The following is a 121,896-nucleotide window of genomic DNA, read 5'->3' on the forward strand; positions in this document are numbered from 1 at the left end:
GAGAGTGTGTGAGGAGCAAAGGACCAATGACAGGCGACAAGGCAGTGAGCTTGAACCCTCCAGACCTCTGTCTCTTCTATAGGAAAGGGTGAACTCCGTCTGTTCTGCAGCTTCTGGCCACGGCCTCCATGAACGTTCGGGCAGTGCAGACAGCATCATTATCATCATCATCCTCGACGCTAGCGTCCTCCAAACCCACCGGCCAAGCCCCAGTTTGGCCCCTCGTGGTAGCAGGAGCTGCATCCCTGGCACTGCTGTGTGCGCGGGGACGGCCCCGGGATGCAGGACCCAGTGCCCGGCATGTACTTGGGAGCCCAGACCCACAGCCTTCCAGAGAGCCTGGACAGGTCCTGGCTATCAGTTGCGGTTCTAGCAGTGTTCTGGGGAGGAACGGAAACGCTCTCCGCCTCCAGAGCCAGGAAGGGAAAGGATGCAACTCCGTAGAAGGCGCTCTCTGCCCACCATCCTGGTTGCCCGGAAGATGCCTTCTCGGGGCAAACGGACGGGCTTGCTCACCCCTCCTCCCTGCTTACCAGCTGTGTGCTGGGAGGACCACGGCCTCAGAGTCCTTCTCTTCATCTGTAGAATGTTGCCTGAGGATCCGACAGGTGTGGTTAAAGGGCGCGCTGGGTGAGCGGCACCCTCAGCTCACGTGTCTCCTGGGCCGCTCACTCTGCGCCTCGTGCTTCCTGTCCCCGAGGGGCTGCTGCGGACTCCAGCGAGCGCGCTCTCCCGAGGGAGCGGGAGGCTCACCTGGCCGGACACCCGCCCGCATCTCTCCAGCAGCGTCCCCGACAAGTCCTGGCTTTACCTGTTGGCCCGCTCGGGGTTGCAGGTGGGAGCCGGGGAGAGCGGGTCGGGCCGGGGCTGCCCCGCGGCGCCCACCCCGCGTGGGCCCTTCTCGGAGCCCCACGTTCTCACCTGGGCTAGAGCCTCGGGAACGGACACCGCGGCCGCCGCGAGTCCACTGCGAAGGGAGGGGGCCGGAGGGGGCGGGGCCGGGGCGCGTGACGCGCGGCGCTGGCCAATGGGGCGCGCGCCCGGGGCCGAGCCTCCTGCGAGCCTTCGCGGCGCCCGCCGCGTCACGTGAGCCCGGGAGTGAGCGCCGAGCGGGCGGCGGCGGCGGGGGCTCCGCCGCAGCGACGCGGGCCGGGGCGACCAAGAGCGAGTGCAGGACGCGCGGCCGCCGCCCCCAGCGCAGCCCGCAGGGCCCCGGGACCGCCGGGCCTGGCCGCCGGCCGGCCGTGCGCCGAGTTCAGGTGGGAGCGGCGCGGCGAGGACGGACGCGAGTGGACCGGGCCTGGCGCGCAGGGGGCTGGCGGGGCGCAGGGGAGCTCGGGGGGCGCGGGCGGGCCTCTGCACGCCAGGCCGGGCGCCCGCACGGCTGTCCCAGGCTCCTCGTGAGCGTCGGAGGAAATGTCGGAGGAGCGGGGTAGCCCCGCGCGGGGCCGGGGGCGGACAGGCTGGTGGGTCAGCGACCCCACGTGCCCACCGGCACTTTCCCCGCGCGGCTGGCCCGCTGCCTAGGCGCCTGGCCCCGCGTGTCCGTGCGCGTCTCGCGGGCCGGCCTCCCATATGGCGGGCGCGACGGGGCCTGCGGGCGGGCGGGCGGGCGGGCGTGCGCGCGGCGGGGAGGGGCGGAGGGGTTACTGTCGGTCACCGCAGCCGGCCCGCGGGAGGGGGCGCGGGCCGAGGGCTCGGTGCCCCGCGGGCGGCGCCCCAGGCTCCCCCTGCCCCCCTTTCCCACACACGTTCCCACTCACGCGGGGACACCACGCGGCTCCACGCGCGAGCGTGTCGCGGACGCCCCTCCCGGCTCTCACCACGGCCCGCACACGCAGTCACACGGCAGGAACTCGCACCCCCGCGCGGTTAGCGGAGCGGGGAAGCCACCCCGCTCGCCGCAACGGTCCGCTCGCTCTCTCTCCCCTCGGTCGGCCCCCTGTGGACCTCCCCCCACCCCCGCTGTTTTCTGGCCCGGGTGACAAAATCCCCAAGTGCCTGAGCCCCTGAAATCACTTCCCCTCAAGGGCCGGGTGGCTCGTGGGGAGCCCCGCCGCCCCACAGGTGCGAGGACGCTGGGCTCGCGACTTTGGGGCCTGCGGGGCGGCGCGGGAGTGGAGACTCTTATTTTGAAGGGCGGCCCCCGCCCGCCGCCCCCGTGATTTTCACGCTGACCCAATGGAAGGCCCTTGGCCGGCGCTGGGCTTGTTATCAATTACATGTTGTTCCTGCAGCCGCTGTGTCCCCGGGAGGATAAACAGCAGGCCTGGCCGGGCCGGGGAGGGGCGGAGTCCGGAACAGGGCGTCCCTCCCCCTGCACGCAGCCTGCGTCTCTCGCCGTGCCACGTGCTGCTGTGTTTCAGGGCCGGCGCCCGGCACCCCGCAGCCCCTACTGGGCTCTCAGTGCCTGCGTCCACCCAGGCCGATGAGCCCTGCGTTAGGACCCAGGCGGTCGGCTGCTGCTTCCCCACCCCGGCCCCAGCCCTTTCACTCAGTCAGCAAAGTTCTGCCAGGTCCTGTTTCAGACTCTGGGGTAACAGTCAGAACGGCTTATATTCTGGTGGGGAGGTAGACAGAAAATGAGGTACACAAATACATAACTAAGATAGTTTCAGGCAGTGGCGACTGTTAGGAAGACTGCGATGTGGGGTGGTGTAACCGAGGGTGATCAGGGAGGTCCCACGGGGAGTGACTTATGAGCTGAGATCTAAATAAGGTACTCCCTCCTAGAGTGCTGGGGAAGAGGGGTCCACGGAGGGGAAACAGCCAGGGCCCTGGCCTGAGGCCATGAAGCTGGTGAGCTTGGGGCACAGCCAGTGCGAGCGGGGCAGGTGGAGCTGAGGTCTGGGGCGGATGGGCAGGGTCCAGGTGCTGGGCTGCTGGGACGAGATTGGGTCCCATCTCCTTGGGAATCTGTAAGTTTCCTCCTACCCCGCCCTACTCTACTTATTTATTTCCCCCTCTATTTCTTTGGTATCATTTAATCTGTGAATACCTCAGTTTATATCTCTAAAATGTAAGGCGTCCTTTGAAAAGTGTGTAGCAACCACAATACATCATCACAGTTAAAAATATTAACTGTAATTCCTTAATATCATGGAATATTCAGTTAGTGATCACATTTCAGGGGAGAGTTTCAAGGGCAGGAACACGGCCCAATCTGCCCCTTACCGCCTCAGTCCTGGTTCCAGGAAGGCTGGAGTCCCCGGATTCCTAAGCATCACAGCAGAGGGGCAGAAAGACCACATACTCACCCACTGAGGCTAACCCTGAAGACTAGTCCTGACGGGCATCTGCATGGACGCCTGCCCCTGTAGTGAGTGCTCAGCGTGTGTTAGCTCATTGGTGGTACAAAAACCCAGGAACTAGGCACAGTTGGCAGGATCCCCATCCAAAACATGGCACAGAGAGGTTGTGCCACCTGCCCAAGGTCACACAGCTGGTAAGTTGCAGAGGCAGGAGCTCAGCGTGGGCGACGGGGGGGGGGGTCTCAGGCTGAGTGTGGACTCTGTTCTTCACATTATCTGGCATTTGCATTCCTTCTCAGCACCCGATTTGGTGAATAGTGTATGTTTTTAAACTCCCAGTTTTAAATGCTTAGCTGAATATTTAAAACCAAAAGGCCAAACGTTCTCCTGCAAAACTGCCCTGGGTGCAAACTTGTCACCTTGCCTTAGCGTCCTGGACACGGTCATCAGAGCATGGAACAGATGGGAAAATGAGGTTTGGGAGAGCGAGGCCTTGCCCAAGGTCACTAATGATGACCTGGCTCTGGGAGGTCCCTGCCCCTGGTTGGGCCTGTTGACCGTTGGGCAGTGCTGGGTGCCAGGTGCAGGACTGGTGCTCGCGACAGAGCAAGGGGGTGGGTGCAGACGTGATGCCAGGGAGCAGAGGCTCTCTGGCTTTGGGTGCAGAACACCCTTTCCCCAACCTCAGCAAACACCCCGCTATGGTCACTGGGTGGGGACAAAGGTCCGCAGAGGTGGCCCTGTCACAGCCAGACACTGTTGACTCTCCTTGGACACCGGACCCAGCATGGCCTTCAGCTTCCCCCTCTCCTCTCTGCTGACGTTCTCTGAGCCCCTCCTGGGCACCAGCTGCCTCACCAGGAGCTGGGGACACAGCTGCGACCCGACGGCCCAGCCTGCCCTCATGGAGCCCCTGGTCCAGTAGGGAGACGGGCATGAGCTGGGCCTTCCTGAGGTGGTGAGTGATCCACGGGGTGCAGCCCAAGGGGTCTTATTTTCCATGCAGCAGGCAGTTGTGAAGTCAAAGGAGATAATAGCTGGGCTCTGGGACCTGGGTGCCTTTTGCTCCCTCGGGCTACCGCCACAGGGCCTGGCCCTTGCACCGCTAGGAAAGCCCCGGGGAAGGTGCCGGCCCCGTTGAGAGCGTTTTGTGAAGGCCTGTCCCTGCCTTCCCTGATTCACAGAGCAGGCAGCTGAGACAGGAGGGGTCCAAGAACTGGAGGGTGGGGGGCTGTCCCCCTTCAGATGGGGAAACAGCCCGTGAGGACGTCTAATTTTTTGCCTCCGACTAGACTTGCCTGATTAAAATACAAACTGCCCAGTTATATTTGCATCTCAGATGAAATAATTCTTTAAGCCTGCCCCATCTAACGTTTGGACACACATATTAAAAGTTGTTCAGGGCTTCCCTGGTGGCGCAGCGGTTGAGAGTCCGCCTGCCGATGCAGGGGACACGGGTTCGTGCCCCGGTCCGGGAGGATCCCACGTGCCGCGGAGCGGCTGGGCCCGTGAGCCATGGCCGCTGAGCCTGCGCGTCCGGAGCCTGTGCTCCGCAACGGGAGAGGCCACAACGGTGAGAGGCCCGCGTACCGCAAAAAAAAAAAAAAAAAAGTTGCTCATTCTTTAGAATCTGAGTTTCAGGTTTAACTGGGTGGCCTTTATTTTTATTTGCTTAATCTGGAAACCCTACCCAAGCTGCAGCAGCACGGGGTCAGAGGGCAGGTGGCCATTCTCCTACCCCCTCCAGTGATTCTGCAAGAATGAGGCTGAGGTCGGTTGTCCTTGGGATGGCAGTGACTCTGCTCAGCTGGACGGGGGTGCCGCCTGGCTGTTCGGGGTGCCGAGGGCCTCCTCACACGCTCACCCTCTCCCTCCCGTGCACTCACACCCAGTCACTTGCAGACACACGCATGTTCCTTCCCAGAATTGTTCTGGAAAATCTCTGTGCAACCGCAAGAGCCGGGTTGTGCAATGGGCTTGGAGAGCACTTTTGCAAACAGGTGGTGCAATTTCAGAAAACACTCTTGCAGACAGAGTTCTCCCGTGAGCCAGGATGGACGCAGGACCCAGACGTTCGGCAGTGGGCGGCTGTGGCCGGCCACAGAGGGGTCAGGCGCCCCCAAGGTGGCGGGTGAGCGCGCTGCCCTCCTGACTGGGCCTCCTCCTTCCTCTCCGCAGCCGCCCCCAGCACGGCTAGGCCAGCATGGTGGACCACTTGCTTCCAGTGGACGAGACCTTCTCGTCGCTGAAGTACCCCGTTGGTTACTTGGGTGACAGGCTGGCCGGCGGACGGGCATACCACGCGCTGCCCTCGCCCCTCTCGGAGGACGACAGTGACGCCTCCAGCCTCTGTTCCTGTGCCAGCCCTGACTCGCAAGCCCTTTGCTCCTGCTACGGTGGCGGCCCCGGGGCCGAGGGCCAGGACAGCATCTTGGACTTCCTGCTGTCCCAGGCCACGCTGGGCGGCGGCGGCAGTGGTGGCAGCGCTGGGGCCAACGGCGGCCCCATGGCCTGGGGGACCTGGCGGAAAGCACCGGCACCTGTGAAGGGGGAGCATTTCTCCTTCCCCGAGTTTCCTGTGGGAGACCCCGATGACGTCCCGAGGCCCTTCCAGCCCACCCTGGAGGAGATCGAAGAGTTTCTGGAGGAGAACATGGAACCAGGGGTGAAGGAGGCCCCAGAAAGCAACAGCAAGGACTTGGAGGCCCGCGGCCAGCTCTCTGCCGGGCCACACAGGAGCTACCTCCATCCTGGGGCCAGTGGGAGAGAGCGCTGTGCCCCCCCGCCGGGAGCTGGTGTGGGCGGCAGCCAGAGCGCGGGTGGGGGTCCCGCCCCCGACGGCCCCATCCCCGTGCTGCTGCAGATCCAGCCGGTGCAGGTGAAGCAGGAATCTGGCGCCGAGCCCGTCTCCCCCGGGCAGGCCGCTGAGAGCGTCAAGGTGGCCCAGCTCCTGGTCAACATCCAGGGGCAAACCTTCACGCTGGTGCCCCAGGCGGTGCCCTCCTCCAGCTTGAACCTGCCCTCCAAGTTCGTGCGCATCGCCCCTGTGCCCATCGCCGCCAAGCCCATTGGGTCGGGACCCCTGGGGCCCGGCTCCGCCGGCCTCCTCATGGGCCAGAAGTTCCCCAAGAATCCGGCGGCAGAACTCATCAAAATGCACAAGTGTACTTTCCCCGGCTGCAGTAAGACGTACACCAAAAGCAGCCACCTCAAGGCCCACCTGCGCCGGCACACGGGCGAGAAGCCCTTCGCCTGCACCTGGCCGGGCTGCGGCTGGAGGTCAGTATGGCGGCGGCAGGCCGGGCGTCTCCACGCTCCCGGCTGTGCTGTCGAGGCCACGCTCCCCACCCTTAGATAAGGCTGCTTAGGAAGGGGAGAGAGGGGTGGGCAGGGGCAGGGCCAGAGCTGGCGCACCGCCCAGAGGTTTTCTGGTGCCTCCAGATCCCTGGTCTGCAGTCTCACGGTGACCAGGTAAGGCTGCGCCCGTGCTGGAGGAGAGGGCCTGGGCCACGCAGAAGGGCTCTCGTGGTAGTGACAGGGCGGCTCAGAATAGTGCAGGGCGGCTGCAGCCGTGTGCACCGCTCCTCGTGCCTCGGGGTGCCCCCAAGGGTAAGTACCACCCTTACTCTCCTTTACGGCTGAGTAAGCAGAGGCTCAGAGCAGCTAAGTAACTTGCCCAAGGGCGCGCCACTTTGCAGAAGGGACTTGAAGCCAGGCGTCAGATCAGAGAAGTCACAGCCCAACCAGAGGCGCCAGCTGTCTTTACAGGGTCCTGGGGCACCTAGGCTGTGCTCCGCACGGGGTACCTGGCGGTGGGTTTGGGAAGCCAGAAAGACCAAGGAAGAGCGAGGACCAGGCTAGGGGTGCTGCACCGTGGGCAGGGACTCCTTCCAGGCTCTCGACTCTGTGGCACCGCGGGGGGAACCGGCTCTCCAAGGGGTGGGGGTGGGGGCGGCACCGCGGGGGGAACCGGCTCTCCAAGGGGTGGGGGTGGGGGCGGCACCGTGGGGGGAACCGGCTCTCCAAGGGGTGGGGGTGGGGGCGGCACCGTGGGGGAACCGGCTCTCCAAGGGGTGGGGGTGGGGGCAGCACCGTGGGGGAACCGGCTCTCCAAGGGGTAGGGTGGGGGCTTGCCCAGGGTTCCCCAGCCCATGAGAGGCCGAGCTGGGCGGCACCCTTGTGGCTCTCCCCCAGGCCCCCGGGGGGCCCACCTTCTCGGAGGGCACATCCACCTTTTCCTGAAGCTCAGGCAGCAGGTCGGGAGCCGACACGCTCAGGGGTGCCCCCGGCGGCTCTCCCCTGTTTAGGACACCCTCCCTGCAGGAAGCTGGCTTGCCCAGGAGGTGCGTGTGCTGCCAACACAGTCTGGGTCTTGACTGGTGCAGCTTCCGTGTGTGTGTGTGTGTGTGTGCGCGCGTGTGTGTGCGTGTAACAACAGGCACGCTCTTCCGTGTGCAGAACCGGACCTCACGAGGGGCGTGTGGCTGTGTGTGCGGGCTCGTGTGTGCACCTTGCCGTCTCCACGTGGGTCTCTGCTGCGTGACCAAATGTGATGGTGCGTGTGCGCGTGGCACGTTTGTACCCTGGGCGTGTGTGTGCGTGGGTGCACGCAGCACACGGGGGACAGTTTGCAGCTTTTGTTTCCTGCTGGGATCTCATCTGAGAGTTGGCCCCCTGGGCAGAGGTGCTGGCCGCAGAGTCCCGGCTGGCCAAGGCTGTGGCGTGGCTGGGAGCTGTGACCTGAGTGTTGGATGTGATGCTGGCGGCCCCTCGCCATGGAGTGCTGAGCTGGCCAGAGAAGGGGCTTTTCCAAAGGCGCCCACAGACCTGAGGGCTTCTTCCAGAGCCCCAGCCCCAGCCCCAGCCCCGCGGGCCTCCCGCCTCCCGGCCGGGTGTACTTACGGGGCAGCTTGTGGGGCCTGTGGGCTGGCGGGGTGCCGTGTTCAGTGGTCAGACTCGGGGCCATGCAGGGGCTCAGCTGCAGGAGAGGGCGTCCTGACGCCTGGGGTGGGGCAGCTGGTGGCGAAGGTCAGAGCCCCAGCCCCGATCTGCCGCTCCCACCGTTGCCCTCCAGTGGTCCCCTGGGCGAGCCTCCGTCTCCCATCTGGAAAGTGAGGACTTGCTCCCTGCCACTGCCTGCCAGGGCTGTGCGTGCAGGGGTGCACAGCAGCGCCCCTTCCCAGGCGTTGTGCGGTCGCTCTCATACGAGGTCAGAGTGTGAGAAGGACCCGGAAGGGGCTCGGCCCGGCTTCCACGTGGGTGGCACTCTGGGTCAGAGGCACCCAAGACTCACAGGGCTCGGCCTGCGTTCTCCTCGTGGCGGGGCTAGGCTGTGGAGACGTGGGGCAGCCTCACGTTCCCGGCCACCGTCCCCGGCCACTGCTGACTGTTAGGAAGGGGCCTCTCCGCTCAGAGTGAGGCTGGGTGGAGCCGCAGGGCGGGAAGGTGTGGTCTTGGTCAAGGCCACCCGCCAGCCCGCTTCCCCAGGAGGAGAGGACCTGTGCCCTTCTGGGCTGCCCCAGAGAGCAGACGGGACACTCAGCCCACAGTGCTTTACAGCGGGGCAGACTCAGCCCCGGCACGGTGGCCTCAGAGGGACTGAGTTCCCCATGGGAGGAGCTGTATGGTGGGGACTCAGCTCTGCCACTGTCTGAGCCCTTGCACGGGTCTTGCCCAGGACCCCCTCGGCAGGGGCAGGCATGGTGGGTACCTGGCACAGTGAGCTCTCCCCGGACCCCCCTGGGAGCCGTCCCTGCTGTCAGCCACTCCTGGAGCTTCTCCCAGGTCTGGGTCTGGCCTTCATGGTGTCACATGTGGCAGACGCACTGCCTGGCCGGAAGCTGAGGGCGCCCGCCCCTTGGAAGGGCTGTTTCTCCCCCGTTGGTCTTCAGGGATCCTGAACCCCTGGGAATGTGCACGTGACGTGAGTGTCCCTTAAATATGCTCATAGCCTCCAGCCGAGGGACAGAGGTGGAGGGAGTCCTTCCAGCAGTTGGGTGGGAGGATAGATGGGCTTTGGGGCAGCTCCGTCGGGACAGGACAGGGGATAACATGACAGTCACCAGCTCACAAGCACTCACGGAATGCCAGGCACTGTTCTAAGACTCGCAGAGCTGGAATTCCCTCCACAGATCCCCATACTTGCTTGCATACTTCCTTCCACGGGGGGCTCATTACCTGTTCTGGCCTTTAGGCCTACTTTGGTGCACTCAGGTTCCTGTCCAAACTCCTCATTCTGGCCCACGGGCACACGGTCTGCTCGCCAGCCTCCCCTCCGCGGCGCAGGCGTGCTCGGCCCTCTCTGTGCCCTGTGTCTCCGGGGTCTCCTTCAGTGGTAGCTGTCGTCAGTCTTGCGATGGTTCTGCCTTTGTCCTTCCCACGTCACGGGCTCTTTGAGGCCTCCCAACAGCCCCGTGATGTGTCGGCACCATCACATTTTACACAGGGGGACGCTGAAGCCCAGAATGATCAAGTCACGTGCCCGCCGGGACAGAGCACGACCCACCCACGCTGTGGCCAGCACAGTTCTCCCACATGCAGCCCCAGGCCCTCTCCCTCCCCCTGGGCACCTAATGTCAGTCATCTCTTCCCCAAGGCTGTCAGGTGCCGGGCCCCAGCGTATGGGCCGGGAGAACAGAGCGGAGGGGTGGCAACAGCGAAACAAAAGCTCCTGATGTGCTGCAAGGCCACGAGCAGGCATCAGCCTGTCGTCCCATTTTAGAGAGGGGGAAATTGCGGCCAGAGCGGTTCAGGAAGTTGTCCACTGTCACACAGCTGGTACGTGGCAGAGCCAGGCCCTCAGCCCGCCTGTAGCCTCAGGATGTCTCTGCAGCCCCCTCCACACCTCCAGTGGGGGGTGGACCTTGCCCTGAGCCAGGCCTGCCCTCCGTGGGGGGAGCTCACCGCCCCCAGACCCCTCCCTTCTTCCTGGTGGTCTTGGCGAGCAGTTGACCCTTCCTCCTCTGGGGCTGGTTCTGGCCGTGGCGTCGTGTCCTGTGCCCTGCCCTGCACACCTTTGGGCCGTGAATGGCGTCCCCCAAGGTCATCACTGGCCCAGGTCACCAACCGCCCCTTCCTGCGGTGTCTGGTCCTGAGCCCAGTACGCCCTCTTCTTCCCCGTAGTGGCCTGGTTCCGGCGCCCTGGAAGGGGCTGGGGCCAGACTGTCCCTATTTGGATCTCACCATCCAGGAAGAGCTGTTTGCCACCTTCCCAGAGATTTCCTTGCTTCACTCCTGGACGCAGTTCCGTGCAGCGGGAAGTCCTGTTCATCCACAGAGAGTGCTCTCCTGCCGCAGCTAATAGGGATACTAACGACGTCCAGCAGCCCCACGTAGCGGGAGGGCCCAGAAGGAGGCTGGCAGGCTGAGGCTGCAGAGCCAGGGACAGCATCCGAAGCTGCGGCCCCGCTGCCACGACCCTTCCCTGCAGTCGCAGAGCCCGAGTGCTGTCGGGCAGGTCGCGCACTGCATGACCCTGGGGCACCGTTAGCCTGACCGTGCACAGCGGTGGCTTCCTGGCTGACGGAGGGGCGGCTCCGGAGCGTCCTCTGGACCCCTGCGCTTCCTTGGCCTGCACCCCAGCAGCACCGATCATGGTCGTGACTCAAGAGGGCCCAGCTCACAGCCGTCAAGCGATCGCCCTCCGCGCTCCTGGCCTCTGCACCCTCGCGGTCCTTGCGGCCAGTCTGCCCCTCCCTGTGTCCAGGAGGAGCAGCCTCAGAGAGCTTGGTGACGTGCCCGGGTGGTCCAGGCAGTAGGTAGCAGAGCTTCCTGCCCACCTGGCCCCTTCCCGTGACGGCTGCCATATGGGAGAAAGTGGTGGGGGGGTGCGGCGGGGGGCTTCTCAGGGCCCCTGTGCTACAGGGAGAGGAGGGGGTGTGTGTCTGGGAACAGCTCTTCTCAGGCCTGGATGTCCCTCGGCTACCTGCCCCTCCCAAGCACCCCCCTGATGAGAGGCCGCTGTGGCCGTTGTGTCACCACTTTGGCCTCTGAGACAAGTCCTGGGAGGTGGGCAGGAATCCCAAGGACCTCACTGGACGGGAGAGGACGGACTCTGAGGCCCAGGACAGGTGGCGAGTTTGCTCAGGGCCACGCAGGCTCACCGTTGGGGTGGGGGGGCCTGAGCCATCTGGCCACCCCACCGGCTCTGGGACCCCAGCAAGCCCCTCGTCCCCTTCGAGCCCTCGCTGTGCTGGCGTCGGTCCAGGGAGGCCGGTCCCGGCTCCCTGGCCGGGAGGGTGCGTTGTTGGAGCCTTCGCCTGGGGCAGGCCTGGCTCCGCTGGGGGCAGGTGGCCCGGGCCCTGACGGCCAGGAGCCTTGATGCCGCTCCCCGCCTGCACGGGGCTGCAGTGGCGCACGCCGCCTGGCGTGGCTCTGTGGAGGAGGCCAGGCCTTCTGCGGGGAGCAGGGCAGGCAGGGCGCTGTGCAGGACCTTCGCTCTGGCCTCGGCTGCTCTGTCACTGGTGACCCTGGATCAGGGACTCATTGCTCTGAGCCTCAGTTTCCTCACCTGGCAGACGGGCCAGTTCCTTATTGGCAAAGGTAGCCAAGAGCACTGCTCTCTGCCTGCCCCGGTTGGCTCCCTGGGATGGGAGGTGGAGCGCCAGCCTCCAAGCACAGAAGCCTGGCCGCATCGCGCCGTGGGGCAGGACCCTGGCACCGGAGGGGCTGAGGGACGCCGGGCCGGGCTCCCCATCTGGTGCTGAGGCCCTCCTGCCCTCCACCTGAGCCTTCCCTGGGCTTGTGCTGCTGGACCGTCCTGGCCCTCAGCAGGCTGTGGGACCAAGGCTTCCACACACAGGGTCAGGCCCGAGGTGGGCTGCCAGTCCCGGCCTGGGCTGGGTGGGGGACAGCAGCTCCGGGCCGCCACGTCGCCTACCTCGCGCGTGGCCCACGGACAGGGCTGTTGGGCCGGGTGCTCCTGTTCACATATCCATCTTTGTGGTGTGCACACGTGTGAGTGCGTGCACCTGTGTTCATGCTGTGCACACGTGTGGCATGTATGTGTACGCAGTGTGCATCGTGTGCATGTGTGTTCTGGGGCAGGAGAGGACCGACTGACAGCTTCTATCCTCCCAAGGGCGCCGCCGTGTCCGCTCTTTCGCATAAATGCATGTACTGGACACCTACCATGCGCTGGCACTGGGCCGGCCATGGCGTGTATGTCTTTCGTCATGGAGCTGACGGTCTAGTGGCACAGACTGACATTCATCAAAAAGTTGAAAACTGAAGTTGCAACAGTGGCCAGGGCCAGAAAAGAGAAGTGCCCAGTGCCATGGGAGCTGAGGATGGGATGCAGTCCTGGAGGGCTTTCCTGAGGAAGTGACATTTGAGCTGCGCTCTAAGGGATGGGTCGGCGGGAAGAGCATTCCAGACAGGGAACAGTACAACAGTACGTGCATATGTCCTGGAGTGAGAGAGGCCAAGGGCAGGTCGTGTAGGCAGAGCACAGAGGTGGAGAGCGTGTGTAGGGAGGGTGGGGTCTCACTGCCTGGCCCAGGGTCGGGAGTGGGGAGAGCCTGGAGTGCCTGAAGTCAGTGACGACAGCTAAGCCCTGTGGTCAGCTCGGGTCCCCTAGCAGCTGCTTCTCCCCAGTGGCCTCTGGGCTCCCACGCTGGTGGGGGCCACAATAGGAAGGCTGCAGGGAAACCATTTAAACCCTCAGGAACACCTCGCAGGGGTGCAGTTTTGCTTGGGGACATCTCAGGGGGCCCAGCTTTTAGGAAAGTAGGGTCCAGGGGTCGTGGGGGCCAAGTCTGAGGGCCCTTCCTCTTCCGTGGCGGAAGCGACAGAGGAGCTGGGAGCTCCCTGCAGGGCTGGGCAGGGGCCTCGTCCCCGGGCCTGTCTCCTCTCGCGGGGGAGGGCTGCCCGTGCGGACACTCACAGGAGCCCCAAGTTCTGGTGTAAGGGGGGCTTGAGGTGCACCTGCAGTCGGGGGCCTGTGGGGTCACCAGCGGCCCTCAGGCCCCAGCACGGGCACAGGCCTGCTGTCGGCTGCTCTCGCCTCCCTGGAGGGGCCGGAGGGGCAGCGGGGGAGGGGGGGACAGCAACCCTCCCAGCGGACCCCGAGCGCTCCGGCCCGGGGGCTGCAGTGGTGCGGCCGCTCACCGCCCTGTCCCACAGGTTCTCGCGCTCGGACGAGCTGTCCCGGCACCGGCGCTCGCACTCGGGCGTGAAGCCCTACCAGTGCCCCGTGTGCGAGAAGAAGTTCGCGCGCAGCGACCACCTGTCCAAGCACGTCAAGGTGCACCGCTTCCCCCGCAGCAGCCGTGCGCCTCGGCCCTGACCCCGACCGGGCCGGAGCCGCCCGACCACCTGCCCCGCCCGGTACTTTGTAGCAACAAGTTATTGGCCTCCTTCAGAGGGACTTGTCGTCTTCCAGGCCACCTTCTGGAGCCCGGGGATGCGGACCCAGGCCTCCACCCGCCCCCGCCTGGGGGGGCCCGGAGGCGGCCTGGGGGCCCTAGTGCCTTCCTGCGGCCCGGCCGCTCTCCCGCTGGGCTCCCCGCCTGGGCCAGGGCTAGCGCTCGATTGCTGGGGCCGAAGACGTGTGCAGTTTCGAAATGTCAGTTCCCGGAGGGAGCCGTGCTGGGAAGAAGGAAGTAGGCCAGACGTCCGGGGCTGCAATGGAGTGTGAGCGTGGCTTTGTCCAAGATGCCTCCCTTGGCCTGACCCCTGGAGGCTACGGTGGGGAGCTCTGGGGTGCAGGACCTGGCCTCCGGGTGGATGTGGGATTGGGGGACAAGCCCCCTCTCAGCGAGGTGGCAGTGCATGTGCTTGAGTTAAGTGTGCAGGGCAGACGGACAGATGCAGGTCTGCCCCAGGGCGACGGTACCGGTGTGGCTCAGCCCCTCATCCTGTTTCCAGACAAATCCAGACGGCAGCCTCCAGGGTCACCTTCAAGAGGAGAGGGGAGCCGCTGCGATGCGTGTGGAAGAGCTAGATAGAGCCTCCCAAAACCCTGATTTAGAAACGCATTCCTTATTTTGTCTAGAAATTAATATCAAATGAACTAGCTTGTTCTGAGAGGTTTATTTCACATCCTATGAATGTGTGTAAATAAAGTGTACATAGGTGCCTCTACAGCAAATCTTTTAATAACATGTCAGCATTGTGTAAATTGGAAATAAAATCTATAAGCTGGTGTACATATGTTACAGTTATATATATTTTCTTTGGTCCTTCATAAAAATATATTTACTTTGCCAATAAAAAGAAAAAAAGACCTTGATAACTGTGGCATTCGTGTGCTGCTTCCCTCTGCTCTGCCAGGAACGGGCGTGATTTGGGGCTGAGTCTCCGTGTCTGCATCACTCAGGGGACCGTGGTGTGTACCCGGAGGGATACAAAGGCTGCTTGGGTGTCCAGCCCCTGGTCCAGGAGTGCAGGGTCCCCACAGCCCCACTTCCACACCATGGGCTGGGTCTCTGCTCGTTCTGGTTTCCTGGAGGGCTGCCTCCCTTCCACAGACCCACGGCCGCCCCATCCCAGCATCACTGTGGGAAGAGACCGCAGGCCAGGTCCAGCGCACAGGGCCACCGCTCCCGAGTTCCTGTCTGAGACCCTGGCTTGGTACTTCCCACCTTGTGTGCATGGAGCATGTATCATGCACTTACCGTGTGCACCGTGGCGGGGGTGTGGAGCAGACCGTTTCCCCCCTCGAACCCCTCCAGGAGATGGCACATCATGTCCACTTGCGATTTCTGAACCGATTAGGAGTCTTGACCAGGCGGAGGCAGACGCTGGAGGTGGGGGGGCGCGTGGAGGGGGGGATGGCCAGTGCATGGGGTTAGGCTGCCGCCTCGACGCAGCCCAGCTGCTCCGAGCTCTTGGGAGATGAGGTTGAGGCCTGGACCCATCTGCACGCCCTGGCGGGCTGGGAGCAGGGCCGGCGGGGACCAGAGAGCAAGGAGGGGCCGAGAGCTAGCAAGGAGGGGCAGGGCAGCCGCATTGGGCACCACAGCGAGAGGGCTGCCCAGTTCTCTGTCCACACGACGTGGAGGCCGTCCTTTCCCGGGGCCTGAGGCACGTCGGGCAGGGGGCTCTCAGTGACACCCTCGGACCTGGAGCAGGTGGCGAAGCTCCGTGGGTTTGCAGCGGAGAGGGGGAGCAAGGCGTGTGCGTGTGTACGTGTGCATGTCTGCACGGGTACTCTGTGCCTCTACTGAGGTGGAGGCCATCGTCCCCGCTGACCTGGGAACCTCTCGCTACAGCTGTCTTTCCTGTCGGTGCAGCGGGCAGGTGTGCCCAGCACAGCACAGACCATCTGAGAATGGGCACCCCATCCCGACTGGCCCTGGTCCTGGGGAAAGGACTCGGCCTTGTGACCTCTGCCCTCTGACCCTGACCGGACGTACTCTCTGTGGCCAAACATGCTGTGGGGAAGCGAGGCATTGATTTCCAGGTGCATTAACGTAGAGCTTTCTTCATCCATAAAGAAGCAGTGGAGCCTAGATAAGAGGGCCACGGGCCACCGGGATGGTCACACTGGAGGAGCCCGTGAGCACACAGACGTGTGGGGCTGGGCACTGACCCGGGACACCGCTCACCTGCTCTCGGTGTCTGTCCCCAACAGCCACCCACTCAGAGCCGCGGCCCCCCGGCTGGCCCTCTGTCCGGGCCGAAGCCAGGCTGGCCGTGTGTGCCGGGTGGTGAAGCCATCGCCCTCTGCCTGGGCTCCAGACCCCCTTGGGCGTCTGCGCTGGCCGGGGGCGCGGAGGGGAGGGACGGTGGTGACGAGGACCCCCTCTTGATCCTCGCCCACCCTCTGGGGGAGTTTCTTGAGCCTCTTGACCCCGCAGAACGGGCGTGACAGCCCCAGGTGGCAGCCTGCTGCTGACAGAACAGCCGCGAAGACCCTTTCCAGGGTGTGAGCCTGAGTCGGCCGGACGGAGGGCCGGGAGCCGGGCCTCGGTTGTCCTGTGCCGTGGCCCCTGGCAGCGCCACAGAGTCCAGAGCGCTGTGGAGGCTCCTGGCTTGGCCACCTCTGGGAGACCCCCGCCACCACCTTTGTCACCCTTTGTGACTTGTGTGGCCGGAAGAGGAGTGTTTTTCTTGGCCTGCAGGCCCAGTGTACCCACAACAGTTCGTAAGAGGACTCTGGAAGGTTGCGGAGCAGAGAGCCAGCCTGAGCAGCCCGGCACCGCCCGGCCCTGCATGGGGCCATCCCGCACGGCGGGCAGAGGCCGGGGAGGCGCATCTCTGGAGACCGTGCCAGGCAGCGTGGGCTGGGCTGCCGCAACAAAGAGACCCCAGCACCGCGGAAGCGAATTTTTCTCCGTTGAAACAGCCCTGAGGCTCCCGGGCACCTTCTTCGTTGCCCTCGAGCCTGGCGCCCCGGGGGCCCCGCACCCGCCCGCAAAGAGCAGTCCAGGGCTTGTGCTCCCCACACACGGCACAGGCCTGTCCACTGATGTCCCTTCGGCCAGGATTAATCACACAGCCTCATTCGCTGCAAGGAAAGCTGGACAACATAGCCTTAATCTGGCAGGTTCTGAGCACAGCTAAATTTGGGGCTTCCATGACAGGGAAAGGAGCGCAGGGGAGGGGTGCGGCTTCGGCCGTGCGCCCGCCCAGCGGGTAAGTCGTGGTGGCCCCGTGGCTTTGTCCACGTTCTCAGAACGGGTGTCACAGCAGGTATGGGACCACCAGTCAGGCCTCCAGAGACAGCAGGGTGTCACTAGGGGAAACCCTGCAGGCGCTTTGTGTGACCAGCACGACCGCAAACGGCAGGTCCCTGCCTCATACGGACGAATGTAAACAAGAAACAAACCCTGTGATGTCACCATCGTCTATGCCCGGAGGGGCCCAGAGTCCATACAAGTGCCACGGGGTTGGGGGGCAGAAGCAGAAAGGCCCGGGGTCGGGGCTTGCAGGGGTTGTAGCTCTCCTTATGCTCCATCGTTCAGGGTCCTGCAGGCCTGGGCAGTGGGCACAGCAGAGGAGCTGCCGGGAAGGGGCCTGCTGTCTGCACGGCAGCCGATGGGACGGGGGCTCTGAACGGCGTGTGAGGGCCCGAGCGTGGGGCAAGGTCGGGCTCTGACAAACACCAAGGCTGAAAAGGTCTTGCTGTATTTGAGGTCAGGCAAGAGGGATACTGGACGTCAGGGGGCTGTTAGGAACACACGGATGGTGGCCTAGAGAGCAGCGTTCAGAAGACAGAGACGCACACCTCGGAGGCCCACGGCGGGACCAGAAAGGCATCTGCGGAGGTTTCCTGTAGTCGCCAACATGTGAAAAGTCCCGTGGCTCCTGGGAGGGCACGAAGAGATCCCAGGCAGAAACAGGAGAGCGCCAGGACGGGGTAGACAGAGCGATGGGAGGGATGAAGGGGCATCTCAAGGGAAGAAAAAGGGCAGCAGCAGAACCAAAACCTGCGGTAGGCGTGCTGCCCTGGAGACGAACTCACACAGACCTTCCAGAACCTGGTGGTGAACGAAGGAGGGACATGAGGGAGACAGCTGTGGAGGGCAGAGAGCAGGGGACTGAGAGCTGGCGGCTCCGGATCAGAGTCTGGGTCAACCGACATAGATACTGACGCATAACATGTATAACATACGAATATGTAACATGTAGGATACACTAATACACAACATATATAATACACGAATGCATACCATATGGCATACCCGTACATAACGTAACATACTGATACCTAACACCTGTAATACACTAATAATAACATGTATGATACACTAATACACAATATGTATAATACACAAATATATAACACATGACATACAAATACATAACATATAATGTACTGGTACATAACATTGGTAATGTAGTAATACATGTATAATAAATACACTAATACGTAACATTTAATATACTGATACATAACGTATGTACTATACTAACATATAACACGCTAACATGTAACATATATACTAATATGATTACAATACACTGATATATAACTAAATGATATAACGATAATTTTAGCTCTGCCCACACATAAGGCAAGTGGAGAACCAAGACAATATCCCACCGGGGAGAGGGGGCCAGGGGAGAACGGCGGTGGGTCACAGAGGGGACAGTGGCGTCCAGGCTGGGTGAGCCCGCAGCCTCGGGGAACCTCAGGTACATCCCCCTGTGTGAAGGGCTGTGAGAAGATGCAGCAAGTCAGCACATTTGAAACAGCAGACTCGCTGCACGACCGACAAGAGAGCGACTCAGACGCCAAGGAGGGCGTCCAGCAGAGGAGCGTCCAGATAAGCACGCTGGGCTGGTACTCAGCTCAGAGGGAGGGGCCCTGGGGGCCTTGCAAGGGGAGCCCCTGTAGAAGGAGGTCTGGATGCTGAGACCCAGGAGGCTTCCGGCCGCCCTGGGTCCTTCCCCGGCCTGCTCATGCGCTCTGACCCCAGGAGCCGCGGGCGGAGACCCAAGCCTGGCCCCGGGGCTGCTCTTCCTGCTGGTTCCTGTGTCGGTTTTGTGAACAGGCCTCGACTCGGAGCTGAGCTAATCCTGTAAAACCCAGGGCAGCCTCAGAATGGGGTGGCTCTGGGAACAGTGAGGAGCGGGGTCTCCCAGCTTTGTCACAAGGTCGCGTCAGAGGCCGGCGGACCAAGACGCCTCACTGGAAACATCCGACTCCAGAGAGAAAAGGCAGCACGTGCTTGTGAGTCAATAACGGCAAGCGGCTTTTAAAATCTGAATGCAGACGCCAAATACTGTTACAGGAAGAGAAACAAGTGTCCTCAGTGGACAGGTAGTCACGTTAAGCCAGTCTGGCTCCGGCCCAGTTAGACAAGCACCGGAAGGTGTGCAGTGCTTGAGGTCTCCTGTCCCCCAGAGAAGTCTCTGCCTTGAAAAAAGCAATTTAGACCACATGGTTTACTTGTTCGTAGACTGTGCTCCACGGCACAGGATTTGCTATAAGCCCAAATCCTAGAATAAATATCACCACATTGAGCTATAAATTCTGGTTTCTGGGCACCATTTACTTACCAATTATATTTAATGGTAAATTATTTACCATTAATAAGCTTTTAGATTGTTCCCACGTGTTTGCTGCGATAAATAATGATATGAAACAGAACAGACTTTGCACACAGCTTCACACACAACTTTTAGTGGTGGGCTTGCTGGGTCAAAGGGCAGGCACATAACTTTTGCCAAATCATCATCCAAAAATCAACTGTGCTGGGAACATAATTTACTCACTCATTCATTTTATTATCTGTCTTCCGCACTAAAACATAAACTCCTCCGGAATAGGGGTTTTGCCTGTTTTGTTCAGTGCTGTGAGCCCAGCTCCCAGAACAAATATTTGTTGAGCAAATGACGTGGGTGGTAGCAAGAGCTTTTGCTAAAATTGACGGGATAAGATACAGAGGTTAAACATACTGTTTAAAGTTACACAGTTAGTGTGGTCGGCAGAATAATGGCCCCAAGGCTGTCCACGTGCTAATCTGCAGAACCTGGGAGTACGTTCCCTCACGGGGCACAGGAGCCTCCGCAGGTGTGACCAAGTTAAGGATCTTGAAGCAGGGAGATACCCGGGATTATCCAGTGAGCCCGGGGTAATCACGTGGGTCCTTTCAAGCGGGTCAGAAGGAGGCGTGGCAATGGGGGCAGAGGTCAGAGGGAGAGGTTGGACGCTGCTATTCCGCCGGCTTTGCAGGTGGAGGAGGGGCCACAAGCCAAGGGACGCAGGCGCCTCCAGGAGCTGGAAAAGGCAGGAGACTTTCTGCCCTGGAGCCTCCAGGAGGGACCAGCCCTGCCGACGCCTTGATTCTAGGACTTCTGACTTCAGAAGTGTGAGCGGTCGTGGGAATGTGTTGCAGCGGCGGCAGTAGGAAGTCAATCCACGTAACCATGGAAGAATGAAAATAAACATGTGAGTCCCAAGCGCGAGCTGTGCAGAGGCGGGAAGGAGAGGGGAGGGAGCGGAGGCGGCTGAAGGTGCCTCTTTCACCTCTCAGGGCGCCGGTGGGGTCGAGTCAGCAGCTGCACGCGGGTTGTTTCGTTTCAGCTGCGCGTAGGGACCGAGCCCCTAGAAAAGGATGGAAAGCAGACACAGAATCCGCCCCCGACGCTGAGGCGGCGGGCGGGGCTGCGTGACCTCCGCGAACGCACCTGTGCAACCCGCTCTTGCACGGCACTCCGTAAAGGTGCGCGGACGCTCCTCGCGGCGGCGTCCACCCGCCCCCGCCCCCGCTCCCGCCCCCACCCCCACCCCCACCCCCGGGAGGTGCAACCGGGCGGTCGGAGTCGGAGCAGCGGCGCAGCGCCCGGCGCAGGTGCGCGCGGAGGGGGGCGTGGGCCACACCCCCTTCTCTCCTGGGGACCCACTTACGTCCTCACTCGGCCCCATGCGTGCGGCGCCGCCTGGCCGCGGGCTAGCCGGGTGCTTCTCTGCTAAACGTTCTGGGATGTTCACGCATGTGTTTTGAGCCTTCTGTATGCCTTGCAGATCTCTGTGTGTGCGGGGCGCAGCTCTGGCCGGGAGCCAAGGCCTGAGCGCTTTGAGGGGCTCCGCACCCCCAGGACGTGGCTTCTCCGCTGTGTCCCTGCTCCTGGAGCCTCAGCTGCCTCGTCGGGTCCATGGGGGTTGACAAGGACCCTTGCCAATACAAGCTTCAGGTTTCAGGGCGCCCATGGAGGTTACTCCTCTCGGACCTGCCACCAATGGGAATTGAGGCTCGGCTCCCCTGGGTCCAGTGTTGGGAGCGCTCAGAAGGCAGGGGGAGGTGAGGACCACCGACTGAGGCCTTGCCACCAGCTCCCGCCCTCTCTGGCTGTCACCTGCAGGGATAAGTTCCCCTCTCCCCCCACCCCGGGTCCCAGTCTGCTCACCTGCCCAGCAGGTATACTGGCTGCTGGGCCTTCCTGCCTTCCTATGGGGCTGAGGGTCAAATGAAGGAATTGCAGTCCCGACATCGCCAGCGGGGTCTGCGGTGGACTGAGGAACTGGGCTGAACGTGTGCTATGATCTCTCCGTCCCGTCCACACACTGGGCCGCTTAAACCACAGAAGGCTTCTGTCTTCAGCCACCCTAACTGGAGACATTCTCGAAAGGGAATCCTGCAGAGCGCTGTTTAGGGCAGCCAAGTCGACAAAGCCTGTCTCAGGAATGCAAGTGCATTTAACATTTGAAAAAAACAGTCACTATATTAATAGATTAAGTAAGGAAAGCCACATGACCATCTAGTAGAAACAGAAAAACTGTTTGAAAAAATCAATATCCTATCAGATTTTTTAAAAAATCTTAGAAAACTAGGAAAAAAGGGAACTTCTTCTGTCTGATAAAGGCCACCGCTAACGCTGTATTTAATGGTGGAAGACCATTAAATTCCTCAGACCAGAAAGAGACAGAAGGTCCACTTCCACCACTTTAGCCCACTTTGTGCTGGAGGTTCTATCCAGTGCAGTGAAGCAAGAATAAGAAACAAAATGCGTTGAGGTTGGAAAAGAAGTAAAACCGTCTTTATTTGCAGACGACGTGACTGCCTATGTGGAAAACCCAATGCAATATACATAATAGCTACTAGAACTATTAAGTGAGTTTAGCAGGATTGCAGGATACAAATCAATAAACAAAAATCAATTCCTCTATACTAGCAACAACCAGAAATTGAAAGAAAAAATCAGCACCATTTATAGTAGAACAAAAAATATTAAACTTAGGGATAAATCTAAGAGGCTAAAAACTGCAAAACATTTTTAAAGAAATCAAAGGAGACCTAAATAAACAGAGAGTCTCGGAGGTTCCTTGCTTGGAAGACATCATTATTATGATGTCATTTGTCCCCAGATTGATCCATAGATTCAAGGCAATCTCATTCAAATTCCCAGCAACCTTTTTCCTAGACACTGGCTGGTTTTAATGCTCGCATGGAAACGCAACAGGACTGGAACAGTCAAAACAGCTCTGAAGAATGAAATCGCGGGCCTAAAGCTGCCTCATTCTAAGCATTCTTTCATGCGCTCATTTGCCATCCTCATATCTTCCTTGGTGCAGTATCTGTTCAACTCTTTGTCCTTCTTTTAAACATTGAGGTGTTCGTTTTCTTCACTACTTTCAGTTTCGAGCAGAGGGGCAACTCTGGGTGACGTGTCCAAACCTGCGATGGAAGCTCTAGGCCTGCCTTGTGGGCTCCCTGGTGGTCAGCCGCCAGGGGACAGGTCTCGATCGTTAAAGCCCCATCGGGGGACAGACAGGAGAGGTGTGAGCCCCCCGTGGTGCAGGCGAGGCTGTGAAGCTGATCACCTTTCTGGGCGGAAGGAGTGGCGACAGGGAGGGACGCGGTTGGTCTGGCCACGGGCGCTAGAGGCACAAACGTGGACAACTTTTCACCCCACAACTCCCGGATGAGTCTTTTTTTTTTTTTTTTTTTGATTACAGCACACAGGCAGCGGGCTGGGGGCACAGGCCTGAGTACAAAGGGCTGGATTTGGTTCCCAGCTGCCACTCCTGAGCTATGTTACCCGGGGCTGTGGAAGCCACGGTCTGTAAGGGGAGTGATGGCGGTGTCTGCCCAACGTTGTTCTAAGGGTTGACTGAGCTACGTGACAGCCTGAGCTACTGTTACCTTCTTTTACTGTTTGATTTTTTAAAACAATGACCTGACATCTAAAGTGTATGTCTGGGGCTTCCCTGGTGGCGCAGTGGTTGGGAGTCCGCCTGCCGATGCAGGGGACACGGGTTCGTGCCCCGGTCCAGGAAGATCCCACATGCCGCGGAGCGGCTGGGCCCGTGAGCCATGGCCGCTGAGCCTGCGCGTCCGGAGCCTGTGCTCCACAATGGAAGAGGCCACAGCGGTGAGAGGCCCGCGTACCGCAAAAAAAAAAAAGAAAAAAAGAAAACGGCCCTAAACTGAGAAGCCGTTTGAGTCTTCTGCTTCCTTCACTCTTCCCTGGCGGCTCAGCCTCCGAAATCTATCCTCTGTCCCTCACTTTCTGCTTCTCTCCCCACATCCGCCTCTGCCACCCAGCAGATATTGAACCTTTTAAACCATCTCTGAGTAGGCCACGCCCCTCTTGGAATCCCCTGCCTCGCCGGGGTCCACAGGTTCCTGATGAGTCTACCCACCCCCCCCGTGCTGTTTGTGTGACGCCCTGGGGTCCCACTTCAGCGGGACCTCCCCGTTGCCGCGGCCGGAAGAGCCCACTCTGTCTCTCACCCTCCCGGCCGGCTTTCTTGAGATGTTTATCCCCGCGTGAGAGTCCTGTTTACTGCATCCTGTATCGATTGATCTGGGTCTTCTGGAACGTCTGCTCCGCCGGGGGACGGGGACCCACCACAGTGCCTCAACCGCACCTCCATGTCCACAAGGCTCTGAAAGTGGACATTCTGCCCATAACCATTCGCCAGAAAACCCTGAACTGACCTGGACTCATGTGGTGGCCAGACCTGATGGGAATGGCTGGAGCCACTGTGGTCTGAATGTTCTCGAGGGCCGTAAGGGATGTTGATGTGTTTGATTGTGGGGGGCTAGCCTCCATCCCTGGAGAGCGTCACAGGCACAGAGTGTACGCACCATCCCAGCTTCCGAAACTAGGCATCATCCGAGTTCAAAATCATCTGGCCCCTGGGATCCCTGGTCTCTCCGCTTTCATCCTCTGCGCCCTGGTCCTCGTGCTCTGGGCAGGAGGCTTTATTGTACCGGGAGAAGCACGGGATTAAATCTGTCACTTTTCGCGGACTGTCCTACTCTTGTAGTTCAGAGGGAGACAGGAGATGATGATGAAAGTGTAGCCCGATGTTAACAACAGGTCGCTCTTGGTGAAGAGAGTGTCTCTGTACTGTCCTCACTCCCACACGTTCTTCTGCAGGCTTGGAACTGTCTCCACATGAAGAGTTAGAAGCCCACCCATGTCCTGTGTCACTCCTGCCTGCCCCTCAGCATCTCCCATTTAATCTCAGCTTGTTGTCTTATTACCACTAATATCTTGTTCCACAGATTCCCAGGTTTTCTAGAATCTTATTGAGATAGCTGTGCAAATGCTGTCTGAAATTTATTTTGTTTTTGTAGTCGTCATTTCAACAGACAGCTCTTCCTCTGTGAGTAGAGTTCTTTGCCAACTTTCTTAATTTCTTTGGTCCTCTGTCTTCCCTGATCTTTGCAGAGGCCCCACTTAGCTCATTTACTGAAGCACAAAGCCCCCAGGCTGACGCTCGGGGGTGAACGGTGAATGGGCTGCCCCACCCCGCAACCATTTCTTGGCACCTCCGTGCTTCCAGGAGCCCCTGCTGTCCCGGGGGTGGGTCTCCGGATCCTGTGGTTTGACTGTCCTTCCATGAAGCAGCCTGTTGGGCTTCCCTCGCCAGCCAGACACCCATCGCCCAGAGCGCAGGCTGGAGGTGGGCGCGAAGCAGCTGTGGCACACGCAGCCAGCACACATGGCGCGGGAGCTTCTGATGGACCTTGAGCAATAGTTCCAATTCCAGCACTGTCGAAACTTCTGTGTTTCACAAGCATTGCCTCTGTGATGTCTGCACAGGGGAGATTGTGCCATGAGTTACTGAAGTGTTGCTGTCAACTCTAGTGCTGAACTGAATTTCTTTAAAAACAGAAAAGGAGGGAGGGAGAGAGAAACGAAAGACTGGGTGACAGGGCTGTGGCTCTGTCTGAAAACACCGGATCTGTGAGCGGCTTCCTTTCCTTAGACTCGCCCTGACCCTTTCCTGCTCACCACTCGCCACACACCCGTCACTTGCAGCGTTAATGTTGGCCGAGGCACCCCGTCTGGTTTCACACCCGGGGAAGCAGGGTCCAGCCGGACAACATCTCAGCGGGCCTTTGGGGGTGGCTCGCGCTCCCCCCGGGCAGGTGGGAAAAGGAGCGGGTATTGCTCCCGTCTTCCCAGGGCCGGAGAGCCTCAGACCCTGGGGCAGGGACCTGGGCGTCCTGGAGGTGAGCTCCGGGACCCTGAGTGGGAGGAGACCGATGGGAAGAGCTGACAGGGGACCAGGGAGCCACGTGCCTGCGCCCTCAGGGCGGGAGCTGACTCCACACAGCGCCAGCTCCGGGGAGGGGGGAACCTCCATCTGGGGCCTCGGGCTGCGGGTTCCCCACCCCCCACCTCCATGTGGACGTGACCCCGCGTGGACGGGCGGCCGGGCCTGTGCCCTGGGCCAACAGAGGCACAGAGCCATTTGGCACCTTAAGCCCAGGAGCCCGGCATCAGAGCCTGCCTTCAAAGCCCCAGGGGCCAAGGGTCCTTCTAAGGGACCTCCTCCAAGGGTCTCCCCGCAGCCGAGACGCCCTCATTCTAACCCACCCCCGGGTGCTTTCAGTCCCTCCACAAGGACGCTTCTCTCCCGCCCCAGCGCCCCAGCTCAAGCCCCACCGTCCTGCTCACCTCCTCACTGGGTCCCCTCACCCCTCAGTGCTTGTCGCTGGAGGTCCTGAAACGGCGGAGCAAGCCCTCTGGCGGCCCCTTGCCCACAGCAGCGTGTCCCGGAGAGCAGTCGCTTCCCTCGCCAAGGTCGTGACTTTGGCCATGTGCTTGAACCAAGTGTGTTATCGTGCACTTAACCTTGGTTTTCAAATCAACTCCCTACTTAAACATACTTATTTGAAAGGAAATGCCATAGGTCTCCCACACACGGAATACGAGTGCTTTCCTCATAGACCTTAAAATCAATAGAAAACGATTAAAATTGAAAACACTCCTCCAGGGACCACCTACAATCAGGAACACTTCCTCCTAATCTGAAATCACACGTTCATCTGCAATTGTGTGTGTGACCCGCTGGGAACATGCAGCTTTTCAAGGAAGTAGCAAAGTAAGCAAAAGTAAGCAGAGTAAGTAGCATAAGGAGACAAAAACACACTGAAGAGGGTTAAAAGGGTTTGGAAGGGTCGTGCCTCTGAAATGACCACCTGCAGGAGCGCAGGAAGATGGCAGCCGTCGCCCTGCCTTTTCACTGGCGGCTTCTCCAGAGTCGCCCTTTTGGGTTTCCGTCTGAGTTTTCAGTGGGCAGTCTTTTCATTCGTTTACCTCACTTGTTTGGCTCTCATCGTAGATGTCAGCTCCCTTCCGGCAGGGGCTTTTCTGTTTTTATTTCTCTTTTTTCACAGCGATAGATGAAAATTTGCTGCCTGGATGAATGTGGCGAGTTTTGTTGCTTTCCTGTGTCGATGAGAGCTTGGAAAGGGTTGCAGCCAAAGCCGCTCTAGTCCATTTCTAAAGAGACGATCTGTTTGTAGTTATTGACACAATGAAGTTTTGAAATGTTTTCTGGTCAAACCCGTTACCTTTTCCTTATTGTTTTAATCTTTGGTTTCATGTTAAGTTCTCCCTCACCCCCAAGATTACATAAATATTCACTGGAACATGCTTCTAGTGTTTTCATGGTTTCATTTTACGTTTGAATCTTTAATCCATCTAGAACACGGAACAGGAATCTAATTTTATTTAATTTCAGCGGGTTGGCGATTTGCCCAAACTGTTAATTGAAAAAGGCCCTTGCTTTTTCCACTGATTTGAAAGGTCATCTTTTCATGTATCAAGTGTTTATATAACTTCAGGCTGACATGTAGACTTTCCATTGTTTTCCATTCCATTCTTGCATCAGGAGTTCAGTGTTTAAAGGATTTTAGCCTTCATCTCTGATAATCCCATCCCCCACCCTCTTGCTTTCCTTTTCAAATATTTCTGCTAGAAAATGGACATTTTAAAAATATTATGGCTTTCTATGCAGAGACACGTCTTTCTCTCCATCGACTCAAATGATTTTTTTTTTTCCGACTCGATTTTTATTTCTCAGGTGAGAGCTGGAGCCTCCCGTCCTGTGTGTGTTTCCTTGTTTAGTTTATTGCCGGGATTCCTAATTTCTCATTGAATTGTGAATGGGATCTTTTTTCCAATATATTCTGTTACAGTTATTTTAGGGCGTTTGGCAAGCCACGGGTTTTGTATGTTTATTTTGTAACTGGCCACCACACTGAATTCTCTTTTCAGCTGGAACGGCCTTTCCCCCCCGTGGCTTCCCTCGGAGGTGGCAGCCCAGGCAGCAAAGGCTGAATCCCGGCACTCGCCCCGGATGGCTCCGGCTTGGCGTGGGGAAGGACGCACTTTACCCTCCATCGGCATCCAGGGGTCCATCTCCAAGCAAAATATTTTTTCCGTGAAGGAGCTCCTTTTACGTCAGTTGGTATTTTGGTCAGGACTTACAGAATGTACTCTGCAACAAGTTCAAAACCCACCGCTTTCTAAAACCAGGCCCTTCCCAGCAAGGTCAACAACAAACACGTTACTTTTCTCACACCTCGGACATGCAGGAAACTGTGTGCTCAGGGAGCTGGCCGGGCGCCCGCCTGGGGAAGGCGCCAGGCGGGATGAATGCGCTGGGGCAGGGGCTCGGGTGGCTCTTGTTTGCCAGACTCTGAAGAGCTGCTAAGAGTCCCTCCAAACCCCACGGGCGCCCAGGGCCTTGGAGGGAGCTGGCCGCCTTTCCCCAGAGGACGGAGGGGTGTCTGCAAGGCAGAGCCCCACGGGTGTACCCGCTGGGTGCACCACCCACCGTGTTCCGTTCCAGCCTCACGCACGCCCGTGTGGGCACCAGGAGGGAGGTGCCGTTCTGCCCTCTTTAAGCAGAGGGGCTGCAGGTTCCTATGTTAAGTATTTGCTCCAGACCTTGTAGACAGTCAGGGACAGAACCTGGGTTTGAACCCAGTTTAAACTGGCGATTCTCAAACATTTTTGGTCTGGGATCCCTTTTTAAATTAATTAACTTTAATTAGGATGCAGAGACATTGAAGCGCAAGGACGCACAGCACACGTCTCATCGGCAGTTGGAGCTGCGACTGCACGACAGCGCGTCACCCTGAAGATGCTGCTGTACCCTCAGGAGAGGTGAGAGAGGAAAACACCCCCCGGCACTATCACGAGCACCCCCCTGAAAGGGTCTTGTGGGCCCAGAGCTCTCTGGACCAACGTCGAGAACCGCCGCTGTAGACTGCAGAGTAGCAAGCCTCTGTGGGCACAAATGGAGGCGACTCAGCTTCTCCCTGGGAGCACGGGTCCAGACAAGTCCATCGTGATGAGGAGACGGGGAGGAGGAAGGAGAGGGTGAGGTGGGGACCAGGGGGCCAGCGCATTTGCCGAGTGACTCCTGCCACTGCCCCCGGGGACACCAGGACCACCCCTGCCCACCGACGCTGAGCGGACAAAGCCTGCCCGGTCACAGTGACCTGCTGGAATGGCGCAGTGATCTGCCCAGGTTTTCCAGCCCAGGAGAGGCCCCTGCCCGCTGCGTGGCCGATGCCTGGCTGGCTGAGCGGGACCCGTAGGCCCCCCTGTTCCAGCATCTCCCCCGTCAATCACAGAACCTCTAGGCATCGTTCTGGCTAATCCGGGGGTCACGGGGCCTCAGGTGGATGGCGGCCTGCAGCGGACGGGTGGACACATGACTCTTTTCTCTGCCTTTTGAAGATGGTCCTCTGCTGCCCACCACCTGCCTGCAGTGTGACGCTAGGGCCCATCCAGCGCCCCCCACAGAAGCCTTTCTTCACGTAGCCCCAGTGCCAGCCGCTCCCCCAGCCCCCAGCTCCCCCCGGCTGTCCTCAGACACACAGCAGAGCCTGCACCCTCGGCGGCCTGGCCCCAGCCAGGGCCAGCAGAACTGGGCACTGAGTTGTCTACTCCACGTCACCCCTGCTCAGCACTGGGACGAGGCCACAGCTGTCCCAGCCATGCTGGCCGTGCCCTCAGCCAGAGCCCCCTCTCCTCCACACCACCTCCCTGTCCACCTGGAGCCAAGTCAGATTCAGCTGCTTCTCGCCTGTTCTCTCTGCCACCGTGTCCAGTGGGGCCATGACACCCCTCACGCCAGAGTGTCCCGCCAGCTGAGCTCCCACTGCCTGTTGGCCGGGCACAGGTGGGATTCGGGCCCCGTTCTTGGGGAAGGCACAGCTCAGCTGGGGAGGTGAGATCCTCCCCAAAACAAACGGGACAGCACACCCAGGGCCAAGAGGAGTGGCAGGGGCATAGGGGGCTTTGGAGGAGGGCGGCACTCAGCTGAGGGAGATGTGGGCATCAGGCAGGCAAAAGCTCCCCTCAGTGGGCCAGGGCTTTGCAAAGGCTGTCGCTGCTGTGATGAGGCTACCAGGCACAAGCACCTTCATCTCTGAGGCTCAGTCTTCCCATCTGTACAATGGGAGCGACAACAAAACCTATAGCGGGCCTGCGGGAGAAGACTACCTGTACTTAGGCTGCCCAAAGGCCCCTTGGCCGCCTCTGACCGTCACTGGCCCCTGGGCCCGGTGCACCGTGGTGCCGTGTCCGAACACAACCACGAGGCCACCTGTGAGCAGCCGGCGGGTTCCCGGGAAGCAGCTCACGTGCTCCTCGCCTCCAGCGCTGATCCTGCGCGCAGCCAAGCGGAGCCTCGTTCTTCCTCCGTTTAATCACTAACTCTCCGCTCCGTCCTCCCTCCCCCGCTCGAGGGAGTGTTATGAATGGAATGTACCGATTCCGGCCTGAGCGCGCGCAGGAATGCGCCCGACCTCCCCCGGGCGCGGCGCTCCGCCCAGAGCCCTGCCGGATGCTCCGCCGCCCGCAGGGGGAGGGCACGAGGGTGCCGGGGGGGTGGGGCGGGGGGTGGTGGTGGTGGTGCTGAGCGCGTCTGGGGGGCGACGTCCAGGAGGGCGCTGGCCTCCGGGGCGGCGAGGGCACGCGCACCTCAGCCCAGCAAGTGCGCAGGGGCGAGCGCGCGCGCGCACACACCAGAATGCACCGACACAGTAAGAGGAACACACGGCCTTTGTGCACAAGCAGGCACTGCAGGTGGGACACAGACAGTGGTCTATACCCTCCACACCATGCTCTCCACAAACAAATACACATAGTAGGGGTCTTTGCACACACAGAGCCATGCATTCACAGGCAAGATGCTTGCATACATGTGCACTTATGCATTGCAGTGGAGCGCACACACAGAGAACCTTCAAACACACTTGGAGGGAGGCCCTGGGTGAGCAGCCTGTCTCCTTAGTGGACGAGCCAAAGGCAAAGGGCCTGAAGTCCTGGGCACAGAAAACCACGTCCAGCTCCCCCGGGGTGGGGGTGGGGGGCGGCGGAGCACACTTGTTTCCTCTCTGGCCCAGCCCAGCCCCTGCCCTGCTGGCCTGGCCTTTGGGGCCTGAGGCCTCCTGGGAAGAGCTGCACAAGGGGCTGTTGGGGGCCAGGCTTCTTCCTCAGGGGCTCCCGCTAACTGAGGTTTTTGTGTTTGTGCCTTTGTGCTTGTGTCCAACCGTGACAGGAGGGCTTAAGGAGTGGCAGCCGCTGCCCAGGGAAACGGAGCTCCAGTAGGGCCCCTGGGCCTGACCGCACAGCTTGGGTCCTCCCCCCAGCCTCTCGCTGCCACAGTTGTCAGCCAACCCTCCGGTCCCTGTGGGCTCCGGCACTTCCGTGGGGAAGCTCCCTCTGGACGCCATGTTCTCCCACGGGACATGGGGTAAACAACCTCGCGGGCCCGTGGGAGCCGGGCATCCTGCCAACACGTTCATTCATTCGTCCATCCATTCATCCACCCATCCAGGAATTACTTGCTGAGTGCCTGTCACGCCAGGCGCCGCAGGGACCCCTGTCACTCAGGACACCCCAGTCCCCATCCCACCCCCCTGCAAGCATCCAGCTCACAGATACATTCTGTTTGGCCTTACTATGATTTTAAAAGTTTCGATTTCCTCTAAAACCCAGGTTTCTGTCTTTGTGCAAAAAAATGGGACATTCTGACGTCAGGCCTGCCCAGCTGCCCCCCTTCTGACAGTCACCCTCCCCCCCGCCTCCCGCGGGCTACGCTGATTGACCCCCCCCCCCAGTCGGCCTTTGTGTTTGGCTCACAGGGTGTTTGTGGCGGGGCCCCCAGCCCGGGCAGGGGCAGCCCCCAGTGGCTGGAGGGACTGGATTAACTCCCCTAACTTGGAACTCTGGGCGTATGTGTGTTTTAAATGTGAGGCAGGCAGGGAATCCAAGTGTTTTGGGAGAAAGGCCAGTCGGGATCACGAGGTGGCAAGCCTTGGATTCTTCGTAAATGGCTGCAGCTTGAAACACGTCAGGCGCTGCGCCTACGTGAAGCCAAGCGGAGCGCTGCCCGCCTCTGTCCGAGATGCCCCTGCGAGGAACACCCGCTGCTGCGTGGCCAGGCTTCGGGATGGGGGTGGGGTCCTCTCCCAGCGGCTCTGATCCCACAGAGCCCTGGGCCCCCTCCTGTCTCAGAGTCTTTGATGACACATCCCCGCATTTCTGACTTGTCGTTTGTGTCGTCCTTTGCTTTCATTGGTGGACGTCTGGTTGCAGGCTGAGGTCCAGAGCCCAAGTGAGTGACCCAGACACGTCCTCCAGCCCCGAGGCATCGCCCTGCCAGTTCAGGCCCAGCACCTGCACTTCCACTCCTGGGTGGTCTGTTTGTTCTGATAATGAGAACACAGTGCAAGGTGCAACAGGACGTTTGGACAGTTGCACAGCTATCCTGCCGACGGCAGGGTGAGGCAGCCGGGGGGGTCGGCTACGTCCCTCTGTGAGGCTGTCTCTGAAGGGGTCTGCTGTTTTCCCCTCACGTTCTGGGTCTGTGTCCTCACACCCGGGCAACAGGCCCCGTGGAAAGAGGGCCTGCCCGGGAAGTGTCCTTCCCTCCCCTCGCCCCGTGGGGTGGCCCTGCCCCTCTCCTCCTCCCACCGACGCCCGCCGGGGACAGGGTGTGAGTCCACAAGTCATGCACACGCCCATCCTGGCCCCCAGCTTTCCTGGACCCAGAGTCGGGGCCAGGATGAACACGGTGCCAATGCCTTTCCGACCCACAGAGATGGACACAGACCCAGAAAGGGGGAGGAGTGTTCCTGAAATGACTGGGATTTTGGTTTGGTTACGATGGGAAGTGGAGAGAGATTCATTTGAGGGATGAATTCCATTTAAGAGGCTGTACTGCTTTATGGGGTAAAATTCATCCTGACCGCATGGACTTTGCATGAAGTTTTTTTTTTTTTTTTTTTTTTTGCGGTACGCAGGCCTCTCACTGTTGTGGCCTCTCCCGTTGCGGAGCACAGGCTCCGGACGCGCAGGCTCAGCGGCCATGGCTCACGGGCCCAGCCGCTCCGCGGCACGTGGGATCCTCCCGGACCAGGGCACGAACCCGCGTCCCCTGCATCGGCAGGCGGACTCTCAACCACTGCGCCACCAGAGAAGCCCCTGCATTAAGTTTTTAAAGAAAATCTCTAACTTTTCATTTCATCAAAACTTAGCTGATTTCATTTCTTATATTGCTCTTTACTCTCATGTTTCACTTCTAATTTAGGCCTGGGGGGCTTCCGCGCCAGCCCCCAAGGTACCCCTGTGTGGCCTGAGGCTGTGCTGCTGAAGCCTCATGCCCTGGACTTGGGGAGCTCAGCTCTCCCCCCAGGGACAGGTGTCGCTCTTCACAGGCCCTTTCTCTGCTCTGAGACTCTGGGGTGGAGGGCCGGGACTGGCAGGACAAGAGTAGGGGAGGACGAGGTGGCCACATGCTCCGTGGCGGCCAAAGCGAGAGCACGGCTACCTTGGGGACTTGCTCCTGGCAGGAGGGTTGCCACAGATCCCTCTGTGCCCCATCAAAGCCAGTTTCTCAAGAGGCAGCAGAAAGCCCTGGAAATGCTGAATCACATGCTGGCCTGGGCCGCTGAGCTGATGTAACCCCTCTCTCCGTTGTGCAATGGGATGAAAGGGCCAGCAGGGAAGGGACACACACACGGGGACTTTGCATCATGCACGCGTCCAACGGGGCCGAATCATCAAACACGCTTGCCCGCGATGCCTGCGCAGGAGAGCACCGGGTGGGAGGAGCTAAGGCACCCACTACATGCCGAAGCGCCTACTGAGTGCTCTGCTCTGTGTCCCACGGCGCTGGTGGGACCAGCACAGATGCCGGGCACCTCCCGCCCTGCAGCAGGTCCAGGTCCCGGGACCTCTGTGCCCTCCTGAGGCTCCTCCAAGGTCTTGGACCCCGGGGCTGAGCGGCCTCAGCAGCGCCATGACCCAGCAGCAGAGGTACTTGGCTGTGCTGACTTGGCCAGGCCGGCGCCCGCGGCTGTTTTCCACAGGACTTTAGAGCGACCTGCCCAGGCCCTAGAACGTGGCCCCTGGGGGCACCGCCATCCCTGCCAGAGGTTTCCAGCAGAGCCAGTATTCCAGATGGTCTGCTGCACTCCACTGCCCCCCTCCGGTCAGGCTGCAGGGCCACCCACAGGTCCAGCTCCGGTCCGGTCCGTGGGTCAGGGCACCAGGAGGAAGGCCCTTCACCCCACGGGATGATGCCGGATGGTGCCTCTGTTGTTATTTGTACGAGGGTCCTCAGGGGCCTTGCCAGCTCACTTGCATCACGTAAGAAGAGGAAACTTCCTGGCCTCTGAGGAAGGAGGGGGGTGCTGGCCAGCCTCGGGCCAAGCCTGGCACCGTTTTCTCTTTGCTCTCTTTCTCCTTCATGAGAGTTAAAAGATCTAGGAACCGTCCCCGCTCCGTCAGGTGCTGTGAGGCCTCCCAGGGCCTCACTTTCTCCATCCATAAACTGGGGCTCTTGGGCTGAGAGGTTCTGTGCTCTCCCAGACACTGAGATTCAGGGCAATTGAAGAACGTTTCCGGCCTCCAGGAGAAGATGCACTAATGGGGGCTTTTCCCTTTGTGGAGGCTGGGAAGCAGGAAGACAGAGCACAGGCTAGCAAGCCCCTCTCTTTGCCCCCTGCATCCATGTGGACCGGTTGTGAGGTAGAATGACGAGCCTGTGCCACAGAAGGCGGCTGCATAGAGACCTAAGAGCCCCACAAAACCCACCCGCCAGCAAGTTGCCCACCAGCGGGGAGATAGGACTTGCATTCAGCGGCCTGGGCCTTTGAAGGCACCCAGAACCGGTGTGCGCTGGATCCCACCCTCACCCCCTCACCTCCGGCCCAGGCCTCCCCATCTCTCTCCTGTGCCCTCGGTCCCCACACGTGCCAGTCTTCAGTCAGCACTGTCTCTGCGTCCACTGTGTCCACTCACCCGAGTCGCAAGGCCAAACACTCACTGGGGCCAGGAAGGCCCATAAGTAAGCAAGGCATAAGCTTAACAAAAAACATCGGTCTCGGGCTTCCCTGGTGGCGCAGTGGTTGAGAGTCCACCTGCCGATGCAGGGGACACGGGTTCATGCCCCAGTCCGGGAGGATCCCACATGCCGTGGAGTGGCTGGGCCCGTGAGCCATGGCCGCTGAGCCTGTGCGTCCGGAGCCTGTGCTCCGCAACGGGAGAGGCCACAACAGTGAGAGGCCCGCGTACCACACACACACACACAAAATCCGTCTCAGGACAGTGGTGGTGGCCATGGTGTCAGGGACACAAGGGGAGTTGGTGAGCAGGGCATGTCCTGAGCCCGCACAGCCCTACCAAATGTGGCCACAGGACCATGGAGCCCGGTGGCCCCTCTGAGATGGGCAGGGTCGTGAGGCTTGGCCTTAAACCTTCTGAGCGGTGACGCTGTCGCTGTGACTCCGTGTGTGACCGAGGCCGGCTGAGGGCTGGAGCTGCCCCAGGACTGAGGTGCTAACCTCCAGGCCCAGTGCCCTTGGCATCCCAGGCTGCCTCTGGCTCTGGGGAGACCCTTGGGGGCCACCGTCATTGCTCAGCCTCCCCACAGGGCCGCAGCCACCGTGAGGCACGCAGAGACTTGGAAAGTGCTTGTGGTTGGTGCTCCCCTGGGACATCTGCAGCATCACGGAGACACGCCGGGGCTGGCCTGCGGGAGGGTGAGAAGCACGCCGGCCACTCTCCCCACTGTTTCCCCAGCTGATGACCCGCCAAACCCCAGGAGCAGAGCCCCTGCTGACCTGCAGCCAGATGCCCGGAGCCGCCCAGGCGAGGCCAGGTCAGATTGCCTGTGGGCAAAACAAAACCACTGCAGTTTGGGTCGTTTCTTATGGACAACAGAGTAAACCCTTCCACGCCTTCTGTCTTGCTAAAGAGAAAGAAGGAATGGACACTGTGAAAAGTAAACAACTCTGGAGTGGAGAAAGTGAAGCCTGGCCTCCAGGCATTTCTATCAAAGACAATCACTGCCAATGTCCAGATAAATCTTCCAAAAATCTTTTTAAAAAAATCTTTTATTTATTTATTTACTTTTTGGCTGTGTTGGGTCTTCATTGCTGCGTGTGGGCTTTCTCTAGTTGCGGCGCGCGGGCTTCTCACTGCGGTGGCTTCTCGTTGCGGACCACGGGCTCTAGGGCGCTTGGGCTTCAGTAGTTGTGGTGCATGGGCTCAGTAGTTGTGGCTTGTGGGCTCTAGATGCAGGCTCAGTAGTTGTGGCGCACAGGCTTAGTTGCTCCAAGGCATGTGGGATCTTCCCAGACCAGGGATTGAACCCGTGTCCCCTGCATTGGCAGGCGGATTCTTAACCACTGCACCACCAGGGAAGTCCCCCAAATCTCTTTTCATAAAACATGTTCTCATCCATCTATCTTTTGTGTATCTATCTATTATCTGTCAATCATCTATCATTTATCTATCAATCATCTATCTACGTATCATCCATCTATCTATCATGTATCTATCATCTGCCTATCATCTGTCTATATCTCTCTATCTAAATATCTATCAGGGATCCTGTTGTACACACTGTAGTGTCACTTGCTTCTTCACCTTATGGCTAACGCAGCAGCTGTGACTCTCAGGGCCCCGTGATAGGTGCAGAGAAGGTAAGAACAGTCTGGCTGGCAGCAGGTTCACTGTTTCATTTTCCTCTTGCATCTAAGTGTTACTGACCAGGGTTCTTGGCCTCGTTAATCAACAGAAATTGATTAGAGGCCAGACGAGAAATTCAGGCGAGGCTTTACTGGGACTCGTGCTGTAACAGGAGAGAGTGAAAGCAAGTAACAGGTGCCCTTGCTCCCTGGGGGGCTGGTGATCTGGTTCCTTATACGGGGTGAGGGTAGGGTGCGTTCAGGGGTCGGGCTGGAGGGGTGACTTTAGGTGTTCTGTGCACCCCATGGGTGGTGCTGTGTGCAGGGTGCATGCCCAGGACCCTGCTTTTGCTCCTGACTCATCAGAAGTGGCAGTTGGATTTTTGGTCTTTTTGTATCTTGTTCATAATTTGCCCCAACTGAACATGCATACGATAATTTTTACTCCCTTATACTAGTTTCTTTGTATCTGTTGCCCGAGGGACCGTCCGTCCAGGTACAAGCCCTGCAGCAAAGGGTCCCAGGTGCCAGGTGTTACACGGCTGATGTATCCGTCCGCGTCTCGGCAGGAGAGAGACCACATGCTTTACAGAGTTTAACTAAGAGAAATTGGTGAAAGGATGATTTGCAGAGGGGAGGGCTGAGTCGGGGGGGCTGTTGGCCGTCTACTCGGGAGCCGGGCAGGCGTGTGGTTCCTGGACCCACCATGGCTGCAGCTGCAGAAGGGGCAGGTCCAGGAGGGGACGGTGGCTGCAGAGGACAGAGCTACACTACGGGAAGGTGGGGGAAAGCGGCACTAATACCCTATCCCTGCCCTCCTGCCGCCTGCCCCCATCGGCCCAACCCCCTGGAAGCCTGGAGGATCTGCCTGTAGCGCACGGGGCGGAAAGGGCTGGAGAAGCAGAGGGCTCGCTTCTCCTTGGGGATCAGGGCGAGGTTTCCAAGGCAGGGTTACTGAAGGCGGCACAGGCATCGTCTTCTGGGAAGAGGGGGGGCTCTCCCGAGGAACTCCCTTCTATTTTTTTTTTTTTTTTGCGGTACGCGGGCCTCTCACTGTTGTGGCCTCTCCCGTTGCGGAGCACAGGCTCCAGACGCGCAGGCTCAGCGGCCATGGCTCACGGGCCCAGCCGCTCCGCGGCATGTGGGATCCTCCCGCACCGGGGCACGAACCCGTGTCCCCTGCATCGGCAGGCGGACTCTCAACCACTGCGCCACCAGGGAAGCCCAAGGAACTCCCTTCTTTAATCGTCCTTCACGGGCACCGGCAGGTGCACCTGGATGCTGAGGTACCGCGACGAGCCCGCCGGGAGGAGGGGCTCCCGGACGCAGGCCCGCCGCCATCTTGGACGTGGCCGTTCCGGTTCCGGCGCCTCCGGTTTTCCCGTCCTCCTGGCGCCGCCGACAGCCCGCGTGCCCTCAGGGATGGCGGGGAGCTCGCGCTGACTGCCTTGGTGACAACCCCCTGCCTTGTCACTGCGCCTCGTTCTCAAGGGGCCGGCAGGCGGTCGCTGGGCTGAGAAGCAGGGTGTCCGCGGCCAGCCGAGGGAGCCCCGGGGGTCACCCGGCCGTCGCCGCGTTTTCTTGTACCCCTGGGTCGTCATGTGGAGCTTGATGGCCTCACTTCTCGAAGAGACGAAACTCACCGGGCAGACTGAGGACACACGGACCAGAGAGCCAGAGCCGGCGAATAACTGAGGGCCCTGGAAGCCGGAGCGCCCCTTGGACGCCGCCCAGGCCTGTTGAGTCAGGCCTGCCCAGCAGAGGCCTTCCCAGCAGAGGCTGCCGCTCCTCTGTTGGACCGTGGATGTTACCATAGCAACAGCGGAAGCGTTTGCTGGGGCGCAAGCCCCCCTGGACCAGCCAGCAGGGAATCAGGAGCAATGCGGGGGTTGAGTGTCTTGTGGGCCAGAGAGTCCAGTGAAGGTTTGCCTTCTGAAGTCGGAACCGGGCTCTCCAGTTACCCAGGCCACCGTCGAGGGCGTTCCCGCCAGGCTCACCAGGGCACCTACAGGGGCGACCACGCCTGCGGCCACCAGCCCAGCTCTCCTCCTGCCCCGAAGAGTGGCTCTGCGTCCGGGCGGAGTGGTGAGTGAATTTAAAACCCTGAGTGTAGCGTGGGTCGGGTGCACACCGCCGACAGCCCCACGTCCACTGGAGCTTTCTTAGAGGCAGTTTGCGGCCTGGGTGCCCCTGTGCTGCCCAGGACCACATACCTCTCGGGGGCGCACCCTGTGTGGGGTTCTCCTTAGTCACCTTCGGGCTAGTGATGGTGCCCTGACATCCAGGGCACAGACTGCGTGGGCCGGACACCTTCCAGGCTCGGTGTGATCACGTTCCCAGGGCCAAGAAGCAGCCCATGTACCCAGGCTCCAGATGGGAAGATTGGTTGGGCCCCCAGAAAACGGGGATTCAACTAACGCACGTGCCTTCGTTGGGGTGGGAGTGGTAATGGGGGCAACCTTGATGTCCCTGGGCAGGAGCACAGATGTGGAGGAATTAAACTGGAGTTTGGTGAAGTTCCCAGTTGTCAGTGGGGTCCCCTGTTGGTCCAGGGGCCAATCTTCATTCCTGGTTTGAGGCTGACGGCAGACCCAGCAGTCCATAAAATTCCAGCCCTGTTGGGTGTCTCGTGTGATGTTCCAGAAAACTTTAACCTGCCAGGGAGAGATGACAGGAAAGGCCATGAGAAGAATCGACCCTTGCATTCTAGTTGGGGACGGCGTTAGTTGTCTTTAGGATGTCTTCAGAACCTTGGGGTCAGAAAGAGGCTCCCATATAAATTCTGGCCAAGGGGAGTCAGACACAGCTCAGGGTCCAGAGCCCGTTTGACCCGAGGGTGTTGCATCTGTAAGGTTATTCCCTGTAAAAATTCCTTTGTGTCAACAGAGGATCTAAGGAGACCTAGAGATCACAGTGTCGCAGCTGCTTTGAGAATGACTGGAGGTGTCCTTGGGTCTGATACAGCTCAGAAAATTTAAGTTTTCAGTTCTTTGTCTGAAGTCTTGCCCACAATGGCCATCCAGCTCTGTTTAGGATGCCCAAAGCTCAGTTACTATATTTTGATTTCTAAATGTATTTTTCCTTAATAATTAAAGGAGGTGTACAATGCATATTCAATAGGCCACAAAAGCAGGCTGTTCTAGTTAAGTTAAATCATATATAAATCACATATAACGCATACCTCAATATGTGAAAGCTTTCTCTATCATTTTCCCTTTTTGTTTGTAATTCCTTTAATAAATCAAAATATTTTACCCTCTGTCCAGGGTGGTTTCTCCCTGCCCTTGACCCATAACGTCCCTCGGTGGTAGGCCTACCTTTTGTTTATTCGTTTGAGTAGCTATTCTCGTTGGGGAGAACTAGTCAGATATCATGGACAAGCTCAGAGGCACGTTGATGGGAGAAACATTTTATAGGCTATGCATTTTATCATAGGAAATTGTCACACACACATTGTACGCGTGGGCTTAGCAAGCAGTGTTACGTGTCATGGTAGTTATACTCTGGGACAACTAAAGAATTTCCTTTTCTTCCTAAGTGTTAGGGGCAACAGTACCGTTAACACAAAAGCTTTCAATTCTGACAGGGCCTGGACGCAGGTCATGGGGCATTTGATCTTCATGTGAGGATAGATCACTGTGATAAGCTTCAGAAACAAACTTAGAGTGTCTTTTTAATAATTCAGCTAAACTTTACAATTATGTAACATAACAGGGAAGTATCTGGCAGGTGAGTCTTAGACTGTAAATGCAGACCTCAGTTAACAGAACGAGAATTTAAAACCCACTGAAACATAATCTTTTTATCTCTAAAATTACCCTCATTGCTACCAAATATAGCCAAAATAAGGCTAATTTATTTGCAAAATAAGTCTGGTTGCAATAAACTTGGTCTGATGATTCCCATAAGTGTAGTTGATCATACACATTCTTTAAAAATTGGCTTTGCTGGAACTTTTTATAAGGAATCTCAGATTGAATTTTTAAAAGACCTGTCAAGGCCAGGAAAGCCATGCCAAGGGCTTGCTACCAGATTCTTCCTACCATAACTATAGAGCTGGATGAGTTCCTCTTTTCTTGAGATTCCCAAAATACCTTGAGATTCTTGTACCTGTCAAGAGATGGCTTTCTTTATTTACCTGATAAGGTTGCTGGGAACTTAAGAGCTTCCAGTCTCGGGAGGGATCAGGTAGAGAGAAAAGGTAAATGTTTCAATTCTGCTTATGAAGGTGTAATTTACCAAATTGTTCTAAGTCAGTACTTAGCTTGAGGGGAAGGATTTCCTTATATCTGGAAAACACAGATTAAAAGCCAGTAATGTTTCAGACAGAGCCTGTAAAAATTATAACCATATTCACCAGTTCATTCAGTCTTATGTAACTACTCCTTGATCTCTTATTAACAGTTTTATGAAGCCGTCAAGATTTCAATTAGAATTCTTTAATTTTTTACCCAGTTCAGTGATATGATCTAAAAGTTATCAGAAACCTATAGTTGTCAAAAGTCTTTTCTATGAATTTTCTTGAAGATAAAGCATGTTTGTAAAAGTATCAGAGTGAAACAATAACGGTTTATGAATGACAAAAGACTTTTTAAAAGCCTGATTAAAGATCTGATTATAATGCACTTGACAGTGCTATAACACACAAATTTTAAGGTAATAACTAGAATCGTGACTGATAAAATTATACCAGAGCATATTCAAGTTTTAGGACCTTTATATAACATTTTTTCTGGAATAGTTACATTAATGACACTTACCCATACAGTACAACCTAAGAATGTTTGTCACCATTCATCTGACAATGTCATTTCACATACCAAGCAATCCTAATTAGTTTCGTAGCTCTTTCTGAGATGGCTCTTTCTGAGATGGCTCGGGGCCCTTTGGAAAACTCCAAGCTAGCTAGAGAAAGAAACTTACAATCTGTGGTCAAGAGCAGCTCAGTATTGCAGGAAACTTTGTTCTCCTAACAGAGGGCAAATCAAACTTCAGTCTTGCACCAGCTTACTTTTAACCATAAAGTTCGCTTAATTAAATTCACTCTACTCTTAGCCAATCCTGATCACACACAAAACTCTCTTTTCCAAGGTTCCTTTCCCATGCACCTTCTTCAAGTTTTATCGGTATTAGTTTAGAAATATCAAGCTTCAAGACATAATCATCCTCTTTCACACTTTCCTGGCTTCTGTGAGTCATTCTCGCGAATTATCGAAGCTGAAGGTGTCATAGGAACGCCTGAATTTGGAGCCAGCCAATCAGAAGCGTGGTGGCTTGCGGAAGCCCAGAGACTTGCGGCTGGCGTCTGAAGTGGGGGCAGCCTTGGAGTCTGACACTAACCCCAGGTGTTTCGAGTCAAGCCTGAACTGCAGTACACTCAGCTGAGTTGCCACCAGATTAATGGCTGAATAGTGTTCCATTGTATGGATGTCACAATGTTTATTCACTCATAGGTTGATGGACCGTTGCGCTGTCTGCACGGTTTTTTTGGGCTATGGAAAATAGTGCTGCTAGAACATGTGTTTATCTGTTTTCAGTTCTCTGGGTAAATACCTGGAAGTGGAGTTGCTGAGTCATAGTTACTCTGTGTTTGACTTTTTGAGGAGCTGCTGCACACACGTCCATGGTCGCTGAATTATTTCCCATTCCCACCAGCAACGTACGGGTTCCCATTTTTTCACATTCTTGCTGTTCTTGCCTGTTCGGGCTGCTATAAACAACGTAGGATATAAACAACGGGGATTTCTTTCTTTCAGTTCCGGAGGCTGGACGTCTGAGATCAGGGTGCCAGCATGGTCTGGTGAGGGCCTTCTTTCTGGTCCATAGCTGGTGCTTTTTCACTGTGTCCTCACAGGGTGGAAGGGGTGAGGGGGCTCCATGGGGTCCCTGTATAATGGCACTAATCACATTCCTGAGGCTCCACCTTCATGACCTAAGTACCTCCCAAAGGCCCCGCATCCTAATACCATTACATCAGGAATGAGAATTTCAATCTATGAATTTCGTGGGGACATAAACATTCAGACCACAGCACTTGCCAGTGTTCGTCATTCTGCTTGTTGGCTTGTCTGTTTTTCTTTTAATTATGGCCATCCTGTTGGGTGTGAAATGGTGTATTGTGGCTTTGGTTTGCGTTTCCCTAGTGACTAATGATCTGGAACGTATTTTCAAGTGCCTTTTGGCCATTTATACATCTTCTTTGGAAAAACATCTGTTCAAGTTCTTTGCCCATTTTTAAATGGGTTTGTTTGTGTTTTTGTTTGTTGAGTTTTAAAAGTTCTTTATATCTTCTGGATAGTAGGCCTTATCGGATATGTGATTTGCAGATATTTTCTCCCATTGTGTAGATTGCTTTTGCACTTTCTTGAGAATGGCCTTTGATGCCCATAAGTTTTAATTTTGATGAAATCCAGTTTACCTATTTTTTTCTTTTGTTACTTGTGCTTTTTTTTTTAAAATCAGGAAGGTTTTTGTATTTATCGTAGAACTTATTTTTTTTTAACATCTTTATTGGAGTATAATTGCTTTACAATGGTGTGTTAGTTTCTGCTTTGTAACAAAGTGAATCAGTTATACATATACGTATGTTCCCATATCTTCCCTCTTGCGTCTCCCTCCCTCCCACCCTCCCTATCCCACCCCTCTAGGTGGTCACAAACCACCTAGCTGATCTCCCTGTGCTGTGCGGCTGCTTCCCACTAGCTATCTGTTTTACATTTGGTAGTGAATATATGTCCATGCCACTCTCTCACTTTGTCACAGCTTACCCTTCCCCCTCCCCATATCCTCAAGTCCATGCTCTAGTAGGTCTGTGTCTTTATTCCCGTCTTACCCCTAGGTTCGTCATGACCTTTTTTTTTTTCTTAGATTCCATATATATGTGTTAGCATACGGTATTTGTTTTTCTCTTTCTGACTTACTTCACTCTGTATGACAGACTCCAGGTCCATCCACCTCACTACAAATAACTCAATTTCGTTTCTTTTTATGGGTGAGTAATATTCCATTGTATATATGTGCCACATCTTCTTTATCCATTCATCTGATGATGGACACTTAGTTTGTTTCCATCTCCTGGCTATTGTAAATAGAGCTGCAATGAACATTTTGGTACATGACTCTTTTTGAATTATGGTTTTCTCAGGGTACATGCCCAGTAGTGGGATTGCTGGGTCATATGGTAGTTCTATTTGTAGTTTTTTAAGGAACCTCCATACTGTTCTCCATAGTGGCTGTATCAATTTACATTCCCACCGACAGTGCAAGAGTGTTCCTTTTCTACACACCCTCTCCAGCATTTATTGTTTCTAGATTTTTTGATGATGGCCATTCTGACCGGTGTGAAAAATAAACAAATGGGACCTAATGAAACTTAAAAGCTTTTGCACAGCAAAGGAAACCATAAACAAGACCAAACGACAACCCTCAGAATGGGAGAAAATATTTGCAAATGAAGCAACTGACAAAGGATTGATCTCCAAAATTTAGAAGCAGCTCATGCAGCTCAATAACAAAAAAACAAACAACCCAATCCAAAAATGGGCAGAAGACCTAAATAGACATTTCTCCAAAGAAGATATACAGACTGCCAACAAACACATGAAAGAATGCTCAACATCACTAATCATTAGAGAAATGCTTGTGCTTTTGGTGTCAAATCTAAGCGCCCACTGACCCTGTGTTTTCTTCTAAGCATTTTATATTTAGGTCGTTGACAAAATTGTCTTTGGCTCTTTAGGGCCCCTACACCTACGTATGGATTTGAGAGCTGGCATTTCCATTTCTGCAAAAAAAGGCCGTTGGAATTTTGACAGGGATTGCATAAACTACGTAGATTGCTTTGAGTATCGTTGACATCTCACCAATATTACGTCTTTCAGTCAAGGAACATGGGATGTCTTTGCATTTATTTAGGTCTTCTTTAATTTCTTTCAGCATTGTTTTGTAGTTTTTAGTGTACACGTCTTTCACTCTTTTGGTTATATCTGTTCCTAGGTATTTTATTCTTTTGGATGCTCTTATAAATAGAATTATTTTCTTAATTTCTTTTTTAGCTTGTTCATTCATTGCTGATGTACAGAAGCACAACTTGATGTTGTATATTGACCGTTCATATCCTTCAGCTTTGCTGCATGTGTTTATTAGCTCTGGTAGGGGTTTTTGTTTGCTGGTTTTTGTTTTTTGGGGTTTTTTTGGTGAATTCTTTTGGTTTGTCCTATATCATGTCATCTGTGAATAGACATAGTTTTACTTCTTCCTTTCCAACTTTGGTGCCTTTTATTTCATTTTATTGCTTAATTGATCTGGCTAGACCCTCCAGTACAGTGTTGAATAGCAGTTGTGAAAGCAGGCATCCTTATCTTTTTCTGATCATAGAGGGAAATCTGTCTTTCATCACTGAGTATGATGTTGGCTGTGGTTTTTCACGTTGCATGTTCATGTTGCAGAAGTTCCCTTCTACTTATGAGTGGTTTTTATCATGGAAGAGTGTCAGATTTTGTTAAATGCTTTTCGTCCATCTACTGAGATGATCATGAGGTTATCGCCCTTCATGCTCTTAATGTGGTATATTACACTGATTGATTTTTCTCCTGTTGGACCACCCTTACATTCTCGGGATTACTTAACTCTGAAATACAGTAAAATTTGTCCGTCTTTCAATTTCTGAGTTCTAGGTTTGATATCATGCTTAGGAAAATCTTCCTCTCTCCTATGTAGCTCAGAATATGCCTTGAACCCACTGAAACCTTCTTCTTAATAGCTGCAGAGAATGTCATTGCATGGGTGACCTGCACTTTCATGAACCAATGTCCAGTCGATGGGTGTTGGCGGTGGGCAGTGCTGTGCCCTTCCCAGGTTTCCTTTTCCAAGATATTCAAAGAAAACATTGTGCTTTCTAGTGGGGACTCTGCCATTCACCAGCATAATTGAGTGGCCACATGTATAATCATTCATGGTGGGACAGCTGTTCGCTGGGTGCCTCCTCTAGGCTGCAATATGAAGAGGACATGCCTACGAAGTGTTTTGCTCCAAATCTTCAGCCTGAACTCAGTTAAGCTCCAACCCCTAATTTCCATATTCGGAAAAGTGGAGGAACAAATTAAATGATCCTATTACAAAAAATCAGGCAAATCAGAATGTGGGACATTTTACAAGACCTGGGCTCTTCAAGAAGTCAGTGCCATTTAAAAAAAGCTGGGTGACCCTTCTAGAACAACAGAGACTGGAAAAGCATAATAACCAAATGCAATGCGTGAATGTAGATTGCATCCCCACTTGAAGAAAAAGGTGTAGAAGGAATTCTTAGGATAATTGGGGAAATTTAAATAATGATGAGATACTAGATGATACGGAGCTATTGTTAATTTTATTAGATGTGATAATGGCATTATGATTTGTAGGAAATTATTTTTATTCTCAAGAGATGTGGGCTGAAGTATTTACGGGTGAAGCAGCACGATGTCTTCAGTTGACACTAAATGATAGAGTTTAGATAGATCAATAGAGAACAAAGATGGGAACATTTTATTTTGTTTTATTTTGTTTTTCTGGTTTTTTTGTTTTTTGGGTTTTTTGGAATTTTTCAATTTTATTTTATTTATTTTTTTATACAGCAGGTTCTTATTTGTTATCTATTTTATACATATTAGTGTATACACGTCAATCCCAATCTCCCCAATTCATCCCACCCCCTCCCCTGCCACTTTCCCCCTTTGGTGTCCATACGTTTGTTCTCTACATCTGTGTCTCTATTTCTGCCTTGCAAACCGGTTCATCTGTACCATTTTTCTAGGTTCCACATATATGTGTTAATATACGATATTTGTTTTTCTCTTTCTGACTTACTTCACTCTGTATGACAGTCTCTAGATCCATCCACGTCTCTACAAATGACCCACTTTCGTTCCTTTTTATGACTAATATTCCATTGTATATATGTACCACATCTTCTTTATCCATTCATTTGTCTCTGGGCATTTCGGTTGCTTCCGTGACCTGGCTATTGTAAGTACTGCTGCAATGAACATGGGGGTGCATGTGTCTTTTTGAATTATGGTTTTCTCTGGGTATGTGGCCAGTAGTGGGATTGCTGGGTCGTATGGTAGTTCTATTTTTAGTTTTTTAAGGAACCTCCATACTGTTCTCCATAGTGGCTGCACCAATTTACATTCCCAGCAACAGTGCAAGAGGGTTCCCTTTTCTCCGCACCCTCTGCAGCATTTGTTGTTTGTAGATTTTCTGATGATGCCCATTCTAACTGGTGTGAGGTGATACACCTCATTGTAGTTTTGATTTGCATTTCTCTAATAATGAGTGGTGTTGAGCAGCTTTTCAGGTGCTTCTTGGCCATCTGTATGTCTTCTTTGGAGAAATGTCTATTTAGGTCTTCTGCCCATTTTTGGATTGGGTTGTTTGTTTTTTTAATATTGAGCTTCATGAGCTGTTTATGTATTTTGGAGATTAATCCTTTGTCTGATGATTCGTTTGCAAATATTTTCTCCCATTCTGAGGGTTGTCTTTTAGTCTTGTTTATGGTTTCCTTTGCTGTGCAAAAGCTTTGAATTTTCATTAGGTCCCATTTGTTTATTTTTGTTTTTATTTCCATTACTCTAGGAGGTGGATCAAAAAAGATCTTGCTGTGATTTATGTCAAAGAGTGTTCTTCCTATGTTTTCCTCTAAGAGTTTTACAGTGTCCGGTCTTATAATTTAGGTCTCTAATCCATTTGGAGTTTATTTTTGTGTACGGCGTTAGGGAGTGTTCTAATTTCACTCTTTTACATGGAGCTATCAAAGTTGGGAACATTTTAATCGTTGCTATCTAGGTGGGGACTCTACAGATACACAGTTGTTTAATGTATTCTTTCAACTTTTCTGTATGTTTGAAATTTTTCCTAAAAGTTGGGAGAATAAATTTACAACAGTATGAATGGAAATACTCCATTCATACTGTTACACAACTTGATTTTTTTCCTTATCAACATGTTGTGTATATCTTTTCTCATCCTCTTTATTCCATTGTATAAATGTCAAGAGTTTGAATTTCAAAATCTCTAATGCAGGATAGCAGACCCAGATGTGCTTCATTGGTGAATTCTAAAAAACATCTGAGGAACAAGTGATATAAATTTTTCACAGTCTTGTCCATAAAAGAGAAGTCAAAGAATGACTTCCTCACTCATTCTCTGAGGTTAGCATCATCCTAATACCAAAACAAGACAAAGACATTGCAAGAAAGGAAAACCACACACCAATATCTCTCATGAACATAGATACAAAAATCTTCAACAAAATATTAGCAAATCAGGGACTTCCCTGGTGGCGCAGTGGTTAAGAATCTGCCTGCCAGTGCAGGGGACACGGGTTCAATCCCCGGTCTGGGAAGATCATGGAGCAACTAAGCCTGTGTGCCACAGCTACTGAGCCTGCGCTCTAGAGCCTGCGAGCCACAACTACTAAGCCCACACACCACAACTACTGAAGCCCACACGCTTTAGGGCCTGTGTGCTGCAGCTACTGAGCCCATATGCTGCAACTACTGAAGTCTGCACACCTAGAGCCCATGCTCCACAACAAGAAAAGCCACCATAATGAGAAGGCCGCGTACCACAACAAAGAGTAGCCCCCGCTTGCCGCAACTACAGAAAGCCCGCGTGCAGCAACGAAGACCCAACACAGCCAAAAATAAATAAATAAAATTCAAAAAAAATTTTTTTTAATTAAAAAAGTATTGGCAAATCAAACCCAACGACTTATATAAAGAATTATTCACCATGACCAAGTGGGGTTTCTTTCAGGTATGCAAGGTTGGTTCAACGTTCAAAAATCAATTAATGTTATGTATCACATCAATGGGCTAAAGAAGAAAAATCATATGATGGTAACAATAGGTGTAGAAAAAGCACTTGACAAAACCCAATACCCATTCATGATTTTAAAACACTCTTAGCAAACTAGGAATACATAGAAATTGCCTCAACGTGATAAAGACCATCTACAAAAACCCTACAGCTAACATCATACTTAATGGTGAGAAACCTCCTGATTTCTCTGTAAGATCAAGAGCAAGGCAAGAACGTCCCCTCTCGGGGAAGGTGAGCTGTGACGAAGCGAGAGAGTGGCTTGGACATATATACACTACCAAACGTAAGGTAGATAGCTAGTGGGAAGCAGCCGCATAGCACAGGGAGATCAGCTCGGTGCTTTGTGACCTCCTGGAGGGGTGGGATAGGGAGGGTGGGAGGGAGGGAGACGCAAGAGGGAAGAGATATGGGAACATATGTATATGTATAACTGATTCACTTTGTTATAAAGCAGAAACTAACACACCATTGTAAGGCAATTATACCCCAATAAAGATGTTTAAAAAATAATTAATTAATTTAATTAAATTTTCAAAAAAGAATGTCCCCTCTCACAACTCTTATTCAGCTTCATGCTAGAAGTCCTAGCTAATGCAATTAGACAAGACAAGAAAAGAAAATGTATACAGATTTGGAAGGAAGAAATTAAACTGTATTTGTTAACAGATGACATAATTGTAGATGTAAAAAAGCCTAATGAATTGAATGAAACTCCTAGAACTAATAAGTTATTATGGCAAAGATGCAGGATACAAACTTAGTATAAAAAGTCAATGGCTTTCCTATATGAAGGCAACGAGCAATTGGATTTTGAAATTAGGAACGTAACACCATTTATATCCGCACCAAAAGTCATAAAATATTTAGGTGTAAATCTAACAAAATATGTACAGGATCCCTTAGAACAAGAATGTAGAGTTTTGTAGTTATTCTCTTTTGTTTGTTTGTTTGTTTTGTTTTTTGCGGTACGCGGGCCTCTCCCTGCTGTGGCCTTTCCCATTGTGGAGCACAGGCTCCGGACACGCAGGCTCAGCGGCCATGGCCCACGGGCCCAGCCGCTCCGCGGCACGTGGGATCTTCCCGGACCGGGGCACAAACCTGTGTCCCCTGCATCGGCAGGCGGACTCTCAACCACTGCGCCACCAGGGAAGCCCTGTAGTTATTCTTTAAAAAAAAAAAAAAAAATCAAAGATCTAAATAAATAGATATTTTGCATCCATGGAAGGAAGACTCAATGTCGTCAATAAATTGGTCTTTCCAAACTTGATCTTACATATTCAGTGCAATTCACATCAAAATTCCAGTAAGTTACCTTTCAAATATCAACATACTGAGCCTAGAGTGTATATAGGGACTTCCCTGGTGGTCCAGTGGTTGAAAATCTGCCTTCCAATGCAGGGGACATGCGTTCAATCCCTGGTTGGGGAACTGAGATCCCACATGGCTCGGGGCATCTAAGCCCACGTGCTGCAACTACTGAGCCCACACTCTGGAGCCCACGTGCCGCAACTAGAGAAGCCCGCGCACTGCAAACAAAGAGCCCACATGTCACAGTGAAGATCCCGCGTGCCGCAACTAAGGCCCGATGCAGCCAAATAAATAAATACATATATACATACATACATAAATATTCAAGTATACATGGAGAGGCAAAGGCCTAGAGCCACCACAATATTGAAGAAGAACAAAGTCAGAGGACCGATACCACCCGACTTCAAGGCTTGATATAAAGTTACAGCAATCAAGGTAGTCTAGTATTGACTAAAGAATAGACTAAGAGATCAATGGAACAGAGTAGAGAAGCCAGAAAGAGACCCACATAAATAGTCAACCTTTCTTTGACAAAAAGCTCAGAATCAGTAGTGACAAGTCATGTTTATGGCATGTAACCTTGATATGATGTGATGAAAATGGCTCTCTGCCTCTGTGGTCTTCCCATAACCTCAGTCTAATCATGAGAAAAACATCAGATAAATTTCAGGAAAGGGGCATCTTACAAAACTCATTCCTCAGAGCTGTTAAGATCATCAAAAACAAGGACAATATGAGAAAATATCACAGCCAAGGCCAAGGAGACATAAGTAAATATAATGGGTACCCCTGGGACAGAAAAAGATGTTAGCTAAAAAGTAGGGAAACTAAATAAACTTGGACTTTAGTCAATAATCATGTCTCAATAGTAGCTCGTTAATTGCAACACACAGACCATACTAATATAAGATGTTAATTTTTAGGAAGAATTGGATGAGGGAGTCGATGGAAACTCTCTAAAATTCTCTCAGTCTTTCTGTAAATCGAAACTGTTCTAAAAAAGAAATTCTATTTTTTTAAAAAGTCGGTAACTGCAACAAGTATGTAAGTCTTAGAACAACACAAGACTTTTTTAAGGACGATTATATTGTATTACTGATGTTGAGAATTCCCAGTGCGTTGTGATAATAAAAAGCTGACTCTATTTTAGTTGGTTTTGTAAGTTGTCTCCGGAGAAGCCTCCTGTGATTGTCTGAACTGGAGGCAGGACCCCCACTGCCCTGCCCTGGGTATGCACTGCTCCAGACCTCTTATATTTATTTTTTGTGATTCCTGTCTTACTTGATTTTTGCTATCTTCTTTGTTTATATCCTGTGATCACCTTTACATTTCATTTTCATCTTTTTTTTATTACTGATATTTAAGAATTTTTTATACCTAAATGCTATTAACTCTCTGTGTTAGTTTCCTAGGGTAACTCAGTCCCACGGACTGGGTATCTTAGAGCAACAGAAGTGAATTGTCTCTGTTCTGGAGCCTAGAAATCTGAGATCGGGGTGCTGGTCGGGTCACGCCCCCGCTGAAACCTGCAGGGGAATCATTCCTCGCCTCTTCCTGCTTCGGCTGGATCGCTGGTGATCTTTGGCGTTCCGTGGCTCGAAGATGCATCACTCTGACCCTCTCTCTACACATGGCCTTCTTCCCTGTGTGTGTCTGTCTCTGTGTCCAGATTTCTTTTTTATAAGGATGGAAGGTATTAGATTGGGGCCCACCCTAATGACTTCATTTTAACTAGATTACCTCTGTAAAGATCCTGTTTCCAAACAAGGTCACGTTACGAGGTGCTGCGGGTGAGGACTTCAACATACGTCTTTGTGGGAGGGGACGCAATTCAGCCCATAACACTCTGCGATGTTCATTTTGGTTGTGAGTTTTTTTTTACCAGTGACTTCTTCCTCTTTTAATATTTGCAGTAATTTTTAGCATAAAAATTCACATTTTTACATGATTAAATCAGTTATGTTTTTTCCTTTCTGACTTCTGAAAAACAAAATACTTTTTACTCCAAGTTTTTAGAATTATTATTGTATATCTTATTGAAATAATTTTATTGATTTTTCATGTTTAAGTATTTATTCCTTCTAGAAATGAATCTGTGCGTGGTACAGAAGTATCTCTTGAATTAAACATAAACGTGTACTTAATGACCAGTGTTAGTTCTCCCCACACTGAGGAAGGAAACGTCTCCTTACTGCCTCTTAATTAGCAAAGGGCCCCCCCCTTCCGTGGACTCAGTAAAGCACCATTATCTGAAGTTTGGTCTTTTCCTGCTTCCCTTTCGGGCTTCGCCAGGAGACAAAGTGCCCACAGACCCCCTTCCCTTACAGGCTGCTCCCTGGCAGCACAACGAAAGCCTTAGGAATGGGCAGTCCGGAAAAGCCTGGACGAAATTACTAGCCAAGGAGCGTTACTGTCCTCGGTCTCCATCTGGGAGAAGAGAAAGGAGGCTACGCACTCTCACACGCATGCACAGATATACGCCCGTGTGCACACACGTGTTATATATGCCAACGCCAAATTTAAAAAGTATAAGTCTGAAATCCAGCTGCCTTACTGTACTCTCTTACTGTTTTGAAACGGACAGTTAATATAATGACACTTGTCTCCTGCCTTTCCAAAGTTTTTGCCTCATTTCTCGGTCTTGTTGCGTCGTCTAGAATCTTGTGGGCAGTGCTGGTTGACAGCATAGGTCTTCAATCAGCAGTGCAGTTTCTAAGCGCCAAAAGGTCTGAAATCTCAAAGTCCTTTCATAGGTTTGTGGCAGACTCCCTGGGAGACAAACCCTGAGCTGAGCTAATGTTGGTTGTTCGTAGCCCTCACGTGCACACCTGGGGCGAGCACGCCTGGCTGCTGAGGCACTGCCCACTCTTCACCTCCCCACCACGCTGTGTCTGGTTGCACATCTCAGTGTCTGGCTGGGTTCAGAGTTGCTGGATCATTTTGCCACCTCCTGTTTTCTGCTAACCCAAAATGCTGGACCGATTGTGTTGCCAAGAAACAAGAGTTGAGAGCAGTGAAGGAAGTAGCCCAGGAAGAAAACTTGCTACTGCTGACTACGACCAGTGGAGGCTCTCTGCCCTGGGCAGTGGGCAAGGGCCTGCGGCAAGTGTGGGCCCCTCAGGGCCGCCCGAGAGGGAGCAGCACGCCGCGGATGGTCTGAGAGAGTCGGAGGCCAGCACTTCACCTCTGTGAAGCGCTGTGGTAACGTCACCCAGAACCACCACAGTGGGTCCCGTCGAATGTAGACATAGGGCTTTTGGTGCCCTGACGCTAGGAGTGGTCCTGAAGAGTGAGAGCAGGCTTGGGGGACCTGAGTCTGTTGTTCCTCTGTCAGGCTCCTAAACACGCTTGTATCAGGTAGAGGCTAGGTCGCACCGTGGTAGCAGACAACGCTGAAGCAGCAGTGGCTTCGCACGGTAAAGCTGTATGGTCCCTCACCCAGGGTCCACTGCACGTCCAGGCAGTGTTCTCCCTGCAGGACCACGTGGTCCAGGCCATGATGACCTTGGGGCTTTGTTGGGGGAGCTGCAGCCGGGCACCAGGGACTGGAGGGTCCAACACCGGCAACGAAGAGCTTCAACTTGGAATCGATGTTCACCGTTTCTGTCCGCGGGCCAGAGCTGGTCACAGGGCCTCCGCTGATGGCCAAAGCAGCAGCGACTGGCTGTGCTCAGCGGCAGGAACTTCTGCCATGACCCTGACGCCTGGTGGTTTTGAGGAGAAAAGGTGCAGGGTGGGGCTTGGCATTTTTCTCTCCTCTCTCTTGAAGGGCAGCCGGTCCAGCAGAATGCACAAATCTCGTGAGGCCGTGTGACGAAGTTTTACACGTAGAAGGACAGCTGTGTGACGGACGTTGTGTGAGACAGCGCCCAGATCAAGACACCCAGGTCCCCAGGAGGCATCCTGGTCCCTGCTCCAAGGGAACTGGCCCCAAACCTCCGCTCTGACCTCTCACGCTGTAGATCAGTTTTGCTTGGTTTTGTATTTTAAAAATGAAATCCACAGTTGTGTGCTGTTTTGTACGAATGAGAATTCAAGATTATGCCTGTGAGATCCACCCACGTTGCTGCAAGGATTCGTGTTGTTTTTGTTACTCTGTGGTGTTCTGTTACGTTCCTAAACACCACCACTTAATTGGTCTTTCTACTGTTTAGAGACATTTGTGTTGTTTTACATTTGGGGCTAAAAAAACAGAGTTGTCGAGAGTATTCCTGACTGTAGCTTTTGAGGGATGTGAACCTTCATTTCTGTAGATTCTATACCAGGAGTGGAGGTGCCGGTTCACATGGTCAGTTTGCTTCATCAGATGCTTCCCCATAGTTTGCCACGTGGCTGCACCAGCCGTGCTCCATCAGCAGTGCACGGGTCCACACTCTCGGCCACACCTGATGTGGTGAATGTAGCCACTCTGGGGGGTGGGGCCTGGTATCTTGCGGTGACATTTATTCGCATCTCCTGGTGAGTGACGATGTTAAGTACCTTCTCAGGTGTAGACTGACCATCTGGACATCCCCCTTGGTGAAATATCTACTCCAGCCTTTCACCAGCCAGTCTTTACTGAGTTATGTCGTTTTCTTATTGATTTGTTCTTCTTCCCATTTTCTGGCCATGATGGAGAAAAGGTGACTTTTGTTAGTTGTTTGTTTCGTTCTTAACAGTGTCTTCTGGTGAGTAGAAATTCATTTAATGAGGTTTAACTTTCAGCATTTTCTTTTCTGTTTCGTGTTGGGCGGTTTTGATCCTGTTCTAACCAGGCAAACATAAATAACCACAGCCTCCAGGGGGCCACCCCCCTCCCTGACTCAAAGCTGACCAAGTGGCATCACCCGGCAGGGTGTGTGTCCTCTTGGTGGAGAGAAGAGGGCGAGGCCCCCTCGCCCGAGGGCCCTGTGTGGCAGGAAGCAGGATGTGGATGGGAGATGGCAGGTCACGGGCCGTACCTCCCGAGGGTGTCGAGGGCTGACCCGTGCCTCACGCTCAACCCTGCAGGGAGGAGCTGGGAGGATCCGCCTGGGCCTTGTCCTCCTTCCAGACCCAAGGACCTCGCGGCCACACCTGCGGTCAACAAGCCAGGAGGCAGTAGTGTGTCACGCGTCTGGCCTCCCTCGTGCCGCTGCTCCCTGGGGCCCTCCCCCGGGTACGTGACTACGTGACTGGGGTGGTAACTGGACGGTGCACCGGCTTCCTCCAGCTGCAAACTCACGGCAAGGCTCTGCCCCAAGGCGCTGGAGAGCTGGTCCAGGGCCGTTCCTCACAGTCCTGACGGGGCCCCCTGCAGGCGGGGGCGTAGATTGCGGTTCATCACGTGGCGGGGAGCCAGGCGGTGGTGAGGAGGAACCCGACGGGCGGGGGAATATCTGCCGCGAGATTCGCGCACGTAAAGGCCCCAAAGCAGGCAGAACGGACGTATGGTTGCAGAAATCAGGAAAGGGTTTTCCCCTGGTGGCAGGAGATCGGGGGAGCAAGACGGCTCCTGGCGGCTTGTAATGTTTGCTTTCTGGATCTGGGTGATGGTGACATGAGTGTGTTCGTGTAAAACTCAACCAGCTGCACACTGGGGGATGCCTGTTCCCTGCATGCATATTGAGTGTCCAGAAGTGAGAAAGGAAAAGACTCTGGCCTGGGGAACCCATCAGGGTGGGAGGTGGTACCCACAAAGATAAGCGCCCTAGCCGCCACTGGCGCAAGTGTCGGTGGGGGCCGAGAGGGATGGAGTCTTTCCAGGAACCACAAAGGCATTTTCCCTGTGGCTTTAGACCCTGCGCCTCCTGGGCAGGAAGCCCCACATCCTGGGAGACAGCCCTTTGGAATTCTGGGCACAATGACTCTGGCTGCCATCCTGGAGGCGTCTCTGGAACCTCAGCCGCATGGTCTGCAGGCACATGGGATGGCGGAGAGTGAGGGGCAGAGAGGAGGCCATGGGCTCGGAAGTGCAGCCAGGAGGAGCAGGCAGGACCCCAGGCCCTCGGGTCTGCTGGGCTGGGGAGAGCGGGTGGCCCTGGCCCTCCGTGGCTCCCTGGGCTCTGGTGGGCAGGCCGAGGCAGCGGGGCACCGGCTGGTCCCCTCCCTGGGGCCAACCCCAGGTTTCCGGGCCCGCGTTCCCATTTGCAGCAGGACAGAGCTGGCTGTCCTCACCTCCTCTGGGAGGGCAGCCACGGAGGACTGTGGCCAGGACGGCAGGACGCTCTTGCCATGCAGATGAGCGGAGGCAGCTCCGCGGAGTCCTGCACTAAGGCTCCTGATCTCAGACCCTAGTGTGGTTCCAGGCTGGGTTTTCCAGGGACTGGGGGTGTCCTGCAGGCTCAGAGGTCCAGGGTGGTGGGGAGCTGGGGGGAGGGCATGGCGGTGCCGCTGGGTCTGTGGCGGGGGCTGATTCCATGCTCTCTCTCTCTCTTTAGTTCATTTTTTGCAGCAGGTCATACGTTTACCCGGTTCAAAATCAAAATGATTTTTAACAAAACGATAAAAATGTTCACTTCAAAACCTCACTGTCCCTCCCTGTCTACCTGCTCTTCTGCGCCCCCTGCTGGCACGTTTATCAGCTCTGCACGCATGTGACAGGTTCACCCCAAGGTGAAATACACATTCCGCGCGCCGCACTGTTCTCCACGTTCTGTGCCTGGCCCGCTTTCTTTCTCTCTCCCCACACATGCAGAGGGTTTCCTGCTCTTTCTGACGGCGCACAGAGCTGTGGTGTGTACTTAGCCAGGCCTGGTGTGCGTGTGCCATTTTGCACTCCTGCAGACGTATCTGTGGGAGCTCCCCTGTTTGTCCCCCTCACTGACCTCGAGGCCCTCGGTGGCCAGGGCTGCACGTCACGTGGGCCTGACTTATCGGCCCCCCACCCTGTCAGCCTCCCCTGCAGGAGACCCGGCTCAGAGAAGATTCGACGTGGCCTGACCCATATCCCGGGAAGCCCCTTAGAGGGTCTTTGGGTCTCCTGGACCAAGCACAGAAGGCTCAGAGTGACCCCTCCAGTCCTGGTGACCCCCTGGGCTGCGAGCGTTCAGGGACCCTTGGGCAGTGAGGTCCACAGGACATGGTGAGCTCCCAGCCAGGAGGTTGGCCGTGAGACCCCACGGAGGGGGATCTGATGTGTGCCCTAGGCCGGCGTGGAGAGAGGTGTCAGCCCGTCCGAGGCGTCGGCCCACCTGTGGGCTCTGGGCCCCAAGGAGAGGTGGGGCTGTGCAGCAGGGAGCCTGAGTGAGGATGCAGTCGGGAGGGACGGGCGGCTCCCAGGCCAGCCTGGGACATGGCGGTGGGCTTTCCATCTTGGTCCCGGGACAGGCGCCTGGGTCAGGAGGGATGGGCACGGCTCAGGCAGAGCATCGGAGAAGCCCAGAGCTCGCCCAGAGCCCCTCCTGTGGAGCTCAGGCTGAGGCAGGGGAACTCGTGCCCACAAGGTGTGCCAGGAATTAGGGGCCACTTACCTCAGGTTGGTGGTGACCAAGGAAGGGGGGCGCCCATCTCTTCACCGTGCCTTGCCTTAAACCCAGGACTGAGAACTGCGTCCTGGGCCCGTGTTGGGCCAGGACCCCTCGTCCACGTGTGAGATCGGGACCCGTAGTCCCCGTAAGAGGCTGCTTTTGCATTTTCAGTGATGACATACACGTATTTTTCAAAGGATATTAAACAAAGATATAACTTGATTTAAAGAAAATTTTAATAACTGTGCCTATAGTATCCAAATATGCCGTAAAAACCAAGGGACTCAGGCTGGAGACACAGCGCTCTGCAGGCAAAGCACGTGACGGTGAGCAAGGGGGCGCAGTGGGGTCTCGCCACCGGGCCGCGTCTGGAACGACCCCCTCTGAGGCCAGGAGGGGAGGACCTGGGCCCCGTGCAGGGCTCCCCCATGGCGGGCTCTGTGGGCCCCTCCCAGCTGGCACCCTCCTGGGCAGGACGGTCCCCCAGTCTGTATGGAGCGAGTCATTTCCAACAAGAACCTTGGCCCATCTTGGAAGTGTCTCAGCCTAACTGACTTTAATTATGAACAAAGAGCCACACTGTGTGCTTGAGTCTTCGGGGCTTAAAAATGGGGCTTCCAGGTAGGAAAACGTGGTGGGAATTTTGACAGGCAGTTTGGGAGCGATCGTGATCAGAAAGGAGATGTCTGGAAAAGAAACCACAGCCAAAGTGTTCAAATGGCTCCTTTGTCAAAATGCCGACTGATGGCATTGTTTCCGGAGAAAGATGTGGCCGAGGTTTTGTGCAGGCCCACGGGCCTCCCCAGACCTCTGTCCAGCTCAGGCCCTGCACGGGCCTGGGGGCAGGGCGGGGGGCGGGGGGGCCTGGGGGCAGGGCGGGGGGCGGGGGCGCCTGGACCAGCAGAGAAATTCCAGGTGGTGAAAAAGCACTCGCCCTCTGCAGGCAGCCAGGACCCTGCTGGGCTGGAGGTTTTGCAGGAGACAGTGCTCTGCGCACTGCGAACCGATCCTGGGCTGGGTGGATTGCAGCTTTCCCTCTGTCATTCACTCGCTGTGATGTTGGTCAATCAAATTCTTCTCTGAGCCTCAGTTTTCTCACCTGCAAAATGGGTTTTTTGGTCCATGTGGTTGTTTGTGGTCTGCAGGCCGCAGGGCCTGGCATGTGCCACTCCCCATCTTCCCAGGAGCCTCGGGTCTCTGCTGCCTTTGGCAGTGCCTGGATCGCAGGCAGCAGGACCTGTGTCTGGTCAACTGGAGCAAGAATCACATGGCAATGGGGCAGCTCACAGAATCGAAGAGGAGGTGAGAAACAAATTCCTAAGAACCAGAGCCAAGGGCAGCTCCCACTGAAAAGCTGGAGAACACTCCCCCCGGGGGTGATGGTGGGTCTCCTGCCGTCCACGTTTGCAGTACTCTGCTCAGGACTCAGGTCCCCAGGGACCCAGCGTCTCGGCTTGTGTCACAGCCTGTTGCCCAGGAGGTGTCTTGATCGACTTCTCACCACAACTGCGTGCACTACGGATCTGCAGGCCCCCAAGCAAAACCAGCGAGCACTTGGAAGTGGGACTGGATCTGGGGGGTGCAGGAAGGAAGAGGGCAAGCGTCCATCAGCCCCTCCACTGAGTGTCTTCTCTCCTGAGAGCCTCTCCCCCTCCCGCGTCCCCCGGGCCCGGGGCTCTCTGAGGACCATTCAGGATCACAGCGCACCTGCTCCATGGCGATCACAGCCTCGGGGGCACATTAGCATCCCACGTGGGCACGAACCTTTATGTTCCCCAAGTGTGATCTCAGCAGTTCTTCACACCCACTCTCTCTCGTACACCTTCGAGCTGGCAGGCAGGGGATCCCGCATTTTCAGGAGGCTCCACAGAGACTCGGATGGGAGAAGTGAGTGGAAGTGGCCGACGCCCGGTCACAGAGCTCACAGGATGGTACTTACTAATTTTAGTAGTTTTTCTGTTTACTCTCTTGGGATTTTGTGGATCAAAATCATAACATAAAGTGGTAGTACTTTATCTCTTCTATTTATTATGTATTCTACTTCGTTTTTCTTTTATTACACTACCCCAGCAATTTACAGTAAAAACAACAGCCGATGCCCCTGTTCGCTTCCTGATCTTAAGGCGTCTGCCCCTCAAGTTCTGCCTGGAAACACGATGCTGGTTGACGTGCTGAAAACGGTGTTTGGTCTACAGTAGGTGCTACCTAAGTGTTAGACAGTAATTATCATCACTCCGCCTCGCAAACAGAGCCAAGCCGCCTCACCCCTTCCACACCTGGGCTTGGGTGGAGCTGAAGGGGCCTTGGGTCGTGAGGCCAGAGGCTCAGGCACGTAGTGGGGGTCGGCGCGTGTTTACTGGCTTAAAGTGCATGCCTGGTGGACAGTGGAGTTCCAGCAGCTCCGTCCAGGATGCGCCGGCCTCGCGGTGGAGGGGACAGTGGTGGGACCGTGTGCTGATCCCTACAGCTCAAGGTGGAGTCGGACACCATCCTTCCCCCCGCCTGCAGCCAGGCTCCTCACACCGAGAGCCGGACTCTGCCCTCACCCCGGAATCTGGACTGTCTCATGACTGGCCTGACGGGTAGCCAGTGGTGGAAGCAACATTCTGGGACCTGCAGGCCAGTGACGGGCCTCCTCACTCCACCTGGACTCTCGCTGTGCTCACTCTGGGAACGCTTGTTCTTGAACGCTCCCTCGTGGAACTGAACTGTCACTGAGCGCAGCCCTAGCCCCACAGAGATGCCGAGCATGAGTGCTCCGGTCACGGGCCCCAGGTGACGGTCAGCATTGCCTGCCAGCGATGTGACTGAGCCATCCTGGGCTTCCAGCCCAGCTGAGCCTTCAGAGGACTTGCAGCCCCAGCAAAGACCTGAGAAATCCCGAGGAAGAACTCCTGAGCCCGTCAACGTCCCTGACCCCAGCGTCATTGCATGGTAGCACACTGTGCTGCAGGCCACTGTGTGTGTGTGGGGGGGTCTTAAAGCTGGAGTCGATGCCCAGAGCTTCTGCTTAGAGGGACACACACCACTTCCCCTCTCGGGATCCAGCCCCGAACCCGCAAGTCTTCGGCCAAGAATTGGTGTCCACGGGGCAGAGAAGTATCGTCCTCCCTCAAAGGGGCTGCAAGTGCTCCGGACAGGAGTAGAGAGCGGAGGAAAGTGCTGGATACAAGATGAACACAGGGATGAGGCGCCTTAGTGCACACTAGCCATAACCCCTTACAAAATACAGCGAGTGAGGATCACATTTACAGCCCCAGTAACAAAATAAAATATCTGGAAACAGCGCTCGCACCTTGAATCCATCTGGTTCCTGGTACATGGCCCCAGGGAGGTGGGAGAGGTTTTGCAGTGAGTGCGTTAGCAGGGTTGCATGCTGGGAAATTTCCAGCCAAGTTGCACACAGGCTTCCTGCATCTTCCAGATGACTGAAAATGTTCTTCTGAACTGTTAAAATGTTACTGTGTACGTCGGGAAACATGGTATAAAGTAGGGTAGCTGGTCTGATTGGACCATAACTGGGAAATTCTTTTAAGTATGTGCCAACGTGAAAAAGCATAAAATCACCTTCAAGACGGAGCCCCCAGACCTGGGCATTGGTTCCACAAGCACAGCCGACGCCACTGAGCCCTCTCCCTCCGTGGGCGCCCAGCCCAGGCCTGGGCGGATGGCCCCCGAGAAGAAGGCAGGTGCCCCGCCTCTAGAAATACAGTTTCTAATAAAGCTTTGCGTGCAGGAGGAACGCAGTGGGCGTCCCAGGGCTCCTACCCTTTGGGAGTGAGACTCTGACCAAGGCTACAGATCCTCTCCCGGGGAGAACCCCACCTGCACAGCACACACATGCCTGTGTGACACTTCTGATGGCTGCTAACTCGGAATCTTGTCCCAACCCCCAGGTGAGCAGAGCCTGGGCTTTAGAGGTCTGCGTGACCAGGGGAGGGGGAGGTCGGCAGGGAGACAGGTGAAGAGGGTTTGCAGCACGGAGCACACCTGAGCACACACCATAGTGCTGGGCAGTGATCAGCAGAGGGCTGTGAGGAGAGAATGAACAGTGAGGGAAGAGGTCCTGGGGTGTCTCAGAGGATGGGGTCCAGAGCCCTGGGGCGTGGGCGGCCCGGGAGGTGAAGGGTACCTCTCCTCTGGAATGAAGGGAGGGAGAGGAGGGGGCAGGGCCCGGGACCAGCCTCACGGGCGCAGAACCCTCCGAGGCGCAGGGTCCTGGACCCTTCCCACAGGCATTTACTGAGCATTGCTGGGCTGGGGCTGCTCTAGGGCACCGTCCCTGCTCTCATGGGGCTTGAAAGGGGCAAATAAGTGAGTAGAATATCGTTAATAAACTGGACAATTTCAGGCATTGCTTGGTACTGTAAGGAAGTATATCAGGGGATGGGAAAGGGGACAGTAGGGTCCTCGATGAGGCCAGGCAGCTGGCTGAGGAGAGCATCAGTGGGGGCCAGCGACTGCAAGGGCCTGGGGGAGCTGGCTCTGCTCCCACGCCTAGCTGTCAGCTTCCCCCTCCCCATGGAACGCTCACTGCCCACAGTGGGTGCTCACAGCCCTGAGTGAATGAGGAGCGAGGAAAGGTGGATGTGTGGTCCATGGCCCCCCACGACTTAGGTGCTGGATGCACCCTGATTTCCCTTCATCCAGGAGCTCGCCAGGCACAGCCCTGCCCCAGAGCCTGTGCTCAGCGTGCCCTTCCCCCAAGTGTCCCTTTCTTGCAGGTGTGCCCTTCTGCAGGTGTATCTTCCCCCAGGTGTGCCCTTCCCCAGGTGTATCTTCCCCCAGGTGTGCCCTTCTCCAGGTGTATCTTCCCCCAGGTGTGCCCTTCCCCAGGTGTATCTTCCCCCAGGTGTGCCCTTCCGCAGGTGTATCTTCCCCCAAGTGTGCCCTTCCCCAGGTGTAACTTCCCCCCAGGTGTGCCCTTCCGCAGGTGTATCTTCCCCCAGGTGTGCCCTTCCGCAGGTGTATCTTCCCCCAGGTGTGCCCTTCCCCAGGTGTATCTTCCCCCAGGTGTATCTTCCCCCCAGGTGTGCCCTTCCCCAGGTGTATCTTCCCCCAGGTGTGCCCTTCCGCAGGTGTATCTTCCCCCAGGTGTGCCCTTCCCCAGGTGTATCTCCCCCCAGGTGTGCCCTTCCCCAGGTGTCTCTCTCCCCAGGTGTATCTTCCCCAGATGTCCCCCCAGGTGTGCCTTTCCCCAGACGTATCTCCCCCTAGGTGTGCCCTTCCCCAGGGCCCACATGGCTCCCTCGCCTTCTCTAGGCCTGTGCTCAGCCATCACTGTCTCATGAGGCGTCTCTCACACCCTGTTTAAAAGGCAGCGTACCCAGCCCTCCTCTTCCTTTTCCCCACTTTATTTTTCTGCATATCACACACTCCATAACTGCCGTGTTTGTTCTGTTTATTGCCCACCGCCAGCCATCGGATGTAAGTGCCAGGAGAGCGAGGTGTGTTTTGAGATGTGTTCCTTCTGTAGCCCCGGCGTCCAGAACAGCGTCTGCAGCACAGCAGGTGCTCAGCGCACCTTCAGCAAGAGAAAGAATGGTCTTTGACTTTGAACCTCAGAAGCACAGGAACCTTGTCCTTTTCATCAGGGCCAACACACAGTGGGTGTTTGTTCAAACGTTGGTTAAACTCAGTGGCCCATCTGCCACTAGAGACACCAGTAATTTCCAGGCAGCTCAGAAAACCCTTACGGGAAAGGTTCTCCCCTGCCCTGGTGGGGACGGCTCCCTCCCCTGTTACCAACTCCTGTCCCAGCAGTGACCTCAGTGGGGCTTACTCAATCTGATCAACAGAGAAATTTCACAAGCCCGGTGTCACTCCTGTGGGGAACCTCAGCACACAGGAGAGCTGGGGCAGCCCTTCCCTGTCCAAACTCCCCACTCGGGGAACCAGTCGCTGGGATCAAGTTCACCAGAGCGACCCTCAAAACGGAGAGCCGCCTGTGAGGCCAGCCAGACCTGCCTCGGCGGGCGGCTCGCTGGGGGATGCGCCAGCCCGCGGGTAGGGTGCCACGCTCCTGTTTGCAGTAGGGCCCCACAGAGAGGGTCTCAGAGGTGACAGCGAGCTCCCCCAGACAGCACCCGAGTCATCAGCCCCGGGCACCCCTGAGGAAGAGGCCATGGAGAGATTGTCGTTGGCCTTCTGGGTCATCTGGGGGCCATCCGCTGGCCACGACCAGCATACTGTCCGTAGACATTCCAGCCAAGTAAGCCCCCAACTGACCCCGCATAACTGTTGGGCCCTTTCAGCTTCCCAGGACCCCATGCATGGAGCAGTGTATGTGTGTGTCTGGTGGGGAGCCCTCTGCACCTGAGTATGGCGAGCTTCTCTGCCCAGCCCGGGTACTGGTGCAGACAGCCCTGCTGAGTGGACGGTGCCTACAGAGCAGTACTGCCCAGGGAGCGGACACAAATGCGACCTGCAGGATGAGTAGGAGCGGGCGGGGCGCCAGGAGAGCTCAGTGTGTGCGCGACGTTCCAGGGGCTGAGGTCGGCGTGCTGACCAGAGCGAGTGTGCTGGACAAGCGCGCACGTGTGGGTCCTTGGCTTGGGAAGGCGGCACCGGAGGAGGGGACGGGGAGGGGAGAGCCATACAGCCTCCTGGCAGGGTGGCCTCTGCTTGTTCAAGCCACGAGCCTTCCGAGGAGCCTTTGGAAAGGCATCTCACCGGGAAGGGGAAGCTCTTGCCGTCCACCCCATCTCCCTCAGGTCCAGGCCTGCCTCGTGGGGTGGAGGTCCCTGAGCTGTGGCTGCCAACACCCGGCAGAGACGAGTCCAGATGGGCAGGCATTCCCACAGCCACCAAACCAGCATCCTCCAGCTGCACCTTGACAGATGCGCTTCCATGGTGACCTGCAGGCCGCGTTTGGTGCAGGTCTTAGGCGCCCAGGCCTCCAGGGAAGGCCTGGCTTTCACGGGCCCTTGGGGCAAGCGTGGAGTTGCATCTGCAGGGAGCTGGGATGGTTGTGTGGACTTTATTATTTCTTTCTTTCACTTTAACTTTTAAAAGAAGTTACAGAAACCTGGTTAAAAGACACCCTTCCAATCCACCGTCCTCACTTTAGACCCTCCCTTCAGTGTCCTGGGCTCCGACCTGGCGATCGCGTTCTGCTTCTACTTCTCCTTGAACGGAATTTGCCTTTTTACATTTGACAAGCGCACGAGCTTGTCTGGATGCGTTAACTGTTGTTAATTGCGCTCTGCTTATCCTAAGCTTAATTATCAAGCAGCACTTGACTCTGCCCTGATCGCATATTGAATTGGGATGTTCTGGTCGCCACATTCCAGCCATCGTCTGTGTAGGGCCCAGTGAGCCTGCGGAGTCCCGCCCACCCTCCAACCCCCCCTTGGGTGGCGTGGGGGTCACAGACTCCGGCTGGGCCGGCCCCCCAAGCCAGCCGGGCTGGCCGTGGCCAGTCCAGGTGGATCCGAGGGAGGTCCGGGCCTCTCAGCGCTTTCACGGGAGGGGTGAGGTGTGAATGTCTATCAAGATAAAGAAACACATCCCCTTGCCATGTATGTGCCCGTTCTGCTTTGCAGAAACAAAAAGTCCGTTTCAGGAGCGTGTGTTACCACAAAGGAGTTTTGGCGTAGGAAGCGCTGTGTGCACGTGTCCTGCTGGAAGGGGCGGGGGGGGACGGAGCAGTGGGGACTCCTCCGGACTCTGGGAGAGGGGGGCTCAAGGCCCGCGTGGTGTAAGGAGGCCCCTAAGTCTGCCGGCCTCTGAGGTGCGTGATCCTGACCCTTGCGGAGGTTCGTCGGGTCGTCCATAAACAGCAGGGCCCAGTGCCTGGCTGCCCCCTGCCCACCGCCCCTCTCAGCACCCCAGCCCCGAGAGCTGGCACGCAGCGGACAGCGGTGGCCTCCGTCTGGTGGCCTCACCTCAGCTCCTGCTTGGGCCCTGTCCCGGCCTCCCCGCCTCTTCACCTGCACTCGGTGACAAGTAACTGAAGATGCTGCAACGGCGCCAAGCCCAGGGGTTTTCTCCCCAGCCTGGTGCTTGCCAGCGTGCTCTGGGGTCTGCCTGACACCCAGCAGGTGGCTCTGGTCCCCCGTGGACAGGGGCTGGGTCTGGGAGGGGATGGGGGGGTGGCCCTCCCGAGGGTGTGGGACGCAACCCATCAGACCATGTCCCCTGCATTGTGCTTTTCTAGTCCCCGTAGGAGAGAGAGTGAGGGAGAAGAGTTGGAACGACCCAGTTGTTAACGTTTGTTTTTATGAAAACAGCACGTGCACGCGGTTACACACTTGAACAGCGCTAAGAGCACAGGACAAGAAGGCCTCCAGACGCCGTCCACTCCTGCCCCTCTGCCTCACGCGGGCGCCGCATCCACAGCACATGCACTCCTTCAGCCGCTGGCTTTGCTCCCCGTCCCTGTGCCTAGAACAGTGCCTGCCGGGCAGTGGGCCTTCCAGGACCGTGCGGTGGACTCTGACTTGGTCAGTGTTTCCAAACAGCAGGCGTCCAGGACTGCGGCTCGGGGAGAAGGTCCGTCACAGCAGGCGATGGTCTGGTCCTCGCCAGTGACTCCCCCTCGCCCTCACCCCCGACCTTCCAATGCAGGAAGAGCAAAATGTGGGTAAAACTAATAATCGGTTATAAACTGAAGAACCTGTCATGACCGTGCATCACTAGGCACTGTAGAGACACAGTAGGACATTGTGATTTTCCTTCCTGGTCCAGTTCCTCGTTATTCGTAGCGTTAGTTTTTAAAATGTGCTCAATTTCAATGTATGGGTCTTTATTTTTCTGAAATGCCCCATCAGGCCTGTCACACGCACAGCGATGTTCTTTCTTTCGTGCTTCTCCTAATGTACAATCTGTGGGCTTCCGTCCCAGCCCCTCTCTGCGGACGCTTGTCCGGCCTGGCCGGCCATCCTGAGATTGTCCTTTTTTACTTCCTATGCTGAACCCTGTTTCCTTGATCCAAATCCTGCTGTCTCTGCGTTTATTTTGTTCTTTTTCTGGATCACGTGCTCCAGAGTCCTCTCAGAAAGAATGCTGCGTGTGTGTGTCTGGGTGTAACTTTCAGTACTAGCTTGTCTTCAAAGTGTTCTTACACTCCCTCTGTGTCTCACTTGGAGTTGGGAATAAAATATTTGAAAGTAATTTTCCCTCATAATTTTGAGAGCAGTGGTTCTTCTGAGAAAGCCTCCTTCTTTATTTGGTTCTCAGTGCCCTCCCTTTTCCCTGCTCGGAAATTGTGTGGACACCTGCTTTTCCGTTCATGGAAGTGGTGCCAGGCGAGTCCTTTCCATCTGGGCGTCCTGGTCCTTCGATTCCTGAAGGTTATGAAGCACCATTATTCAAGACTGTCTCAAATTATTCACTTTTCATACGAACTTGTTTCAGAACATAAAAGCTTTTCTTACTTCCAGTATACAGAGGGCTTCTGTAAATTGACAAAGAGAAAAAAGGGAAAATGCAGGCAAATTATAGAAGCAGAATCCACAGCGTTAATAAGCATAGTAAAGGTGATAGTTTCTCTGGTGTCACAAAGTTGCAATTTTAAGACGACAGTAAGATTCTGGTTCTGAGGTTCTGGTTGGCAGAAATGAAAAAGCCAGACGACTTCCAGGGCTCTCTTACCCTGCAGTGTGAGGGGGAAGCGTGACGTATTGTAACATCTTCAAAAAGCAAATTTGGGTAATATCTGCTAATATCAAAAGTGTCCATACCATGTAACTCAGCAATTCAACATTTGGAAAACTAGCCTTCAGAAAAGTTCCCGCACGTAAGGATGTTTGCTACAGTTTTGTCGGTTGGGGGGCAGGGGGGTGTGAAACTGCGACGTGCACCAGAAAGCCGTCCCAGCGGCCACACGTGAGCCCACGCCCGCTGCCGTGCACGTGTGTGCGGGACGATGCCACCGGGCAGAGTGCACAGATGCGAGAGGAACCACCTGGGCTCCTCCCAGCCAGTGCGCGGGGCTGGGGGATGCAGGAGCCACTGTGACCATCAGCGTCCCAGGAGGAGAGCAGCACAGAGGGCAGACCAGAGGGTTCAGTGAGATGTTGCAGCTGAATCTGAGCTGAAAGTTTCATTATGAACTTGTGATAAATTCTGTCTTTGCACGTGTTTCCTAGCTCCTGACCTGGGGTTCCTGATTAAACTGATTTAATCAGGTGGTTCCTGATTAAGCTCATCCCGGTCCCGCCAGGCCTTATCCTCCCAGGGGGGCCTGATGCAGCCCAGGCCTCACTCCTTATGTCTCCCCTCTCACTGATCACGGCACTTGCCCGTCTTTGGTTTCTGCTCCCCCGCTGGGCTACAAGCGCCTCCAGGAGGGACACTGCGCCCGACCCTCTGCCATTCTCACTTGCTCCCCTGCACTGAGCTCCTGGGGGGCCACCTGCAGCCCAGGCACTGTCGCAGGCGCTGGGGATACAAACCCAACCACCCCCCACCAAGGTTTGATTTTTACATAGGGGTCAACAGGCCCCTGTGCGAGGCCTTTGCAGGAGCACAGCTGTGCACTCTGTGACTGTCAGCCCAGCTCTCCAGAAACCCTTGTTTTTATTTCCAGGTCCTTGCGTGGGTCCCGGTTCAAAGCCTGGAGCTGTATGAAGGTTCACTCATACTTCACCTCTGTCTGTGCTGTGGTCTGAATGTCCGTTTCCCCGAATTTGTATGTTGAATCCTAACCCCCAAAGATGCTGGTATTAGGAGGTGGGGGCTTTGGGAGGTGATCGGGTCATGAGGGTGGAGCCCTCGTGAAGGGGATTTGTGCCCTTAGAAAAGGGACCCCAGAGCTCCCTCGCTGCTCCTGCCACGTGAGGACACAGCGAGTAGTCTGTGACCCAGAGAAGGGCCCTCACTCGACCATGCTGGCACCCTGACCTCAGACCTCCATCCTCCAGAACCCCAAGCGATGAATGTCTGTTGTTATAAGCCACCCAGCCTGTGGTATCGTGTTACCAGCCTGAACTAAGACAATATGTGAAATCCCGTGTCGCCCGTTTCAAGGGGGAATATCGAGGGAAACCATCCTGAATTCTCAGTCCCCATGGGGGCTGGGCATCAGGTGACACCATGAGTAATTCACAAGGTGGGTAGATGCAGGGGTTGGGGGGGCGGGTCTCACTTTGCACCTGAACAGGAGACCTTAGGACTTGGGCAAAGGCAGCACTGGCCCCAAGTTGGAAAAGAAAGCCTGGGTCATGCGGCCAGTGCCTTTGCTTTCCCAAAGGCCACAGACCTCCCGAGTTAATGTTTCCCTTCCAGCATACGCACAGCACCCAGCTCCTGAGTTCCTGAGGGACAGCTGACTCATCCTTACACAACAGAAAGAGGTTCCATCTGGTCACGCGTCCACCTGGCTTGAGCCGCACTCACCCCCTGAGCTACCCCTAGACTGCCTCTCACCCTCAGCCTAGGCCGAGCAAGCCCCCACTGTGCCCCGGCCACGAGGGGCCTGCAGGATGCTCAGCAGAGACTCTGTCTGTTGGGGGCGTCGTCCGTCCACACTTGCCCGCTGGGGCCTCTTTAGAGGCGGCTGACGGAGACCCGTCCCCCCCCTCAGGAGTCTTGCCATTGTGGAAAGACAGACAAGCATATGGCAGAGTATACCAGGGTGCGAGTTTTGCTATGAACGTGGGATCCCAAGGGAGGAGGGCTGGGGCTGCAGGAGCCCATCCCTGAGCCGAAGCAAGGCTCGGATAGACCAAGTGCAGGGGCATTCCACAGAGCGAGCTGAGCTGGCAGAGGTGGGTGCAGTGTGATGCGCTCAGAGCACCACGTAGCTCTAGGATGCAGGAGAGCTGCCTCCTGCCGCTCTCTGACCTCAGGCCCCATTCCTCCATCTGGAGAGTCACACACTGTCACCCTCCATCTGGAGAGTCACACACTGTCACCTCCACCACGTTGCACGTGTGAGAAGTGAGCCACGGAGTTCAGGCCACACTCGAGGGCGCGAGGAACTGCACTCCTCTCCTGAAGGGGTGTGTTAAAGACCTCTAAACTGCCACGGTCCTCCGAGAGCCACAGATTACTCACAGTTCTCCCACACGCAAAACATACGCACTCCCCAAATCCCAGCCACAGCAGGATGGGCTCAAAGTCCAGAGTCTGCGTCTCAACCAGGTTCTGATGTGGAGGAGGCTCCTGGGGTACAGTGGCTCTCAATCTGAACACCTGTGAATTCAAGCACCAGTTGTCTGCACTCCCAAGCCCTGCCCACACCCAGCACACAACAGTGGGACAGGCACAGTGTGACCACCACAGGCACTTGAAGGGGACAGGGCTGGGAGGCGCACAGGTGTCACTCATACAGTCCTGAAATCCCCTGGGCAGAGACTGGAAGCTCCTTCATTAGGGCTCGGTCTGATTCTGGCCTGATAATATGTCCTCGTGCTCTTGGTTCCACCTCTGGACTCTTCATTCTGCTCTGCGAGCCATCCTTTCATTTCCATAAAACGTACCCTATGTTTGCACCTGTGTGGTCTCTCAGGCTGCTTCCTGCCAGAAGAATTTGGGGGTGGGGGAGGGGAGTTCCAGAGGTCTCTTTTCATTTTGCACTGTCTCTGATGCTTTCAGTCCAAGCTTTTGCCAATATAATTCTTTTAAAAACCAAGTGTGTCTTCTATGAATCTTATTGAGGTTCAGTCCTTTGATCAGCTGGCAAACCCACTCAACCTCTTTGAGATACACCCTTCTCTACCTTAGGCTTCTGCTGAATGACAACTTTTTCTTTTTTTAAATTCATTTATTTATTTATTTATTTTTTGTCTGTGTTGGGTCTTTGTTGCTGCGTGCGGACTTTCTCCAGTTGTGTCGAGCGGGGGCTACTCTTCATTGAGGTGCGTGGGCTTCTTGTTGCAGTGGCTTCTCTTGTTGCAGAGCACGGGTTCTAGGCACTCGGGCTTCAGTAGTTGTGGTGCACAGGCTCAGTAGTTGTGGCTCCTGGGCTCTAGAGCGCAGGCTCAGTAGTTGTGGCGCACGGGCTTAGCTGCTCCGCGGCATGTGGGATCTTCCCAGACCAGGGCTTGAACCCGTGTCCCCTGCACTGGCAGGCAGATTCTTAACCACTGCGCCACCAGGGAAGCCCTGAATGACAACTTTTAAGCTTCCCGGAAGTCCTACTGTTGAACCGAATACTCTGAGGTGCCACCTTTGACCTTTTTGAGAACTTAACAAAGGATCTTACAGCATACACGGGGCTTCATCTTTAGACTCTCTTTTCCTGCCACGGCCGTGCCTATGTTTCCCTTCGCCTGGGAGTTGTGTGTTAATTTTAGCATCACTTGACATCCAGAGAAGCTAGGAAATTTGAAAACCAGCAAGTTCTGGTTCCTTTTTATTTACCAGTCCTCCTTTGCCTTATCTGTCTCCTCTCACATTTTAGTATAAGCAGCAAGAAGAAGTCAGGAGGCACCTTCAACATTCTGCCTGGAAATTGCCCCAGCTGGACAGGCCAGGTCCCTTGCACATTTTCTGCTTTCCATGTTACTGTAGGTGGCAGTGCTGCCGGACTTGCTGCTTAAACTCCCCTCCTCTCTGTACACCCGCTAAGACTACGGGTTCTTCTCTGATTTCCTAACACCTTTTCGGGGTGTCCGATCTCCCAGCCATTCTTCCAGTGTCACCTGTCACTCTTCGTTCTCTATTCCAGCTTCAGCGTTCTCACACAACTTTCCCACCCCAGGCTCCTCACATTCAGCCGTTTACTCCACAAGTTTTATTGAACACCTACTAAACACAAGGCACTACACCAGGTGCCGGGGAATTCCTGCGACTGAGACCGTCTTTGACCTCGTGTTCCAGTGGGGGAGCCAGTCAGATAATCCCGAAAGCAGTGATCAACCTAAGGCTGAGCTGGTGCCTGAAGGAACAATGAAGCCCTTCTGTGGTCATGTGACGAGGGGGTCTTTCCTAGCGGGGCTGTGGTTAGGAAAAGCTTCCCGTAAGATGTGACCTTGAAGTAGGAGCCTCCTGAAGTACGGGTGCGTTTCCCGGAGCAAGACCTTGACAGCACGTGGAGAGTTGCTGAGCCAGTGAGGGAAGTTACCCGCCTGGCCACTTTCCCCTTATCCCGGCAGCCTTGCGGGTGCTCACAACCACGGGGCCTTTGCAAAGCCCTGTGGAGCCGGGAGGGGTCGCAGCCCGGGAGCGCCCTCCCCACCCCACCCGGCGGGACTTTCCGCCCGCCCCGGCCCCTCCCCTCCCGGGCTCTGGCCTTGGCCGGAGCTCCGGGACTGGCAGGGGCCGGCCCCACCTCCCCACCGCCCAGGCCGGGCCAGCGCCAGCGCTGTCCCCTGCCCGGACCCGGACTCAGAGGTCCGCTCTGGCCAGCGACGCTTGCGCTCCTCCCGTGCGTGGTGAGTCCCGGTCCCCGGCGCCCCAGGGAGGGAGGCCGCCCCCGCTTGCGACTCCGGGGGCTCCGGGGGCTCTGGGCTCAGGCACCCCGGCGGAGGCGCCTGGGGGCGCGCGAGCCTGGCCGGGGACGCGAGTCAGGGTTCCCCTGGGGGCAGCCGAGGCTCCAGCCTGGCGGTGGGGGGGTCCCCTGGCTACAGGACCGCGGTGCGGGGCAAGGCCTGTGGAGGATCGCGCAGCGGTGGCGTGGGGGAGGGCGGGGCGGCCTGGGTGGGCGTTATCGGCCCCACTTACAGAAAAGGAAACTGAGGCCGGAGAGGGAAAGAGACGAACCGAAGGTGACTAGATGGTCCTGCCCCGCTGCGCCGCCTGCCCCCCCTCCAAGACCCTCACCCCATTTTCGGGATGGGGAATGGTCCCCCCTGATTGGCCAGATCTGGGGGCCGGGAACGAGGATCTCTTGTGATTGGAGAGCTCCAGCCCTCCCCCCCGCCCCCGCCCGCGCCGCCGTCCTACTTGCGCCGGGGGAGGGGGCGGGGGTTGGGGAGCTGGGACCCCAGAGCCCCAGCCCCGCCCCACGACCTGGTTTGGGGGTTGCACTAGCTCCGTGTACTCAGAGCCCGGGCCCTTGGCGCATCTGTCCAGGCCCCTCACCTGCCACCTGCCTAGGGGAGGCGGAATCTCCCTCAGGTACCGGAGTCGGAATTCAGTGCGCTCGGAGCAAGGGACCACCCCGCCCCCACCCCGGGCAGGGTCTGGCCGCTGGGCTGGGGCGGGGGGCCTGGGGAGCCCGACGGTCCCTCTAGTGCCACCTCAGCCCCACAGCGTCCCCGGGAGGAGGGCACCGAGGGCGCCAACCGGGCGGGAGGCCCTCGTGGGCTCTGCGCCTCCCCCATCTGACTTAACGGGCGCCAAAGCCCAAGGTGGGCTGTCCCTGCCCAGGGCTCCTGCCCCGCACGCTCCACAGGTGTCTTCCCTGACCCTGCCTCCCTGCTTCCAAAGGGATCTTCTTTGTCCCCTTTATTTTTCCACAAGTAATATACGCTCAATAAAAAAATAAAAATTAAAAAAAAACATTCTGGAAAGAAAGAGAATTACCATCATCAAAAGACTTCCAAACCCCAAAACCCTAGCTGGTGACTTTTAATATTTCTGTGTGAGTCCTTCCAGGAGTTTTCTCTGCCAGTACACACGTGCACGTACATACACACCACACACACACACCATACACACCACAGATACCATACACACACACACGCCACACACACATACACACCATCCTCACACACCACACACACACACACCATACACACCACACACACACACCATACACACCACACACACACGTACCATACACACACACGCCACACACACATACACACCACACACACACACATACCACACACACACCATACACACCACAGATACCATACACACCACACACACACACGCCACACACACGCCACACACACATACACACCACACACACACACACACCACACACCACACACACATACCACACACACACCACACACACACACACCATACACACCACACACACACGTACCATACACACCACACACACGTACCATACACACCACACACACACGCCACACACACGCCACACACACATACACACCATCCTCACACACATCACACACACACACCACACACCACACACACATACCACACACACACCACACACACACACACCATACACACCACACACACACGTACCATACACACACACGCCACACACACATACACACCACACACACACACACACCACACACACACACATACCACACACACACACACACATACCACACACACCACACACACACACCACACACCACACACACATACCACACACACACTACACACACCACAAATACCATACACACACACACGCCACACACACGCCACACACACACACACACCATACACACACACACCACACACACACACACCACACACACATACCACACACACGCACACATACCACATACACATACACACCACCCTCACACACATATCAGACACACCACACACACCACACACACACACCACACACACACACAGGACCACCATCCTCATTCATTTGACAGTGTCTTCTGCAGACTTTTTAATCTTGATGACGTCCAGCTTAGTTTTTTCTTTCTTGAATCGTGCCTTTGGTGTTGTATCTAAAAGGTCACCGGATGCTCAGTCATCTAGGTTCTCTCCTGTGCTGTCTTCTAGGAGTCTTATACTTTTGCATCTTACATTTACATCTATGATGCATTCTGAGTTAATTTTTGTGAAGTGTGTAAGATGTGTGTCTAGATTCATCTCTTGCATGTGGACGTCCAGTTGTTCCAGCGTCATTTGCTGAAAAGACCATCTTTGCTCCATTGTGTTGCCTTTGCTCCTCTGTCAAACAATAAAGATCTTAGAAGGCGAAGAGAACATCTCTAGGAACTTGGAGGAAGCAAAGATTTCTTTACCAGAATAGAAAGCCCACTAAGCATAAAGGGAGACTTTGATGCAGCGTACTATATAGAGTTTAAGAAATTGTGTTCATCAAAAGGCACCACAGAGTGAAGAGTCCAGCCGCAGAACTGGAGAAGGTGTTGCTCATAAATATATCTGACAAGGGACTCAGAGTCTAGATTATTTAAAAACAAAATGAAACAATACCAAGCAAACAAAAACCTCCTACAAAATCAGTCAGGAAAAGATCACCCAGTGGAAAAAACAGACAAGAAGAAATCCAAGTGGCTGATAAACGTGGGAAAAGGTGCTCACCTTCAGCAGCTACCAGGGAATCGCCAGTGAAGCCCCAGCAGCATGGCTCCAGTCCGTCAGCAGGAGAGTAAAATGAACAGACAGGAGGCTGCAACGCGAAGCACATGGAAATTGGTAAAACCACTTTGGAAAACCGGCAGAGGCTGGTAAGGCTGAACATTTTCACACCTGGGACACGGGAATTCCGCTCCCAGGTATGCACCCAACGGAAGTGTATTCTTGCATTCGGTATGAGCCGTGTGCCAGAATCTGTGTCACATCGTCTTGGTAATCGCTTCAAGCTGGAAACGACCCGGATGTCCACCCACAGTAGGATGGATACGTGACCGTATTTATTTACGCTCACAGGGGAACACTGTGGAGCAATGAGAATGGACACAGCACAGCTACGTGGACAGCGCTGAGGGGAAACGACGCACAGAACATCGCGCAGTGTGATTCCATTTATGTAAACGGAGCCCACCCTGTCCTGCCTCTCTGTTATCTGAATGGGCTTCTGGAGTGTGTCTTCATCTGAGCGCTGATTATACTGGCGGGTTCAGTTTGTGAAAATTCATTGAGCTACATACTTACAGTCTGTACACTTTTCTGTATGTTCGAAGCATGCAGTACTTCAATAAAATTTTCTCTAAAAATGTATATTTTTGTAGATAGATAATTTAAAGAAACGTATCAAGTAGATAATAGGTTTTACGGGTATGAGCATGGTGAACAAATGAGCAAACTTTGGTCCAGCCGCGCGTCTTCCCATGCAGCCCAGTGGCCCCATCGCACCTCCCACCCCACCTTCCGTCCTCGGCCCGTCCGCTGGGCATCTGTCTCTATGCAGCCCAAGTCCAGGCCCATTGCTGCTTCCTGCCCAGGGAGAGCCTGGCAGCATTTGAGGAGCATCTTTCTCATGAACAAGTGAGGAAACTGAAGCTGATGTGACTTGACCGAGGTCACAGGACTGGTTAGTTACAGAAACATGCTCAGATACGCCTGGGAAGACACCACACGCAGCGCCCCATGCCGTGTTGGAGGCTCCAGGGAGGAGTCCCCGAGGCTGCGCTCGCACGCAACTCACGCTGCGGTATCTACAGGCCCACCGTTCAGGGCCTCTTCCTTCGTTCCTCGTGCGGCCGCCTCCCCACAGTGGCCGGCGGCCCAGGGAGCCCAGAGCTGGGCCGAGGGGTTGGGGCGGGGGCGGCTGGGCTGCCCCCTTGGCCCAGCGAGCCCTGTCTGACGCCAAGGCCTTATTCCTTTCCCAGGTCCTCCCGCCCCGGCCCCGTTGCCATGAAGATCGCAGTGATCGGACAGAGCCTGTTCGGCCAGGAAGTTTACTGCCACCTGAGGGAGGAGGGTCACGAGGTCGTGGGCGTGTTCACTGTGCCGGACAAGGATGGGAAGGCGGACCCCCTAGGTGAGTGGGTGGCCCAGGAGCACGGAGAGGCGGTGCCCCGTGGGCGGTGGTGGGAGCAGAGCCTGCGGGGTCTTGTGTGGGGCTGTGGGCTTCCCCAGACAGAAGCGGCCACTCGTGGTCCGCCCCGGATCCTGCTCAGGTGCCAGCTGGCCGCTGGGCTTTTCTGGAACCAAGTGGACTGCAGGGTGGGGCCTGTGTCCTGGAGAAGCCGTGGAGAAGCCTGGCCTGCTCCCAGGACCCTTCAGTCTGACCACTCTGGGCTCCCCCCGACCGCAGCACCCATGCTCTGAAAAGGCCCCCAGGCAGGAGTCACTGCAGCCAGTGTTCTCAGACGTGAGCGTGCCCTGCACCACGTCTCGGGGGGCACCTGTTGAGCGGAGTGCTGACGCCCCGACGCTGCCTCCGGCGGACCCCCTGGAGTTTCTGCTCAGAGGGACGGAAGGGACTTGGGAGTCACATTTCTAACAAGTTCCCGAGGGCATCTCAGCAGCGCAGCAGGAAGCAGGGCCCTCAGCTCGATGAACAGACCTCCAGGCCCCTCCCGGGTCCTTCTCAGGCCTGATGCGTTCAGAATATGGGTCCGGGCGAGGAAAGGGGCCTCGCGGGGCTGCCGGGCCCCAGGGCTTTGTGCATCAGGAATAGAGAGTCTCCCCAGATGGAGAGCGCAGGCTGCCCCCATGCCAGCCAGACCTCGGCTCCAGATCTGAGCCCACCACAACCCATAGCACAGCCTGAGTCCTGCCCGTAGCCACTCAGGGACCCCCGGCAGCAGCTCTGAGCCTGGCTGGGGCTCCTTCTTGACCCGACCTCAGATGTCCAGCAGATGTCCCTGGTCACGGTGGGGACAACTTTGGCAAGCATGGTCTGGTCTGCTCACGTTCACCCACGTCCCTAACCCCAGGGCACAGAGGCAGAGGGACCGACAGTGGGTCAGGTCAGCCAGGGCCACACACCAGCCGGGTGTGTACCAGAGAACCGAGGGCTGGGAAGTGCTGGACAGGGGCTGAGGGGCAGGCAGAGGGGAGCTCGGAGGAAGCGGCTAGTGACTGCAGGGGCAGCGGGGCAGGCAGAGGCAGGAAGCCGCATTCTAGAACTTGGGGACTTGCGGACTGCACATCCGACCCGCGGGGAGGGCGCCCTGCTCCGGGCAGCTAAAGAGGCCAGGGGTCAGGCAGGCGCCTGGGAGAGGGAGGCGGTCAGCAGAGGTCAGTCCTGGCGCAGCAGCTCCTGAGACCTGGGCCTTGGCCGGCGCCGTCCCCTCTGGGCTGTCCAGAGCAGCCCGGCTGGGCAGCGGGGGAAGTTGGGGGGACAGGCTTGGGGAGGGGGTGCGGGAGCCACCCTGCGGCGCAGGCAGAGGTGCCGAGTCGGAGTGGGTGCAGCAGTGGGGAGCAGTTTCTCACCCGCTGTCCCGCAGGCCTGAAGGCTGACAAGGATGGAGTTCCAGTGTTCAAGTTTCCCCGCTGGCGGGCAAGGGGACAGGCTCTGCCCAACGTGGTGGCGACGTACCAGGCCCTGGGAGCCGAGCTCAACGTGCTGCCCTTCTGCAGCCAGTTCATCCCCATGGAGATCATCAGCGCCCCCCGCCACGGCTCCATCATCTACCACCCGAGTCTGCTCCCCCGGCACCGGGGGGCGTCGGCCATCAACTGGTGAGACAGGGCGCAGACACCCCACCTGCCTGAGGCGTCCCCGTCCCTCAGCCCGGAGCTCTTCTCTGCGCCTGAGGAGCAGGTGGCACGCGGTGCCTGTGCGCGCTGCTGGACGGCGTCCACGCGGCAGATCACAGCACGATCCCTGAGGAAGGACTGGGGTCAGGCAGCACCGTGCGCCCTGCATTCTCACAGTGAACCACAAAGTGTTCCCGTCCTGCAGCGGGGTTGCCGGGGCAGAGTGGGCTGAGGGGCTCCCTCCAGCTACCGGTGCTCTCAGCAGCCCCCCGCTTGGAAAGAGAGAGCGATGGAGGAAAGAATCACCTGAACAAGCTAGTCTGAGATGAGAGGTGATGTACGTATCTGGAGGGTGGAGCCGTTCAGAGGAGCAGTCAGGAAGGGGAGACATCTGAGCTGGAGAAGAGAGCGGGTTTGTAGTCAGACTGGTCTGATTAGGATTCAGGCTCCCTGACCTCCAGTCACGGCTCCTCACTTCTCTGGGCCTTAGTCTCCTTATCTGTGAAAGGGGCGTACGATGCTGTTACACCAGTGGGGAGGATGAAGTTACACGAGGCGTTAAGGCTTTTAGCACGATACCTGGCACGCAGTCGGCATCAGTAAACACCATCTTCCGTCTTCAGTCCTCCCCTGGGGAGATGGGGGTGTGCTGCAGGGCGGCGGCGGTCACAGGGGCAGCCCCCAGGGCCTCCTTCTCCTCCTTCCTTCGGACTCAGGTTCCACTCCTCTGCTCCCTAGGACCCTCATCCATGGAGACAAGAAGGGCGGCTTTACCATCTTTTGGGCAGACGATGGTCTGGACACCGGGGACCTTCTGCTCCAGAAAGAGTGTGAGATCCTCCCGGACGACACCGTGAGCACGCTGTACAGCCGCTTCCTCTTCCCCGAAGGCGTTAAAGGGATGGTAAGGCTGCCCCCAGGGCCTCCCCTGCTGGCACCCCCACCCCACCGCCACCCCACCCCGCCCAGCTCCAGCCTGCTGCCCTGAGCTGGCCAGGATTCTGGAGGGGGAGAACGCTCATTTCAGGGTTTCAGAGGCAGGATTAGGACATATAATGTTGTATAGGCGGGACTCTTGCTTACAACTGTCAGAACAACTCAACAAGCTTTAGCCAAAAAGGGACATTTTTGATAGAAGACTCCAGGCAGGATGCCGTCAAGCCTGGCTGAATCCAGAGGCTTAATCTGTCACGGGATTCTATCTTTCTATTTCTTCACCCTGATTCTGCTTTCCTCTGTTTGATTAGCTTCATCCTCAGGTTGCCCTTAAATGGGAGGAAAAGTAGTCACCGGTGGCTCAAGTTTTACACCTCTTGATTCTAGGGGAAGAGAAACCCTCTTTCCCCTAGAATTTATGAATAAAAAATCAGAGGAGACTCTGATTGGCCAGTTCAGGTCACGTGATGACCCCGAGCCAATCACTGGCCGGCATGGGGGAGCACTCTGATTGGCAGCCTCTGTCACATGTTCCGGTCTTGAGGGCTTCTGGCCAAGGCTGGCCCAGGTGTGGTCACTGCACTGAATTCGCTCAGGAGGAGGAGGGCCGACCCAAAGGCTGATGTCAGAGCTGGTTGTGCAGGCCCCGTAGAGGTGGTGTGTCCAGCAGGGGAGGCCGGCCAGGACAGGAGTCAGATGGGGACATCTCCATAGCACAGCAGTGGCTGTGCCCCCAGCCCTGGGCCCCATTATGCGGCCTTGGATCCACCTGTTCACAGGAGTGAGCAGGGAGACCTGCTGGAGGTTTGACGTGAGAGGCAGGAAGGGGTCATCTTGTTCATCCTACAGAAAACAACCAAGAGCATCCTTCAGGGCAGCGTCCAGGGGGCAGCCGCTAGTCACTGGTGGTTATTAAATTAATTTAAATGACTTGTAGTTAAAGATCGAGGTCATCAGCCTCACTGGCTACGTTTCAGGTCCCCAGAAACCACACGGGGCTGACGTGGAACACGTCCGTTACCAGGGAAGTTCCCCCTGGGCAGTCCTGCCTTAGACACTTCTGAGTTCTCCCGGCTTCTCAGCCTCGGGTCTCCGGGGGCTCCCACCACCACCTTCCCTCCCTCCGGGCCCAGCGCCTTTGCTCTCCTCCCCGACCTCCCTGACTTCTTCTCCACAACCTTCCTCTTTCCTGGAGCAGAGAAACTGCTTCCTGCTGAACTTATTAGGGACCTCCAAACCCATCACGCAGTCCAGGAGCCATTCTGCCTAAGGGACAGGGAAGGTTTTAGACAGAAACGTGGACGTTGGTGTGTGTTACACCGTAGAGGGCTTTAGCTTATGTGATCTTCTAGGGCCTTGTGTGGGAGAGAGGGCGGGGTCTTGCAGTCATCGATCAGACTGGAAGTAGATTGGAGCTAATTTTACCTGTCCCTACAGCACCCGTTCCGTGGGTGCCCGTCACGTGCCCACGTGGTGGCAGGTGGGTCTGTTCAGTGAGTGGCCTGGTCCAGACTCAGTGTGAACCCAGGGTCTGAGAGTTGGGGGGCCCTAATGTTGGGGACACCAACCAACCCTTGTCTCCCCAGGTTCAGGCCGTGAAGCTGATCGCTGAGGGCAGAGCCCCCAGGCTCCCTCAGCCTGAGGACGGCGCCACCTACGAGGGGATTCAGAAGAAGGAAACAGCCCAGGTGAGTGCCAGGGCCCTGCCCACCCAAAGCCTGCCTGTACCCGGGCCGGGGAAAATGGGCAGCCAGGACGTACCTGTTAAAGGCCAGAAGAAAGAGCAGCCCCAGTGCAGGAAGCACGCGCTAGGCTCGAGTGGCACCTGGACAGGCAGGGAACAGGGTCTCCTTAGGTCCTTCCTTAGGAAGAGGCAAGCGGGCCCTCAGGGAGAAGAGCTGGTGGGGGGGAGGATGTAAAAATCAGCCGAGCTGCTGGCTCCTCATATCTGAGATGAGACACCAGAGGGAATTCGTTCCTCGGGACTGTCGCAGGTCGGGAGCCCAGGTGGGCCCCTGGGCTGGAGCTGTGCTCAGGGCTCGCGGGGTGCTCTGTCGGGATCTGTGTGAGCCCTGTAAGTGAGGGGAGGCCGCCGGGGGGGAGGGATGGGATGGGACAGACCTGCACTTTGTGTAGGGCCTTGGCCATCTTGAGCACAGAACATTATCTCCCCCAGGCCATCCTGGAGTTCACATCCCGTGAAAGACTGAGGGTCCACGCGCACCCAGATCCGGGTTGCCAGGGGGAGGCCCAGCCCAGCTCTGGGCCTCCGACTGGAGTCGAGAGGAAGCCAGACTTCCCAGCCCGTGCCCAGGGCTCCACCCAGTGTCAGGGTCATCAGGGCAGGAGGGGAGTCCAGAGGTGTTGCCCAGATGGTCAGGGAGAGAGGAGAGACCGCTGAGCACACACGTCCTGCCCCGCAGATCAATTGGGATCAGCCAGCAGAGGCCATTCATAACTGGATCCGCGGGAACGACAAGGTGCCGGGCGCCTGGACGGAGGCCTGTGGGCAGGTGTGTCCCTGCGTGGCCGGGACGGGCTGTGCTCCGTGTGTGTCCCCTGACTGCACAGCTGTCAGAATGTGGCTGAACTAAGCGGTACAAAGCCATTGCCCAGACCCCCAGCCCCAGCCAGGTGCCCCCGGCCCCCTCGGCCTCTCCCTCGGGACCCGCGGCTGAAGGAGAGGGGCTGGCGCAGAGCGAGGCCGCCAGGCGCAGCGGCAGCTCTGGGGTCGAGCTGTGCTGGTTGTTCGACTCTCAGCCCCGGGCTGTCAGAAGTCCCGAAATAGCAGAAGTAAAACCGATGAATCGGCGAAGTACTGCTAAGTGAGTTTATTGTGCACACACGGAAAAGACAGTTCCGGGACCGGGAGCCCTCAGACCACACGCGGTCTGTTGATGAGCCGTGAATTGAGGAGGCAGTGACTGGTTATAACAAGAATTTCCTCAAATGATAGGGATTTGGCTAACGGTTACTTCATATCCATTTTGAGGAACAGTGCAAATTTTGCTTACGATTTCCAGAGACACAAGCAAGACGTGACTGAGGTCAAGTTGGTCTTGACCAACTTGCAAAATAAGCTAAATTAAGCTCTGCTCCTGTGACTGAAGTGGTTTTATCTGCTCAGGAACTCTTCAAGGCTGCATTTGTGTTTGATTTGAGCAGCTCTCAGAGACCCCAGGCCCAGCCCTGACTTGTCTTTGCCCCGGGGGTGGGGCCCTTTGGCCGAGCACCGTCGAGGGCAGCCCTGTCCTCCACGGAGCCCCCGGCTGTCCCAACCCCTGCTCGCAGGCTGGCTGCCAGACCGTCCGGGGTCTCTGCTGCCTGTGCCGCCGCCAGACCCTCTGCACGGTAGCCAGGGCTTGGTGGTGTCCCCAGGCAGCACCCTCACTTGGCGATGCTGCAGCAGACCTCCTGCCGGTGTCTGTCCCCCTGGGTCGGAGGTCACGGGCCAGTGTGCGGTGACGTAGTGCCCCTCCGAGGCCTCAGTGCCTTCTCCAGGTCTCGTCTGTGCCCCCATTTGTGCCCTGACCCTCACCCCCACCCCATGATTTCCCAGCCCCCCCAGCCCCTCCTGGCCCCCCACAGTGGGCCTCTTTCATCCAGCACCTTCTGCTTTTCCTGTCCTCAACAGAAGCTGACGTTTTTCAGCTCGACGCTGAGCACTGAAGGCCTGGTGCCCGAGGGAGAAACTTTGCCCATCCCAGGAGCCCATCGGCCAGGGGTGGTCACCGGAGCGGGACTCATCCTCTTCGGGAATGACGACCGAATGGTAACGTTGCTGCTGTGGGTCCCCTGTCCGGACTGTAGGCTGAAGGCCACACACGCCTGTCCAGGGGCTCGGGCCCCACAGGGAGGCTCCAGGCTTTTCTGGAGGAAACGGGAAAAGGAGACGATAGGCTCCAGGAGGGAAGACCCTCGACTGCTGGGTCGGCCTGCTTCTTCCCTGTCCCGGGAAGGCTGGCCCTGGGCTCTTCCTGCCCAGGTGCCCCCACCCAAGCTGGGTGCCCTGGGCGGGTGTCAGAGTTGGGGAGGCCCTCTCCGGGGAGCCCGGACCTGGAGTCCGGGTGCCCAGGGCACGGTCATTGGACCTCTGTGCCTCAGTTTCCTTCTCTTTGAACAAGGAAGCCACACCGGGCACATAACATGCTCTGCCTCACCTTAGAGAAGTGCAGCTCAGAGTGACAGCTACGGTTTATGCAACTAAATATTTATAGCATCCCTGCGTGCCAGGCACTGTTCAAAAACAGCTGGATGGTTTAATTTAGTTTTCCTGACCACCGTATGAGACATGTATCAGTACTATACCCATTTTACCGAGCAGAAAACTGAAGCAAAGAGGTTAAATCACCTGCCCATCTTCACCCAGGCTAGCCTGTGGCAGAGCTGGGAGTCCAGCCCTAGCTCTGGCTCTGAGGCCCACCGCTCAGCCGTGATACTCTGCGTTAGTGTTCACCCCACGCAGCGGTGGGCAGATCTGGGCCTTAAGGTACCAGGGGCAGAGAAGAAGCAGGACAGGCAGGGGTCTCTGAGCACTTTGGGGAATTTCAGCAAACACCGGGATGCTGAACGCTTGGTAGCGGTGGCACGCACAGGCCAGGTGGGTGCAGGGCAGCTTTCGTCGGACTGGCGGGAGCTCACGCTGGGTGCCCACCCCCCTGGCCCGAGGCTGCCTGCAATCTGCAGTGACTGGGTGTTTGAGGTATTCGTGGTTGATGCCTTCAGACGCTACGTATCTGTCTCCGATCACGTTCCCAAAGCAGATCTGAAACGAGTTCTAGTGCTTGTGAGTTATCGAGGGAAGCGGCTAGGGCAGAGGAAAACACTCAGCAAAGATACAGGTTCTGGAGCCGTACAGCCTCCTTCTGCCCCCCGGGCAGGCTCTGCGCTGTGAATTGCTTCTGCCGACTACGCCCCCGCATCCTCACGGCATTCAGGCCTGGGTTTCCACCCCCACTGGGGAAGGGTGAGGGGCAGCGAGGCGTAGCCCCTGGGCTTCTCTGCATGACCATGACCGTGCTTACCCACCAACAGCGGTCAGTGAGTGGTGCACGTGTAGACCGCTAGCGGCAGGCGGAGGAAGTAGGGGGTTGGGCTAAGTCCTCCGTGAATCGTGAGGCCGGCAAAGTAAAGGAGCAGCCTTCGCGGAGACCCTTGATTGAGCGTCTTTCAGGAACTTCCAGCTGGGGCCTGGCTAGGCTTTAGCTCCAGGAAGCTCCAGAGCATCTTGGGAAGACAGCAGGGGTGGGCAGTCAGCCGGGAGCCCGGCTGTGGTTCCGTCCGGTGTGTGCAGAAGGTGCCGTTTTCATAGACCACTGTTACCCGACAGACGCGGTCTCTGCCGTGAGCTCACCTGCTTCTCTGCCCCGAGGGGCACCTGCTGACCTGTGCCAGGTTTCTAGGGAGTTTCTGGAAGCTGGGCTCTTGGGTGATTAGTTGTTTTCTCCATTGAGTTTCAAGGTAGTGCTTGAATTACTTTAGTCTAACGAGTAGGCATCAGTTTTATAGGGTAACCCAGCCATTACTGGTTTTTGAGCTTGAGAGCACGGTGGGGTGGACGGCAGGGAAGGAGCTCGAGTGGGTCCCTATGGCAGCAGCCTCCTCGCCGGATCTGGGCTCCCGGGCCTGCCTCCGGGGAGGATGGAGACGAGCGTGTGCCCACGGCTCGGGCAGCCTCGGGTCCCGACAGCCTTCCTTTGGCAGTTGCTGGTGAAGAGCATCCAGCTGGAGGACGGCAAGATGATCCCAGCCTCGCAGCTCTTCAGGGGGGCAGACAGCAGTGGCCTCGAGCTGACGGAGGAGGACCTGGTCACCGCGGAGGCTGTGCGGGTAAGAGACGCCTGCGGGGCCACCGTCTGGTGGGGCAGGTCGTGCACGGCAGGTGCGTTTCGCAAATCGCACCTCCTGGGGTCGGGCTGTGCGTACCCTCTAAGGACGTATGTCCTGGCCCCGGGCACAGTGTTGGTCCTGTCCTGTCACAGGGCTTCCTGATGCCCCCTCCCCCTCCTTCCTGTGCCACTGGGACCTAGGATTCGGCTGCTGGGTCCGACTCCTCTGGGGACACACTGTCAACAGTGGGCAAATAGAATAGCTGAAGGACCCAGTTGTCCTGCCGTAGGGCATGTGCGCCGGAACCTTCCGGAAAGGCCTCCCGAGAGGGAGACCCCCACGTGGTCACCAGCACAGGTGTCACAGTCGGCCGCCCTGGACTCCGGGCCACCCCTCCCGTGTGCCGCTGGACACCACTGCCCTCTCGGAGGCCCGGTGTCCCCCCCACCTGGAGTCCAGGCATCGGCCACTTCCCAGAACCGCCCTCCTGCTCTCTGCTCCACCCCCCTCTCCCTGGAAGGCGTGGTTTGGAGGGCGTTTAGCTGTGCTGCTCAGAGGGCGCTGGATGGATTTTCAGCTGTTCAGTCATTCGGTCGTGGGTTCGCTTATTTGAGATATGCGTCCAGACACTAGGGGTGTGATGGTCCGCAGTGTCTCTGCTGTCACGCGTGTCCCTTCTCACAGGAAAGAGAGCTGGCGAACGACCAGGCAAGGGATAAAATAATTTCCGACGGGAGATGTGCTCAGAGGGCAGTAACGGTGACGGGAACGAGGTGCCTGGAGGCCGGGGATGCTGCAGAAGGGAGTTCGGGGAAGGCCACCTGGGTAGGGACGAGGTTTGCGCTGAGACCCAAGTGCAGAGAGACGGCAGGCACAGCAAATGCTGAGAGCCGGGGAGCCGCGGAGGGCCAGGCGGCGGCCGCGGGGCCACTGCGTGCTCGTGACCAGTGCAGACGCAGGACCCAGCAAGGGGGGACGGGGGAGCCTGCCGGTCCGGGGGGCACCGAGCACCTCCTCAGGTGGAGGCTGAACGTTCTGAATGTCTATTAAAAAAAACCCTGTTCATTCAAAAAGTATTCTTGGAGCAATTGCTCTGGCTCTGGGCCTGAGCCTGCCCTGGGGTTATGGGGCCAGCTGGACAGACTGCCTTTTGGAGCTGGTGGCCGAGTGGTACCGGGATGGCTGAGGCTGGTGGCAGAAGAGGTAACAGCTTAGTGGCACCTGTTAGGACCTCAGTACCGCTGGCCGTGAGCCCAACAGTCATAAGAAAAGCAGATGCTTCTAGAGTGTCTGGGTTACTCTAAACTGAGTTCCAGACGTGCAGCAGAGGCCTCACGGGCTCTGAGGCAGCATGGGCTCCTGCACCCCGAGCTCTGCCAGCCTCATTCCAGGGATGCTCCCAGGGCTGCCCCCAGCCCCTTGCCCAGATGAGGAGACCGAGGCAGGGGAGGCTGCCTGCATCTGACGGCTTGTCAGGCGCCGAGCTGGGATCTGGACGAGGCCACGCGGCCGCTCGGGTTCCACACACCCCAGGAGTGCCGGCGTGCAGCGCCCACACAGCGACAGTGACTGCTGGCCCCGGGCTGAGCGAGCGTTGTAGTCAGTGAAGGTTTGGAGGAAGAGGTGATTTAGCAGTTGACCTTGAAGGATGCCCAGGATTGAGTGTGAGCTGGGGGTTCAAGGAAGCCTGTCACCAGATGGTGAGAGCCTGGGTGGAGGCCCGGGGAGAAGGGATGGCTCAGGACGGCTTCTGATGGTCTCCAGGAGGATGGGGGGCGGGAGCAAATCCAGGGCAGCCTCCTGAGAGAGGCCAGGCAGGGTCAGCCTAGGGGTCACCGGGGGCTGGTCCTGGTTGGGCCACAGCCTGGAGCCCGGCCTGAGTATGGGCCTCCCAGCGCCTGCCCTGAAACGCCCAGCTGGGAGCTGCCCAGAGAGCAGTTGTCCCGTTGTGTCCCGTCGTGACCCACAGGATGGCCCTCCTGTGCTGCCCACTCGGCTCTCACTGCCCTGTCCACGCTCGTCCACGAGGCCCGGGGCAGGAACCACTGCCCTCCACAGGCCCAGGACAGAGTGGCACAGAGCCAGCTAGCCCCTCCGTGAGGACGAGACCCAGGGCTCCCGAGCCCCCTCGGTGGCCCCATTCACTCACAGAACCACCCCCCGCTTTGCTCTCCCTTCCACGTGGCAGCACCCCCACACAGTGTCAGGCGGGCACACCCACACTGGGCAACCCTCCCAGTGGGGCTGGCGGGGGGCAGGTCTCAGGAGGAGCTCCGGCACATCTGTCCTCCCGCCCCCCCGGACCAGTGTGGGGACCCCCGCGAAGCTGCGGTCAAGGTGAGGTGGGTGTGCGGACAGCAGCCTGGGCTCCTGCTTCCCCAGGGAGGCTATCACCCCAGTACCATGAGGCACCTGGCAGCATCAGAGAGTGGAGTGGACGGGCCAGCCTGGCGCCGGGCAGTGCGCACGCACCCGGGGCTGTTCTCACCCCCGCCGCTCGCGTCCGGGCCCTGGGAGCCACTCCTGCTTTCCAGGGTGCCTGGAAACCACTCCTGCTTTCCAGGGTGCCTGGAAACGGATTCTCCCCAACGTCGTGGAGGTGGAAGACTCCACTGACTTCTTCAAGTCGGGGGCCGCGTCGCTGGACGTCGTCAGGTAAGGCCTGGAGTGGGGATGGTGTCCCAGGTGTCTCTAGGTCAGGAGTCACCCTAAAACGGAGTGGCAGGAAACCATGCGGGTCAGGGATCCAGAAAGGACTCACGTGTGCAGGCCTCGGGCCCACCAGGAGTGGACCAGCGGGAGCTGGGACAGCTGGGCAGGCATGTCCTCCCCCAGGCTGTGTCGTGGCCCCAGAGCAGCCACTCTGGGACCTGGACGTCTAGCTCGCGGCTCCTGGCTCTGCAGACGTGAGGCCAGCAAGCAGACAGGTGCGGACCACTGCCCTGACTGGTCTCAGTGGCCACAAGCCCCCCCAGATTCAAGGGCAGGGGCGGGACTGAGACTCACCCCTCATGGGAGGAAGATCAAACAATGTGCGGCTCTTTTATTTATTTTATTTACTTTTTTAAAGTAAATTTATTTATTTTATTTTTGGCTGTGTTGGGTCTTTGTTGCTGCACGCAGGCTTTCTCTAGTTGCGGCGAGCGGGGGCTGCTCTTCGTTGTGGTGCGCGGGCTTCTCATTGTCGTGGTTTCTCTTGTTGTGGAGCATGGGCTCTAGGCTTGCGGGCTTCAGTAGTTGTGGCTCACGGGCTCAGTAGTTGTGGCTCGCGAGCTCTAGAGTGCAGGCTCAGTATTTCTGGCTCAAGGGCTTAGTTGCTCCGCGGCATGTGGGATCTTCCTGGACCAGGGCTCGAACCCATGTTGCCTGCATTGGCTGGCAGATTCTTAAGCAGCGCGCCACCAGGGAAGCCCTGCACGGCTCTTTTAAAACTGCCACAAGCCCAGCACCCCGGTGAAAGCCAGCATGTGTGGGGAGGGGCCAGGCAGGTAGGGCCTGGCACAGGTGGGCCCGCTGGGCTGGAGCGCGGGCAGTCAGGGAGTCATGATTGCGACTCTATTTCATTTTATTTTTTGAAACGGATAGTTGTTTACTTATTTTTTTTTTTAAGTCTTTATTGAATTTGTTACAATATCGCTTGTGTTTTACATTTTGGTTTTCTGGCCGCGAGGCATGTGGGATCTTAGCTCCCCAACCAGGGATCCAACCCACACCCCCTACATTTTAAGGCCAAGTCTTAACCACTGGACCGGCAGGGGAGTCCCGCAAGTCTTTTTAAATTTTAGGAATGACTTTACGTGCAGTGAGGTGCACGGATCTTGAGAGGACAGTGTGGTAGCTTTGATTTAACGTGTGTAACGCACACGTTATAGCACATGTATAATATATATATTATGTGATGTATATCGTATCTCACAAGCTACACGTTGATGAAGACATGGGCCCCACCCAGCCTCACTCCAGGGGATCCCTCCTGCCCCTCCCCAGTCAGCGGCCCCCAGGGATGATCCGTCACCACAGATCAGGTCACCCAGTCTTCAACTTCATGTGAACTGTCCCTCTTGCACTTTAACAGTGGTATAAGCTCCAATTTGTATAAAGAGCAGGATAATTTTGCATCTGCATTCATCAGGGATATTAGCTTGTAGTTTTGTTTCTTCTGCTGTCACTGTCTGGCTCAGGTATCAGGGTAACGCTGACCTCGTAAAGTGAGTTTAGGAGTGTTTCCTCCTCTTCCGTTTTTTTGGAAGAGTTTGAGAAGGATTGGTATTAATTCTTTTTAAATGTTGGGTGGGATTCACCAGGTTTTCCCTGGTGAGCCCCACCCAAAGTCCTGGGCTTTTCTTTGTTGGGAGGTTTTCGATCACCAGTTCAGTCTCCTTAGTTGTTATTGGTCTGTTCAGATTATCTGTTTCTTTATGATTCAGTGTTGTGTTGTGTGTTTCTGGGAATGTATCCATTTCTTCTGGGTCATGCAATGTGTTGATGTGTAATTGTTCACAGGAGTCTCTTATGATGCTTTTTATCCGTGTGGTATCTGTTGTATCGTCTCCTCTTTCATCTCATTTTTTTCTTTTAGTCTTCTCTTTTTCCTTAGTCTACCTAAAGATTTGTCTCCTTTTTTTATCTTTTCAAAAAGCCGACTCTTAGTTTTGCTGATCTTTTCTATTGTTTTTTTTCCCCCCTGGTTTCTATTTTATTTATTTCCACTGTGATCTTTGCCATTTCCTTTCTTCTGTTACCTTTTGACTTAGTTTGTTCTTCTTGTTCTGATTCCTTGAGGTGTAAAATTAGGTTGTTTATTTGAGACTTTTTGTCTTAATACGGACATCAATCACCATACACTTCCCTTTAAGAACTCTTTCTCTGTGTCCCATAAGTTTTGGTATGTTGTGTTTCCTCGTTCATTTGTCTCAAGGTAGTTTTTGGTTTCCCGTTTGATTTCTTTGGCCCACTGGTTGTTCAGGTGTGTGTTGTTTAGTAGCTGCATTTTTTTGAATTTAGTTTTCCTCCAGTTTTTGATGTCTAGTTTCCACCATCGTGGATAGAAAAGATGCTTGGTATGATTTCAGTCTTCTTACATCTGTTAAGACTTGTTTCGTGACCTCACCTGTGACCTGTCCTTGAGAGGAACTGGTGCCGTGCTGCTGGGTGGAGTATCCTGTGTGTGTGTGAGGTCCGTCTCTCCCCCAGAGTTCAGTCCCCTGTCTGCCTCTTGGTCTTCCGCTTGGATATTCTGTGCGCTATTGAAAGTGAGGTGTTGAAATCTCATGGATCTTTGCGATGCTACTTCTCCCTTCAGTTATCTTAATATTTGTTTCGTACATTCAGGTGGCCCGATGTCGGGTGCGCATATGCTTATAATTGTTATATCTTCCTGGTCAATTGACCCTTTAACCATTGTACAATGTCCTTTGTTTCTTGACAGTTTTTGATTTAAAATCTATCTTGTCTAATAAGAGTATGGCTACCCCAGCTCTCTTTTGATTATTATTTGCATGGAATACCATTACGACCCTTTTACTTTCAGCCTTTTTGCATATTTGCATCTAAGTGAATCTCTGGTGGTGTATGGGTGGATGCTGTTTCTATCCAGTCTCATAACCTATGTTTTTAAGAGGAGAGTTCAGTCCATTTCCATTTAACCAGATTACTGATCAAGGGTTTACTTCTGCTGGCTGGCTGTTTTCTGCATGTCTTTTATGCTTTTTGTTCCTCAGTGTCTCTATCACTGCCTTTTTCTGGTACTATACCACTTGGATTCCCTTTTTTTTTTTTTTTTTTTTTGCTATTTCTTAATTACCTTGGCGATTACAGTTCACGTCTTTAACTTATAACAATGTAGTTTGAATAATACCAACTTAATTTCAATAAAATGTAGACACTCGTATCCTATATATAGGCACCCCACCCCTTTATATTGTTATTATCCTCGGTTACATCTTTATACATTGAATACCCATTAATGTAGGTGTTAAATGTTTGTTTTATGTATTTGCCTATTACGTAATGTAGTAAAAGGGGAGAAGCTGCGAACCATACCAAAAGTACAGTAATACTGGCATTCCTATTTACCTACGTAGTTCCCTTTGCTAGTGCTCTTTACTTTTCCTTATGGCTTTGAGTTACTGTTTAATGTCCTTTCACTTCAGCCTGAAAGACTCCCTTTAGGGCACGTTTACTAGCAATGAACTCCCTCAGCTTCTGTTTATCTGGAAATGTCTTAATTTCTCCTTCATTCTTGAAAGATAGTTTTGATGCGTATGGAACTCTTGGTTGACACTTTTTTCCTTTCAGGACTTTAAATATGCCATCCCACTGCCTTCTGGCTTTCATGGGTTTTGGGGGGGAATCAGGTTTTAATTTTATTGAGGATCCTTTGTGTGTGATTAGCTTCTCTCTTGCTTTCCAAATTCCATCCTTGTCTTTGGGTCTCAGTGGGTTAACTGTCACGTGTCTTGGTGTGATTCTCTTTGAGTTTAGGTGTGATTCTCTTTGAGTCTGTCCCGCTTGGAGTTCATTGAGCTTCTCGAACGTGTATATTCATGTGTTTCCTCAGATTTGGGAACTTCGGGGGCATCATTTCTTCAAATATTTTTTTCTGTCCTGTTCTATCTCTTCTCTGGACCTGGTATGATGAGTGTGATCTGATGATGTTCCACTGGTCCCTGAGGCTCATTTTCATTTTCATTCGTATTCATTCCTTTTTCTTTCTTCTCCTCATACTGGATAATTTCAGGTTCACGACCTTTTCTTCTGCTTGTTCAGATGCGCTCTTGAAGCCTCTAGTGAGTGTTTCATTTTGGTTTTTGTATCTGTCAGCTTGAGAATTTGTTTGGCTTATAATTTCTGTCTCTTTCTTGATATTCTCATTTTTTTCATAATCATTTTCCTAGTTTCCTTTAAGTCATTGAACACATTTAAGATGGTTGATTTAATGTCTTTGATGATAATCCCTAGGGGTGGTTTCTTCCAAATTCTTCTTTCCTGTAAATGGGCCTGTTTCTTTGTATGTTTTGCGATGTTTTGCTCCAACTGGACATTTTGCGTGTAGTGCTGTGTCGGTTCTGAGAATCTGATTCTCTCACTCCGGGGAGGTTGTTAAATCTTGCTTGTTGAAGGTTGGAGCCATCCATTTGTGACTTTTCCAAACTTTTCTTTGCATGATGTGTGTACCTTGTTGTGTGTAATCACTGAAGTTTCTCCTGTTATCCCTGGGGTCGTACACACTATGCAAAGCGTGTATGGGATTGGCCATCCTTTGGGCCAGCCCCTCAGCACTTGGAACCCACGACCCAGATGTGTGGAGGACGAGGTCCTCATTGCCCCCCAACCCCCACCTCCAGGAGGCCACGGCAGGAGTGAGCTGCTGCCACTGCTGCCTCCTGCCCTGGGGGTGGAAAGTCTGGAAGCTCCTGCCACACCCCAGCTCTTCACCACGTTCTCCCCTGGAAGCTGCAGGTGTCGCCGAGACTCGAGAATTCCGAAGCGTTTGGTTCAGACAGTTCCTGCCTGTCCAATAGTTGTTGAGGTGGAGGGACGGATTTTTGGAGCTTCTTGCTCTGCCGTTTTGTGTCTATAAAGGGGCTTTTATTCCTCTTCTGTAAATACCTAAAAGCGTTGGGAAGTATATGTTTAATTTTCAGGGAACTGCCAAAGTGCTTGCAACGTGTCTTCCAAAGTACCGTTTTCCAATCCCACCAGCAGGGGGCGGGGTTCAGGTGCTCTGCAGCCTCACCACTGGTTGGTCTTAACCAGTGGTTTTAAGTTCAGATATGCTGGTAAGTACGGAGCCGAATCTCGTGGTGGTTGGTTTGCATTTCCTATTGACGAGTGATGTGGAGCATCTTTTCATATGCTTATTTGCCATCCATATTTCTGCCTTGGTAAAGCATCTGGTCAATCTTTTGCCTATTTTCACTTGGATTTTTTTCTTAGAATTGATTTTAAGAATTATTTACGTATTCTGAAGCCGAGTCTTTGATCAGGTATGTGACTTGGAAATATTTTCTCCCAATCTGTGGCTTGTCTTTTCATTCTTTTCCCACTGTCTTTCAGTGATTATTATTAATCTTCTATTAATTATTACCACGTGGATTGTCTCATTTACTCATCAGGAAATAGTAGAGGAGCCATGATTGGTCCAATTTTACAGGCAAAGGAACTAGGCTCAGAGCAATTGGTCACTTGCCCAAGGTCACAAATTCATAAGTGCTGGAGCCAGAACTTGAAACCAGAGCCTCTGAATCCACGGACTGGGCTTTTAACCCTAACTGTAGACTGACACCCACGCCTCGGGGGCTGAGACGAGCCACCACCTCTGCCACTAGAACCGGGCAGGTCTGCCAGGCCTCCTCCAGGCCCTCGCTTTTCCATCTTCCCTCCAGACTGGTTGAGGAAGTGAAGGAGCTGTGTGACGGCCTGGAGTTAGAAAATGAAGACATCTACATGGCAACCACTTTCGGGGACTTCATACAGCTGTTAGTGAGAAAGATGCGAGGGGACAACAAGGAGAGCAAGTGCGTCATCGACCACGTGAGTCCTGGGCCCACGACATGGGCCCGGCCTGCACACCCCTCAGGCACCCATACCTGTGGGTCCACAGTGACACTTGGGAGAAGCCTGGATGTCCAGAAGCTTTAGTGACCCAAGCTTCCCTTGGTAATTCCAAATAGCCTAAAGATGCCAGGCGGTAGGACAAACTCAACAGAGGAAATTGTTGTCCAAGACTCAGTATAGGGGACAGGTTTGCTCCCAAGACAGGAGACAGGGTATTAAGAAGAGACTTTTGCAGTGTTCTTCTCTCTCCACCCCCTTTCTCCTTTGGTGGGTTTCCTGGCGTGGCTTCCAGCCCTGCCAGCTCACCCTGTACCCCGGGTGACTCTCACCCCTAGTCCTGGCTCCACCACCTCCCAGCAAGGGCAGCGGCTTCCTGCTGGTGTCAGCCTCTGGCTTGACTCGTGGCTTCTCAGCTCTTCCATCACCTGTGCAACCAGTCAGCTGTGTGAAATTCCGTTGGTTGAAACGAGAGAGAGAGAGAGAGAGAGAGAGAGAGATTGGGAATGTTCTCCCAATAAGGAAAACAAATGATCCTCTACATTCAGCTTGTATATATGAAGTATGAGGAAGTAACTAACTGCAAATGTAATTTTTAAAGAAACTGTGGAAACCATCCCTGGGGTATCTCGGTAGACTACCAACTCCTATGGGAATTAGCTTTGTGATAGTTTGGCTGGCTGGTGCTTTGGAACAAGGGCTGATGAAGAAAGGTGACCAGGGTGGACACCAGGCTGGCCTTAGGGCTGTGGACAAATGACTGCGGAAGGAGGGGCGGCATCCCAGAGGCTCCGCGTTCATCGTGGGATTGCAGGCCCGAGGGGCAGTGAGCGGGGGCCGCGTCCTGTCTGGGGGCCGCAAGTGCTGTCTGCCCACTGGCGCTTCCTGTGTGCGGAGGCCACACAACCAGCCCAAGGTCAGTGGCAGAGCCGGGGCTCCAGCCAGGCAGTCCAGCTGCGGAGTCTGGCCCTCCATCTCTGCTTATCACTCAGCTGCCACCTCTGCCCACACGACCGCTCCCTGGGCAGCAGGGCTGGATCCGATAAGGAGACTGAGTAGCCCGGGCCCTTGCTTGTGTATTGGGGGGGGGGCAAGGTGAGTGGTCCCTGTGTCTCTGGTGGGGTCGTGCCCATCAAGGATGCCCCTTCGCGAAGAATCCACACTGCAGCTCTGGCCTGTGGCCCTTCGTCCCCAGGTGGAAAAGACCGTGAACAAGCTGACCCTCCGAATGCCCCACCAGCTCTTCATCGGAGGCGCGTTTGTGGACGCCGAGGGCGCCAAGACCTATGAGACCATCAACCCGACAGACGGAAGTGTGAGTGCAGGCCCAGCACCCCCTTGCCCCGCACAGGCCCCCGACGCCCCCTCTCCCATCTACTCCCCCTCCCCAGTCTGGGGGCCTCTGGGTCCCGGCTGGGGGCCTCTGCTGGGGCGAGAAAACACTGCAGTCAGCCTCCAGCCCTTCCTATAGGAACGGCATAGAGGGAGATGCGGTGGGGAGGGTGATGGGGACGCGGGAGGACTCTGAGGGTCTGCAGCAGAGTTAAGCCCTCCCAAGGAGGAAACGGGGGCCATTCCCTCCGCTCCACACCTCAAGAATGACCCCAGCGTCGGGAGGCCCGCCTCGCATCCCGGGTTTGTCAAGTCGCCCTGGCTGTAGCTGTCCTGCTCAGCGCACACGTGTGGCGCTGTCACTTTCGTGCACGCTCACACGCACCTTCCTACAGACACGCACCGCAGAAGACAGGGCCTCAGAATGGTCCTGTGAGGGGAGTTTAAGAAAGTGATGGGCAGGTTGTGTGGACCCAGACAGGTGCCCTCAGGCAGGAAAGTCAGGTGCTGCCACCACAACCTCGCGGCCAGTTTTGGGAAGCCCGGGCAGGAGGCTGTGTGGATGCCTGGCGCCGGGGCCGTGGGCAGGGAGGGCACAGCCTACCTGTGGTGACCAGCAAGGAGGCGCTGGCCTCCGCCCTCCCACCCCATCCACATGGCAGGAGGTATGGGGGCCTGTGCTGTCGGGAGGTGGGCGGCCTCGGGACGTGGAATGCAGGGGCGTTGGGCCGGCTTATGTCCCTTCAGGAGCAAACCTCCCGCCTGCGCCTCACGAAATCTATGGGTCTCTGCTCTCGGTTTGCAAACGCTGAGCTGACCCTCGGCCTTATGGCTGCAGCCTGAGTCCGTCGCCCTGTTTCGGGTCAGTGGGAGAGTAGAGGGAAGGCCCTCGGGACGTAGGAACACGGCCCTTTCTGCAGGCCCCATCTCCCCTCGTCGTGCAGACCCTGCCCATGCCCTCCTGTCCGCCGACCTTCGCCTCCGCGGCCGCCCAGGTGGCCAGGCAGGGCTTCAGGGCTCCACTCCACCACAGGTCATCTGCCAGGTGTCCCTGGCCCAGGTCAGCGACGTGGACAAGGCCGTGGCTGCTGCAAAGGACGCCTTTGAGCACGGGCTGTGGGGGAAGATCAGCGCGCGGGACCGGGGCCGCCTCCTGTACAGGTGGGACCTCGCCCGCACCCCCCTTCCTGTCCCGGGCCTTCCTCTCAGGCGGCGGCTGGCGCTCGCGTCCTCCCGTGAGGACGCGGTCCCGGAAGGGCAGTGTGACCACGGCCTGAGGCCCAGGGGAGGCTTCTCAGAGGAAGTAGCTTGAGAGGCAGGAGGGCCTGTCCCAGGCGGGGGCCTGGGGGAGGTGCCCGGCTGGAGGGAACAGTGTGGGCGGAGACGAGGCACCGCCACCGCCACCGCAGGCTAATAGCTGCTCCTGGGCCGGCCCAGAGGGCACTGCTTGCTTGCCGGGCGGGGCTCCCAGGAGCAGGGTGGGGGGGGACGGGGCGGGGCTCCCAGGAGCCAAGGGGGGGACGCGGGAGAGCCGGGGGGCGGGGCTCCCAGGAGCCGGGTCGGGGGAGGGGGCGGGGCGGGGCGGGGCGGGGCGGGGCGGGCCGTCCTGGCCCTGCCGGGCTCCCGCTGCCAGAATCTCCTCTCTCACGTTCCCCTTCTGCTAAACCCTCGGCGCAGTCGGAAGTCCAGGGAAGGGTTGGGACGCTCCGGCTCATGACCCGGGTGGGGTGAGGCGCGGAGGAGAGCTGCTGCCCGCCCTCCTCGAGCCAGGCGGTCCCACTGGGGAGGATCAGGTGCCCCGGGAGGCGGGATGGTGTTTCCAGAAGGAGGCTGCTGGCGGGTGAACCGAGCCGTGTCGGGGAGCCTGCTGAGCCGGCCTCAGGAACCCGTTTTTCTCTCTGGGTCCTGCGGAGCCGGGCTGGGGCCAGGTCGTGCTGCGGGTCCCAGCTTGTCGCCGGGCGGGAGGGCCCCCGCCGTGGCCTTGCTGTCCGAAGGCCTTTTGTTTCTACTCCGGAGGCCAGAAATGCCGGAGCAGCCGCCACACAGGCAGCCAGAGAGAGGGGCCAGAGTGGTTTGCAAAACAGAATGGAGATGGTGGCTTTGGGGCGGGCAAGGGCGTGCCCAGCCTGCCGTATCTCAGGAGCCATCAGCTGTAGGAAGGCATTGGCTGGGGATCTGAGGCCCCCGAGATCGGGCAGAGCTGTGAACCCTGGCAGAGCAGGGACCCTGGTGGACTGCCCTGAGCCAGACCGCGTTCCTCCCCCGAGACCCTCTGCTGCCCTGTGGTGGCACGTGTTGCAATAGCCCACTGGCCACAAGGACCTTGGGGGAGGTGCCCCGAGCAGCTGCGTAGACAGACCCCTCAGGGCTCTACAGCTCCTGGTGACCCAGTCTCCTCCCAGTCCCCGCAGAGGGGCGAGACAGGATTTCCCTGGTCCATGGACGGAAGTGGGACCCCCGTGGGTGCATCACAGGAGCAAGACAGCACACGGTTACGGGAGAAGCTGGGCAGAAAGGTCCAGGGGGAGAGTCAGAGAAAGTCACCAGACACCCCCAGGAGCCGGGGAGCCGTGTACCCAGCTGCCGGAATGGACCCTGCAGAGCGGGTGGGCGTCCGTGGAAAGCTGCTGCCCTGTGCTCGCACACTTCCTTGGGTCCACGGCCCAGAGTCTGGTGGTGGCCCGGGCTGCCGTGGTCAGGGGCCGGGGAAGGGGGTCTGAGCCGCCTGGCACCTCAGCGTCTGCCCCTCCTGGTGCCCACCCTGCAGACCTTCAGGAAGCCAGCGTTGCCTGCTTGTTCTTCCCCGACCTGGTGCTGTGCGGGGACCAGGCTCTGGCAGGCAGAAGGCACCCTCACCCAAGCTGCCCCCCAGCCTCCCAAGCAGCTCAGGTGACAATTACTTAGGGACTCGTGACACAGTCACATCACACGCACATGGCATTTTGCACAGGTGTGGCGGATGGAGGGATTGGGGGTTGACCAAGGAAGAAGACGTGGCCACGAGAGCCAGCAACACACCGCAGGCTTCATCGGGTGGCACCCCGCAGCGGGAGGTCCCCCGAGGCTGTAGTGGCGGAACAGGGGCGCTCCTGGGGGGAGAGGGACCTGAGAGGGGCTCCCGTGTCCGGGCAAAGTTGCACAGCAGCACGCACGCCAGGGTCTCTGCATCAGAGGACTGGGAAGGCCCGTGGCTGTAACTGCACAGCCTGTCTCACCAGTGGTGACAGCTGTCGGGTGAGGTTCCTGGGGGACGCATCCACTTGTCAATGGCTAAAAATGTGCACATTTGGGCTGTTTTAAAATAGCTGGCTGTGTAAAAGTTGGCGCTGGCGGGCTTTTGAGCTAAGGTGTCTCAGGCTGCGAACACCTTAAAAGACGGGAGACGTGACAACCTAGGGGCCGACACACACAGGCCACCTCATGCTGACTTTAATATGGATTTATGTCTTTGGCCTTCTGTCCTCGTAGCCGATGGAACCCTTGTCCTTGTAATGCCAACAACATGGTATCTCCACTGTTTGGTCTATAATTTTTCTCAAAATGTGACTTACCTTTGCTCTCGTACCCGGAGAGCGACCTGGTACGTCCCTGTTTGTGCGGTGACGATGGGCCCTTCTGCTCAGTCCCCAGTCCCACTTGCCAGCCCCACGCTGTGTGCGGGCCATGCACCCAGCAGGAGCGGGAGGTCAGGGAGGCCAGCTGTCTCTGTGCTCGCGGGAGAGGCAGGCAGTCTGGAACGCCTGTCCCGGCACATGTCTGTGGCGGCCGGAGAATTTGAAGGGCGGCGGGAGCGGGAGGGTGCTGGCAGGACGCTGTGGGGTGTGATGGCGGGGGCACAGGGACCACTGAGGGCAGCTGGACGTGGGCTCAGCCTGGAGGAGGCTGTGCAGATGCTCCCTCATCCCCGGTACAGCCGCGTGGAGTGGTTGCTGCTCGACACCGGCATGCTGTCCCCGGACAAGGCGTCTTCTCGCAGAGGCAGGAGGTGTAATTAGGAAGCAGGGGATCCATTGATATCCCGGGAAGGAAGAGAGAGAGGAGAGGAGGGGGACGGGGCACCATGCTCACGCCCCTCCAGCCAAGGACACGCCGCCGTCCCATGTCACAGATGAGGACGCTGAGGCCGGCACCTGAGTGAGGTGGTGCTGGCAGGGCGCCCGGCTTCTGAGGAGGGGCCCCGAAAGGGCAGGCGAGACCGTGCCAGGCCTGAGCCCCGCGCCCTGCCCGCCCCGCTCAGGCTGGCCGACCTCCTGGAGCAGCAGCAGGAGGAGCTGGCCACCATCGAGGCCCTGGACGCGGGGGCCGTCTACACGCTGGCGCTGAAGACCCACGTGGGCATGTCCATCCAGACCTTCCGCTACTTCGCTGGCTGGTGCGACAAGATCCAGGTGGGGCTCCCACGGGCGTCCGGGCCGGCAGGGCCCCCGAGGGCGGCACAGCACTCTGAAGGCCGCGCCACAACCCGCCACAGCTTTGTGGCCTTAGGAAAACGCCGGTTATCCGCTCCCAGTTCTGCAGGTGGGAAGCGGGTCGGGCGGGGCTGGGTTCTGTGCCAGGGTCTCAAGGGTCGCTGTCGGGGTGTCACTGGGCTGGGCCTTGCTCGCGCTTCCGGGGAGGACCGGGTGTTGGCGGCGCCCAGGGGGCAGGGCTGCGGCCGGGGCTCCTGCAGTCGTCTCTCTGGTCCTCGCCCAGCCCTCCACACCCCGCCCCTCTGACTCTCTGCTGCCACTAACCAGAGGCCTAGAGGAGAGCCACCTGCTCTCCCCGAGGTTCCTGTGCTTATGCTTGGCCCACCTGCACCATCTCCCCATCCTAAGGCCAACTCTGTCATACTGTGTCATCGTACGGGCAGCTCACCAGGTCCCAGGGCTCAGGGCCTCACTTGGGGGCCATTATTGGAGGTTTTCCTGCCGCAGGCAGTGGTGGCTGAGCCCTTCCAGGGAGACCCACGGCCGCGGGGTTCTCGGTGTCTCTGCTGGGTCTGGGCGCTCGCCCTGTCCGAGTGCAGGCGTGAGCTCAAGGGAGGGGGTCTGCCCGGTGCCTGCTCCCCGGTAGCCCCTGCATCACAGGCCCCCAGAGGCAACGGGCCCCCACCCTGGCCCTTCCAGGCCCTTCCTTGCCCCGGAGGCCGTCCCCGTGCAGGACCTGCTTCCTGTCTGAGGACTCGGCCAGGCTCAGCACCTCACCCCCTGTGGCTGCCTGCTCCACCCGGCTCTGGACCCCTTAGCTGTCCTGTCCTGCACAAGCGGGGGCATCGGGACACAGCCTCTGTCCCTCCCTGGGTCCCAGGCACAGGCTGGCTGCCCACAGGGGAAGGGGTGAGGGGCCAGAGCCCCTCCCGGTGATGCTGCTGCTTCTTCCAGGGTGCCACCATCCCCATCAACCAGGCCAGACCCAACCGGAACCTGACCATGACCCGGAAGGAGCCCATCGGGTGAGTCACGCGCCGGGCACGTTCTAGGACTGCGCGGGGGGCTCAGATGCCCCCTCTCTGTGTGTTTATCAGACAGCCGTTTATTTGCCAGCCGCTACCTCCCAGACGTGGCAAGGGCCGGAGATGCAACAAAGAGAAAAACCAATGAAAATTCCTGTCCTCAGGGTGAAAACAGCTTTCTCCTCCACAGCCCCTGTTCCCTGCCAGGCACTGTTTAACGACTTTGAGACCATAATTGTGTTTAATCCCTATAGTAACCCTCCATCAGTCAGGGTCGTGGGGGGAAGAGAGGGCACGCCCCCAAATTTTATCTGAAGAGTGTAATGACGGGTGTACTTAAGGACAAGGAATTCCTACACAGCAGCGGGGACAGGAACCCTCAGCGAGACCAGCCCGCGGCACAAGGAGGAGGACAGACGTCCAGTCAACATGGAAAGACTAGGTTTGGGAGGGATTTTAAACCCGCAGCGAGGGGCCCCATCTTACCATCCGATGTCCAAAGGCCTGCCTCGGCCGAGGCCACCCGGCAGTGTCCACGGAGACCTGGTGTCTCTCCCGCGAGGCTCAGTGTGGGGACTCGCTAACGCAGGACGGGGACGGGCACCTGAGGAGACGGCACGTGGCAGAGCTGAGGGCTCAGCACGTGGATGCAGACGCCGCCGGGAGGGCTCAGTGCCGGGGGAGAGCATGAGGTCAGGACACGGGGGCTGCAGGAACCACCCCCCCAGCAAAGAAGTACCCAGCCGAGGCGTCAGGAGTGTGGAGCCAGGACCCTGCTCAGAGCCCCCTCAGGTGCAGGGGCCAGTCGCGTGAGTCGGCGAGGTCCCTGAGCCTCAGCCCCCGCACAGGGTGCCCATCCCGTCGGACTGAGTAGGACGCTGACCCTGCCCGGGTGCCTGGCTGGCCGGGCGAGTCGGTGGGGAGGCCTCCCCTGTACTGGCAGGTGGGGGGCTTTGTCAGGGCTTCGTAACCACGCACCCCAGCCTGCGAGACTCGTGCTGCGGACTTCGGTCATCTCACAGTCTGGGGGCCGGGGGTCCCAGGCTACGTGTCGGTAGAGTTGGCTCCTTCTGAGGCTGCCCCACTGGCTTCTGGTGATGGAGGCCACCTTGGTGCTCCTGGGCTCTGCCCTCGCGCCCACACGGCCCTCTCCCTCTGCGGGTCTGTCTTCACGGGGCTCTCCGTTCATAAGGACGGCGGTCACATGGGGTTAGGCGCTCACCCTAATCCGCGAGACTCCATCTTAACTAATTACACCTGGGATGACCCTGTTTCCAAATCAGGTGACACCTGGGGCACTGGAGTTAAGTCCTCAGCACCGGGATGTGAGGGCATGATTCAGTCTTGAGGGCAGGAAGTCTGTGCTGCGTTTTCTTCTCCGGAGCCTCAGCCTCCTTCTCCTCGGTGACCTCTTCCGCTTCCCTGGGGGCTCTCACCCTGCTCCCTCCACTGCCTTGTCCCTCTGGGTGTGCTGGGTGTATGTGGGGTGAGGACCGGCTTTCCTAACCCCTCAGCACACCCCACCACTCCCGGGAAGGTGTGTGGGGCCCTGTGCCGGCCCCAGGCCCCACTGCACTCCCGCTCTCCCGGCCCATGAACCCTGTGGCTCGTCAGTGACCCGTCATGCCCTTGGCCTCTGCGTGTGCTCTTCCCACTGCCAGGTCGGCTGAGCCGTCATCGTTTGGGGAAACATTCTCTGATGATGATGGAGGTGATGACGATGAAGAAGATAGTGATGAATATGATGATGGTTAAGATGTTGACAGTGAAGATGCTGGTGACGATGGTGAAGAAGATGGTGATGAAGATCGTGGTAATGATGGTGAAGAAAATGACGGTGAAGATGGTGATGATGGTGGTGAAGATGGTGATGATGGTGATGAAGACGATGGTGAAGATGATGGAGGTGATAAAGATGGTGATGAAGATGATGGTGAAGATGATGGAGGTGATGAAGATGGTGATGAAGACGATGGTGAAGATGATGGAGGTGATGAAGATGATGGTGAAGACGATGGTGAAGATGATGGAGGTGATGAAGATGATGGTGATGATGATGGAGGTGATGAAGACGGTGAAGATGATGGAGGTGATGAAGATGATGGTGATGAAGACAGTGGTGAAGATGATGGAGGTGATGAAGATGATGGTGAAGATGATGGAGGTGATGAAGATGATGGTGATGAAGATGATGGTGAAGATGGTGATGAAGACGATGGTGAGGGTGATGGAGGTGATGAAGTTGGTGGTAAAGATGATGGTGAAGATGATGGAGGTGATGAAGATGATGGTGATGAAGACTGGTGAAGATGATGGAGGTGATGAAGATGATGGTGATGAAAATGATGTTGAAGATGATGGAGGTGATGAAGATGAAGATGATGGTGATGGAGACGATGGTGAAGATGATGAAGAAGACGGCAGTGACGATGATGAAGCAGCAGTCACGTGGTCTGCACGGGGCTCTGTGTGGACAAGCTCATCTAACTGACTCACAGGGAGGGGCTGCCATCACCGAGTCCTACGGGCTCAGGAGGAGGCAGGGCCACATGCCTCCTGGGAGTACAGGTGTCATCAGTATGTCTCCTAGAACGTAGGGGCTCCCTCCATGGAGACACTGCCCAGCCAGAGGCTTCTCTGGGACAAAGGGGAAGCACTGACCCTGGACACCATCTCTCAGTGCATAGCAGGCAGGCTTCGTCAGGTCCCCAGACTGACTGTGTCCTTCTTGTCTCCTTGGCACTGACCCTGGCCTAATGCCCAGGAGGACCCTCATCCACAACCACCTGTGGGACCCTTGACCCTCTCTCACATCCTCCTGGTCCACACATATGACCCCTGACTCTCTCCCGTGTCCCCCCGGCCACCCCTGTGACCCCTGACTGTGTCCCAGCCCCTGCCTGTTTTCACCTGTGCCTGCTGCCTGCTGTCACCTCCCCATCTCCTGGTGCTGCCCGTACCCAACTGTGTCCCTAAACTGTGTCCCATCAGAAGCTGTGCACTGTCCCCTGCCGTCACACCCTGCTGGGAAGTGGGGCTACTGCCGGACTGGACATACTGCCCCATCAGGGCCTGGGAAGGCAGGTGTCAGCGGTCCCTCTCCAGGGCCATTGATGCCACATCAGGAGCCTGGCCCTGGAGTGGAGAGGCGGCAGTGGCAGGTCCACGCGGGACCCAGGCCGAGCGGAGAGATGAAGGCCTGCTTCCTTCGTCCCACAGGGTCTGTGGCATTGTCATCCCCTGGAACTACCCCTTGATGATGCTGTCCTGGAAGATGGCCGCCTGCCTGGCTGCGGGGAACACAGTGGTGATCAAGCCTGCCCAGGTGGGTGCGGGCACGTCCTGGTGGGGCCTGAGGCCTTGGAGGGCGGGTGGCACCTGCGAGGGGTGACGGACAAGGAGGAGGGCTCTGCGGGTGAGGGCGGCCTTTGTGGGCCGGCGCACAGGGCAGAGGTGGCCTTGGGCAGATCTGGTGTTGTTTGGGCTGCGGGGCCGAGTCAGGCTAGCCGGGCCGTGCGTGTAGCTGCTTGGTGAGTGGTCGGCGGTCTTTCACAGACTCCAGCTCAGCCCCCTTGTGCGGCCCCGAGAGCCAGGGTCCGGGCTCCAAGCCCTGGGTGTCTGCTGTTAAAGCTGGTGCTTCAGGGCCCAGGCATCCTGGGGAAGCTTCTGTGTGTCCACCACCCAGGCCCCTCTCAGAGAAGCCGTGTGACGGGGTCCCTCATGCAGGCTGAGGGGCCTGAGCAGGGTGCCCTGCGGTGAGGTCACCCCACAAGCCTCGAACCCTCATCTGTACTTTGGAGGGTTTAGTTAGGAGCTGAAGGTCAGATGCTGGGGCGGTGGGCCCAGGGGGTCTCACTCAGCTCCTCTGGGGCGATTTGGCCTCAAGGGTATTAACGTAGTAAAAACCAGCAAAATGATACTGGTTTATAGTATTTACCCTGAGTTAGGCACTCCTCAGGCATTTTAACATGCATAACAAATTTCCCAGTAATTTGCGTACATCTGCTTACTAACCCCTGAGGTGACCCTTAACCTCCCCCTTTAGTGTGATGGGATGCTGAGAGGTCAAAGCAATTGTCCCTGGAAGGCCCCACTCACCCAGCCCCCACAAAGTCTGAGCACCCACAGATGCACCTCTCAGCCTGAGGCCCAGCAGTGGGTGGGGTGTGGACCACCGAACCAGGCGAGGAAAAGTTACCCCTTTTCCACCAGAAGAGGAGCGGCTGCTGGCTTGTGGGGTGTCAAGAGCAGGGGACGGCCGCCAGCAGGGGACGGCGGAGCCCACTTCCCTCCTGTCCTGCCTCCTCAGGTGACCCCACTCACAGCCTTGAAGTTTGCAGAGCTGACCTTGAAGGCTGGCATTCCCAAGGGCGTGATCAACGTCCTGCCAGGATCCGGTAAGGGCCGTGGTCGGGGGCATGAGGTGCATTTGGTCAAAACAGGGCCTGCTATGTGGTGTGCCCTGGTGGGCGGGGCAGTGGCGGGGAGGCCTGCCTGGAGGCGGAGGACGCTGCTCTGTGGTCGGGGAGAGCTGTACGTGGAAGGGTTTAGCGTTCAAATGCCTCCCCAGATGTTTTCCATTTTCTGTACATGTGTGTGTGCTCTGGAATAAACTACACAACCTGGGAATTATCAGTTAAGAAAGGAAAGAAAATACGCATTTACCCTGTCTTTTATAATTATATAATCACATTTACTGGTGTCCTTTGTTTTTTTCTATGGATGTGAATTACCATCTAGGTCACTTGTTTTCCTTAAGTATCTTTCATAGGTGGGTCTACTAGCAACAAATTTTCTAATTTTTTGTTTATCCGGAAATGTTTTATTTTGCCTTGATTTTTTGAAAGATAGTTTTGCTGAATGTCAGCACTTTGATTGTATCATCCCACTGCCCTCTGGCCTCTGCTGTCTCTGATGAGTCAGCTGTTGATCTTACAGTTCTCTTATTTACAAGTCAGTGTTCTCTTGCTGCTTTCAAAGTTTCCTCTGTCCTTGTTTTGCAGCATTTTTACTATGATACATCTGGGTGTGGTTCTCTTTGTGGTTATTTGATGTGGAATTCATTCCGCTTCATGGATGCATAGAGTAATGTCTTTCATCAGCTTTGGGAAGTTTCTAGCCATTATTCATTCTAATACTTTTTTCTGTGGTTTTCTCTTTCTGCATGCCTTCTGGCACTTCCGTTATGAGTATATTGATGTTGTTACTGCTGTACCACTTTTCCATGAGGCTCTCTTAACTCTTCTTCATTCTTTTTCTCGCTATTCTTTTTTTTTAAATAAATTTATTTATTTATATATTTTTGGCTGCATTGGGTCTTCGTTGCTGCTCACGGGCTTTCTCTAGTTGCTGTAAGTGGGGGCTACTCTTCGTTGCGGTGCGCGGGCTTCTCATTGTGGTGGCTTCTCTTGTTGCAGAGCACAGGCTCTAGGCGCACAGGCTTCAGTAGTTGTGGCTTCACCGGCTCTAGAGCGCAGGCCCAGTAGTTGTGGCGCACGGGCTTAGTTGCTCCGCGGCATGTGGGATCTTCCCGGACCAGGGCTCGAACCCGTGTCCCCTGCATTGGCAGGCAGGTTCTTAATCACGGTGCCACCAGGGAAGTCCCTTCTCGCTGTTCTTTAGATTGCATTATCTCCATTAGTCTTCAAGTTTACTGACTCTTTCTTCTGCCAGTTCAAACCTACTGTTGAGCTCCTTTACTGAGTTTTCATTTCCGTTGTACTTTTTAGCTCCTGGTTCTTTTTTTATTTGTTCTTTCTTGATATTCTCTGTTTGATGAGACATCGTATCGCAGCTGCCTTTAGATGTGGTTTTGTTCAGTTCTTTGAACGTCTTTTTTTTTTTTTTTTTTTTGCGGTACACGGGCTTCTCACTGTTGTGGCCTCTCCCGCTGCGGAGCACAGGCTCCGGACGCGCAGGCTCAGCGGCCATGGCTCACGGGCCCAGCCGCTCCGCGGCATGTGGGATCCTCCCGGACCGGGGCACAAACCCGTGTCCCCTGCATCGGCAGGCAGACTCTCAACCACTGCGCCACCAGGGAAGCCCTGATCGTCTTTATAACAGCTGCCCTGAAGTCTTTGTTAAGTGTGGCATCTGGGTCCTCTCAATGTCAGTTTATATTGTCTGCTCGTTTTGCCTGTGATGGGTCACATTCTGTAGTTTCTTTGCATGCCTCATAATTTTTTTGTTAAAACGTAGATATTTTAGGTAACACAGTATACCAACTCTGGGTACTTGTCCCCTGTCCCCTCTCCAGAGCTGTGTTCACCATTTTCTTGTTTATTTGTTTAGTGACTTGCTGGACGGTTTCAGAGAAGTGTCCTTCCCCTGCAGTGTGCAGCCAGTGAGGTCGCCCCCAGAGAGCACAGCTGTGGGCTGTGCAGTCGCCCAGTGGCAGCGGGTGTACAGGGGCCTCTTCCTCTCCCGGTCTGCTCATCTGGCTGCCTCTGTCCTTATCACACCAGCTGCTCAGCTCCACTCACTGCAGCCTGGCTGCTCTGTTGTTTTCACCAGTACCCTGGGGCATAAACTGCTCCAAGGTCTGATCTGGTTAAATTCCTGTCTCTTTGCTCAGCCCTTGAGGTTTGTTCTTACACAGAGGGCTCTTCCCTGGTTCTCTCTGGTAAACTAACTGACCTGTGGTCTATCTTATTGCTGCCATAGAGCTACCAGCCTCCTCTTAATTGTTCACCTCCAAAATCTACAGTGTTTTTGAGAATGTCCTTAGGATTGAACTTCCTCATACAGTTTCAAATAAAGTCAGTTCCGGGCTTCCCTGGTGGCGCAGTGGTTGAGAGTCCGCCTGCCGATGCAGGGGACACGGGTTCGTGCCCCGGTCCGGGAAGATCCCACATGCCACGGAGCAGCTGGGCCCATGAGCCATGGCTGTTGAGCCTGCGCGTCCAGAGCCTGTGCTCTGCAACGGGAGAGACCCCAACAGTGAGAGGCCCGCGTACCGCAAAAAATAAAAAAAATAAAGTCAGTTCCTCTGGGGAGTGTTTTGGAGCTCTCTGTTTTTATAGAAAACCTCTTCCCCGGCCAAAATCTCTGAGCCACGGCCTCAGGCGCTGGGCCCCCTGCAGCAGCTGGGGCCAGGTGGAAGAGGTCCCGGGAGACTCAGCCTGCCACACCTGGGAAAGAGCCGTCACCTTACAAGAAGGGCAGGTGGGAGCCATATGCACAAAGAATGTGGCCTCTGAAACTCAGGGTCGGGGGGATGCCGGCCTCCCCTCCTGGAGAGGTGCCCCATCCCTGGACTGCATTGCTGACCACACCTGCTTAGGCTGGAGGAGAGGGGAGAGTGGTTCACGGCTCAGGTGCCACAGACTCTCCTGAATACACGTCTCTTCACTTGCTCTCTGCCCTTAGGAAAATTTAGAGAGACTTTAAATTGTTGTTTTTTAATGATTTTCACCAGTTTTGGTTGTTTCCCTGAGAAGCTGTCGATAGGACTCCTCATACTGGCCTTTGGTGGTGACTCTCACCTCATACCTTTTTTTTTTTTTTTTTTTTTGCGGTACGCGGGCCTCTCACTCTTGTGGCCTCTCCCGTTGGCGGAGCACAGGCTCCGGACACACAGGCTCAGCGGCCATGGCTCACGGGCCCAGCCGCTCCGCGGCATGTGGGATCCTCCCGGACCGGGGCACGAACCCGTGTCCCCTGCATCGGCAGGCGGACTCTCAACCACTGCGCCACCAGGGAAGACCCTCACCTCATACCTTTTGAATACATTGTTTATGTTTTTATTATTCTTAAAAAATATGTCATTGTAATTTCGGTATCCTCTCTGACGCGCTAAGTAAAAAGAGATTTTTTTTCAGCTGTCTTTTTCCCCCTAAAATTCTGTTCTAATATTTCTAGCTTTACTATGTCATAATTAGAGAATTCAGCCTGTATATTAGAGTTCTAGGGCTGCCATAACAAAGTACCCCAAGCCAGGGGGCTTAAACAACAGGGATGTATCGTCTCACAGTTCTGGAGGCTAGAAACCCGAGATTCAGGTGTCGGCAGTTCTGTGCTCCCTCTAACGGCTCTGGGGGACGACCTTTCCTTGCCTCTTCCAGCTTGTAGAGCATCACCCTGACCTGGGACTTGCCCTTTACATGGCATTTTTCCTGTGCATGTGTGTATCCAAGTTTCCCCTTTTATAAGGACACCATTGTCCCAACAACAACCTACCTTATTCCCAAATAAAATTACATTCTGTGGTACTGGGTATAAGGATATCAACATATGAAATTGGGTGGGACACAATCCAACCCGTAATAGCCTGTAAAAATTCTACTTTCTAAAATGGAGAATTTCTTTGTGACCTAGTGTATGATACCTTCTTATAAATATTTCTTGGATAGCCTAAAACAGTGATGTTATTATTATTCAATAGACTTTATTTTTCAGAGCAGTTTTAGGTTCACAGAGGAATCGAATGGAAAGTATAGAGATTCCCATACATGCCCTGTCTCCCTCATAATGTCCCACATGTGTTACAGTTGACAAACCTACACTGGCATGTCATCATCACCCAAAGTCCATAGTTGACATGAAAATTCACTCTTGCTGTTGTACATTCTGTGACGAGTGTAAAACAACATTTACCCAACATTGTGGTATCAGATGGAATGGATTCACTGCCCTAAGAATCCTCTGTGGACGAGGAAAAATCCCATTCATTTCTCCCTCCCCTGCAACCCCTGGCAACCACTGAGCTATTAAATGCCTCCAGAGTTTTGGCTTGTCCAGAATATCATTTAGTCATCATCATACAGTGTGTAGCTTTTTCAGATTGGCTTCTTTCACTTAGTAACATGCATTTAAGCTTCCTTCGTGTCTTTCCCTGGCTTCATGGCTCATTCCTTTTTAGAGCTGAATAACATTCCCCGTCTGGAAGGACCACAGTTTATCCATCAGCTACTGAAGGACGTCTTGGTTGCTTCCAAGTTTTGGCAGTTAGGAATAAATTGACCTTCCATGGCATTTTTCCTGTGCATGTCTGTATCCAGCCCCCTATGCAGGGTTTTATGTAGACATAAGTTTTTTACTCCTGCGGGTAAACACCAAGGAGCACGATTGCCAGATCATATGGTAATAGTGTGTTTAGTTTTGTAAGGAACCGCCCAAAATGGCTACCCCGTTCTCGCGATGACGAGAGTTCCCATGGCTCCACATCGCTGCCGGCGTTTTGTTAAGGTTCTGGGTTTTGGCCGTTCTGTGGATGTGTAGGGGTGTCTCGTTGTTGTTTTAATTTAAATTTTCCTGATAACATATGATGTTGAGCATCTTCCCATGTGCTCATTTGCCGTATGAATATCTTATTTGGTGAGGTGTCTTTTCAGATATTTCACCTATTTTTAAATTAGGTTGTTTCCTTATTGTTGAGTTATTTGCATGTTTTGGGTAATAATCCATTATCAGATACATCTTTTGCAAATATTTTCTCCCCAAGGCAGTGATTTTTTAAAACATTAGTGGGGGAATGAAATTAGCATCAAAATCACTTTTGGAGGGGCTTCCCAGGTGGCGCAGTGGTTGAGAGTCCGCCTGCCGATGCAGGGGACGCGGGTTCGTGCCCCGGTCCGGGAAGATCCCACATGCCGTGGAGCGGCTGGGCACGTTTGCCATGGCCGCTGAGCCTGCGCTTCCGGAGCCTGTGCTCCTCAACGGGAGAGACCACGACAGTGAGAGGCCCGCGTACCGCAAAAAAAAAAAAAAAAATCACTTATGGAGCCTTAACTGTTTAGAGAGAATGCAAGTGTCCTACTCCAAACTTTCCGAACCAGACCTTCACTGGTGCCACTGGTCACAGGCAGTTCTACAGGCGTGGAGGCACAATGGCGATGGGGGGACTGGGTGGGGTGGAGGAGCCCTAGGACTGGCTGATTAGTGGAGGGTTGGGGGAGGGCAGGTGTGGGGACTGACTGTTGGCTTGAATGGCTGGCTGCACAGAGAGGTTGCTGACTGAAATGGAGAACATGGGGGAGAAGCAGGTCTGGGGAAGCTGAGGAGTTCAGTTTCAAACATGCTGAGTTTGAGAGGCTGTAAGGCGTCCAGGTGGAGGTGCCGAGCAGGCCGAGGAGTGATGGATGGGTCTGGATGCAGGGAAGCTGGGCATGAGATAGAGATTGAGAGGATGGTGAGCCTGCAGATGGCATTTGAAGAGGTGAGCCTGGGTGAGGTGACTGAGGGGACCGTGAATGGAGAAGAGAAGGGGGCCCAGAGTGCAGCCAGAGGCACTGGGTGTTGTAAGAGTGGAGGGAAGTGGGGCGCAAGGAGGTGGAGGAAGGGCAGTCAGGGAAGCGGGAGTGGAGTAGCAGAGGAGGAGACGTCAGCAGGGGCCTTGCGTCAAGTCTGCGCAGAGGTGACCCTGAGGTCTCATTGCACAGCAGCCCGGGAGGCTCAGTAGGCGCTGGCCATGTTGGGGAGGGTCCCTGCAGGTCCAGGAGGGTCAGTAGGCGCTGGCCACGTTGGGGAGGGTCCCTGCAGGTCCAGGAGGGTCAGTAGGCGCTGGCCACGTTGGGGAGGGTCCCTGCAGGCCTGGCATGGCGTGGGGGGTCGTGGAGTGTGGGGCGGCCAGGAGTCCAGGCATCCCCACAGGAGGGGTAATGCCTACTGGTTGGGGGCTTTCACCCTTCTCTCTGCGTCCCCACATGGTCGTCTGTGTCTCTGTGTGTCCTTGTCTCCTCTTCTCATAAGGACACGGGTCGTATTGGTTTAAGGCCACCCTCATGACCTCATTTAATTCAGTCACCCCTTTAAAGACTCTACATCCAGTACAGTCACATCTGAGGTCAGGGGTCAGGACTACAGCCTGTGAATTTGGGGAGACACAGTTCTGCCCACACCAGGGACCAAGGCGCGGTGAGCCCGGGGGCGCCGAGGCCCTGGCACGTGGGCCCCGAGCTCTGGCCATGGGAGGACGGGCTGGAGGAGGGTGGCTGGACCCCTGCCTCGCCCTGGCACCGTGGCCATCCTTATCCCCCGCCCACTCCTTCCCCAGGCTCAGTGGTCGGCCAGAGACTCTCGGACCATCCCGACGTGCGGAAAATCGCGTTCACGGGCTCCACCGAGGTGGGAAAGCGTATCATGAAAAGGTAGGCGGTTGGAGTGAGTGGAGGGGCCAGCACTGCGGGGCCGATGGCCTCTGGTCCCGCGTGTGAAGCGGACAGTGCTGTGCGTGAGCCCGAGCCTGTGGCTGTCACAGGGTGGGGCCACTGCAGACCCCAGTTCCGTGAGTCTGATGAGCCCTCGGTCAGGCCGGTGCAGCGGGGTGGGACCAGCGAGGGGCGGGGCCTTCACAGCGATCCAGGGCCATGAGCAAGCGCGGCTGCTGGGGACGGAGCTGCTCGGGCTTGAGACGAGCTGTGAGCGTGAGGGACACGGATTTCGGAAACTTAGCAGAGTAGAGCATCGCGACAATTTCTGTATAGGTTACCAGTTGAAATGATATTATTATTAATGGGCTTAAATAGAATTAATTTTACTGGATTCTTTTGAGCTTGCTTTTAATGTGGCCACTAAACAAAAATTACCACGTCCTGCGGCTGGTATGGGAGGCGCTTGCCCTCTCCTGCTGACCAGCGCTGGCCGAGGGCCGCTCCGGGCTTAGTGCTTGGACGTCAGCCTCAAACCCGCTGGGTCGTGTTGCTGATTTATGACACGACGTGGGCCGAGCTCTGACCCTTCCAGGCCTGTTTCCCCCAGTCCCGTGAAGGAAGTTTGCATGTCAGTGGTTCTGGTCCAGGCTGCTGACGAGCTTGGAGAGGTCGATGGGGCCGGACCCCAGGACAGCAGCTGCAGCTCTGGCTGCCCCAGGCCTCGCAGGGTGCCTGAACCCCCCCGCCAGTGCAGCTGAATTTCTGGGGTGAGGTCTGGGCAGACGTCTGCACTTTGAGTGACAGGTGCAAAGGGAGAGGAGCTGGGGCTGCTGTGCAGTCTGACCTGCAGGGTCTCCGAGCCCTTTCTCTGAGGATACCTGACCGCCGTGACTGCTGTGCTCCGAGGGTCACGCATGGGACCTCCCGGGACGGTCCAGCTGTGGCGGGGCATCTCCATGGGGATTAAAGCTGCAGCCCTGCCCCTGCCCTGGCTCCCACAGGCCTCTCTGTACCCCTCAGCCCTGAGGTGGGGGCCATGTGCCCCTTCTTGAATGGGCACCACACGGGTGCCCATCAGAGTGGCTCTGCGTGGCCTCCTCTTGGGGTCAGGCCTGAAGACAGCGAGGCTGACCTAGAGGATCGTCTGCAAGGGGAGGGGTGCAGCGGTGCCCGTGGGAGCAAGGCCTGGGGCAGGGCTGGGCTGGGGTGCTGGGCTAGGAAGGCGGCAGGGAGTTGGGGGAAGCGGGGGGACGAGGGGAGAGTGACAGGGTAAGGCGCGGCCTGGGTCACACGGGGCTCCCCCCAGCCCGGACCCTCCACCGTCCTTTTGAGTGAAGCGTGCTCTGGAGCTGCCCTCATCCCTCACCTGGCGCTCCCCCCGCCACCCCGTGTCCCGGGATCCAGGGACCCAGCTAACCAACTCTCTGTTCCCTTCAGCTGTGCCCTGAGCAACGTGAAGAAGGTCTCCCTGGAGCTGGGCGGGAAGTCTCCCCTCATCATCTTTGCTGACTGCGACCTCCGCAAGGCCGTGCAGATGGTGAGGGCCATGGAGGGCGGGAGCCGGGGCTCAGGGTCCACGGGCAGATGCACAGGCATCCTGGACCGCAGAGAAGGAAGGAAGAGGCCTTGGGGCCAAGGAGTGGCATGTACCTTACAGAGCAGACCCCCAAGAAGTTTCATAACTGCAGTCGGCTTCAAAGATGGGGAAACGTGAGCCAGGGTTCCGTCTGTTGTGAAATCAGCACGGCCAAGTTTCCCGTCCCACAGAGAAGCAAGCAGAGCCCTGGGCACTTGGGCGGGACCCTGCTGGCAGCGGCCGCCCACACTTGCCCAGCGCTGCCATGGACTTGCTGGGCTGCGTCGGGAAGTCACTTAGCCTTTCTGGGCCTTGCGCTCTCACCGGGACGATGGGGGAGGATGGGCATACGGGATTCAGCTGTCATGTCTGAAGGGCGTGGACCACGTGGCAGGTGCGGTGGGTCAGTAGTCCTGAACTGTCACTGTCGTCATCACACCTCTGCACACCAGGGGGAGCAGGCCGGTCAGGCCACGCTCAGCCAGGTGCCCAGACACCCCCACTCCATCCAAGTGCTGCTGTGCCCCGGAGGAGTGAGCCCGGCACCGCGTGGAGGGGCTGCAGCCTCATTAGAGGGGAGACCGAGGGAGACTGTCGGCCGAGCAGAGGCCGATGCTGCCAGGCCGCAGGCCTGTGTGTGTCTCTGGGCAGTGCAGTCGCAGCTTCTTCCAGGAGAGCTGAGCCTGAATGGCTCTCCCTCCCTCCCTCCCCCGACCCCCGGCTCCCCAGGTCCAAAGAGCAGGCTCCCTGGGGCCTCTGAGGACGTTTATTCGGGACTCGGGCCTGGGCAGGCACCATCCCTCCCGAGAGGCCCACCCCTGCCGCCTGCTTCAGGGCGCAGACCCCGTCTCCAGGCTCAGCTCCAGGAGCACAGTCCTGAGCCCCGTCATGCCCGGGAGCCCACCCAGCCTGCGGGGTGTCCAGGCTCCCCCACTGCACGCCCGCTCGTGCTCCCCCCACTGGCCTGGTCCCCCAGCGGCCTCACTTCCTGCTTGTTCCCCTGTGGCCACTCGTCTCCGGGGATGGTGCCCAGTGCTGGTGAGCCTGGACGGCCGCTGGAGGTCAGGACACCTGCCTCCTTCCCCTTCCCGACGAGGGGGCACCGGGGCCCAGTGGGTGCTGGGGGCTGGCGCCTGGGGGTTGTAACCCAGCCCTGTCACCTCTTTTGCGAAGGGAATGAGCTCCGTCTTCTTCAACAAAGGTGAGAACTGCATCGCCGCCGGCCGGCTCTTTGTAGAGGACTCGATTCACGACCAGTTTGTGCAGAGGGTGGTAAGTTGTGCCGCAGGGCCTGGGAACTGCCCACTCACCGGGTACAGGGCCTTGGCGGGCAGAGCCAGGGCCGGGCCAGGCGCCATCCACCTGGTCGGGGGTGCTGTGACAAGTCTTCCCTGGTTTTTATTATTTCGGCGAGAAACAGCAACCCCGCGGCTCCCCTGACGTGAGCAGTGGGGCCCGTGTTCGGGCGGGACCCTCCCGGTTCAACCCGGGCGAACAGACATGGGGCCGGGCCGGGGGGAGTCCAGGTGCAGCCCCTGCACGCCGCTCCGTCTGCCCACCTTGTCACGGGGCGTCATTGTCTTGTTTCCCCACCCCGTGGCCTGTAGCTCCTCCGTCTGGGAGGTCGGGTGCAGGACCTCCCTGTGCTGCCCCCGCGCACGCCCCCCCCAACTCCCACCTCTCTGCACATCTGCGTCATCCCAGCCCCCGGCGCCAGGCCCAGGTCTCCTTGCACGGAGGGTGCACTGGGGGCTGCAGCCTGGAAGGCAGGTTTGGAACCAGAATATGGTCCCAGGAGTCAGAGCCCTGCGTGTGGACTTTCTTCAGGGGCCAGCGGTTGGTCGCTGAAAAGGCACACGTGGGAGGCGGGTCAGGCGGCGACTGGTCAGGAGCCACGGCACCGGGCGACCCTGACGGGGAGGACCTTTGCAGGTGGAGGAGGTGGGGAAGATGAAGATCGGCAGCCCCCTCGACCGGGACACCAGCCACGGGCCACAGAACCACGAGGCCCACCTCCAGAAGCTGGTGGAGTACTGCCAGCGCGGCGTGAAGGAAGGGGCCACGCTGGTCTGTGGTGGGAACCAAGTCCCCCGGCCAGGTCAGTCAGCCCTCCTGGCCACGTGGGCAAGCCAAGGCAGCGGTGGCATGGCCTCCGGGGCAGGCGTCGCAGGGCCAGGCTCCTAGGCTCCAGCCCCCAATCCGGGACGTCGGGGTTGGGGGGCACCTTGGCTCTTTGGACACCTGCCAGGTCAGGTGTGGGGCTGGTAAGATGAGGCCCTGGTTGCCCAAGCATCTCCGCATCCTGGAAACTCTTTCCTCCCATGGATCCATGGTGCTGGATTTCATGGTTTGCCTATCTTTGGCCATCACTCCTCCATGGCCACTCTTGGCCGGAAACCCCCTCTCCGCCTGTCCCTTAAATGTAGGGAGAGCCCCGGGTCTGTCCTGAGCTTGGACACTTTCCCTGGGGGGTCTCTCACCCTGCAGCGGCTCAGACCCGCCCAGGACTTGTCTCCTCACCCAGACTCCTGAGCCCTGGACCCCTCCGCTTGCACGTCACCCAGGCCCCTGAGTCTCAGTGGTGCCAAGTCCACCCTGTCACAGCATCCCCAGCCCTGACCTGACCCCAGACACACACCTGCCCCTCTAGAATCTTCGGTCCGATCCAGTCACCGAGCCCGAGAAGCCGGAGCAGCAGGTTCGGACGATCTGGGCTGCTCCCCCTGTCAGGCACACGTCTGTTTCCTACACCCTCACCATCCAACCCTTGGTGCCGGCACCGAGCCTCATGCCAGCCTGTCCGCCCGATGGCGTGAAGGAGGGAAGGAGGGAACGGATTCCAGGCTCCTCCCTTTCTTGACTCCAGCTCTTAATTAACTGCCCGATTCTCTCAAACCTGGAGATCCCCCCCCCCGCCACCATCGTGCCGACTCTCCCCTGAGTCTGGACCGGAACGGGGGTCCTGGGGGCCTCCTGAGCCCCCAGTCATGCATTTATGCGGCTGCCGCGTCTGGCTGTGTGTCTCCCGTGCTGAAACCCTCCCACGGTGAGCGCCACCACAGAGGCAAGCTCACCCCGGCGTGTCTCCCCACCTGTGTCCAACCTGCGGCCCTTAACTCTCCCTCCGAGTACGCCCGGCGTCTTCCTGCTCGTGTGCTGGCTGCTCCTCCACTTACAGGTGCCTCCTGAGCGTCCCCACCTGGTGACCTCATCACTCAGGTGACCTCGGGCTCAGGCCATGGTGCTCCCACAGGTCTCGGGCGTTCCTGGGCACCTCGTACCTGCACAGAGCTTTTGTAGCCACTGTGCCACCGCTGTCTGCTTGCCCTCTTCCCTGCCCCCACGAACTTGGGCTTCCACGAAGCCAGCGTCTGGGGCTGACATGACGTGAAGGCACCTTTGCAGAGCAGCTAGGGCTGCAGCACCCAGGAACCGTGGGGCCCGCTCCCCACCACCCCCTAGCCTGAGGGCCCCCATGGGGGACAGTGCTGTGAATACAGGCTTCTCCCAGTGGCCCGCCCACCTGGAGGCCAGAGGATGAGGGATTCCGGGCATGCAGCCCTCCTTCCCGGGGCCCGGCACGCAGCCGGGACGGAGGTGTGGGCGGAGACTGGCCACCCCGGAGCACGGGGACCTGGGGGCACATTTCCTTTGCAGGCACGGTGAATACAGGCCACACCCCAGGGGTCAACATGTGTTCATACACAACTCATGTTTTAGAAATTGTAATTACTGTTAAAATATAGTTTATAAAAATACGGAATATTTTATTAAAGATAAAATTTTTTTTTGTTCTTCTGAACACTGGAGGTAGAAATTTTCAAGTCTCTTGGTTTTCCCTAAATCAGGCCAAACTAAAGTTTAGTCCAGCGGGTCTCAGGGCCCGCAGCTCTATGTCCAGAGGAGTAGTCAGAGAACGCCTTTCTGCCACCAGAAATGTTTTTGTGGGGCAGCCAGGGCCTGTGGGGCGGCAGTCAGAATGGGAGAAGGTGTGTCTGGCCGAGAGCACAGGCCCCTACCCCCGGGCAGGCAGTGCCCACCCCGCAGGGTCAGGAAGGATGGGGAGGCTGTCCTGGGAGGACCTGTCCATCAGGACCTCTGTCCAAGCCCCCCTCCACGGGGCCGATGGAGGGCCTTCCGGAGGCTGCACTGGCCGAAGGATCCAGATGTGCTTTCAGACTAAAGGTCACTAGAAAAACCCAGGTTTCGTCCGGCTGCGAGCTGCAGCCCTGGCGGTGGACAGACCAGCTCCCAGCATCACTTCACTGTGCTTACAGCACTTAGTTGAAAGGCTGTGAGGGTCAGGACTCGTGCGCCTGGGGCAGGAAAGCCACCCACAGTGTCACGAACTCCTCTGTCTCCACCACAGGTTTCTTCTTCGAGCCGACCGTCTTCACGGACGTGGAGGACCACATGTTCATAGCCCGGGAGGAGTCCTTCGGGCCCGTCATGATCATCTCTCGGTTTGCCAACGGGTAGGAAGCCCACTTACGGCTCATGACAGCCTGACTCTTGCCCTTGTTACTGGGGTCTTCGCATGAGCTGCGGGGCCGGGAGGGGAGCTCAGACGGGTGGGGGCTGTGGACGCAGCCCGGACCCCGCAAACTCCTCGCAGCCGCGGGGGTGGGGACCCCAGGGGACCGCAGGGCGGCTGGGCCCACCAGGAGTGTCCTCCGCGTCTCTCTGGGCGTCTCCACGGCGTGCTGGGTTCAGCCCTGAGCACCCCCGGCTGCGTCATGAGCCAGCCAAACCTCAGTGGCCGGAATAGCAACCGTTGTTTGTTTCGCTTGTGAATCTGCAGTTTGGTCAGTGGGGCTGACCGGTCTGCGCCCTGTGCCGGCCGTGTCGGGCTCCCCCCTGGGGGGGGGGGCGCAGGTCTCTCTGGGTCCCACGTCCAGGGCTGGACCCTTGCCCTCCTCACGGAGGCCCTCCTGGCTTTTCCCTGCAGCGACGTGGATGCGGTGCTGTCTCGGGCCAACGCCACAGAGTTCGGCCTGGCCTCTGGCGTCTTCACCAGGGACATCAGCAAGGCCCTGTACGTCAGCGACAAGCTAGAGGCGGGCACCGTGTTCGTCAACACGTACAACAAGACCGACGTGGCTGCCCCCTTCGGAGGCTTCAAGCAGTCGGGATTTGGCAAAGACCTGGGTAACCTGACCGTGCCCGCTTTCATTTATCCATTCAACAAACGTCGGTTAGAGCCCGCTCGGTCCCAGGGGCCAGGGGTGGAGCTGACGAGATGGCTGCTCACTTCTTGCCGGGAGGGGATCGGTGATGAGTGGGGCTGGAAGCCAGATCCTGCTGGAAGCTGTTCAGACAGCGATCTGAACAGGAGGCTGGAGGGTGGCTTTAGCTGGGGGCCAGGTGGGCCTCCCTGAGGAGGTGTCCTCTGGGCTGAGACCTGAGTGGCTGGAGGAGCTGCCGTGAAGGCCCAGGTTCGTGCATTCCTGCCAGAGGGGACGGCGGGTCCTGAGGGAACCAACTTTGGTCTTGGAGCTGCAGAGAGAGGCCGAGTGCTGGAGTGGGCCCAGGGGCGGGCAGGAGGCCAGGGAGGCAGGCAACGGCCGGATTGCGGGACCTGGGTCCGCAGTCAGGGCTCAGGCTTCAGAGAGGGGAACCCGTGGGGGCCGAGCGTGCCCGATGTGGTGACGTGAGTCCCAGTGTAGAGATGGTGTCACCGGGCCTGCCTGCCCAGGGAAGAGGACTTCTGCCCGGCACCCCTCTTTCCCTGGCTGCTCTGTAATGTAGGCTGGGTCCCACTCCCCGCATCCCGTCACTGTGGAAGGCAGAAGCTGGAGGCTAGGTCCAGTCGGGGATCAACTCTGACGTCAGGCTTGCAGCGGGGCAGGGGGGTGTGAAGGTGCAGGAGAGCACAATGCTCTTCTCAGCTACGGGGCCAACGGGTCATGAGACCACAGCGCTGCCGGGACCGTGACGTTGCCCCCGGGCTCGCGGTGTCTTGCAGGAGAGGCGGCTCTGAATGAGTACCTGCGGGTCAAGACGGTTACCTTCGAGTACTGAGGAGGCCTCAGGATGTGTCCGCAGCTGTGGGCTCGCCCCCCGCAGTGCACAGCCCCTCCCTGAACGTGGTGGAGGCCTCCTGCCTGCACCCCTGTCCCCATCTGGGACCCCCATCCTGTCCCGTCAGCGCGGCCGTCGTCTCGGGCAGAAAGCGGCCCCGTGCGAATAAAGGTTCTGGCTGGCACCCTGCGTCCCGGCGCGTCTGTGTGCCCAGGTCCTCCGAGCGGGTCCTGCTCTCGGGCCAGCTGGCCGGGCTCGGGAGAGCCAGGCGCCCTCCTGGGCGGGGTGTCGGCTCCCGCCTCAGAAACCGGGTGCTGAGATGAAGTTAGGACGCACGTCTGTTGGGGTGACCCCGGGAGACGCCAGGGAGGAAGCAGGCTGGGCCGCAGACGCCTCCCCAGCAAGTGGCCGGACCCTCCCCCCATGCCGAGCAGACCCGTCCACGGCCCCCCCGATGGGCGTGCTCCCCCTTCGCCCTGCCTGTGTCTTCCGGGGCCCGGCGGCCTCCCCGCTTCTCCTGGCCCCCGCCATGCGGCCTTCCTCTCCGTCCGTCCGGCCCTCAGCGTCCCGACCTCCCTGGGGAGTGGCAGAAGAGCCATGAAGAGCGGGTTCCTTGCTCCCTAGACGCTACCTGCACACACCCTCTCTGCCCCCGCCCCGCGTGTGGGTCACTTAACCCTTCCCCTGGCCCACGGTTTCACCCGTTTATAAACCAGGGGGCTGAGTGGACGTCGTTGTTCTCAGATCCCAGGAGCGAGGACCTCGGACACGCCTGCCGGCAGAACAGCCCAGCAACTCCGAGCAGGCAGGGGTCCCAGACTCGCTCCGGGGCTGGTCTGGGCAGCAGGCTGCCCCCGGGCCCCGCTTCGCCTTGGGGCGGCCTCTCTCCCTGTGTCCTCTCTTCTCCCCCGACCTTCTTAGGGGTCAGGAAGAACCAGCAACCCCGCCTCGAGGGGCGACGCAGCCCCGGAGCCAGGCCCCGCCCCATGCCCACCTGCCTGCCCGAGGCAGGGCCAGCCCCCCAGTCTGGTGCCGGGTCTCCCGTCTCATGGCCCACAGAGGGGAGAAAGGTGTTTTATCTCTGGACTCTGTCCCCTGCCTGGGGCCATTCGTGAGGACCCACGGTGGAGGGGACCGGCCCTGTCTGAGGGGACATGGACCGGCCTTATTATCTCCTAACTGGAGTGACACTCCCACTCCTGCCCCTTTGCTGGGTCCCCGTTGCTTCGCCTCCAACCCCCCGACCCCAGGGCCAGGGCGTCCACAGCAGAGCCCAGGCTCTGCAGCCGGCTTGGCCCTCAGCGGCTGCTCTCCTGCCCCCCTCGCCAGGTGGGAGCCTGCAGGGTCCCCAGGGGTCGGCCTGGCTTCCCTGAAAACAGCCCCGCAGGCAGAAGAGCAGGCAGGGCCTGGAGCACAGCCCGTCCTCGCCCAGGTCGAGCTAGGAAACACCTTCCTCCCCGTGGCCCAGGGCTTGGCTGGCCGGGCGACTAAGCTGCACTTGAGAATTCTGGTTCAGGTGCGAGGCAGCGCCTGGCTTTGTCCTGAATCCTGTCTCCAGAAGGGATTCAGGAATCCTTCAGAAGCCACAGGCAAGTGTATAAGAAAAGCACCCAGTTCTCCCGCCTGCGTCTGTCTCTCCAGTGAGGCTCCTTCACTTCCACACAGAACAGGTCACTTCTGGTCACTACATGTCGGGGGGCTGGTCGCGTGACACCAGCTGAGTGTCCTGCAATTTAACCAAATTCTGCCACTGCTGCCCGGAGCTGGTGTCAGACCCCACAGATTGAGGGCTCAGCCCTACAACACTGCCCCCCGGGTGCCAATCCCAAGCAGGGCCCCCAGGTTACCTACAACTTCTGTCTGACGTGGCTACACAGCAGAGGCTCCCACGACCCCCTCCTTGGGTTCAGTCCATTTGCTAGAGCAGCTCACGGAACTCAGGGAAACACTCACCTACATGTATCAGTTCATTAAAGGATGTGATAAAGGAAACAGATGAACGGCCGGAGTACGTAGGGCGAGGCCTGGGAGGGTCTGAGCACGGGAGCTTCTGTCCCATAGACGTGGGGGTGCCACCCTCCCGGTGTGGCTGTGCTCAGCCCCTGGACCCTGTCCTGTTGGGGTATTTTGTGCCGCCTTCGTGTAAGCGTGATCCATCATTAACTCCATTCGCGGCCCCTCTCCCCTCTCTGGAGGATGGTGGGGGGCGGGAGAGGAGCTGAGAATCGGAAGCTTCTCATCCTGGCCTCGTCTTTCTGGTGACCAACCCCACCAGGAGCCCCCGAAGGTCGCCTCAGTGAACAAAAGATGTTCCCAGTGTTCTTATCATTTAGGAAATTACAAGGGTTCAGGGGCTCTGTGCCAGGAGCTGGGGCGGAGAAAACATGTATTTTCTAGTATCTCACAGTAAGGAGGATAAGACTGTGAGTTACCTGCCATTTCTTTCCCTTCTTGCCTAAGTCATAGAACTCTTAAATTGTACCCGGGCACATGGCTGCGTGAAGGATGGAGTTCCCAGCATCCTTTGCAGCCGGGCAGTGGCCGCAGAGCCCAGTCAAGTGGACAGAGCTCCAGCGGACGTGGTAGCTGCCCCTCCTGGGGCTCGGCCTGCAAGGGGAGTCGGGGCTCAGGCTGTCACTCCCTCCCTCCTCCCCTGGGGCGGGCTGGAAGCGGCCTGATGGTGGGCGTTTTCCCAACAAGCAGATAAGGCTGGGCGGCGCCCGGAGGGGACCCGCCAGCAGCCCGTTACATGGAGACAGTGAACTTGCCCCTCCCTTTTTATGATGTTTAAATGCATTTGTCCTCACCGAGTTGACAGACGAGTTCAAGGCAGCTTAGAAAAATAATACAATTAACATATGCGTGGGTGAATCAGGGCAGAGAAGGGCGCTAGGAAGGTGAGCAGGAACGCGGTGGCGCCCACACTGCCTGCAGGGAAACCCTATCCGCTCCTAAAGCTGGAGCGCAGTTTAGTCAGGGCTTTCCAGCTGCCGAGAGTGCGAGGAAACCTGATCAGTGGCCTAATTCGCGGGGTCTGTGCGACAGAAACAAGCTTGTGTTTCTGGAGAAGAGAACGGAATTCATCTCACGAGTCCTCCTAAAACACATTTTACAATGTGATGACCGCTGTCTTACACGATTTTACACAGGGTGGTGATGAAATTAAATTCGTATTTTAAGGCAAGACAAGAAAAAATTAAACTTCTTCTCTGCCCTTGGCCTCCTCCCTCCCCACTAGTGTGCATGGGCGTCTGCATTGGGTGTAACCTGACCTCCCCAATGGCAGAAATATCTGCCCAGCCACAGAAATCCACGTTCCTCCTTCTGGCGACAGCCATGGAACTCCTTAGAAGGTAACGTTCCTTTCCTTATCCTCTAAGAGGTCACGATGACCCACCACTCACCTTGTACGTGCAGACATCTTTGGTGGACTTCATGGGCAAGGCCACTATATCATTTCCCTTAAGGTAGTGATTGGTGCAGAACAGACTGGTCAGACGACCTGGGGAGATACTGGGCTGCACCTAAAAGAAGTTCTTAACTCAAATACTTACTTATGACCGTATTCATGTCACTAGCTGTATTACTTGTATGCTGCCTATTTTACAAGATTATTGTTTCTTGCATTACCAAACCCGATAAAAATGACGACGACTAGGTGACCTAAAATAATTGTCAAATTCATAGTTCTGGAAGATCAGTGATTATAACAGCGTAACTCTAGATGTGGGAAGAAGCTACAAGAGGGAACCGTTTCCTGGACCATAACAGACTAGTAGGACAGGCGGCCCAGAGGCTTTGGGCTACTGTTAACAGGGCCTAGTCCAGTAACAGCACATTGAGTGGCCTATCGAGGGAATCCTCGCCTGACCTGGGAATGAGCATTCCTAGTGCCATGGGGTAAATTGGTCATGAAATGCCCCAAGACAAAACCTTGGTCAAAATTAAGACAAAAAGGAGGGGGTTGTGACCTAAAGAATGTTGCCCACCACCCAGTCCCACAAGAATGAAGTCATCAACCACCACAGTCGCTGACTTCCAGGACACGCTGAAAGGAATTCAGGGTGAGGCGCTTTGGCTCGGGGAAAACTGGCAGAACTGACCCTCAGAGAGTTCGATATTTTCAGGAGAATATTTTTATGAACCTGGATTCTCACCTCTTCCCACACTTAGAAAAGCACTAAAACCATTAAGGTATCTGTCCCTCGTGGATAGCAGTGACCTCCTACCAAGCCGTGTGCTTGGCCGCACGTAGCCCTTCGTCAGAATCACACATGCTGGCCTCCCCCCGCACCTCTTCAGGACAGCCCTCAGAGTTTTCGGAGAGACCGTCTCCCGGGTTGTAAGCCTCAGGTTGGCTCGAATGAAATCTTCTGTTTCTTTCCCAGATTGACCATTGATTCATTTTTCATCGACAGCAGTAAGCTTCGGACAGTTGTTCTCAGGACCTTCCGCAAGGTGGGCTG

The 121,896-nt window shown here is 56.4% G+C and overlaps 2 protein-coding genes across 4 annotated transcripts; both read left to right on the forward strand.

The window, feature by feature from the left end:
- Positions 1-1,100: 1,100 nt before the first annotated feature.
- KLF15 (KLF transcription factor 15) lies at positions 1,101-14,474 on the forward strand. 2 transcript variants are annotated; one of them, XM_030850724.3, is made up of 3 exons: positions 1,101-1,259; positions 5,430-6,530; positions 13,374-14,474. In XM_030850724.3, the coding sequence occupies exons 2-3, from the start codon at positions 5,455-5,457 to the stop codon at positions 13,534-13,536; spliced, it is 1,239 nt and encodes a 412-aa protein (XP_030706584.2). In that variant the 5' UTR covers positions 1,101-1,259; positions 5,430-5,454; the 3' UTR covers positions 13,537-14,474. The 2 variants fall into 2 exon arrangements, with proteins under 2 accessions (XP_030706584.2, XP_060163807.1); XM_060307824.2 differs by lacking the exon at positions 1,101-1,259 and adding an exon at positions 1,948-4,824.
- A 23,273-nt stretch (positions 14,475-37,747) lies between these two features.
- ALDH1L1 (aldehyde dehydrogenase 1 family member L1) lies at positions 37,748-117,607 on the forward strand. 2 transcript variants are annotated; one of them, XM_060307721.2, is made up of 23 exons: positions 37,748-37,969; positions 74,838-74,989; positions 76,404-76,638; positions 77,395-77,560; positions 79,179-79,280; positions 80,016-80,105; positions 81,227-81,364; positions 83,296-83,421; positions 85,985-86,076; positions 91,809-91,956; positions 93,173-93,292; positions 94,343-94,470; positions 97,547-97,697; positions 98,673-98,743; positions 101,963-102,068; positions 103,053-103,140; positions 109,737-109,830; positions 111,271-111,370; positions 112,583-112,681; positions 113,342-113,507; positions 115,779-115,884; positions 116,358-116,557; positions 117,375-117,607. In XM_060307721.2, exons 2-23 carry the CDS (start codon positions 74,863-74,865, stop codon positions 117,428-117,430), a joined length of 2,709 nt encoding a protein of 902 aa, XP_060163704.1. In that variant the 5' UTR covers positions 37,748-37,969; positions 74,838-74,862; the 3' UTR covers positions 117,431-117,607. The 2 variants fall into 2 exon arrangements, with proteins under 2 accessions (XP_060163704.1, XP_030706601.2); XM_030850741.2 differs by lacking the exon at positions 37,748-37,969 and adding an exon at positions 70,651-70,805.
- The last annotated feature ends 4,289 nt before the right edge of the window (positions 117,608-121,896 follow it).

The sequence above is a fragment of the Globicephala melas genome, chromosome 11, assembly GCF_963455315.2.
Source record: "Globicephala melas chromosome 11, mGloMel1.2, whole genome shotgun sequence".
In the NCBI taxonomy this organism is placed as follows: Eukaryota; Metazoa; Chordata; class Mammalia; order Artiodactyla; family Delphinidae; genus Globicephala; species Globicephala melas.

Coding starts and splice junctions, on each gene's coding strand:
- KLF15 (XM_030850724.3), top strand. CDS start 5,455: ATGGTGGACCACTTGCTTCCAGTGGACGAGACCTTCTCGTCGCTGAAG. Junction 6,531..13,373: donor TGGCCGGGCTGCGGCTGGAG/GTCAGTATGGCG, acceptor CCTGTCCCACAG/GTTCTCGCGCTCGGACGAGC.
- ALDH1L1 (XM_060307721.2), top strand. CDS start 74,863: ATGAAGATCGCAGTGATCGGACAGAGCCTGTTCGGCCAGGAAGTTTAC. Junction 80,106..81,226: donor GGACGGAGGCCTGTGGGCAG/GTGTGTCCCTGC, acceptor TGTCCTCAACAG/AAGCTGACGTTTTTCAGCTC. Junction 93,293..94,342: donor TCAACCCGACAGACGGAAGT/GTGAGTGCAGGC, acceptor ACTCCACCACAG/GTCATCTGCCAGGTGTCCCT.